The 121,896-nt window shown below is 41.8% G+C and overlaps 13 protein-coding genes across 22 annotated transcripts; 10 read left to right on the top strand and 3 right to left on the bottom strand.

Annotated features, from left to right (window-relative positions):
• The first annotated feature begins 4,779 nt into the window (after nt 1-4,779).
• fpr1 (formyl peptide receptor 1) lies at nt 4,780-6,136 on the top strand. The gene has a single exon (XM_069143063.1). It carries the CDS (start codon nt 4,780-4,782, stop codon nt 5,938-5,940), a length of 1,161 nt encoding a protein of 386 aa, XP_068999164.1. The 3' UTR covers nt 5,941-6,136.
• Nucleotides 6,137-9,085: 2,949 nt separating this feature from the next.
• Nucleotides 9,086-11,234, top strand: LOC138191682 (chemerin-like receptor 1). The gene is made up of 2 exons (XM_069138612.1): nt 9,086-9,112; nt 10,093-11,234. Exon 2 carries the CDS (start codon nt 10,104-10,106, stop codon nt 11,232-11,234), a length of 1,131 nt encoding a protein of 376 aa, XP_068994713.1. The 5' UTR covers nt 9,086-9,112; nt 10,093-10,103.
• A 4,211-nt stretch (nt 11,235-15,445) lies between these two features.
• On the top strand, nt 15,446-17,734 carry LOC138194377 (chemerin-like receptor 1). Its single transcript, XM_069143066.1, has 2 exons — nt 15,446-15,472; nt 16,589-17,734. Exon 2 carries the CDS (start codon nt 16,600-16,602, stop codon nt 17,719-17,721), a length of 1,122 nt encoding a protein of 373 aa, XP_068999167.1. The 5' UTR covers nt 15,446-15,472; nt 16,589-16,599; the 3' UTR covers nt 17,722-17,734.
• Nucleotides 17,735-18,600: 866 nt separating this feature from the next.
• Nucleotides 18,601-20,063, top strand: LOC138194376 (chemerin-like receptor 1). Its single transcript, XM_069143065.1, has one exon. The coding sequence runs from the start codon at nt 18,601-18,603 to the stop codon at nt 19,720-19,722; it is 1,122 nt and encodes a 373-aa protein (XP_068999166.1). The 3' UTR covers nt 19,723-20,063.
• A 23,023-nt stretch (nt 20,064-43,086) lies between these two features.
• Nucleotides 43,087-60,784, top strand: znf1035 (zinc finger protein 1035). Its single transcript, XM_069143032.1, has 3 exons — nt 43,087-43,590; nt 51,239-51,293; nt 51,373-60,784. Exon 3 carries the CDS (start codon nt 51,409-51,411, stop codon nt 60,085-60,087), a length of 8,679 nt encoding a protein of 2,892 aa, XP_068999133.1. The 5' UTR covers nt 43,087-43,590; nt 51,239-51,293; nt 51,373-51,408; the 3' UTR covers nt 60,088-60,784.
• Nucleotides 60,785-63,041: 2,257 nt separating this feature from the next.
• Nucleotides 63,042-72,051, top strand: LOC138194362 (zinc finger protein 616). The gene is made up of 2 exons (XM_069143046.1): nt 63,042-63,254; nt 67,836-72,051. The coding sequence occupies exon 2, from the start codon at nt 67,892-67,894 to the stop codon at nt 70,844-70,846; it is 2,955 nt and encodes a 984-aa protein (XP_068999147.1). The 5' UTR covers nt 63,042-63,254; nt 67,836-67,891; the 3' UTR covers nt 70,847-72,051.
• Nucleotides 72,052-74,259: 2,208 nt separating this feature from the next.
• LOC138194369 (uncharacterized) lies at nt 74,260-77,209 on the top strand. Its single transcript, XM_069143056.1, has 2 exons — nt 74,260-74,508; nt 75,023-77,209. The coding sequence occupies exon 2, from the start codon at nt 75,069-75,071 to the stop codon at nt 76,686-76,688; it is 1,620 nt and encodes a 539-aa protein (XP_068999157.1). The 5' UTR covers nt 74,260-74,508; nt 75,023-75,068; the 3' UTR covers nt 76,689-77,209.
• A 2,041-nt stretch (nt 77,210-79,250) lies between these two features.
• On the top strand, nt 79,251-86,999 carry LOC138194360 (zinc finger protein 62 homolog). Of its 9 annotated transcripts, XM_069143037.1 has the most exons (4): nt 79,251-79,754; nt 79,949-80,111; nt 81,721-81,846; nt 82,231-86,999. In XM_069143037.1, the coding sequence occupies exons 3-4, from the start codon at nt 81,730-81,732 to the stop codon at nt 85,780-85,782; spliced, it is 3,669 nt and encodes a 1,222-aa protein (XP_068999138.1). In that variant the 5' UTR covers nt 79,251-79,754; nt 79,949-80,111; nt 81,721-81,729; the 3' UTR covers nt 85,783-86,999. The 9 variants fall into 9 exon arrangements, with proteins under 9 accessions (XP_068999138.1, XP_068999137.1, XP_068999139.1 ...); XM_069143036.1 differs by lacking the exon at nt 79,949-80,111; XM_069143038.1 differs by lacking the exon at nt 79,949-80,111 and having other exon boundaries at nt 79,251-79,550.
• A 194-nt stretch (nt 87,000-87,193) lies between these two features.
• Nucleotides 87,194-92,423, bottom strand: LOC138194389 (trypsin-3-like). Its single transcript, XM_069143083.1, has 6 exons — nt 92,299-92,423; nt 92,016-92,172; nt 91,525-91,778; nt 91,301-91,437; nt 91,105-91,206; nt 87,194-87,241 (listed from the first exon to the last, which is right to left on the bottom strand). Exons 1-6 carry the CDS (start codon nt 92,348-92,350, stop codon nt 87,194-87,196), a joined length of 750 nt encoding a protein of 249 aa, XP_068999184.1. The 5' UTR covers nt 92,351-92,423.
• Nucleotides 92,424-95,041: 2,618 nt separating this feature from the next.
• On the bottom strand, nt 95,042-96,487 carry LOC138194387 (trypsin-3-like). The gene is made up of 5 exons (XM_069143081.1): nt 96,363-96,487; nt 96,080-96,236; nt 95,589-95,842; nt 95,365-95,501; nt 95,042-95,270 (listed from the first exon to the last, which is right to left on the bottom strand). The coding sequence occupies exons 1-5, from the start codon at nt 96,412-96,414 to the stop codon at nt 95,121-95,123; spliced, it is 750 nt and encodes a 249-aa protein (XP_068999182.1). The 5' UTR covers nt 96,415-96,487; the 3' UTR covers nt 95,042-95,120.
• A 1,990-nt stretch (nt 96,488-98,477) lies between these two features.
• On the bottom strand, nt 98,478-99,991 carry LOC138194384 (trypsin-3). The gene is made up of 5 exons (XM_069143077.1): nt 99,761-99,991; nt 99,516-99,672; nt 99,025-99,278; nt 98,801-98,937; nt 98,478-98,706 (listed from the first exon to the last, which is right to left on the bottom strand). The coding sequence occupies exons 1-5, from the start codon at nt 99,798-99,800 to the stop codon at nt 98,557-98,559; spliced, it is 738 nt and encodes a 245-aa protein (XP_068999178.1). The 5' UTR covers nt 99,801-99,991; the 3' UTR covers nt 98,478-98,556.
• Nucleotides 99,992-101,977: 1,986 nt separating this feature from the next.
• Nucleotides 101,978-106,558, top strand: LOC138194370 (uncharacterized). 2 transcript variants are annotated; one of them, XM_069143057.1, is made up of 5 exons: nt 101,978-102,079; nt 102,394-102,476; nt 102,823-103,138; nt 104,224-104,649; nt 104,720-106,558. In XM_069143057.1, the coding sequence occupies exons 3-5, from the start codon at nt 102,883-102,885 to the stop codon at nt 105,601-105,603; spliced, it is 1,566 nt and encodes a 521-aa protein (XP_068999158.1). In that variant the 5' UTR covers nt 101,978-102,079; nt 102,394-102,476; nt 102,823-102,882; the 3' UTR covers nt 105,604-106,558. The 2 variants fall into 2 exon arrangements, with proteins under 2 accessions (XP_068999158.1, XP_068999159.1); XM_069143058.1 differs by having other exon boundaries at nt 104,744-106,558.
• A 241-nt stretch (nt 106,559-106,799) lies between these two features.
• On the top strand, nt 106,800-121,625 carry LOC138191690 (uncharacterized). The gene is made up of 4 exons (XM_069138624.1): nt 106,800-107,269; nt 107,515-110,711; nt 113,756-113,948; nt 116,153-121,625. Exons 1-4 carry the CDS (start codon nt 106,855-106,857, stop codon nt 120,595-120,597), a joined length of 8,250 nt encoding a protein of 2,749 aa, XP_068994725.1. The 5' UTR covers nt 106,800-106,854; the 3' UTR covers nt 120,598-121,625.
• Nucleotides 121,626-121,896: the final 271 nt, after the last annotated feature.

Below are 121,896 nucleotides of genomic sequence, written 5' to 3' on the forward strand. Positions count from 1 at the left end.
GCAAGGTCATTTTGCACTCAACAGAGATGAAAAATACTGGGTGGATTACAGTGACGCTGAGAGCTGTAGTATGTCATTAGTGCTTCGCAGTCCCACACACAAAGATACGCTCACACAAAGACATACATTTTATTTGTGACTTTCAGGTTGCTCCAATCTGCTCCATTGAATAATAAACCCCCAAACTTCAACATTGTATATCACACTGCTAAAACTAAATTCCCCTTAAACCTCCAACGGTTGTTTTACACACCCAAATTGGTATTTGTGTGGCACACACATAATTGCATGTTTGGTTGGTAAATCAAGAACTCTGGCAAGCCCTGGGCTCTGATGGCTTCCCTCAAACTATAGCCTTGAGATAGCTATTAATATCCCCTGCAGACTCCAGCAAAACACTCTGACTCTAAGTTCTAGACTAAGACTGCACAGCAAAAACTCAAAAGCACACATTATAGCAGAGAAATGAAAATATATTGCTCAAGAGGGTTGCGACCAAATTAAACAAAATAGTCGTAGTGTCTAGACTTTAGCTGAAGCAGGGATGTGATTTAGTGTTACAAATGGAGCTGAACAGCGCAGTTAAGGAGTGATGACGAAGTTAACTGGGTCAGCTAATTTTAAACAGTTTCCTGCAGTTTGAATGAATTGTTTTTGGTCCCGGTGTTAAATATCTCTCAGTGGGGGACATTTTTCAAATGCTGAATACTGATGTAGGGAAACAAAATTGGGGAAAGATAACAGAGACATGATTCCTCCTACACACTCAACTAAAGGTGTTGCTCTGGACACATGCAGGGACAGAGAGCAAGTAAGCAGACACATATGACATATAGTGTTTCTCCCTCTCTCTTTCTTGCCCTTCCTCCCCCTCTCTCATTCCTGTTTTTTCCTCCCCCTCACATCTGGATTGCTGGCAGGACCAAGTTCCTGTGTGGTGTGTGTATACATTAGCAGGGGACCCAGTTTTGGGGTTCAGCAGGTTCTTGCAGCTTAAACTGTGTGAATTCATTGTTCTTTACTGTGTGAACGAGTTTCATCATCAAAGACACCAAAAGAAGCCACAAAGAAGCGTCTTTGTCTGAATGTTCGATAGTATTATGACCTCAGAAATTGATTTTACTTCCACTTCAAGGGTTTCAAATATTTATTTTTAACAGTAAAAATACAGCCTTGACTAGTCTTTTTATATTAAGACTTCACAAAATGTTGGCCGGTTTGGTGCCTTCAATAGATATTGTCAAAAGCCTTTAACTTTTAACCTACAGCTCTATGTGGCAACTAAGTATTTTTAATTGGCATATATTTAACTAAATGTTGGGAAAGTTTTTAACCTTTGTGAAGGATTTGGAGCAACTTCTGCACAACATATATTGATGTATCCAATTCTGTGTTTCACCACTCAGAAAGGTGAAGAAACACTGATTACTGCAATCAAGGAAACATCATGTTCACGTTTACGTTTGGCAATTTTTCACTGATATTTCCTGGGAATCTAATTCATTCATACTCCAGATGTACAAATGTGTGGGTAGTAGAGCAGCAAAACCAAGAGTAAGAAGAACCATGTGGGAGGAAATATGAGCATGAAGTCAAGCTCAGATTAAACATTTCTTCCCCACTGAAAGGTAGGGCTTTACTCTGGGGACCTTTTCAGTCTCTCCTGCCAACACTCCTCCATATGCATCTTGCTACTAATTCCTTTTACAGTATTTTTGTCTCTCCTTGTTCTTCCTTATACTTGATTAATTAGATGTCATACATATTTGAAATATGTTTGTAGTCTGCACACTAGACCAAATTGAGTTGGTGTATTAGGAAGTTTGAGGAATTCTCAGTACATGACTGTTTAAGATGCAAAGTACAGAAAATAGTAATGTGACCAGGCAGATGTAAAAGATGAAATTGCAAGGAAATTATAACTTAGATTGGCTCCAGGGTATTTATATGAATTCCTCTGTGTTGTAGGCTTGCAATCAGTTGTTTACTGGTTTCATTCTTTAAATTCCTAAACTTATGCACCTTTTGGCATACACTGCAACTGTGAGGTGTTTCAGGAACACTGTGGCCAAAAACCATGCCATCCTATCCCACTGCTTTACTTTTTAACTTTGGCGCTCATGCAAAATTTATGTAACAATATTATGGAATAAATAGATGTCAGCAGTGGTTTTCCAGGATGATTCACAAGGAGTGGCAGTAAAAAAATTGCCCTTCAGTTGTTTTCATATGTCAAAGGAAATCTGATTACTGGGGAATTTACACAAACTAACTCCTAATCTGTTTTGTTTGCAGGTTTGAATCTACAGACAGAGAGTATAGCTTCAAGTAGCGACAAAGAAAGAGGAGCCTTCTACTTTATAAAAACTCCTGGGTAAGTTGGTGACACATGCTGCTGCGACTTGTTCCATGTAGTGCCTGGGTGAACAGAGGGGACATTTTACCTACAGGCCCAGATGTCGAGTCAACACAGTCAGCACAAAGCAATTACACCTAACCTCAAGCAAACATGAGCTCAACCCACGTAGAGAAAAACACATCTTGCAGCAGGAGCATTGGTGGGCGTATGAGAAGTCGCAGCTCTACTCCTTCTCAGGTAGTCATCTCAGCAACCAACAATTTATGCATTTAGTTGTTTGGTTACTCTGTGTTTTCACTTTTGGAGTTTCCCAAAGCACAATGCCTCCATCGCGTATTTGAAGAAAACATGTCTCAGCAGGATTTTTGCAACACACTCCAGATAAGCAATGGTGAAAAGTAACTCAAGTACTTTACTGAAGTGCAATTTTGAGGTACTTGTACTTTACTTAGTATTTCCATTTGATGAGACTTTACACTTCCACTCGACTTCATTTTTAGACGGAAATGTTGTACTTTGTACTTATTTATCTGATGGCTGTAGTTGCTTTGAAGATAAAGATCAAAATATTTTAGGATACATGATACATTGATGATACATACAGGATGATACATTCTGATGTCTGACAAAAAGCTCTGAGAAGTCAGGGTCACATTTCACATGTCAAATAGTTTTTAACAGCTTCATCAAAATAGTGATTGCTCACTCTACACTTCTGACCTTGTTTTCTTTCAGTAAATGTTGATCCAATATCTCTATCTAAGATCTATCGAAAGAAAAATGTCCAAAACTGAAAAGTGCTGAACTTAGTTTTTTCTTCTTTATTCTCCCAGTAATCATCTGATGATCCCTCATATTTATCTGCTGTCCCTGGATATAAAACTGGATATAAAGTAGTTAAAACTGAGTTGTGAGATCAAAATATTGAAAATTTCTTCATCAATGTTCACATTTTTTCAAAACAAAAAAAAAAACTAAAAGTGAACTATCCGTCAGACAGCTTGGCCAGGTCCCACCTTGTAAAAGAGATTTTTTTTTTTTTTTTTTTAATCTCAATGGGACTTCCTGGTAAAAAATAAAGGTCAAATAAATAGAAAAATTAAATAAAACTAGCTCCACCCACAGTGACATGCTGTTTACATACTGATGCTGCAGTATTAATAATCTAATGATGTCAGATATAACACGATATCAGAAACACAAAACCAGTACTTTTACTTTGATACTTTAACTAGGCTTCATGTTGTTGCTAAAACCTATTTTACTTACTTTTACTTAGCATTTGAATGCTTCTTTCAACACTGCAAGAAAGCAGGTGCTGCAGATGTCTTTTTTTTTTGTCACTCCAGTGAATTATTTTATAACACATACACTCACAGCATCTTCATACTGTCTTCACTGATGTAAACTGTCTATCAGTGAAGCCATTGATTGAAGGTTTGCTTTAGAACATCTCGGAGTATTATTCTTGAAGAGAAACGCATGAACATCAAAAGTTTAAGAGGTTTTAGTGGTCCTCGGAGGGGGAGGAGGAGGGTGGGTGCTGCTGGAGATCCCGCCTCGGTGACGTCACATATTTCAGGAGTCAGGCACCGGAGCTCCACAATTTCCACAAACTATTCCGAGTTGACCCGGGACGCATCAAATTCTGACTGGATCGCTGAGACAGGTATGTGTCTGTCATTGTTTTCATAAAAATGAAATTAAAACTGAGCTCCAGGAATTAGACGCGGTTGTTATGCAGAAATAACACAACAAAAGACCATAAAATGCAGGACCTTTCGCAAGCATCTTTGTCTGGAATATTTTAACTTTATTTCTGAGGTCGACAAAGGTCTTCAAATTCAGTTAGTTAATTGTTTTGCCGCTTTATGTATAGCCTACGTTGTAAGCAATTAAGAAACAGTCAAGTTCTTGATTAAAGCCCATGTATTCTCAGTACGTGGGAACCGTTTCTTTCATACAATAGTTTGGTTTTATTGTGGTCAGTTACTTTAGCTTTGAAGGGAAGTTCGCATGGTGCGAAAATCGGTGCCCGGTTTGCATGTACATGTTGTGCAAGACTTCTGGATGACAAACGTGTATTTCTAAGCCTTTTTATTAAGGTGCACAGAAAATTGGGAAACTATTTTGAAAATATCACTGATATTTGTCTTCGTGTCTTGCAGCCTATGATGAAGTTGGGTGGTTAAAATTAATGCCCTATGATTAGTTCAAGTCATTGTCAGAATAAACAGCATATTCCACATAGGCTACTTACTTATGTTAGTTTGGGCAACTAACATAAGTGAAGCTACATATTCTAAATTGTGCTCAATCCTTTTAATCACATTTCTTTTGTTTTGAACGCTGTTATTAAGATCTGTGCAAATATAAAAAGGTCAAAAAATTTTTTTATTTTTGTTGCAGCTTTGAAGACAATGATGGAGCTAATGACTGCTACACCTTTCAATCACCTCAACACAACAGATTACTTTGGCAGAAATGGCTCTTTGTACGATGACAACGACGAGTATGACTACAAGGACGAGCATGGCTACAAGGATGAGCATGCTGAGCTGAGACAGTCTCTCAACAACATGTCTCTCATTGTTTACTGCCTGGCCTTTGTCCTCGGTGTTCTCGGTAATGGAGTGGTTATCTGGGTGACTGGGTTCAAGATGAAGAAAACCGTTAACACAGTTTGGTTCCTCAACCTTGCTGTGGCCGACTTCCTCTTCACAGCATTCCTCCCCCTGAGTGTGACATACACAGCTATGGGTTTCCACTGGCCTTTTGGCAAGTTTATGTGCAAGCTGAACACCACCATAAGCTTTCTGAACATGTTTGCCAGCGTCTACATTCTGGTGGTGATCAGTGTGGACAGATATGTGTCTGTGGTGTGGCCCGTCTGGGCTCAGAACCACCGAAACGTACGCAAGGCGTCCTGCGTGAGTCTGGGTGTTTGGGTACTGGCTTTGATTCTCAGCGCTCCGTACTTCATCTTCAGAGACACCGGGCCAGCATACCACAATGAAGATATCATCAACTGCTTCAACAACTTTGCTTTTTCTGATGACTATGAAACACCATCTGTGATTCAGCTGGGAGAGTTTCGACATCAGGCCATGGCCATCACTCGCTTCCTCCTGGGATTTGTTGTCCCCTTCACTGTCATAGTCTCCTGTTATGCTGTCATAATCCATCGTCTCAGGAGAAATCGCACCCTGGCCAGCCAGTCGAGTCGCCCCTTTAAGATCATCGCTGCCATTGTCATCACTTTTTTCCTGTGCTGGGCTCCTTTTCACATCATGGGCCTAATTGAGTTGGTGAACAACATGTCTAATTATACAAGTGAAACATTAGATCATATCATCACTATCGGAGTGCCTATCGCCACAAGCCTGGCCTTTCTCAACAGCTGCCTGAACCCTCTGCTCTATGTGTTCATGGGCCAAGATTTCAAGGATAAAGTCCGCAAATCCATCCTGAATGTATTGGAGACTGCCTTCCAGGAAGAGGTGTCTCGCTCTTATACCTATACAAACTCAATGGTCACCAGCCGGAGCAAAGACAAGTCAGTTTCTGATGCTGAGGTGTAAGGCTGTCAATGATTTAAACTGTACATAGTAAATGTAATTGTATATAACAAATAACTTGGTTGAACTGTCTAACTGTTTATCATAAGCTTTAACATTGGTGTAGTTGTTAGACCTAAAAGACCATTCTCTCTCTTACACGCTCTGGAGCTTACTGATTGTAACATTGTACAATACAGTGAGTAGATCAATGTGTAATTCGTTTGTTGGCTTAAGCATTTTGGAATGATGAAATGTTTTTGATATGAATTGTGGTCATTTATAGGCCGATAGAACTCGTCAAAGTCAGAGTTCAAAATGTTTTATAAAGGACAAAAGAAAGGAAACAGAAAAACGCACACAAATGCATGTTCCATACAGTATGTATTTCATTTATAACTAAACCTACCTGCATATACACATAAATACCCCATTCAAATTGAATAACTTACTCTGCGAGCATTTATCTGTGGAGTACTTGTGGTGTTTCTTCATGATGCAGTTTTGCTTTCAGCTGCACTCTGTTAGGACCCATTATGTTTGTCTGTGAATACAAGCAACATAAGGATAGCACTTTGTTGATAAAGAGAACATCTGTGATGCACACTCCAGATGTTGAGACTATGCCCTTGCTTGTGCATCAGAGCAAAGAAAACAAGTAATATTTCAAGTAACACTTATGTATAGGTCATACGTTGATGATATCAAATGCTAGCACATCACCTAAATGCTATCGTTATAAAAGTTGTTTCGAGAAAAACATCATGCCTTTCCTGTTCATAGGCTGTAAATTTAACATGCAAAAGAAATTCTGCTGAATGTTAAATCTACAGTGAGAAATAGTGTTGCTCAACCACTTCACAGAAATGCTTATATTTCCCAATTTTCCCTTCTGACCCAACTCTACATAACCACTGATGTCATTATGATTGTACATGACAAAACTGGGCACATGACACTGCCCACAAAGGCCATCTTTGGGGATCATACCTGAATGGGACTCAAGTCTTTGCTTATATTTAAACTAGCCAGATTTTCATTCAAAAAAAAAATCATCATCTTATGTCCATATCTTATACTGAGCACCCGGTTGCCATCAATCCTACTTACTAGCTACTGTATAACATCTCCATAGCAACTAATTTAGCTGATTCACTGCCACATGTCTACTGCATGCTTTGACAAAAATGGTATTTACATTTGTTATTCAGCATTAGGGCAGTATTATGCAATCGTAATGATTACATATGATTGAGAGGATGAGAATTTTATGCTTGAAGTAGCAGCTGCATTGTATAATTTGCTTATTTTGATCATTTGATATTTGTTTCCCCTTTGAAAGGGAAGCGGTCTGGTGAGTGGGTTAATGCCTGTGACGTCCACTCCAGGTACATTAATGCTGTCCCTTAATCTGAGGATTTTAATGTATAATTTCCCCACTGCTTATCTGTGTTTATTTTGGAGCTAAAACTAAAGATTATGTTCATTTTCTAATTTTGTAATTACCTTTTGTTTTCCAATTGCTTATTTGATACAATGAAGACTCAAACATTTTCTGGTTACGATAAAAAAAAAGAATTTAAAAGCAGTAAATTATTCTCATTTTCAAAGCAGGGATAAGTGAATTTCTGCTATTTTTGCCTAAAAAATTTACTTAAATAATTAATCAGTAATAACCTGTCGCTGTTTTTGGTGGACTGAGTAATCAAATGAAAAAAGAATTACTATAATGTGGTATATTGTCATATAACATGAATCTTGATAAAGCTTGATTCTGATGTAAACAATGTACAGTAAATGGTAATTCGATTTTTTTTTTTTTTTTTTTTTTTTTTTTTTTTAACTTCTCTTAGCTGCAGAGGCCAACTCTACCAAGAGGCCATAGATTGTGATAATGAGGATGACTATACTGTGGTTCTTGCTGTTACCATTATTCCCATTATTAAAATATTTTTGGATTTAACTGGTTTTCACTGATGATGCATTTCTCATAATCACCACATGAGGGCACAAAACAATCTTTTTCATTTTGATTAGGTCAATTAGGTAACAAATGTCCTCATATTTACATTTATACATGTCCCACAACCACAGCAATGTATTCAAGGCCTCGTGTGTTTTCATTCCCGGTGTCCCATCCTTTCTATTCAGGGCCATCAGGCCATCATTCCACAATGAAGAAATCATCAACTGCGTCAACAACTTTTTTTTAAATTAAATTTGTATTATCCTCATCAGGCCATGACCATCACCTGCTTCACCATGGGATTTGTTGTGTCCATCACTGTCATTGTCTCCTGTTATGCTTTCATTTCCATCATTTTAAAAGAAATCAGACTCTGGCCATTTTGAGCACATGCATGCTGTGCCATAATCTGATAATATCAATGTAATTTCCACACACACCTTCTGCACTCTGTTTATATCAGAACTGAAACATAAGATTATCTTCAATGTCAAATAATCTGCTCATTTTCTTTTGGTGTGTGGGGGGGTGTCAAATCTTCCAACTGCCAGTTTTATCTTTTTTTTTTTTATCTGATTAACAGTCAACAACAAACAAAAATATTCAGTCTAATATCAGGATAAACAACTTAAACTGAGAAAAAACAATTTTTGGAAGCAAGATCTAGTGGTTTATTTTTTGTTTTTTGCATTTCTTTTGGATTTCTCACAATTTACACCTCACTACGCAACGTACCGCAACACTATGACCAGCAGAGGGAGATGTTTTACATATCATATGCTTCACAGATAAAAAACAACAACAAAAAAAAAAACATAAGGACCAAACACTGCTGCATAGGATTTGATTTGTAGCATACACAAACAACAAATTTGTTTGGACATTTAAAGGCTGACAAGTCAGACATATATTTCTCTCATTCTCAGGAAAATTTTATCTACCAAAACCCAACAGGACAAAACTGACAAAGTTATATGTGCAGCCACAATGACTATGTAGCATTGTGCACCTCATCTTTCACTTAAGATATTATTGTTTCTGTAGAGCAGTTAAAGATTAAAAAAGAACATCAATGGAATTTTTTTGACTTTTTTTCTGGGTTGACTGTGGATCCGCCTTGACGTAGGCAGTGACATCACACTTACAGACAAGTCTTTATTAACCTGCTGGAGTTTGATCACAGAATATCCTGCTGCAGATTACGCCACCGTACAGAGATCTTTGAGGAAGGTACGTTAACGTTACTATTTTATGGACATGAAATCATCTGATTTTTGTTGTAAACTCATAACAATTTATACTCTTGATTTGAATAAAATAATAAAGCTATTGATTGGAATTAATTTAAAAAGCTAAACTCTTTTATTTCACAGAGAAAGGTACTTCTTAGAGTTGAGGTTGACTTGTAAAAAATATTAACAGTTCAGTCCTGAGTACATTTCGAATAGTAGTTTTGCTAGAAATGCCCATCCCTAGTTAAAGTAAAATGTATTTACACAATAGTAAGTGGAATGAATGAGAGATGGTGGGAGATTGATGGACCTGATGGTGGTGGATGAGAAAGGTATGGAGAGGCGAGCAGGCTGAGAGATGAGCTGGTGGGGCGAGGGCAGAGAGTGGTGGGGCGAGGGCAGAGAGTGGTGGGGCGAGGGCAGAGAGTGGTGGGGCGAGGGCAGAGAGTGGTGGGGCGAGGGCAGAGAGTGGTGGGGCGAGGGCAGAGAGTGGCGGGGCGAGGGCAGAGAGTGGCGGGGCGAGGGCAGAGAGTGGCGGGGCGAGGGCAGAGAGTGGCGGGGCGAGGGCAGAGAGTGGCGGGGCGAGGGCAGAGAGTGGCGGGGCGAGGGCAGAGAGTGGTGGGGTGAGGGCAGACAGTGGTGGGGCTCGCTGAGAGCACAAGGAGCAGGAAGGAACCCATGAGGTTGAAACACAGAGCCAGAGCAGACTCAACTGTAGGTGAGAAAAACAGGGTCAGGAGCAGGGAATCAGGCAACAAACTTGCAAAGGTAGATGGGTGGAAAATGTTCACTAGTTATCACATCTGACTGTTCTGTGGCTTTCATGGTCTTCATCACATTTGAGCGCCACTGGACAATAAGTATTTGTGTAAAAGTGATTGGTAATCTTCCAGTGTATTAATAAGAGACAGAATCAGCAACAAAATCGAGGATGACTTGTAAATTCATTAATATTATTTCTTCATGTTGCCACCGCAGCTCTCAAGATAATGACGAACATGACTGCAACCTCTGTGTCTCTCACCAATACAACTGATGCACTTGATGGAAGCGGCTCTGAGAATTTTGATAAACATGCAAAACTGAGACAGTCTCTCAACAACATGTCTCTCATTGTTTACTGCCTGGCCTTTGTCCTCGGTGTTCTCGGTAATGGAGTGGTTATCTGGGTGACTGGGTTCAAGATGAAGAAAACCGTTAGCACAGTTTGGTTCCTCAACCTTGCTGTGGCCGACTTCCTATTCACAGCTTTCCTCCCCCTGAGTGTGACATACATAGCTACGGGTTTCCACTGGCCTTTTGGCAAGTTTATGTGCAAGCTCAACACCAACATGAGCTTTCTGAACATTTTTGCCAGTGTCTACATTCTGGTGGTGATCAGTGTGGACAGATATGTGTCTGTGGTGTGGCCCGTCTGGGCTCAGAACCACCGAAACGTACGCAAGGCGTCCTGCGTGAGTCTGGGTGTTTGGGTACTGGCTTTGATTCTTTGTGTCCCAAACGTCATCTTCAGGGACACTTTGCAAATAAACAATACAGACATCATCATCTGCTTTGACAGCAGTGCTTTTTCTGTCGATGCTAAAACACCATCATTGTCTGTGATTCAGCTGCGAGAGTTTCGTAATCAGGCCACGACCATCACCTGCTTCCTCCTGGGATTTGTTGTCCCCTTCACTGTCATTGTTTCCTGTTATGCTGTCATAATCCATCGTCTCAGAAGAAACCGCACCCTGGCCAGCCAGTCGAGTCGCACCTTTAAGATCATCGCTGCCATTATCATCACTTTTTTCCTGTGCTGGGCTCCTTTTCACATCATGAGCCTAATTGAGTTGGTGAACAACATGTCTAATTATACAAGTGAAACATTAGATCATATCACCACTATCGGAGTGCCTATCGCCACAAGCCTGGCCTTTCTCAACAGCTGCCTGAACCCTCTGCTCTATGTGTTCATGGGAAAAGATTTCAAGGATAAAGTCCGCAAATCCATTCTGAATGTATTGGAGACTGCCTTCCAGGAAGATGAGACACACTCTCACACTTTCACAAAATCAGAAGAGTCCAATAATAGAAAAGAAAAGTCAGCTCACAGAGGTACAAGCATGTCCATGACATGAAGAAACAAATACTGGAACTGTAAATTGCAAAAAAATTTACCCAAATGTAAACATATATATCAAATTATTTGTTTGGATTATTTGTTTTGATTTTTAGCACTTTAGGAGCACTTAAAATAGCACTTATTTATAGCACTTTGAAGTTTGGCTTTCTTGAAGAAAATTGTACTTTCTTGATTGTTGTTGTTCTGAATTTGTACCCTCATGGTTGAAATGCACTTATTGTAAGTCGCTTTGGATAAAAGCGTCAGCTAAATGAAATGTAATGTAATGTAATGATTTTGACAAGCTGTAAATAATTTTCCAGGGTGAATCATTTCAATGTAATATTGTTTGATTTATATTGTTTTTCTGTATGCCAACTGATCTATCAAAATGAATTACCTTTTCATTGTATCTACAGTGCTTGTAATGTGGTGGAACTTACTGTCAGTGCTGTGATAGAGGAATGTTTTTTAATGCTGTCTTGTTGTTGGCACCTCTTTAACTTGCAGCAGGGTATTCAGGCTGCACCATTGTAGAACAAAAGGGATTGTAAAATGTCATTTCCCAGACAAAAGAACAGGGCAGCAATTTCAAAATCAGTATTACATTAGCTTGTGGTTAAATTTGTGTAACACTTGCAACACAAATGTAGGTTTTGTTGGCAAAGGCAACTGTCCGTAAATGACAAAACTGATTACAGTTCGACAATGACTATCTTAGGTAAAAGTCAAGTTGGCATTTCCGCTTTATTTAGCATGAAGTAATTTAGTCTGTTTATTAATTTTCATGAAATAAATCTGCCTGCGATGTTTATCTTGTTGTTATTCAGCATAAGGACAGTCTATTGCTGCCCTAATGAAACCCTAATGACCTAACCTGATAACCAATATTTGTTTTGTCTCTTGCCGGTGTTGGGGGGTTCTTATGTCTGTGATCCCCACTCTGAGGACATGCATGCTGTGCCATGAATAAATGTAATGAATTCACACTTCCCACTGTTCTCTCTGTTTATTTTAGAAACCAAAAGAAAACTGTTTTGAGAGCAAATTTCTCGCACTGCAATCAAAAATCAAGTTTGCAAGTAAAAATATAAACTGAGAATAAATTATTTGCATTGCAAACAAATTTGCTCTTACAGTTTTGTTAGTTTTGGTCACAGAATTGAGAATTTTGTTTATGAAACTAGACTTTTAAACAGGGTCAGGAGCAGAGAATCAGGCAACAACTTTGCAAAGGTAGAACATGTTCACTAGTTATCACATCTGACGGTTCTGTGGCTTTCATGGTCTTCACCACATTTGAAATGTCCTCATAATTACATTTATACATGGCCCACAACCGCAGCAATGTATTCAAGGCCTCGTGTGTTTTCATTCTCGGTGTCCCATCCTGTCTATTCAGGGCCATCAGGCCATCATTCCACCATGAAGAAATCATCAACTGCGTCAACAACTTTTTTTTTAATTAAATTTGCATTACCCTCATCAGGCCATGACCATCACCTGCTTCACCATGGGATTTGTTGTGTCCATCACTGTCATTGTCTCCTGTTATGCTTTCATTTCCATCATTTTAAAAGAAATCAGACTCTGGCCATTTTGAGCACATGCATGCTGTGCCATAATCTGATAATATCAATGTAATTTCCACACACACCTTCTGTACTCTGTTTATATCAGAACTGAAACATAAGATTATCTTAAATGTCAAATAATCTGCTCATTTTCTCTTTTTTTTTTGTGGGGGGGGGGGGGGGGGGGTGTCAAATCTTCCAACTGCCAGTTTTATCTTTTTTTTTTTTATCTGATTAACAGTCAACAACAAACAAAAATATTCAGTCTAATATCAGGATAAACAACTTAAACTGAGAAAAAAAACTATTTTTGGAAGCAAGATCTAGTGGTTTATTTTTTGTTTTTTGCATTTCTTTTGGATTTTTCACAATTTACACCTCGCTCCGCAACGTCCCGCAACACTATGACCACCAGAAGGAGCTGTTTTACATATCAGATGCTTCACAGATAAAATAACAAACAAAAAAACAGAAGAACCAAATACTGCTGCACACTAATTGATTTGTAGCATACACAAACAACAAATTTGTTTGGACATTTAAAGGCTGACAAGTAAGACATATATTTCTCTCATTCTCATGAACTCAGGCACCATGGCACACATGGCAGGAGTTCCTTGCTGGCACCATTTGTGGATACTGCCGGTGTCTGGGGAAAGTTTCCTATCAATGGTGAGTTCAAAATACCTGAAGCTTTCAACCTGGTTAACTGTTTCTCAGTAGATGTAGCTATGACCAACTAGAGTTTGGCTGGCTACCAATGTCTGTTCTTTTGTTTTTTATAAACTTCAGCTGTAGGTGGAGATGGGGTGTTGGTAGGCAGTAACTTGTCATTAAGCAGTGCAAGTATTGCAGTGTCAGTGTAGGATGGGCTGATACCACCATTAGTGCAGTGGGTGTAGAGAAATGGACTGAGAGATTGGTGATGCTGGCTGATGATGTTAGTACCATATTTTGACAGCATGTGCTCTAACTCTAAGGAAAACCTAGACCTGCTAGATGAGAAGTGGAAGGATGATCATGAGCTGGTACAGTTTCCTGACCTTCTGGTGCCATCGGGCTGTACTGAATGCAGAAATGAAATCCACCAAGAGGATTCTGGCAGAGTTCCCAGGTGAAGGCAGGCGTGGGAAAGGCATGCCAAAGCGTCCCAAAGCATCCCAAAGCATCCCTGGTGACTGCTGAGGGTCTTGCTGTGGTCTGACAGACAGAGGAATGGCAGTCAGGACAAATTTTATCTACCAAAACCCAACAGGACGGTGGCGAGGGTGACCGGGTGTCCCACTTTATGTGGGACTGCATGACATTTTTATTCTTGGTCCTGTGTCCCACTGATATCCTACATTTTATTTAACTTTTTTCTAAAACATGGAAATGCAGCTACAACAAAGATATTCCCACCAAAACCCAAAGAGGACTGCCTGACGGACGAGGGAACAGTTGCTGAAATAACTCTTGGTTAGCACACTGTGCAGCACTCCCAACTATACAGTTAAGCAGACTGTAGTAGTGAGCAAGCACCGCATAAGACCATTTACTGCGAAACTTTAGCTTCCTTTTATGTTAAATGTGTTTACTTAGTGTGGGAGTTTGGAAAGTTGCATTGAAATAAGATATATTTGTTTAGTCCTAACCAGCAATTGCCTATTTGTGTGTTATGTATATGTTAGATAGACATAACATTTTAAACTAAACTAATTTTAAACATCTGCACATGTTTTGATGCTATTATGGAAATAATTCAGTCAAGGCCGAAGTGAAGACGTCAATTCAGTTGGTTAATAGCCCCAGTGATATCAAAACAATCCACCTTAGAAGTAAGCTCTGCAGTGTAAATGTTGTTGTGCTGGTAGTTGAGGAAGATTGGTTGGTCAAAATCTGATGTGTCTGCTCTATATTCCATGTGGTCAAAGCAAAATTAAAAGTCAGACATTAGGAATACCGAGACATTACACTGAATAATATATGTCTTACTTGGTGGTATTATCTTTCAAATCACTGTTTGTGGAGTCGTTTTGAGATGACTCGTTGAATAGAAATTGGCCAACTACGATGGCACAATATATCTTTTGTAATTTCAGAGAAAATTTACATAAGCGAACAAAGACAGAATGCAGAAAGGAAGAACCATACTGTAGCTCCCCACCCACACCCAAAAATAACATATTTACATTTTTATTTCAGTTGCCTTTTGGTTGCAGTGTTGGTTTCACAGAGGCTGCATATTTAATGTGTGCAGATTCAAGTAAGGATTAGCCTGATATTCTATGAAGCTGTTTTGGCTACCTCCAATTACTGACAGATGCTGCAGTGACTTCGTTGTAATAGGGTGCAAGGTGAAGAGAGGGGACGTTAAAAGATGTGATATGTCCAGATGTTGATTTATTATGTCAACACAAAGCGACAATGCTGACAAAGTTATATGTGCAGCCACAATGGCTATGTAGCATTGTGCACCTCATCTTTCACTTAAGATATTATTGTTTCTGTAGAGCAGTTAAAGATTAAAAAAGAACATCAATGGAATTTTTTTATGACTTTTTTTCTAGGTTGACTGTGGATCCGCCCTTACGTAGGCAGTGACATCACACTTACAGACACGTCTATATTAACCCGCTGGAGTTTGTTCACAGAATATTCTGCTGCAGATTACGCCACCGTACAGAGATCTTTGAGGAAGGTACGTTAACGTTACTATTTTATGGACATGAAATCAATTGATTTTTGTTGTAAACTCATAACAATTTCTACTCTCGATTTAAATAAAATAATAAAGCTATTGATTAGAATTAATTTAAAAAGCTAAACTCTTTTATTTCACAGAGAAAGGTACTTCTTAGAGTTGAGGTTGACTTGTAAAAAATATTAACAGTTCAGTTCCAAGTACATTTCGAATAGTAGTTTTGCTAGAAATGCCCATCCCTAGTTAAAGTAAAATGTATTTACACAATAGTAAGTGGAATGAATGAGAGATGGTGGGAGATTGATGGACCTGATGGTGGTGGATGAGAAAGGTATGGAGAGAGTGGAGTTGACAGGGCGATGACTGAGAGAGGCGAGCAGGCTGAGAGATGAGCTGGTGGGGCGAGGGCAGAGAGTGGCGGGGCGAGGGCAGAGAGTGGTGGGGCGAGGGCAGAGAGTGGTGGGGCGAGGGCAGAGAGTGGTGGGGCGAGGGCAGAGAGTGGTGGGGCGAGGGCAGAGAGTGGTGGGGCGAGGGCAGAGAGTGGCGGGGCGAGGGCAGAGAGTGGCGGGGTGAGGGCAGACAGTGGTGGGGCGAGGGCAGAGAGTGGTGGGGCGAGGGCAGAGAGTGGTGGGGCGAGGGCAGAGAGTGGCGGGGCGAGGGCAGAGAGTGGCGGGGTGAGGGCAGACAGTGGTGGGGCGAGGGCAGAGAGTGGCGGGGCGAGGGCAGAGAGTGGTGGGGCGAGGGCAGAGAGTGGTGGGGTGAGGGCAGACAGTGGTGGGGCTCGCTGAGAGCACAAGGAGCAGGAAGGAACCCATGAGGTTGAAACACAGAGCCAGAGCAGACTCAACTGTAGGTGAGAAAAACAGGGTCAGGAGCAGGGAATCAGGCAACAAACTTGCAAAGGTAGATGGGTGGAAAATGTTCACTAGTTATCACATCTGACTGTTCTGTGGCTTTCATGGTCTTCATCACATTTGAGCGCCACTGGACAATAAGTATTTGTGTAAAAGTGATTGGTAATCTTCCAGTGTATTAATAAGATACAGAATCAGCAACAAAATCGAGGATGACTTGTAAATTCATTAATATTATTTCTTCATGTTGCCACCGCAGCTCTCAAGATAATGACGAACATGACTGCAACCTCTGTGTCTCTCACCAATACAACTGATGCACTTGATGGAAGCGGCTCTGAGAATTTTGATGAACGTGCAAAACTGGCACAGTCTCTCAACAACATGTCTCTCATTGTTTACTGCCTGGCCTTTGTCCTCGGTGTTCTCGGTAATGGAGTGGTTATCTGGGTGACTGGGTTCAAGATGAAGAAAACCGTTAACACAGTTTGGTTCCTCAACCTTGCTGTGGCCGACTTCCTATTCACAGCTTTCCTCCCCCTGAGTGTGACATACATAGCTACGGGTTTCCACTGGCCATTTGGCAAGTTTATGTGCAAGCTGAACACTGCCACGAGTTTTCTGAACATTTTTGCCAGCGTCTACATTCTGGTGGTGATCAGTGTGGACAGATATGTGTCTGTGGTGTGGCCCGTCTGGGCTCAGAACCACCGAAACGTACGCAAGGCGTCCTGCGTGAGTCTGGGTGTTTGGGTACTGGCTTTGATTCTCTGTGTCCCAAACATCATCTTCAGGACAACTTTGCAAATACCCGGTACAGACATCATCATCTGCTTTGACAACTTTGCTTTTTCTGATGACTTTGTAACACCATCTGTGATTCAGCTGCGAAAGTTTCGACATCAGGCCATGACCATCACCCGCTTCCTCCTGGGATTTGTTGTCCCCTTCACTGTCATTGTTTCCTGTTATGCTGTCATAATCCATCGTCTCAGAAGAAACCGCACCCTGGCCAGCCAGTCGAGTCGCACCTTTAAGATCATCGCTGCCATTATCATCACTTTTTTCCTGTGCTGGGCTCCTTTTTATATCATGAAAATAATTGAGTTGGTGTATTTCACAGTGGAAAATCACGAGTCACTAGAAATTGTCATTGTTGTTGGTGTTCCTATCGCCACAAGCCTGGCCTTTCTTAACAGCTGCCTGAACCCACTTCTGTATGTGTTCATGGGAAAAGATTTCAAGGATAAAGTCCGCAAATCCATTCTGAATGTATTGGAGACTGCCTTCCAGGATGATGAGACACACTCTCAGACTTTCACAAAATCAGAAGAGTCCAATAATAGAAAAGAAAAGTCAGCTCACAGAGGTACAAGCATGTCCATGACATGAAGAAACAAATACTGGAACTGTAAATTGCAAAACAAATTGACCCAAATGTAAACATATATCAAATTATTTGTTTGGATTTTGACAAGCTGTAAATAATTTTCCAGGGTGAATCATTTCAATGTAATATTGTTTGATTTATATTGTTTTTCTGTATGCCAACTGATCTATCAAAATGAATTACCTTTTCATTGTATCTACAGTGCTTGTAATGTGGTGGAACTTACTGTCAGTGCTGTGATAGAGGAATGTTTTTTAATGCTGTCTTGTTGTTGGCGCCTCTTTAACTTGCAGCAGGGCATTCAGGCTGCACCATTGTAGAATTAAAAGGTATTGCAAAATTTCATTTCCTGGATAAAAGAATGGGTCAGCAATTTCAAAATCAGTATTACATTAGCTTGTGGTTAAATTTGTGTAACACTTGCAACACAAATGTAGGTTTTGTTGGCAAAGGCAACTGTCTGTAAATGACAAAACTGAGGTACCAAATGTAGACATATATCAAATTATTTGTTTGGATTTTCACAAGCTGCAAATAATTTTCCAGGGTGAATCATTCCAATCTAATATTGTTTAGATTTAGATTTGTTCTAATTTTGCTTATGAAACTACACTTTTAAACAGGGTCAGGAGCAGGGAATCAGGCAACAAACTTGCAAAGGTAGATGGGTGGAAAATGTTCACTAGTTATCACATCTGACTGTTCTGTGGCTTTCATGGTCTTCATCACATTTGAGCGCCACTGGACAATAAGTATTTGTGTAAAAGTGATTGGTAATCTTCCAGTGTATTAATAAGATACAGAATCAGCAACAAAATCGAGGATGACTTGTAAATTCATTAATATTATTTCTTCATGTTGCCACCGCAGCTCTCAAGATAATGACGAACATGACTGCAACCTCTGTGTCTCTCACCAATACAACTGATGCACTTGATGGAAGCGGCTCTGAGAATTTTGATGAACGTGCAAAACTGGCACAGTCTCTCAACAACATGTCTCTCATTGTTTACTGCCTGGCCTTTGTCCTCGGTGTTCTCGGTAATGGAGTGGTTATCTGGGTGACTGGGTTCAAGATGAAGAAAACCGTTAACACAGTTTGGTTCCTCAACCTTGCTGTGGCCGACTTCCTCTTCACAGCTTTCCTCCCCCTGAGTGTGACATACATAGCTACGGGTTTCCACTGGCCTTTTGGCAAGTTTATGTGCAAGCTGAACACTGCCACTAGCTTTCTGAACATTTTTGCCAGCGTCTACATTCTGGTGGTGATCAGTGTGGACAGATATGTGTCTGTGGTGTGGCCCGTCTGGGCTCAGAACCACCGAAACGTACGCAAGGCGTCCTGCGTGAGTCTGGGTGTTTGGGTACTGGCTTTGATTCTCTGTGTCCCAAACATCATCTTCAGGACAACTTTGCAAATACCCGGTACAGACATCATCATCTGCTTTGACAACTTTGCTTTTTCTGATGACTTTGTAACACCATCTGTGATTCAGCTGCGAAAGTTTCGACATCAGGCCATGACCATCACCCGCTTCCTCCTGGGATTTGTTGTCCCCTTCACTGTCATTGTTTCCTGTTATGCTGTCATAATCCATCGTCTCAGAAGAAACCGCACCCTGGCCAGCCAGTCGAGTCGCACCTTTAAGATCATCGCTGCCATTATCACCACTTTTTTCCTGTGCTGGGCTCCTTTTTATATCATGAAAATAATTGAGTTGGTGTATTTCACAGTGGAAAATCACGAGTCACTAGAAATTGTCATTGTTGTTGGTGTTCCTATCGCCACAAGCCTGGCCTTTCTTAACAGCTGCCTGAACCCACTTCTGTATGTGTTCATGGGAAAAGATTTCAAGGATAAAGTCCGCAAATCCATTCTGAATGTATTGGAGACTGCCTTCCAGGATGATGAGACACACTCTCAGACTTTCACAAAATCAGAAGAGTCCAATAATAGAAAAGAAAAGTCAGCTCACAGAGGTACAAGCATGTCCATGACATGAAGAAACAAATACTGGAACTGTAAATTGCAAAACAAATTGACCCAAATGTAAACATATATCAAATTATTTGTTTGGATTTTGACAAGCTGTAAATAATTTTCCAGGGTGAATCATTTCAATGTAATATTGTTTGATTTATATTGTTTTTCTGTATGCCAACTGATCTATCAAAATGAATTACCTTTTCATTGTATCTACAGTGCTTGTAATGTGGTGGAACTTACTGTCAGTGCTGTGATAGAGGAATGTTTTTTAATGCTGTCTTGTTGTTGGCGCCTCTTTAACTTGCAGCAGGGCATTCAGGCTGCACCATTGTAGAATTAAAAGGTATTGCAAAATTTCATTTCCTGGATAAAAGAATGGGTCAGCAATTTCAAAATCAGTATTACATTAGCTTGTGGTTAAATTTGTGTAACACTTGCAACACAAATGTAGGTTTTGTTGGCAAAGGCAACTGTCTGTAAATGACAAAACTGAGGTACCAAATGTAGACATATATCAAATTATTTGTTTGGATTTTCACAAGCTGCAAATAATTTTCCAGGGTGAATCATTCCAATCTAATATTGTTTAGATTTAGATTTGTTCTAATTTTGCTTATGAAACTACACTTTTAAACAGGGTCAGGAGCAGGGAATCAGGCAACAAACTTGCAAAGGTAGATGGGTGGAACATGTTCACTAGTTATCACATTTGACGATTCTGTGGCTTTCATGGTCTTCAACACATTTGAAATGTCCTCATATTTACATTAACACATGGCCCACAACCACAGCATGTTTTAAATCCGCAGCGCAAAAGTCTAGTTTCATAAGCAAAAGTCTCAATTCTGTGACCAAAACCAACAAAACTGTAAGAGCAAATTTGTTTCCAATGCAAATAATTTATTCTCAGGTTTTTTTGCTTGCATAATAAAGACTCAAAAATACCTTCATAACCTCTAAGTTTAATTTTAATGTATACATATATGATCATTTGAAATATTTATTTTTCAGCCCAAGTGGCCAACCTTACTAAAAGTCAAAACACGATGATAATCATTACTACTGCTGCGGTTCTTGCTTTACTATTATTTCCATTGTTAAAATATTACACTATTTGGAGTTGACTTCACCAGAAAAAACATCCATAAAATGTCTTTATGGATAAGAGGCACATGGGAGAATTTTGAAATACTGTATACTATATCTGCTCCAGCAAAAATTTTTTTGCCATTTTTACTCCAACCTTATCAAATACGTAAATTAACTTTAACACACCTCTGGATGTTAGAGTTTAAATAACAGTATTTTAACACTGAGTCCGTGAACACAATTGTTACGTAACCTTTTCTAAAAACACATAACTATCAAATCTAATGCAATAAATGCTACATCCTTTATGTCACAGTGGCAGGCTTCTGGGCACCTTCGAATCGCTACCAGGTAGCGATTTGTAACAGATGGCCTGGTCCTGGTACAGGGACATCCAGGATGGAAAGGGTTAAACTGCTGCAAAGAAGCAGAAAAAATATTGCATGTGCCACAAAAAATTATTGCAAGAGTGGTGAATTTGTGGCTGCCAAATATTCTGCTAATCTTAGTTTATAGTAAAACTGGCAGTGTTGCTGATGTTACTGTCAAGCTGTTGACAGTGAGGAGTCAGATCTTCATGTTGGCTTTTCTACTGAAGTTATGTTGATGTTGCCATTTGACAGATCACTGTGAGCATTACAGTCCTGTATGGCCTCTTATTTCTGTAGTAGCTAGTAAAGGCCAGTAATGTGGTTTTTTTTTTAGAGGTATTTTGTGTGCATTGTTTAGCTTTGACTCCTCCTGTCACTCCCACTATCCCTATCATATAATAGTATTTTGATATCATGAGAAAAATGAAACTCAATATTAAGCAGCTACAAAAGAGGTAGGTTAATATATTCCTATTATTAATTCCATTAGCAATTTGTGAATTGTGCTTATTTGCTTTTCTTTTCTTTATTGCATTTTCGAAACATTTCAGTGACCAGTGATGATATGTTTAGCCGTACGTCTTCACTTCACTGCTGGTTGTCGAGGTAGTGTCCTGCCAACAATGTAGGCTTCATTGACAATTGGAATAGTTTCTGGGGAAAACCTGGTCTGATCCGGAGAGACGGCATCCATCCTACTTTGAAGGGTGCAACTCTTCTTTCTAGAAATATGGCCGTGTCTCTTAACAGCCCTAAAACATGACATCCCAGGGTTGAGGCCAGGATGCAGAGTTGCAGTCTTACACGCTCCTCTGCAGCTTCTTTAGAGCTGTCACTCACCCAAAACGTTCAACATCCTATAGAGGTTGTGTCTGTACCCAGACCACCTATATTTAAAAAAAAAAAAAAAAAACTCAACAAAAGATGTGTCAATAAAAATGTAATAAAAATTGTTTCCTACCAAATTAATGGATCAAAAAAAATTTGACAATTAAAAGCGGACTATTAAATATCAGATCTCTCTCGTCTAAATCTCTTAGTAAATGACTTGATAACTGATCATCAGATTGATTTATTCTGTCTCACAGAGACCTGGCTGCAACAGGAAGAATATGTTAGTATTAATGAAGCAACTCCTCCCAGTCATATTAATTATCATACTGCTAGAGATTCAGGCCGAGGAGGAGGAGTGGCAGCAATCTTCCACTCAAGTTTATCAATTAATCCGAGACCGAAATTTAGTTATAATTCATTTGAGAGTCTGACTCTTTGTCTCTCACACCCAAATTGGAAAGCACAGAAACCCATTATATTTGTTGTTGTTTATCGCCCACCTGGTCCTTATTCAGAGTTTCTAACTGAATTCTCTGACTTTTTATCTGATTTAGTGCTGAGTTCAGATAAAGTGATGATAGTGGGAGACTTTAACATTCATGTTGACATGGACAACAACAGCCTCAGTTGTACTTTCAGCTCATTATTAGATTCCATTGTTTTTTCTCAGAATGTAAATAAACCCTATCACCGTGGTAACCACACCCTCGATCTGGTTCTGTCATATGGCATTGAAACTGAAAATTTAATTGTATTTCCTCAAAACCCTGTTTTGTCGGACCACTTCTTATGAACATTTGAAGTTACAATAATGGACTACACAGCATGTGGGAATAAATCCCACTACAGTAGATGTCTGACAGATAATGCCGTGGCCAAGTTTAAGGAAGCAGTTACATGCTTATCCTCTTCGATGCCGTGTGTTAAAGCGGTGGAAGGCATCTACATTGATCTTAGTCCCACACAAGCGGATCATCTGGTAGAAAACACTGCAGCCTCTCTGCACACAACTCTAGATGATGTCGCCCCTCTGAAGAAGAGAGTCATGAACCAGAGGAGGTTGTCTCCATGGTACAACTCAGAACTACGCTCTGCTAGGCAGCGAGTAGAAAGCTGGAAAGGAAATGGAGTTCCACTAATTTAGAAGAATTCCACCTGGCCTGGAAGGATAGTCTAAAATTATATAAGAAAGCTCTTCGTAAGGCCAGAACTTTATATTATTCATCATTAATAGAGGACAACAAGAACAACCCCAGGTTTCTTTTCAGCACTGTAGCCAGGCTGACAAAGAGTCACAGCTCTGTTGAGCCCTCTCTCCCTTCAGCTCTCAGCAGTAACGACTTCATCAACTTCTTCACCAATACAATTCTCACTATTAGGGAAAGAATCGGGCAGACTCTTCCTGCCACCGTCATGATGTGATGTTAAGCACAGCAGCCCTGAAAGCAACTATAGGACCAGATGTATACTTGGAAAATTTCTCTCCTGTTGAGCTCTCTGAGTTAACTTGAATTATTTCTTCATCTGGATCCTCTAGCTGTCTGTTAGATCCCATCCCAACTAAACTTTTTAAGGAAGTCTTCCCTTTAATTAATACTTCCATATTAGATCAGATCAACCTATCTATTGTAACCGGCTATGTACCACAGGCTTTTAAAGTGGCTGTAATTAAATTTTAGATTTTTAGATTTTAGATTTTATACACTTTATTAATCCCCGAGGGGAAATTTCTTCACTACAGCAGGGGGGCTCTCAGGGGGGAGCTGCTGCAGCAGGCTGCCACTAGCGCAGCGCCAGGTAACCTGACCTGAGGTGCATGTTTTTGGATGGATAAACCTTTACTTAAAAAAACAACTCTTGATCCAGCTATTTTAGGAAACTACAGACCAATTTCCAACCTGACGTTTATTTCTAAAATCCTTGAAAAAGTTGTTGCAAATCAACTTTTTGATCATTTACAAAGGAATGATCTGTTTGAAGATTTTCAGTCAGGCTTTAGAGTTCATCATAGCACAGAAACAGCTCTGGTGAAAGTTACTAACGACCTTTTATTAGCCTCAGATAATGGACTCGTCTCTGTACTGGTTCTGTCGGAGGTTTCTTCCTATTAAGAAGGAGTTTTTCCTTCCCTATATTGGTGGTTTTTCTCCCTTAAGAGGAGGGTTTTTTTTCCCTCCTAGTTTATGTGGGAATTGTATTGTTGGGTTTTTCTGTTTAATGTTGTAAATAAAGTGTAATAAAGTGTATAAAAAAAAAAAGTTCCACTGTAAGGACTTTAATGTGTTAAGTGCCATGAAATAACCTGTGTTGTGATTTGGCGCTATATAAATAAAATTGAATTGAATTGAATTGAATTGAATTGAATTGAATTCATAAATGTACGCAGCTTGCTTCGTGACGTCATAGTCTTACCATCTCAAAAAAGCAGGTATTTTTCTTTTCCTAGGACAGTTTAAGAATGACCCGCCCTACTCTGCCTCTGACTGGCTTACTGTGATTTGTTACTTGAACCATAACCAATCATCACTCCTCACTCTAAAATGTAACCAAACCAGCGGACCGAGCAGCCAATCAGAGGGGAGAAGGGCGGGTCACGCCTTCGCCGTCCTAGGAAAGAAAATTAGTATGGGGCAGACGGGGAGGGAGACACCTCCGGCCTGCTGCAGTCTCATCGATCTCACAGTCGTCTGAGCGGAAAGCTGCACAAGATACGTATTGTATTCGGAGATGCACTACATTTTATGGTAAGTCGTTTTTCCTTTGTGACTGTGGGACTTATAAATGTCTGGACACGTGAAAATCACAGAGCTTTTCTACCATTGCTATGTAACACTAGCTCGTAGCAGCTAACGTTAGCTATCTGACAACAATAGTAGCTCCCAGGCTCACATTCAGCTGAAACAGACTATGTGCTGCCCTTTATTTGCGCGTTTCTGTAGCTTTATCTTTGTCACTTCGTCTTGGCCAGCTCCTATTATTTTATTTTCATATTTCAAGTGTGATAACGCGTAACCAACCGCCCAATTACATTAGCCTGCATGTGTTGCAGAGCAGGATGCAGTCGGTCCCTGGCGGGCGGCATGCATCTCCTTTATAAACAAATATTTGCGACTTATTTGACCATAAACAAAAGTCTTTGTACGTGATAGGCGTGTCCATCTTCCAGGGAAATCCTGTCAAAGTTTTGGAGACAGACTGTGGAGACATTTGCACACTGCGCGTGTCTCCAGTTTCATTCTCAATTTGGAAATGGCACTCTTCACAAACCGGATGTGCTCTTTTGACAGTGATCGTATGCAAATATAAGGTTTCCCGTCTGAATACAATTACAGTGCACACCACGACTACATTTAAATTCATTTTTAAAATGAATATTGACCATATTATGTGTTGTTCATAATCTGCATGAGGGCAATTACTTTGATTTGAAACGTGTAGTAAACTATCTTGTGTACTGGGATGCTCATGAGGTGGAGCCAATCAGATAAAGTTGTGGACGGGACATTGCTCAACACCACAGAGTGGTGACTGCAGACTGAGAGGGACGCTGCATCAGAGCCAATGCAGCGCATTTTTAAATTATTTCATTGTTATTGGTGATTGAATAAAAAAAAATATATATTACAAAAAAGGCTGATAATCGGTCGGCCCCGACTCAATGCTTATTTTTATCGTAGCCTTTTGTGGTTTGCAACCGTAGTCTGACAGAGATTGGGATTAGATTAATTATACAGCACTAAAATATATTACCAAAAAAAGTTACGACAGATTAATGTTTGATGTTTACTTGATCAAATATCTGGATTAACCTCGATCCTGATCCCGATAGGGGCATCCCAATCTTCCATATATATTCTGTTGTTGTATCTTTCGCATGTTGTAGCCCATTTCAGAATTTCGACTGTGGTGTATCTGGAATTTTTTATGGTGTATTTTTTTGTTGTTGTTGTTGAAGTGTTAGTGGTCAAAACTGAAAAAATTGGGAACCTGGAATTGCCAATTTCAATATGCTTTTTTGTTTACTTGACAAAAAAGTTACGAACTGTTTGCATTAACAAAATCCTCCCTATGAACATTAAAAAAAACATTAACATGCTTCATTTTCAAATCTTATTTTGAAAAAATTAGGTTTTCTTCTTCATTATAGATCACCTTAAAGGTATAATGGTGATCAACATTAAACAGTTTATGCTGCACACAAACAAGCACCTTTGTGATGCTCACTTGTGTGTCTCTTAGTGGTGTGCCAGATAGATAGAGAGAGAGAGAGAGAGACAGACAGACAGACAGACAGACACACACACATACATACATACATACATACTTACTTACTTTATTAATCCCACAAGGGGAATTTTTTTTTTTGCTACAGCAACATTACAGATACAGGTAAAGAAATAAAAATAACGGAGTAAGAAATATGAAAATGCACAATATACACAATCAAATAAAATAGTATCATTTCGTTCATGAAAATACCGGTATAATTTTTCAGACGATATAAAAAATGTATAACGTGCTAAATTTTTGGACCTTTTGACAGAATGACGCCATTCTTTGTAATGTCAGTTCTTAAACTTCAAAAATTCCTGCGTTAGTGTTGGCGGGCGGGGATATTACAGCGCAGCTGAAATCTCACATCCCCAATGAGTGCATAGGGTTGCATATCCTTTGCTGCGAACACCCCCAATGCTTTAGTTCTGGATTTTGTCCTGTCTGAATTTGCAGAGAGGCTGTTTAAATGTTGCTTTTTCAACCTACTTGCTTTTCGTTTGAAGTATTGCTGCTAGCACGTGTTGCACAGTGCTTGCACACAGTTGCCATTTTATCCACCACATTTTTCCATCATCATCATAGGTGACACTAATTCTGTGATGCTCCGATACAGAAGACTGAAATTATGCTTGCTGATGTTGCGCTGCTTTATTGATGCAAGGCTTGTCTTTTTCACTAATATCCATTTGAACCTGACAACTGAAAGTTGAAAGTCTACACTTCACATACATCTTGGTTGCTTCATTTCACTCCATTGCAGTGGTGTACAAGTGGTGAAATCATTTTTGTCCCTGTTCAATACATAAGGACCTAACTGGAAATAATCAACTTTTGACAAATTGTGTTTAAACAGTTGCATTGGTTCTAGCTGGTCAAAAAAAATTATATTACATTTGTAATGGTCACTGAGGTGGACATGATTTAAAACATCTGAACAGTTAGACTCATTAAAATGTATTTTTCTTCTCGGCATCAATAAGTCATATCGCATTGGAATCGGTATCAATACAATAATAATAATAAACTTTATTTGTATTGAACCTTTCATACAAGAAATGCAGCTCAAAGTGATTTACAGCAAGAGAATTACATGGTGTTTCGCATAAAAACAAATATAAAGGAACATTTAAAAATATAGAAAAGAAATTAAATGCATGACAACCGATAAAATGCATGAGAACTGATTAAATGAAAATAGAGTTAAAATATAAAATAGGCAAAATGCATTTTAAAGGCGCGGGAGTTCAGGTGCAGCCAAGTGCAAGAGAGCTTCAAGAGTAACTAGTTAAAGGCTAAAGTAAAGCCATTCGATGTTTTGAGCTTTCTTTTAAAAGTATTTACTGAGCTTGCTTCCCTGATATCTACAGCTAGTGTGTTCCACAGCTTTGGAGCGTAGCTGACAATTTTCTTTCTGTTGTTGCTGGGAACCTCTTAATAAACCAGCAGCAAATGATCTAAAAAAAATATCCGAACAAAACCCATCCTTGATAACAATGCTACTTAATTGTTTTTATTGACTGGACTACCTGGTTAATGGCAACCTCAAAAACACAGCATGGACAATAAAGGTGCAGAGGTTCCTCTGTTTGATTGACAACAAAATGATCCGACGAGTGTGTGTCGCAATGAAAGTGATGTCACAGTAGTGTCACGTGGCTTCACGTTGAGGCAGTACTATCCGCACTGGAAATTGAAACGCAGAACAGTATCTGGTGCCAAAAGCGAGTAGGGCCAGGACTGGCAGTGGAAAAAGGGCTTTAGTGGATATGGGAGGTTTAAGGACAAAGAGCAAAATATGCCATTTGTAAAGTTAAATATGAAGGTTACCTTGATTACATGTTTGTGGTATGCTAGATTGGATATATGGCAGTACAGAGACTATATATAAAATAAAATAATTTATATAAAAAAATTACATTTTAAATTTTTTCCCCCTGGCCCAAAAAAGTGCTGACACTATGAGGCTGGTTCCACAGACTCACTTTGTCTACAGTTGATAATAGTACAAATCCTGATTAGAAGATCAGATGTTCATGAGCTTGTGGTTGTAATTCTGTAAAATGCCATTTTTGATAAACGGTTTGTTTTAGATGCACAATTGCGGGAAAATTGGTCGAGCTGCAAGCCATCCCGATCCCTTTTTGTACTTTTTCACCATGGTCACTGCTGAGATTGCCTCTGTGTGCATAGAGTTGTGGCTGTTTACTGTCAGAGGAAAGATGGGGTAGCGGGATCGAACCCATGATCAAGTTTAAACGTGGCCAAGACTGATGTGAAACAGTGCATAGTCTGCAGTACACAATGTGCTCAGTTCAGCCTCTTCCCTGTGCTCTGTCATTCGTAATAATGAGAACAATTGTTGGCTTAAAAAGAAGAAAAAAAAAACTCCATACTTTTGGCACAGCGGTGGCTTTATCCAAAGGCAACTGGACTTGGTTATCGTTTTGTTAAAAGCATTTCATAGCTCATCTAAGCCAGGCACTCCCCAGCATTCAGTTAGAACTGAAGAAGTCTCTCACATGAGAGGTAAGACGGCTTCAGGTTCCCCAAGCAAGTCCAGTTGCCTTCGGATAACGCCAAGATCCAAAGGTCGATCCAAAGGTTTCGAGATTGCTCCTGTTGTGCGTGAACGGAGCAGAGGGAAGCTTTAACCTTCAAGTATTGCAAGTTTCGTTGCTTGATCATCAGCAGCACCTCGGTAGCACACAGCGCCGGTTCAGGCAATTCTCCATGGACTTGGGTGAGGGGCGCACATCAAATTTTGTGGCATACTCAGAAAATCGATAACGCAGACCCCTTGAAATGCTTCGGAGCCGGACGAGATGTTTTGAGTGACATAGCGCCCCACACCTGGTACTCACTGGATTTGCCTCTCTGCGACTTCTGTCTGTTCCCAACAAATTTGATGCAAACTTTGATGCGCGCTCTCTGCTCAAGTTACAGTTGCATGGAGAATTCGCCCTGCCGATGATGATCAAGCAACAAAACCTGTACTAGTTACTCACAAAGGTTAAAGCTTCCCCTGCTCCATGCACGTCACTGTTCACAAGCAACTGGAACAGTCTCTGAACTTTTTGATCGACCCTTGTATACCATCACCTGGATAAATAAGAATTTTCCCATGGTGGTTAAGCAATAAGTAAAAGTCTTCAATATCGTCCTAAGTTATTCAGACAATCATTGAAACAATCATTGTCAGTCCGGTTTTGTATTTAGAAATAGAAGCAGCATTTGCCAAGAACTGCACTAAACGTTGGCATTTGTGGCTTCTGTGAGTATTAACAAAAACATTTAATTTGTAAAAACATTGACAAAGTAACTGCATTTAATGGTGATCTATCACATCATGGCTAATTCCTAATCTGTTTAATAAGGTCTTCAATTATGCTAATGTTAGTTTGGAGTATCAGATTGATGTCTCCCTAATTGTCAGGCAAAGGACTGTCATCCAACAAGATGGGGACTTGAATTGGGCCAGCAAAATTATTTAAAGACCAGTAGCTCTGATGTAACAATCTTTGAAATATGCTCAAAACAGTCATCAACTTAATAAATTGGAAAAGGGATAGTCAGAGGTTTACTGGGATTGAAAGAGAAGTGGTGCAAATGCTTATTGTAGAGGGCCATGCTTGTCCTAATGTATGATTTTTAAATTGGTTTTGACACAAATATCTATCACAGTTTGGGAAAGAACAGATCAGAATTTAGGTGGCTGATAACATTAGACAAATTACAATTCCCATGTCTTCAAAATAATTTTTTGTTAGGGTAGTATAAATTGGATGCTTCCAAACATAAAAAACAACAACAACTCATGAGGCAAATCAAGTGTATTCCCACACGGGAAAAAAAACAACATCGTTGAACACTGAATATCATGTCAACCATGTCACTTGGGCACAAGTCCTTGGCCTGGGCACATAAACTCATTACAGGGATTACTTGATCAACCAGCTTTATCTGGTGCAAAAAGTGAACACAGTTGAGCTCTAAAACTCCTTTCTAATCACTGTGATGCAGGTTCAACCTATATTGTTCAACTAGTGTTATCTGTTCTGGTATTTGAAATGAATGCTAAGTAACTCAACTCGTCATATATTTTTAAAACAAACTTAGCCGTCAGTGGTTTGACAATTCTGTTGTTTTTTTTTCCTTCCAGGTGCTAATACAACATGGAAAACCAGAGGGCTGAACATACAGCTCCGAAGGACATCATTTTAGAGCCAGAGTGTTGAGTGAATACACTGAATGCTGCCTGGAGACCAGTTTTGTCGACATCTGGATAGAGTTGTACTTGCAGCCTGAAGAGTGATGCCATCAGCACACGCACAAAATCATTTCATAATGGAAAAGCAGAAATCCGTTAATAGTGTTGCTTCAGCACAGTTGGGCGGAGAATCCAGTACCTTCATCTGCACTGAGTGTGGTGATGGGTTCAGTCAGTACGCCAGTGTGTTGGTCCACATGGCTATTCATGGACCTTTGGAGTCATTTTCCTTTGATGGTTCCTCCAATGGTTTTGAAGTCCCTCGGGAATATGTGCTACAAGAAAATGGCACATTGACTGTTGTAAATGGTTTGGCACAGTCACATTCTTCAATGAAGCCAGTACCTCCTGGAGTATTACCATCGCATTTCCCATCCGCTGTCAAGCCGCTGTCTCCAACTCTGAGGCCGCAGCCTTCTCCTTACAATGATGCGTTCAGGCCAAGGCCGTCAGACTTGAACATGGACAAGTCTCGCCAGGGCCATTATCGTTGTGAAATATGTAACAGATCATTTAACTGCCTGCAGAGTTTACATCGGCATCAGCAGTATCGGAACACGGAGCGAGGCTACAAGTGTACTTTGTGCTGTAAGATATTTGAAGATAGACAGGACTTGAAGAAACACCTCCAAGACCACATCAATGAACGGTTTCACTGCTGTGGTCATTGTGGCAAGCGATTTCTAAAAGCGGATGCACTGAATGCTCATCAAAAAGAGAGTCACCTCTCCCCCAAGTCTGCATCTTTGGGTAAATCGGACAAGCAGGAAAAGAAGTTTGAGAAAACATACCCTTGTAAAAAGTGCAAATTGAATTTTTTCTGGTTGTCAGATTTCCAGACACATTCACTGTATCATTGCAAAGGAAAAGAGCCTGATGCTCTGTTTTCAACTGAAATAGAAATTGAAGTGAATTCTAAGAACACAGAAGACACACAACTTGAAAACTGCCTTAATAATGTCCCACCTATGGATACAAAGAATGGGGACAGTAAAATCTTTCGGGATAGTAGCAGTGAGATGGACACTGAATACTCTTTCACACCATACAGATGTGGTTTATGTGGGGATCGTTTCCACAAGTTAACAGCTCTGAAGGAGCATCATCTCACACATCAAACTCAGGAGGAAATAGATCAGCTGAATCAAGAATCCCAAAAAACCATTAAGCGAAGGATGTCACCTAAAGGCAGGCGTAGAAGAGGAAGTAATCCAAATGGAAAGCTGCATCCTTGCAAGCACTGTCACCGTGTCTTCAATCATTCTAGTAGTTTATCACGGCACATGAGGTACCATAAAGGTACAATGCACACATGTGTATTTTGTGGTAGACATTTTCCTCAGCGCTGTGATTTGAGAAGACATGTAGCTATGTACCACAAAGCTGAATTGGAAAACAAACCCGGTTTAAAGCACTTGTATACGACTCCACAAAATGGGCCTGCCCCCACTTCGATTGAAGATGAGAAAAACCCAATTCCCCCTGACGAGAACACCAAGAGCTCTTCTGACAATGAACAACCAACATCACCAGAGCAGCATTCAAAAGAGAAGCTATCAGGAAAAGCAGGTCGAGTTAACTACAAGTGTCAAGAATGTGGAAAGAGATTTGGGCTGTTATGCGTGTACCAACGACACTTGCGCTATCACAAAAAAGAACCCAGTAAGTGTTCACAGTGTCCAGCTCACTTTAGGGATTCTGCATCCCTTGAGCTTCATCTTCAAAATCACTCAAGTACTGGACAAACGGATGAAGATGGACAAACATCTCGTGGTACTGGTACAATCAGGGACCCTGTCCTGCAAAAGGGTAATGCAGAGGACATAGAGGATGACTATATGGACCATACTCAAAACGATAAAGGAAATTCTTCAGAGGTTCTTTACGAATGCACCGAGTGCACTGAGACATTCTCATGCTTAGAGATGTTTCTTCAGCATCAGACTTCTCATGGCTCAGAAAACAATGGCTAACTATCCAATCAGACGCGTCATCATTGTCATTGCCAACAAACAAGCTCTCAAGGGTCGAGTATTTTTGATTTTACGTGCCATTGTTTAATAACAGTATAGATTCTGAAGAGTTGTAAAGGTTTATTTGCAAAGCTTATTTTACAAAGATACTTTCATACACCTGTCTTTACCCTGATGAGAAAATGTTTTTATTGATGAGTGTCAGAAAACAAGGGAACCAGGAAGTAAGGCAGGAGTAGAGAGCATACCAAATGACTTTGAAATTCACAGTAAACAAATGTGCACAACTTCAACATATACCTGTCATGGGTAAAATGCATCGTTTAAACCCAACAGTGTCCAACAAACTATGGTTTCCGTTAACTTGAAAGTCACGCCAATTCATTAGATATGGTAAATATGTTGCTGTTCATTTGTACTTTTGGTGGCATATTGCTTCATTTTTTTTTTATACATTTTTACTTGCAGATATGTGATTTTCAACAGTACCTTTAATCTGTCTTAAGTGTATATCTTCATTTGAAAAGATAGTACTGTCACCTAGAAGGTTTTTACTTGTGCCATTAAAATTGTACAGAGAAATGACTTTACATGCTGTCAGTTTTGTTTTGACTCCCTTTCTATTTGACTAAGAAACCCCCATAAAGGGTACATTACACTTGATGAGGCTTGTAAGAAACAAAAACGTCCATTGTTTGCTTTATGTTGAGACTTGCAACATGTCTGTCTTTGGTGACACCTAGTGGTAGTTTCAAAAAAGACACCAGTTGACAGCAGGCAGCACTGCTAAGTTCAGAGTCTGTGGGATACCATACTGTTTTACACAAACTGTAATGCCTTGCATAAATCAGCTTGTGAAGAGCTGCTGACTCAATTCGTCATTACCAGGCCTCTAAATACTGCATTTTCTTGTCAAAGCTACATGTCATATAGACAATTTCCTCTTGGCGTGTCTCTCATCACGCAAGTTACTTAAGAAATCCACATTGACTTTTGCTTAAGCACCTGTCATGTGGATAAAAGCCCATCCAACCACCCCCAACCTTCTTCCTACAAGGACTTTATTAGGGTCCGAGCACCGATGGTGCGAAAGCCCTGTTGTTCTTCAAGGAGTTATTATTCTGCGTTATTATTATTTTCTGTAAACAACTGCAGTTTTGGAGGCTTTATCATATTCAAAAACTCATGAAAGTTGGTACATGCGTCTCCCTGTGAAATTTATTTTATTTTAGTGGAGTCGCCATTCAAAATAATTTGTTTTCGTCGATCGGTGTGGCCGTGGCTCGGTGACCAAAAAGTGACTTTTGGGTCACTTTTTGATATATTACAATTTTCTTTTCATAATTTGGACGACATGCTATAGTATGATTTTTATAAAAAGTCATAACAAATTGGTGGCTCGAACCCCAAACCTCCTCGCTGAAAGGCAACAGTGCTAACCACTGCATCATCAATCTTCCCAGGAGATGGTCTGCATTGTGACAATCTTTGGCTCACTGCAACCTATAACTCCACCGTCCACAAATATTCATTCAAATGTGACCAAAATTGCCGCAGACATTCTTTGGATAGTAGATGTACATGTTTCCAAGGGGGTCTGGAGTGACATTAAATATCCTCCTGTAATGTGTAGTGTATGCAAAACTTTTTCAATTTCTGCAAATGTTTCAACTTCACTAAAATTTGAATCATCATCAACAGGCCAAGGTGGAATTTGAGGTAAAAAAAAATTATACTTCACCAAGGTTGCTATTAACGCTTTAATGTCCTCACCAAGAAAAAAGTAATGGAAAAATTATTTATTTGCATTTTTTATTTCTTTGGGGCAGTAATAATGACAATCCAAAAAAAAAAAAATTCAACTAACCCCACAGTTCTGTAAATACAGTCTTCTACCAAATGGTTGAGATGTCACTTTATGGTGAAAGTACCAAAATACATACAAATACCAAAACAGAATTATTCAAATACAATGCTAACTTATGGCAGTAATAAACAGCATAAATGTTAGATAAACTTCGTGACTCGTGGTGCCAGTAGTCCTCCAGGGCTGGGAAGTTGAACACACCCATGAAGAGTAGTATTGCCAGGAAATCTTCAATCTCTTCTGGGCTAGTCTTGATTGGATCCCCCACCTCATGGGCAGAGTGCAGATTGGTATGATGAGCAATATGTTCAATCATCTGGTCAGTGAAGAGCATTTTTAAGTACTGGAAGGGTGTCTTTACGGCCTCAGGGTGTTCAAATCTTGATTTAGGAACCTGTAATTCTGCAATGTCTTCATGCTTCCAGATTCTCCTTGTGCCTTTGTTTGGGCCTGAGGGTGAACTTGGGTCAGGTGGGTCCTCTGGGTCCTCTGGGTCCTCCAAGGAAACAGTTTTTAGGGCGTTCTTCCCTTTTCTGCTCTTCTTGCAGTGTAGAAGATGTGCTTGTTGAGGCAACCGCCGCCTCATCCATGGATTCAAAAGGAGTGTCCCCAGCCTCTTCTTCTTGTGTGGGCTGATAATCAGGATCCTCAATTTGGTCATCGTCATCACTCAGATCAGCATCAGAGTCTTGAGGATTTTCTGGTATACGTGTCAAAAAATTGCATAGCCTTGCACCGTAAAAAGATTTAGCATCCATCTATTTCACTATCTAGTGAAAAAGTGTTTGCCCCCTTCCTGATTTCCAATTTTTTTGCATGTCTGTCACTTAAATGTTTCAGACCATCAAACAAATTTAAATATTAGTCAAAGATAACACAAGTAAACACAAAATGCAGTTTTTAAATGAAGGTTTTTATTATTAAGGGAGAAAAACAATCCAAACCCACATGGCCCCGTGTGAAAAAGTGTTTGCCCCCTCCTGTTAAAACATAACTGTGGTTTATCACACCTGAGTTCAATTTCTCTAGCCACACCCAGGCCTGATTACTGCCACACCTGTTCTCAATCAAGAAATCATTTAAATAGGACCTGCCTGACAAAGTGAAGTAGACCAAAAGATCCTCAAAAGCTAGACATCATGCCGAGATCCAAAGAAACTCAGGAACAAATGAGAAAGAAAGTAATTGTGATCTATCAGTCTGGAAAAGGTTATAAAGCCATTTCTAAAGCTTTGGGACTCCAGCGGACCACAGTGAGAGCCATTATCCACAAATGGAGAAAACATGGAACAGTGGTGAACCTTCCCAGGAGTGGCCGGCCGACCAAACTTACCCCAAGAGCGCAGCAACGACTCATCCGAGAGGTCACAAAAGACCCCACAACAACATCCAAAGAACTGCAGGCCTCACTTGCCTCAGTTAAGGTCAGTGTTCATGACTCCACCATAAGAAAGAGACTGGGCTAAAATGGCCCGCATGGCAGAGTTCCAAGATGAAAACCACCGCTGAGCAAAAAGAACATTAAGGCTCATCTCATTTTTGCCAGAAAACATCTTTATGATCCCCAAGACTTTTGGGAAAATACTCTGTGGACTGACGAGACAGAAGTTGAACTTTTTGGAAGGTGTGTGTCCCATTACATCTGGCGTAAAAGTAACACCGCATTTCAGAAAAAGAACATCATACCAACAGTAAAATATGGTGGTAGTAGTGTGATGGTCTGGGGCTGGTTTGCTGCTTCAGGACCTGTAAGACTTGCTGTGATAAATGGAACCATGAATTCTACTGTCTCCCAAAATATCCTGAAGGAGAATGTCCGGCCATCTGTTCGTGACCTCAAGCTGAAGCCAACCTGGGTTCTGCAGCAGGACAATGATCCAAAACACACCAGCAAGTCCACCTCTGAATGGCTGAAGAAAAACAAAATGAAGACTTTGGAGTGGCCTAGTCAAAGTCCTGACCTGAATCCTATTGAGATGCTGTGGCGTGACCTTAAAAAGGAGGTTCGTGCTGGAAAACCCTCCAATGTGGCTGAATTACAACAACTCTGTGAAGATGAGTCGGCCAAAATTCCTCCACAGCTGTAAAAGACTCATGGCAAGTTATCGCAAATGCTTGATTGCAGTTGTTGCTGCTAAGGGTGGCCCAACCAGTTATTAGGTTTCAGGAGCAAACACTTTTTCACACGGGGCCATGTGGGTTTGGATTTTTTTTCTCCCTTAATAATAAAAACCTTCATTTAAAAACTGCATTTTGTGTTTACTTGTGCTATCTTTGACTACTATTTAAATTTGTTTGATGGTCTGAAACATTTAAGTGTGACAAACATGCAAAAAAATAAGAAATCAGGAAGGGGGCAAACACTTTTTCATACCACTGTATGTGCGCAACCCTTTGCGGCTCGTGGCATTGACAAAATGGCAGTGAGAATGAGGTCGTCGAGGGTATCCAATGGTATGTAAGCTAGTAATATATAAAATGTGGAGGTAAGTGGCAATTGTTATTTTTAGCTGGTAATGCCTTAGCATAGTCAGCCTTCACTGCCAGTTTGGCCTTGCAGCCAAGCACAGTGTCACGATAATATCCTGTGGCGAAGAAAACCATTTTTTCAATGGATGCCATTACTGGAAACATGGCCACATAACTGCTGACATAACATTTCAAACAATGTTAATTATTATCCTCTGTGTATATATATATTTTAAACCACGATTGAAAGGATAATTGGACACATATGTTGTGGGCAGCATCGTAGAACACGATATCTGCTTTCAGAATACTTTGCTTGTATCACTGGTGGGACATTAAATAAGGTGTCATAACTTTAGGTTGGAGAGCTTTTAATTTGGTTTGGTAACGGCCGTTATGAAGCCTTGAGTTTGGATTTTGGCCAACATGATTTTGCTAATCCCAAGCGGTTTGGAGACAGAATTGACCATATTTGGACTAGCTGGGAGCGAGTGGTGAATCCGACCATACTACGGCCCAGCCACCGACAGCAGTAACCTGACTGCACCACAGGCCTGTCAATCAAACAGACACGCCCCCCAAAACGCAACTTTTTTAAGCTTATTTTGTTATTGATAACGGGATTATTTTCAGATGCAACACCAGAAAATTAATAAGAAGTGACTTTAGCTAGCAAAATCGAGATAACTCTGGAATGGAATGGGAGTCTATTCAGCTGGAGGTTTTTTGGAGCCAAACTCTGGCCCCACTCGGTGGTATTGCAGCTTAAGGCACTTCCGCATTTGCCTAATTTTTCGGACCGGAAAGCTACGTCCACTTTTATAAACAGTTAATGGTGGTGACTCTTTTCATGAGATTTTGGCTCTAAATAGTTCATAACTTTTTCCATGGGGCATTTAATCACCTGCAGAACCAGCGTTCAGTTTGAGCCTGTATGATTGAGATGGTGACTGCTTTTTTTTTCTGGCTTTAAAGCTTTTATTGCAACACCTGAGCTGATAAAAAGAGAATAAAGTTTTACTTAAAAGGTATTGAGAAATAGTACATTAAACAAGCACTGATACACGGGACCTTGCACACCTGCACCCATTGGAGGGCCAGCAATATGGGGGTGAATATGGAGTTTTCAGCATTTTAGTTTTTAGATGTTATGTCTTGCGTGGTGTGCGGTGGACATAATGTATTTCACATTTTCTATCACTTCCCACGTTTACTACATAGCACTGTGCGTGGCATCATCAAAGTCTTAAGGCTTTTCTTGCCTGATTTAGGGGTGAAACAGGTTGAACAGATCCCCCTCTTCAACCTGGTTCAACCTGCTTCAACCCCCAAATAGCACACAAAACATTGCAAATCGCCAAACATTTTGAACATTTTAAAATGGCCAACTTCCTATTGAGTTGAGGTCATGGCGCCAAGAGAATTCTTTTTTTATTATTATTTTTTTTTATGTACATGTGTACCCAATTTGGTGCATGTAGGTGAAAATAGCCATAGGGGTACAGTTAAGGGCGCGCTAGCGAGCCATTTTGCCATGCCCATGGCCAAAACCTCTAGAATACTTAATTTTTTCACAACGACTGAAGCGTGTGCCAAGTTTCATGAATTTTCTGAGAATGTTAAAGCCCTCTAAACGGCAAATCATTCGCCAGAACAAATTTTTGAAAAACAAAATGGCCTTGACATCACTTGGTGCTCGGGCCCTAATTACAAATCCTGTTTGTGTGACACAACTATCTGACTATGGAAACATGCACAGTATGAACAGGAGTCTCCTCTTCATGCCTTTCTTTTTACGCTTTACTATGTTCATCATCCTTTACTTCCCAGGGCAACATTTTTGCCTCCAAAGGGCAGGCTAGTGTGGTTTTATTGAGTCTTCTTGCCCTTTAAATGCTAGGCCCTCCTGCCTCGCCAAAAGTCTAATCGTTGCAAAGTCAAAGAGTTCAGTGCTTTCTCTACACATTTGCCAGTTTTCAAAACGGCCTGAAAAGATTTCTAAAGTAGAAGCTTCAACTGGTGTACAGAAAAACTTCTATGCTCCCTTTATATTTACTAGCACTATATCCGGAATAGTTTGTAGACCTGGTAGGTCTACAAACTAACTAAGCAAGTTCTACTTTTGCTCCTTCTAATAGTTGTATGTTAGAACTTCACAACATGCATTGTATTTTATGTGCTACTGTCAAACATCTGTCTGTTGGCCCAGAGGACCCCTTCTGCGCCTGCACGTTTCTGTAACTGGGACCCATACTGTTACTCTTTTGACCCAAGGGAACTAGTTTGGCAGACAACAGTGAGGACTTTTGTATTGTGAGTTGGGTAGTGACACCTTTGAATTATTGTTTTTAGATGCTTAGCTGGCACGCAAGTTTGCATGCTGAATGTACATTTTGGGCTGTATACAATCAATTGTGACAGACAACTATGCGGACACTCATGGACTTCAGCTGTAGTCTTGTGAAACTTTGACCCTCACAGGGGACTCGGAATTCAGATTTAGATCTGTGGTGTGTGAATTAGAGCAACCTTCCCCTCCAAAGGCTAGATGTAAAGAAAAATTGCCCAAAGTGCAGCTAGCAGTTGATTAATGGTATGAGATCCTGACCTGAACCTTAGGCCCTATTATTTTCTGTGTATCACTAATCTATGCTATGGAATTTACTAATGGCGTGTGACTGTTGTCCCATCCACACAAGAGCCCTACCTTAACACATCTGTGACCACTTGCCGAACATCCCTACAAGTCATCAATCTTGTCTTTGGGCATGTATGGTCCATCACCTTTTAAACACATGGTGTGTTCTCTACAAAAGAAAGTTCTTCTTCTTGTTTTCACACAATTGAATGGTAAAACATCTCCAATAACCAAACACTGTTAATAATACATGATATCGACATGACAGGCCTGATCTCTCAGGATTTTAATGCTGTAACTGCTACACAATCGCACACTAGCTTCCAACCAATAACCACGCTTTGACAGTTTTAGTGGCTGATATGATAGCCATGACAATCCCCTCTGCAGTGAGTGTGAGGAGGAGATGTGGTATTTAAGTCTTGCCTCTTGCCTGTCCCAGATGAAAGCACACGTAGCACACACCTCTTGAACTTCACATACGCCCAACTAGTGCAATCTTGAGTGTCTTGGCAAGCTACATATAAACTACTTTTCCCTCTGGATTGATTATGCTCCTAGCTTGGTGTCTCAATCTTGACCTTGATACCACCCCTCCAACCTCAGTCACTACTTCCTACACTGGTTGCAAATGCCATACAAGCAAGACGACAGGGCCCATTTCAGGAATGTTTTGGCTTCACTTCTGGGGAAACGTCATGTTGTCTTTCAACTTCATTTGCAGTCAATGGTGTAGGCATGACTTTACCTATGAATATAATTTTTTTACACCGTGTTCCAGGATGGTGTACCACCCAATGGAAGTTTCTCACTATGCACATTTGCTGAAATAGTCTCCTGTATATCGATGGGTATATGCGCACACTTCATACGCGCCCACAACAGAATGGTTGCCTGTCGGCCCGCCTACGGCTGGGAAAGCAGCCGCGCTCTCTTTTATCTAATCGACCGCCAAGGGTCTCTTCCCTAGTGTGCTTTCAACACTGAGAGGGTGGTGGGGGACCGACGGTTACTCTTGCATGATGGGTGTTGTAGTCAAAACCACCCCCTTAGTTTGACCCATGCTTACATTTTGGACAACCCGTGTTACCCGACACTTCCAGCTAAGTGACACACTCACAGCAGCCTGCTCCGATGTCCGGACTTGATCTTGGGATGCGCATGGATGCGGTCTGGGGTTCCTGTTTGGTGACACCCGGTCTTGTCCTGCCAATGGGAATTGCAGCGTATAGCAGCACCATTACCCTGGTTGCTCCCTGTGGTCCTTGGAGGGAGTGGGGTTGAACTGGGGGGTTGCAAAATCTGCTAGCTGTTGCCAATTCTGGAATAGCTTCTTTTTCTTGAAGATTTTCTGCCACTGAAGCAGGGATAATATCTCAACGGACATGCATGCACCAATGGAACACCCTGTCTCTAAATGACATGTGACTGGCGCGAAGTGTCCATCACGGGCTAGATTTTCTAAAGCCTCAATACAGATTCAAGAGGAGGTGCCAAAGTCTAGCGTTCTCTTGGACTACTTGAATTACAATGTGCCAAAAGGTTATTATGTCATTTTTGCCCAATTATGCAAAAAGTAAAAAACTGCCTATCCCAATTTTAATCAATTTTAAATTATCACTGGATCAAACGGATTAAATACAAATAACAAAAAGAGTCATTTTGGGCATTTGTCATGGTCAGAAAAATGTATTCACCATTTTATAGCAGCTCCTTTTCTATTAGTTGTGAATGGGGAAAACTGTTTGGCCCGTGACATGCTACAACACTGAGAGTGGCCACTACGCCAAAACTCATTCTGACAGTCTCACATTCTCACATTCCACTGCAGTCTGTCTTGCCCCAAACATCACTTATTCTTGTGGCAGCTAATAACTAAATAATAGATAATTACTGACTTTCGTTACCGTGTAACTCGCATTGGATGTATTAGGTTTTTGTGGGGCTTTGAGGTTTTTTTTGGAGTTAAGGGTTCAATGCTTGGAAGATCATCAATAAATGCCTGAATCCCGCTCCACCACCTACTTGTCATATGCTAACAAGAATTTAGGGGGATAATCTCACGATTTTTGTCATTTGCCGAAACCGACAATACGAGGGCCCCGCCCACTTTACTCAGCATTTGGCTGGATGTGTAGAAGTGGGACGGCAGACATGACCCGAACTGCCCTCCTAAGTTTCTTTGGTACTTCCATCACTATGTAGGCATACAAATAAGTGCAGCACCATAAATGCCCTTAAGGAGAAAAAGTTCACACTATTGTCTCCTTTTGATCTGTTTAGCCTCTTGCCCCTCCTTTTGAAAACAGGGTTTTGTTTTGTGGACATGTCTTTTATGAGCAGATGTATGCACTATTACCTTTGGGCATTGGTGTTGACACGTCTTACAAACTTGTTCTTTTCAAACATACCCCAGCATCAAACATTTGACCTTGCAGAGACCACTACGCCGCAAGTAGGCCATCTGGGAAGTGCCCAGTACAGCCGCAGATAGCGTTCTTTGTTTCGTCTATTTATTTTGTGAGATAGTGCAGGGGAGCACCACATGGGGGCTATTAGAAGTTAGAAGTAGAGGCTCCTGGGGGTGGGGGTGTTCTTCATCCCAACTCAACATTTTTCAGCCTGTCTAGGGATTTAAACACAGCCCCTTCGAGCTGTATGCATACTGATAGCAGGCGAGTGGTGTCTGTGTGATATATATCCAGGCAAATTCAGTGCACAGCTTGTACTGTAGATCTTAACTTCAGAATTCGTTTAGTGAAGAGTTATAAGACAAAATAACTCTCAACCAGGTCGTGCAGATCAACAGAAACATTTAGGCAGCCAATGACATGAGGGACACAATGCCAGATATCCCACACCTGTTTTGTTTTTGTTTTTATTGGAAGGTGCAATACGTAAATTGACTCCCACAGGAGAGACATTTATCTAACCAGTCTCTGTTTTATCAGTGGCCCCTTTTTCTTGCTCCTCTGGATGGCAAGTTTAAAATTTGAGAGGTTAATACAGTCTGACGTGGTCAAAAAGCTGTTTCATATTAATTAGCACATTTAGTTTTATTAAATGAGCTCGGGTACGCATTCTAAAGGAAAAGCAAAGTGTGAGCGTGGGAGACCAGTTAGAGGAAGTAACTTTCTGCAACACATAAAATCTAACCATATCCATGAGCTCCTGTTTACCAATTATGTTTAGGGTAGGTTTTAGGAATGATCTCCTCTCTGTAAGAATCTCAGATTTGTGCCCCGATGGGAACTGGTTCTTACATGCCTCCACAGCCAAGGGGTCTCCACCACGCCAGGAAGAGGGGGCACCATTTTGTAGCAAGTATTGCAGACAAAATGGTTGAATGCAACTTATTAACCCTTTAAACACCAAGGACACAGCAGACCAGTAGGCACGTATGTCTTAAGCGCCCAGATGGCTGTGACAGTAGTCAGTCTGGCAGTGACATAGGGGTAGTGAGGCTGCACTTGGGGAGCACGGAAGTCCCGCTGAGGACCTCCCCGGCCAGGGAAGTCAGGGGCAGCACAAGCACCCCTGTCACCGCACGTAATCAGTGCAGGAGCAACTGCTGCAGCAAGGAGGCAACCGCGGTGCGGTCGCCCGGAAGTCGTCGCGCAACCGCCCCGTCAGGCAGAGCCAGTGAGTGGAGGGGCGGGCTCTCTTTGGAGGACCCGCACCTGTTATTGGTTGGACGAGAACAGTTGTATAACGTGCGCATAATTTCGGGTAGTTTGTCCGTAATTGCGCAAACAAAGATAATAAGAGGCGGACCTGAATGTAGTTCATCTATCCGGGACATAACCAGTCCCACGTTTCGCCGGAAAAAAACAACAACAACCACGACGCTCTCTTGATTGATCGACCTCGTCGGCTCACGGTCCTGCAAGAAAGAAAAGAAAAGAAAGGAGGAAAAAAAAAAAAAAAAAGGGGGTCTCCTTTCGGTGTCCCTCTGGAAATACGAGAGACATCGGCAAGCAAGGACAACCGCTTTGTCTTCAACACTGTTGTGTCTGCCCAAGTGATTGTTGCCAGACAAGAGCATGTCGCCGGTAAACTACAAGGGGAGTCTGGCCAGAGGAAACACGGAGCCCTGATCTGGTAAGGTGTCCGGGAAGCCATTAGCTGTTAGGTATCGACGCTAGATAGCATTGTGCTAAGCTACGAGGCAGCTAACTCGCTTCAAGTCAGAGCATCAGCTACCGTCCGCGGATCATTTAACAAACGCGTGTCAGGAGTCTCAAACCTCAGCGGTGTTGTCGCCGTGCACGTCTCGGTCGAGCTAAAAGCATCTTCCCGGGTTTCTTTTGGTCCGCCGTCTTCGTAGCGGGCTGGCTAACACCGCAGGATCTTGCGACGAGAGCAGCGCTCCGGTTCCTGGTCGTCATTCAATGTGTAATATTGTTAAATGTGGCATCTCTTTATAAATGATCACAGAACAAAACCACAGCCGTGCAAACAAAACAAAAAAAAACTTCTGATAAAGTTGTTGTCTCGTGTCAGCTCTGATGTGTGAGCTATTTGTGTTATACACACACGTATATGTCTTGTAGTCTTGACTCATTGTTTTCACACCAAAGTTTAATTATCTTGGATGATGCTCCTCTGTTTCCACTTTATTAGTTTCTCTGGTGAAGCTGCTGTTTCATGTGGGTGGGTGGGGGGAGACCCAGTCTGTGAGGTCTGCAGTCCCAAGCTGTCCTGCACTTTTTAGGAGGACGTGCTTGTAAGAGAGTGGAAAAGTTCCACTAGTTTAAGCCAAACATTACATTTGGTCTTTTAATGATCTGTCTGTAAAAAGAAAAGAAAAGTGAAACGTGGTAATGGCGTATTTTTCATTCATGTATTGAGATAAACAATTTGAGCAGAGTACCTCATCGTCTGATGAGATAAATAATTGGTTTTATGTCATGATCCCATGGCACGAGAAGCACCGTCAAAGCATATACACTCTCTTTAATAGGGACACGTATACAATTAAATGCACTCTGGCACAACATCTCTATTACATACCCAAATATGCAAAGTTTAAAATGGGCAGGTTTTTTTTTTGGAAACATCCAGAGGTCTTAATTCAGTGTTTACTACTGAAGTCATGGTAGTGATATTGTAGTAAAGTGTTTCTCCCCCTCCTGTTTTTACATCCTCAGTAATCAACACAGTTAAATGAATGTCTGTCCTTCTGTCTGTGTCAATCAAAACGACACTTTAATACCTGCATAAGGTATAATGTACGTCTGAGCTGTTCCCTTTGATTGACATTGCATTTTCCAGGTGTACAAAGTGATCGCTGAGTGTTATTAATGTCAACAAAATGTAACTTTTAATTGAAAAGGGAGTTCCGTAATTGATTGATCCACATTTTGCTTTCAAATTGTTACAGAAACATCTGCATGTTTCAGCTTTCTCAAAATATTGTGAAAAGCCATCTAAGAAAGTGACTAATGATAAATAGTGAAAGAGAGGCTAACCGATAACAGAGGTGGAAATGTGATGAAATGTGAAAAGTGATGCAAACTACAGTATCGTTGTAATCTGTGAATTTTGCGCCTGTTCACTTGGCATGTGCTGTAATTCTCATCATTTTAGTAGATAAACTACGTGTGGTCTGACTTGTGCTGCTTGGGCTGACGGTAGACAATATTGTGTTAGCCGTGTTGGCTCCACCTACAAAGTTGTGTTTTGCATTTTTGACCCCTCCATCACTGTCACATGGACGCTGTCAGGTAAAACGTTTTGTCGTTTTGTGAACACTTGCTCAACGCAACCTTGCTGGTGTGTACATTCATGGCCCTCATACAGGTACTTGTGACCCTTGACATTTGACAGACTTGACTATAGATCCTGTCTGTCAAATTTTCACAAGGTGACATAGTTCACAAGTTTTGTCATCATATCAGACGTAAAATTATGTTTCAAAGCATGTTTTTGTTCGTCTTTGAATTTGCTTGGTGGAGGTTTTAAGATGGTTTTTTTTTGGCTTTTACAAAACGTATAATGACTCTATTTTTGCATAGTTCCCAAAGTACACTGCCTCAGATTGGTGTTTCATCCAGCCCGCCGGATGACTTTGCGTTTGACGTCAAACACGTCACAAAGCGAGGGAATCCGCAGAGGAGAGCCCAGGCGGATAAACAGTCGGCTGATGTCTGAGTTTTTGGTCTTTATGTTTCTAGTTTATTGTAGAAAGACCTTAAAATAGGGTTTATCATCCAAAAACCTTCACCAATGATTTAAACATAGAGAAATATTGTCGTTATGTATGCTATGATTTTACTGGTCTGGCCCACTTGAGATCAAAGTGGGCAGTATGTGGCCCCTTAACTAAAATGAGTTTGACACCCCTGATCTAGAGAATAGACAAGATGTCTATTTTTCACGCGTGATGTACGCGGTTCCTTGTAAAAAATTGGAGAGGGAAGAGCTCTGCGATCATATGTACTGTGTGATCATATCATGAACCCAATATAGGTTTGATTATATCATGCCAATAATTTAAAAAAAACAAAGTTAAGGTGAAGGGTAGCATTTTTTCGATGTGCTTTCCCACTCTCTCATTCTCTGTGACTGTATGCCTGTGTGTCCTGCTTTGTACGAATGTAAAGAAAAATCACATGATGGCTGTTTTGGTTACAACTTCTCCCTTGTCAGACCTCAAACATTTTAGTGATGGCCATTATCAAAGGCAAACTCAGTGTAGTAAGATCGGGCTGTCGTTTGAAGTGCCGCAGCAGACACGCTGGCAGTTTGAACACGCACGTGCTAGCAAACATCAGCAGTGCAGCGAGGGACTCGCAAGCCATGAAGACAGTGAGTCCAATGGTTTATTATTCCATTAGATCAAATCTTTGCGTGTGGTTGAAATGGGGAGGAAAGTGCCCCACGGGGCAATGAGGCCGTTTCCATTTGGCTACTTCAATCCGGACACACGTGACCCGGCTGTGATCTGACCACGAGTGGCCAGCAAAAGCACCGGTGGAAACGCACTCGGGAAGCATTGAGCTCTGATCTGTTCGGGCCACATCCGGAGGTGGCGCCGCATGCTTAACGTCATCTGTAAAAGCCATCCTTGGATTGTGCCATTATGCATCTGGAGTGTATATTAGTCAATTGTCTTCATATATGCTGTGGGCACTTCGCATTACCAGATATTTCAGACTTTTTGTGAACCCTCTACTGTATCTTGATATAATACAGCTATGTGGTTTTCAGTTGATCAGCAGCAGACTGATCTATGACTGTAAGGGCTGTGGGCACAGAGCAACAACAACAAAAAAAAAATCCATTGAAATATATTGAGTCCCCTATGTTGCTGGTTAAAGTTTTTATGAATGATTCGTCTCTATTTGCTATATAAGCTTGTTGGTTAAAAGTACCTGACTGGACAGAACATCCTACATGATCATACTAGTGTTGTGTTGTAATTGTGCTTGGTAATTTTATAGAGCTAGCAAGGTAGCCCTGTATTTCAACTGAGCGGACACCCATTAGTTACTAGTAAGTAAGTGAATTGTGAAACATCCCCCATTTGCATCTACATTTATGTAGGGTGCATTTTGCTGTAGTCTTAGAGCGCTAAAGAAACTGTCACTCGTTCAAATTTTGTTGTGGGAGCATGATGCATCTAGCAGCTGATTTTTGGAAGCAGAGAATATCTGGTACAAGACCCAGGATTGTTTTTTTCTTTCCTTTCAAAGGTACATCTCAGATGTTGAACTTGTAAAAACAAGAAACATATTTATGAAGTCCTGGCTTGTCATGGTGGAAATCTGGAAAATCTCATGATTTGATTCAAATTCGACTCAGAATTGATTTGAGATTGTTGGACTTGGGCTCCTGCTAGTATAAGCCAATATGTGTCCTGCGTGTTCTTTAATGAGGCAATAGGAGAAGATGTCAGGCTTCAAGATATTTATTTAACAGCCGCAGAATAATCAGTTTACAGAGTTCTGGGTCCAGACTATGTTTCCCTGACCGCAACAGAGTATGTGTCAGTTCACGAAGTCTGAGCTCCTGACTTTCCCTGACCCAGTCTTCTTATAGTACAGAAACCAAAAAGTCATGTGTGTTGATGTGTCCTTTGTTGGTTGGTCGAGGTGGTGGTTGTCTTCCTTCACACCCTGGAGTCCTCGGGACAGCCGTTTGTTCCTGTTTATGACTCAAAGAACAACAGTATGTGACCCCACAGGTTGCCGACCCCCTCCTGTGACCTTTTGGTTTGGCCCAGCAGTATCGCTCTCATTTACAAACACAGCCTTTTGTCTACACCTTAGGGTTAATAGTTGATAATACGACCTATATATAAGTAATATGAAATGGCATACATATATGTTGTATTATTGTAAACATAGCCTAGCACAGAATCGCACAAGATCCAGACCAATTTTTAATTCATTGAAAAGAAAAATTGTACTATAATTTGCCTTTTACCTTAGTTCACTGTGTGCTAAACCTTTGAACGCTGTCCGTTGTCCACTGAGCTGCAAATGAAGCTGTGGCACTCACGTTGGTTATGGTCAGTTGCCGTGGAGATGTGTGGGAATGGTTTAGGGCAACGATGCCAGAGTCAGGCGATTGGCAGACCTGTTTAGTGGTGACTAGTAAGAGGAAAACAGATGTGTGGGCTGACAAGAAATAAAGGACTTTGCCTCCAAAGCTAACAGACAGAGTATGCGCCGGGAAGACAAAACCAAACAAAAGTACCGTCCGCCCTTCCAATGGCTTACTTCCATTTTGGTTTTCCAGTGCATGCACAGTGGGTGCCCTTGCAGCATAGTGACTGTGCAGACAAGTTTGTGTGGTCGCAACAAATTTGGTTTCCCAGATGTCTATCCAGAACCCACACAATGCACTCTCTGATGACAAAATCGACATCATGCAGATCCTTGCAGATGCAGAAAGTGTAATATTGGCAGTAAGAGGAAGAAGAGAGGGTAATTAGTCGCCCGTGCACAGCTTTGCCATCAGCCTCCTTCTGGCACTGCTCCCCTGAACCATTCCCATGTCTTTATGCTGCAACTGAGTATGGCAAACCCCACTACCACAGAAACACAACTGACAGTTAAGCTAACTGGTTTTGATGAAGGTCTTTGTTGAGCAGAAAAAAGGTGTGCAAGTCAATATTACAATTTTTCTACCAATATTCCTGAGTAAGGTTTCTTTTTTTTTTTTGTACTCCGCCAGAGTTCGTTGACATTTAGTAACATTTGAAGAGTTATCTAGTCTCATTATTGGTGCTGCTCTTCAGTGCTCTGTTTTGCTAATATCAGTCTGTTGGCGTTGCAAAGCATTCACAAAAAAATATTTGATTTGCAAAGCTAACCATCAAGTTTTTGAATGCAAAATGTGCCCAACACTTGCCTTTTTTTGAAGATGAACTACAAGGTAACTTGTATGTGCAAGCAGTACACCAGCCACGTGTTGCATTTGGACTTGCAGTTGAGTTCCTCTTTTTTCATTCCATCAACATAACATTATTGAAAATATATAATTTTTTACATTGATGAATAGGTTCTGAATCTGTGAATTTTGTTGTTGTTGTCATTACTTACCCCTACTCTCAGGTCATATTTCATTGCTGAGTGGCTTTTACATGAATATACCACAACCCCGATCTGAATCTGTTGGGGTTGTGTGTGAGCTGAAGGCACATTTCTAGCTAAAAGCTGCACTGTGTGGAGATGGACACGGTTGGTAGGAGGTGTTCATTGCAGTTGTCAGAAGAGGAGAGAGAGGGAAGAGAAGATGGGGATGGACTTGAAAAAGCCAAGCACAGAAGGCTCTTTTCCATTACTGCGTGTCAGTCAGCTATTGCACTGACGCAGTATGCACAGTGCACACCTGAATGAAATGCAGCCATTATTATTGCTTCTTACACCTAATAGCTGCTGTGAGGAAGACCTGCTGGGATTTTAAGATTACTTTTACACCAATTTATTTATAGGATTCATTTGTCGGCAGCACCATATTCTCTCTTTTGGTGTTTTATTGGTGTTTTCAGATTTTGGTTTGGTTTGATTACATGTCAAAGCTAGAATATAGCTGTGTTAACATTAGGAAGGACCTTCTATTAGAGTTATCCATTAGAAAATAAGCCAGTAATGGTTGAGCTACTGGAATCTTACCCTCTTTGTTCTAAGGATGGGCATTTGAAGCTAAGATATTAAATAATAATCGTATGTAACTAACCAACTATTACCGCCCCCCCTTACCCGCACATACACACACATAGAATGACAAAGAGAGATTATTTTGCGCCATAAACTCAGGCTCTACAAATGCCATTCAACTTCTAAAACCCCTCGCCTTGGACAAAGCTGATGAGAAGCACGTCTTTAGCTTCATCTTTGAGATAAGGGCCGTTGTTTGCACAGCAAGTCCAAAATCAAACTCGCCTTTTCTACTTCTCTCTTTTCTCCAAGAATTTATCACAAACTGATGTGCGCTCTCTGCGCAAGTTTGAGGTGCATAAAACAGTGCAGACGTACCTGATCCACTGCTCACAGAAATTTGTGTAACCCTGGTGCAGATTTTGACCAAGCGTCAAAACTTGGATTACTCATAAAGGTTAAAGCTTCTCTGTGTTCCGGGCACATCATGGCGCTGCGCATTGTTCATGCGCAACAGGAGCATTCTCTGAACTTTTTGATCCTCCCTCATATTTGGTAGTCTTCCCTGCCACCTGATCGAAACTCAACACCCACTAATGAACACTTCCCTGCTCCGCTCCACTCTTTGCATGAGTCTGCAAGGCACATGCCTCCAGATTTGATGAGACAACTACAACTCAATCAATCTTTTGCCTAAGGTGTTCTTGTACCATGCACCTTTACAAAGATCTTAACGGTCAATCATGGTGTTTGGGACAGTCCATGACTAACACAAGTCCACTAACAAAGCGCCACTCTGGATCAGATGAGGTATGCCATTGCCCCCTTACCTCCCTCCCTGTTGGCAACGCATCAAACCCTTGCCCAATCCCAGATCGTGTGCACTCAAGTTTTCTTTTTGAACCACTGTGTATTTCAGTGCATTCATCCGTCCCTTAATTCTGACCAGTTGCCAAATAGCCGCTGCTGAAAAGCACCGCCATAGGATGATGCTCCCAACACCATGCTTCACCGTAGGGATGGATTAGCCAGGTTATGATCAATGCCTGGTACTTGCCTGTTAAAGTAATGAAGTTCTGTCCAAGAGTTACATTTTTGTCTCGGGAGACCAGGGAATTTTTTTTTCTAATGTTGTTAGAACCCTTTAAGTGCTGTTTGACAAAGTCCAAGTGGGCTGTCATGCCTTTTCCATTGACGGGCTTTGGTCTGCTCTACAATAAAGTAAATCGATGGAGTGCAGCTGAAATGGTCAACCTTATGTCAGGTTCTTCATGTCCGCAAAGGATTTCTGAAGCTGTCAAAGAAACTATTGGGTTCTTGGTCACCTCCCTGACCAAGGACCTATTTGCTCAGTTATTCAGATGGGCAAAGGAGGCCTGGTGCTTCCAAACTTCTGTTTCAAAAATTATTGAGGCCACTGTGCTTCATTATCTTATCACACAGGTCTACAGACATCTTGTTTTTTGTCCTGACATGTTGCATGAATTGTAAGACCTTATACACAGTTTTGTTTTGTTTTTTTCAAACTGTGTCCAATCAATTCAGTTTGTCATAGATGGACTGCATTTCTAGATGTGATTTTTCTGTGCTTTGCAAAATGTTTCGAGTACTATAAATAAACAATGTCATTTTATATGCAGGTTTCCAATCAGATGCAACTCTCATCTTGGACGGTCCCTCTATGTCCAAAAAAAGGTGAGGGTATTATTGTACACTTTTTGTATGGTAGTGGTTGTAGTTTCTGTTCTATAATTCTATGTCTCTGTATGTTCAGGATTGGAGTAGCCCTAGTTTCCAGTGCTCGCAGAGAATGGCTCACGGTTGGGATGCATACTTCCATAACCTCCCTTCTCTGTCATCGGATCCAGGGACTTTGAGAACGACATCGGAGGCAGAAGGACTTTCCCAGCATATAGAGAACTTCATTGGACATAATGATTTCACGGGCACTGCGGCTTCGCATGAAGCCCCTATACCAAACTCGAACTTCAACACAAACTATTGCTCAAATCCTAGTATTACAAATTCCAGTTCAGACTGTGATTATCAAAGATACTGCAATGAAACACAATGGCAAGATGATGGAGAACAAATGGAAAAGGATTACCTGCAAAGATGTGGAAATAGTGATATCCCAGATTTTGCTACAGATGGATTAAGTACTACAGGATCTTTTCCTTCATCTTTTGGAGCAGACTTACAAGGACTTAAGCAAGACTGTGGAATGCTAGCTACATCATTTCTTGAGAACTACTCGGATGTCAGTAGCTGCTCGGATGAAGATGCTGGTGAAACAAGGCCGCCTTGTAAATTCATGGCAAGTAATTCATTTTCAAAACCTAAAACTGACGTTCCTACAAAACACAGTACAACAGAATGTTTTTTCCCGCAAACTGGAAATATGACTTTTCCGCCTGAGAGCCTGTGCTCTAATCTGTCAGAGACTAATGTAATTTTGCCTTCAAATGTGAAGACAGAAGAAAGCATAGGTGACTGTACACAGCACAAGATACAAAGTCGAGAAAAGGCGGTCAAATCAAATGCTAAATGTTATCAGCCCTCTACTGCTTCTTGCATGGTAGCAACTGCAGAAAGTGAGTCTTTGCATTATAAAATTGATAATGATGGTTGTCACTTTCAGAAACAAAAGGAGGATAAGAAGGCAGATCTTACACAAAGTAAATATTCAAGAATCTCAATAAGTGGGAACAAAAACTTGACTGACAGTGAGAAGGAGCAGGTCACTTTAGCTGCTCCAAATATCATCAGTACATTTGATCAAGCTCAAGATAGCTCGGATGAAAATGTCTTAAAAAAGGAAATGAAAGAATTGTTCAACCAAGACGATAAGGGATTTGATTATCCAAACTCGCCAGATGGTCAAGATAGAATCCTGAGTAAAGACGAGCAGGACCAAAGTGAGGTCCCAACAAGAGAAAGAAAGGAATCTGGATCATTGAAATACAAGATTTATGATGAGCATAAATCCCCAGTTCCCAGTTCCACGAACTGTCATGATGGAGATGTAGAAACTGACAGTCAGGAGAAAGAAATTTACACAAATACCTCTCAATCTTCCGTCCCACTAGCTGTACCATCCACTTGTAAGGACACTGCTCATGCACTGCGGGAATGCACGAGTTCCTCAAGAAGCAACAGTCATGATGTTAAATCCAACAGCTTCAGCACAAATAAAAGACTCGGTCCAGACACGGAATGGATAAGTACAGCAGGGCATAGTGATCAAGGTGGCACTAGTGACAGTTCTTTTACAGATACTAGTACCAAGAACAAGCGAGGTGTGCCTACTCTTGGAGAGTCCTGCTTATTGACACATTGTTCAGGCACTGGTGCAAACCCCCATTTAGATAAAGAATTCTTAGGTGCAGCAAAGAGGACCAAGACAACTCTTTCTCCAGATTGTAGTGGTTCCAGTGTCACTAGTGACAGTCTCTCTACAAATACCATATATCCAGGTGATGCTAATGGAAAGTCCTGCATAAAGTCAGACAGCCCGAGCACAGGCATAAATCCCTGTCTAGAAATGGAAATAATGTGTCCACAAGAGAAGAAAACTACAACCTCCCCTCCAGATCAAGATTGTAGTGCTTCCGATGTCACTACTGATAATCTTTCTGTTGATACTAGTGACAAGAACAAACAAAGTGTTGCCAGTCACCCAGAATCCTGCTTACAGCCAGACTCCTCAAGCTCTGACATACATCGCTGTCTAAAAAAAAAAAGGACAAGTACAACCTCTTCTCCAGATCCACAATCTCTAGATTGTGCTGTGACTAGTGACGGTAACAAGCAAAGCTTTTCCAATAGCTTAGAATCCTGCTTACAGCCAAGCACGTCTTGTTCAGAAAAGGAATGGATTTGTCCAGGAGAGAATACAAATACAAGCACTTCTCCAGATCAGCAACAATCATTACATCAAAGTCCAGTGGCCCAAGAACCCCAAAGTCTTAGTAGAGAAGTTGCTGTAAATTCAAGAGAGTCCTTTGAAGAGTTGGACTCATCTACTGAGGAACAGTCAGTGACTGGCATGCTGTATGGTGAACCTCTGTCAAGAGAAGAATCTTCATGTGACACTGATGAAACAAAACTTGTCTCAATCAGTAATCAGTATAAAGAAACATGTGTGTCCAGACCTGACGGAGACAGCATGGGCCATTCACAAGGACAAGTACCTCAACTAAAATCTTCTGGACAAATGAGAAAATCCCTGCACCCTGTTGTGATACTAAAGAACTTGGAGTCAGCAAAAGTAATGAGTAACTCGTATCATTGCGAAAATTGCCAACATACAACCCACAATGTAGATCAACTAATTGAACACCATCATCGTTGCCATTCAGTTCCGAATTTTCCATTTTGCAGCACTCGTAATGTCCATCTGATGACGAATGAACAAGCGGAAAAACCTTTGAGTGGTGTAATGAAACGGGGTCCTCAGCCCTCTTCTGATTGTAGCCAACCGAAGAGAAAACGCATGGGCCGCCACAGGTGCATTAAGTGCGGACTCAGATTTTCAAAAATACTTCATTATATAAAGCATATGCGGTCGCACACGGGCCAAACACCCTTTAAGTGTAAAGAATGTGGCTTGTATTTTGCACAGCCTGGTACCCTGCGGAGACACAAGCGAGTACCTGGCAGATGCAAGCATACTATAGCTCCAGATGCAAATTCTGATGCAAGCAAAACCGAAACGCAATCAGAAAAGGATGCTGAACAAATCAGTACATATGAAAATATGCCTAAATGTTATGTAAAGCTTGTTGACATCACCATGGCAAAACATTGCTGTTTATGTGGTCAAGGCTTCGCTTCTCCGGTGAAGGCCAAAAAGCACTTCTACAATGTGCACATGGGAAAGAGTGGGGCAGTTTCAACAAATCAGTCTACCACAAGAGTCAATGATGAGAAAATTCCCAAAGTAGGAATTGGCCCAAGAGGAAAATATAAATGTCTTCTTTGTCCACGGCTTTTCAAGTACTCCTACAACAGGGCTCGACATTTGCGTGACTGTGTCAGAAATGCAGTATATGGTGGCAAGGGAAAAGTTGATGGTAAATATCGGTGTCCCTTGTGCTACTTTAACTTCACTTTGGCATCCAACCGATACAGACATATCAAAGTGGTTTGCCTCAGAGAATATCTTAATCGGCTTGCGAAAGAGAAGGCAAATTCAACGCAAGAAGTTGAACAGCAAAACATCAGGAAAAAGGAGCAGAAAATACAGACAAAAGAAAATGAGCAGAAAACCCAATCGAAGGAAAATGAACAGAGAAAACCAACAGCCTCAGCTTTAATAGCTCCCAAAACTGTACCACGTTACAAATGTAACCTCTGCCCAGCAATCTTTTGCCATGCTTCTGGAAAGTACAGACATATGAAGAAACATGAGTTGTTTAAACTTACTGGGAAACAATTCAAGTATCGAAATTCAGTCTCCTCTATCACGTCCAAACTACAAACTTCCAGTCGTGCGAAGACTGAAGAGAGTAAGGATTGCTCAGAATCAAATGAAACGGATAGCAATCTTGCCCTGAGCTGTACATTTTGTGGGAAATTTTTCAGCACATCCCAGTTACTGAAGAAACATCAGCGCAATCACCGTGGTGAAAGGCCTTACCGCTGTCTGGAATGTGGAAAGGGATTCAAGAAACGCTGTCATCTGATTGGTCATAAAAATGTTCACCAGAGGAGGATACAGTGCACTGTCTGCAGAAAGATCCTACTGACTGTTGGAGAACTAATCCAGCACAGAAGGTCACATCCTAAAAAGGGAACGCTTCAATGCCCAGACTGTCATCTGCAGTTCCAGTATCCTGCACATCTACTCAGACATCTAGATACCCACAAAATGCGCAAAAACAAAGCAGATCGTCTTGAAGAGACCACACCATCAAAGCCAAAGCAGTCCTTGGAATCTATGAAAGAGCAAAATGAACCTAAGCAGCCACAGTGTTCATTATGTAAAAAAGTATTTGGTGACGCCCAAATACTAAGAAAACATTGTCTTACGCACATATCTGATTCCTCAAACCAGTGTCCATTTTGCAACCTTGATTTCAATAGTCGTCGCTATTTGTTGCGCCATATGGTCATACATACTGGAGACAAACCCTTTTCCTGCACCAACTGTGGAAAACAGTTTTACCGTCATATTTACCTTCAACTTCATACTCGGGAATGTTTGCCTCCTCCACCTGAGAATGCTGGCCCAAAGCTGTCCAAGACTAAGACGAAAAGGACACACCAATGTCCCTATTGTTCACGGTTGTTTAGTAAGAAAGACCGTGTGAAGAATCATCTCCGTGGCCACAGGACGAACTCTCTGCATCTATGTGAAAAATGTGGGCAGTACTATGGATTCAATAAAATAAATCAACATCAGCAGAATTGCAGGGAGACTGAAAAGGTCAACATTGGCTTATCATCTCCTACAGGCAATTTCAATGAAAGTACTTTACAGACAAGCCAGAATGTCCACAAAAAGCCTTTGCAGACCAGTGCAACCAAGATACTTCCGTTTAAATGCCCTCACTGTCCACAGAGGTTCAGGTTCAGATCATTACTCTTTAGACATCTTGTTTCACATACTGGTGTGCAACCCTATGTATGTATGCACTGTGGCCACAGATATTCAACCAAGTCAATGTGTTTGCAGCATGAAGCCTTCTGTGATGGTGTTTACAAAGAAGGACTCCCAAAACTTAAAAGCGATGCATCAACAAAATCGGCAAACATGCCTTCTCTAAGAGAGACAATGCAAAGGCCCCCAACAGATGAAGCTGAGTACAAGTGCAAATTCTGCACCAAGACTTTCATGAAATCACGAAACCTGAGACGTCACATTTTGACACATAATGAAGTGAAGCCATATCGTTGTAAAGCCTGTGACAGCTGCTTTTCAAGGTATGATCATCTGAAAGTACATCAGACTCGATGTAAGGGTAAAAAAAGGCGATTGGAAGTCTGTATTCCCAAAATCAGCTTGGATGACGTTGGTAAAGGCTGGCAAAGTAAGTTTAGCATTGAGCCTGCCAAAAAGCCTGAGACATTTGACTGTAAAGTCTGTTTTAAACGCTTTCCATCTCAATCCAAACTTTCCAGACATTTCACTTTGTTCCATACAGTGAAGTTGTTCAACTGCACCTGTGGCTCATCATTCTCTCATGAAAAATCTCTGAAAAAACACAAGAAGGTGAACAAGTGCAAAAAGGTCTCCAGTGAAACAAATGCCTCTCAACGGCTAGGAACGAATCCATCAGCAGAAAATGTGACAAGACCACTTGATGGAATGAGAACTCGAATCCTACAGAGGATCCAGCCTTATCTTAAAAAAAAGTACAAGTATTCATGCAGTTATTGCCCGCGTGCTTTTGGAAACGCCTGGCAATTAGGCGTGCACACCCGCCTGCACACAGGAGAGAGGCCATTTTCCTGTGAGTACTGTGGCCAGAGATTTATAAGGAAGGATTACGTGAAGCGTCATTTTCCAAAGTGCACCAAAAAACCACAGGCGAGTAATGTTCTCTGCGACAAATGTGGAGGATTTTTTTCTAAAGACCAGCTTGAAAATCACAAAAAAGGTTGCACGCCATTATCAAGGTCATCACCATCAACAGTTTGCCGAGAGTCAACGTCTCAAAGTCCACCAAAAGGCTTTTCTTGTGCATACTGTACTTCCCGTTTCTTGCTTTTTTCACAACTACAAGAGCATTTTTTGAGTGCACACAAACTGGAAACGATGGTTCCCCCAGTGTCAACTGCTCCCCTACAACAGCATCTATCTAATATACCAAACATCAAAGAGGAGCCTATTGATGAGAGTTGCAATGATCGACTTCGTGAAAATGCAAACTTAATTTGTAAACTTGATGCAGGTCTTGATAATGAGGTCCCCAAATCATTTTCCTGCCCAGACTGCAATATGTCCATTGCAAGTAAAGCGGGACTAACTGCTCATCTGCGGACACATACAGAGGGGCATCCTTTTAGCTGTAGAACATGCAAGAGAGGCTTTTGGAATAAAAGTCTCCTCCGAAATCACTACAGGAAATGTAGAAATAGACGAATTACACCCCAACAGTCAGAAGGCCCTTTGAAAGCAGCGATTGACTTGGCGCTGAATGACTCTGTTCTTGTTTTCAAAGAAGCCTCTAAAACAACTGGCACTGGGGCTCTGCAGACCAACTTCTCCTGCAACGATGACTCAATGGACGATTCCAAACAAAATTCTGAAGGAAATCAGTTGCAAAGCAGCTCAATTACGGAGAATAAACCCGTGCAGTATCAATGCTCAGAATGCGATAAGAGCTTTACAGATGGCTTAATGCTCATTAGTCACCTTGAAGACCATGGAAGGCAAGAACAAGAGAAAAAGCGCAATACATGCCCTAAGTGTAGGCGGGTGTGCTCTAGTCAAGCAAATCTTGAAAAACATATTAAGATGCATGGAATTTATAACAATTACCCTTGCCCTGACTGTTCCAAGATGTTTTACACCTTATCTGATCTTGAAACCCACAGAACATGCCATGATCGAAAGAGGCCTTATCTTTGCAAACTTTGTAAACAACGGTTTTGGACAAGACCATCTTTATGTAACCATTACAGAGAAGATCATGAAGATGATGTATTTTCTTGTCGATTCTGCAACAAAGCCTATGCAGTCAAAAAATCACTGGCAAGACACTATAGAAAATGGCATCAAAAAGAGCAAAAGGATCTTTCCAGTACTCTGCAGGAAAAGAGCAGCAGTGCACAACCATCCGGCAATCAAATCGGTACAGCTGGCGAAAGTGAGGAGGATGAAAATAAAGGCAGTGAGGACAGCGACTCAGATTCTGCACCATACTTCCCATGCCATGTGTGTGGAAAGACATTCCCAATGTCAGAAAGTCTTGAGGATCATCAGCTGTGTCACCTGGGTGAAAAACCACACGAGTGTGCAGAATGTGGTAAATGTTTTTTCCAGGCATCCCAGCTGCAGCAGCATCAGCGAACGCACAAGTCCGAATTTCAGTGTCAGACATGCGGCAGAGGGTTCGTCACACTCTTTGCACTGCGTAACCATAAGCATAATCACGGCAAGAATCGTCCTCATCGTTGTTCCAAGTGTGACCTCAGTTTCACTGGACCGTTACAGCTAGCAGAACACATGTCTACCCACCGTGAAGAGAACTTCCCTTGTGACATATGCAATTGTGTGTTTATGTCCAAGAGTAGCAGAGTAGAGCATCGGAAAAGTCACTCCAATTATGGTGACCGTCCCCCACCTTCGGTTTCAAAGGAAGAGCATGAAAAGTCTGCCTCACATTCTGAACAAAGTTCATCTGGATTCACCACAGAATTGAAGTACCGCTGCGGTGTTTGTAGTGAGCGTTTCAAAGACCCAGAGGAGCTGTCCGAGCATGGGTGCCTGGAAGCCAAAGAGCGACCATACTGTTGCTCAGAATGCAAGAAACATTTTCTTCACGCATCTCACCTGAAAAAGCACAGGACCACCCATCAACCATCATGGTCCAATAGGGAGTATTCATGTAATCAATGCAACAGTAGTTTTTCGTCCTCTCAACACTTCGTCAGCCATCTCAAGAGCCATGTTGATATGGCTGCAAAAATTAAACGCGAGTCTGAAGATGAAGGACCTTCCGACAGTTTCATATGCCCAGTTTGCCAACAGTGTTTTTCCAGTGTCACTGAACTGATTCATCATTTTCCCACACATCCTGAAGCTGCGTTTGAATCTGACAAAAGCACACTTCCCTCTGAAAGTAAATTTAAAGAACCTAAACGCCATCGTCTGACATCAGCTACTGAATATGAATGCACAGAGTGCGGTCAGAGCTTTGTGGGGTACAATGTTTTCCAGCAGCACCGCTGTTCCCATCAACGACGGGCAATAACGGGGACCAAATACCCAAATCCATCAACCAAGAAATCCACTCCAACTTATTATCACGCAACAGAAGAGGAGGAGGAGATTGATGTTACCGGAGACGAGTTGTACAATTGCTCTGTTTGCTCGATGCAGTTCTCCTCCAAAAGTGTCCTCTTGGAGCATCAAATTGCACGACATCTAGATGAGAAGCCGTTCAAATGCGAGCTCTGTGGAAAAACGTTTGCCAGGAGGCAGTACCTTAAAGAGCATGAGCGTAGGCATCGTGTGAAAGTGACGACTCAAAATGCACCTCAGTCGAGTGAGAGGGCCTTCAGATGTATCCAGTGCCAGGCCAGGTTTCCCTCATCCTATGATCTTTCTTTGCATATGAGAGTGCATGCTGAAGAAGCGGTTGGAGAGTACCGGTGTGATATGTGCTACAAGTCATTCAGCCGGTGGTCTCTTCTTAAGCAGCACCAAGAGAGCCATGTTGGTGAGGTTGTATATGAATGCACAGAATGTGACAAAGCCTTTGCTTTTCCTAACCTACTGGAGGAACATCAACAGACTCATGCTGGATCCTCTCAGTAATGCTATTTACATCTTGTATGTCAGTAATAGTACTTATACCTTTGCTTAGAATAACTGTCACTAAAGTATCTTGAAATCCCTTTCATGCCTTACATCTGATTTTGTACTTCCACTTGTAATTCAATTTAGATCCTCTTTATTTTTTGCTCTTGTTGGATACTTACAAATCGCTTGGCCCATGTCATTTTGACAGAGGATCTTCACCCGAGTTTTTATTGTTAATGTATATATTTTCTGTTAAAATATTGGGATTTGTATACAATACATGTATATTGTTTCTTTACAGTGTTTGTAAATCCATGACAGAAGCGGTTTACTAAAACCATGGGTTGAACACAGACAATTCATGACTGGATAATAAGTCTGAAAAAGACTAAGATTACTGATCAAATATGATCATTTTTGACAATATTTTGAAATAATGTTCATCAGTTTTGTTGACGGTATGTAAAGTAGACTTTACACTGGCCATTTTATTCCATGATGTTTTCTATGGTATGACTCTTCATGTACTATATATAATTTTGTAAATTTCTGGGTTTTTTCTGTGTTTGTCAAATGTTGAATTTTTTGATAATGCAAAATATTCAAAAGATGTTCTGATTGAATTTTCTTTTCAAAACCTGAAGATGTTACTTTTCTCAAGAAATTTGAGTTGATGCATTTAATTAAGGAGTAAAGTCAACTAGAAAATCTATTTGTGGGTCTCGTTTGTGTTTTTGTGCACCAATGAAGAAATTTACCAACCCATATCAGATAATTGGGCTACTTGCAACTTGAATTTGTCAATCAATATTACTGTCAATTTAAATCACAAGAAGTTGAAATTCAATAAGCAGCTGCACTGTTGATGCCTGCAGAACATAACACATTAAGCACTTCTACAGAATGAAAATATCAGTTTTGAAAGGGGGAAAACTTTTATAATGCAAACCAGAATGACTTACTGGCTCAAAAACATTATTTAATATGTAGGCCATTTAAAATGTATTGTTTTGTAGTTGTCATTGCAAACAATTGCATTAAAAGGTATTAATCAATTAAATTGATTATATATTTATTTAAAAATAAATGTATGGTACTTTGCTAAACACTGATTACAAAAAAAAAACTTTGCACAAGTAGGTGCAGTACCTGCAGATACATGGCCACAGTATAATGAGTTAAGGGACTGCTAGTCCAGACACTGCTTCAGACTGGCTACAGCTACATGATGCTTAAAGTGTCTCAGCAGGTTACTGTCAAACTGTCATAACGGATAGTTATCCTGGTTTCCTTGAAAGAGGCATTTCCTTGATCCTGTATTTCTGAAGTAGTTCCAACTCAGTTTTTTCAAGATGTCATTGCATCATTCAGTTGATTGATGCCACAGCACATTCCAGAGAGCACCTGGGGGACAGTTATCCTTGGGAGCCCAAACAAATCTTAAATCAGCTTTTTGCAGTGTGATTCTTTCTGTCGGGGCCCAAATCTTCTGATCTCAGGTTGATGCAATTAAACAGTTATAACCCTTCAGCACTCGCCAAGCAGAAACTCTCACATGGAGGCTGCATCCTGTGCTTTTACAATTCGTGGTTACTGAATTTGTGTATGGTGACTTATGTCATGTTGGTTAATTAATATCTTCACAAATGAACTAATATAATTTAATCATGGATATGTTTTTACGTTAGTGACATATGACATTTTTTATTCCATATTCCACCGCCATATTTCCACAGTAACCCAAAATGGATAAACCAAACACTGGCTCTCGAGAAGGCGTTTAGCATTTTTAACAAGTTTTCATTGCTACCGTGTCTCCTACATGCTTGTAAGTGGATGTTAAAGAGAGGAGTATTCATTTAGTTGCATTCTGCAACCTCTATGCTAAAATCCACCAAATCCTACACTACTTTAACGAATATTTGACTCCCCCTCCTACCCACAAAAAAAAAAAAAAAAAAAAAAAAAAAACGTTAAAACAAAGCAGCAACTAACAGACTTAATTTATTGGTTTATGAACTGCCATTCTGAAGCCTCAAGTTTGGCATTTTGGCTGTTGATAGCTTGCTATTTTGGAGGCAGAAATCATCCTATTTGGACAAGCTGGGAAGGAGTGAGCAGTGGAGATGATTGATTGATTGATTGGAAACCCAAGGACACTACACCCCACCCACCAATAACAGAAACCTGACTGCAGTACAAAATGCTGCTTTTTGAGGCCAAATATTAAATGAATGATGGGATATTATAGAAAATTAATAAGAAGGAGTGACTTTAAGAAATGATACCGTAATGACTCATGGAAAAAAAATTCTTGACTTTATATTTCATGAGAGAAGTTCAATGGTAATCTATGAAGCCTGAGCCTTTTTGGAGCCAGCCCCTAGTGGCTCTGGTTGGCATTGCAGTTTCCGCACTTCCACAACAGTGTTATTTTAAGGACCTGGTAGCAACTTCCATTTATAGTCTGTGATTAAAACGCAGGCTGTATCATAAACGGTTTTTGCCTATTTTTGTAATTGTACAACAATGGCAATTAGTGAACAAACTTGAGCTTGATATGTTAAAATTCCCTAAATCTACTAATTTGGTACTACATATGCTAATTTGATATAATATATAGTAATATAATTTATAGGCCTGATCAAATAAGTTATAGTAATGAATTACAATTATATATGCTACTTTGGTATATCTAATAAAAAAAAAAAAACATTTTTTTTACGTCATACCCTATAAAAGTGCACTGGAAACGATCTATTGTGCTGCACTCTACTGCTCCGATCGTATTTGCTGCTAACTTCCGGGAACTATCGGTCAGACTTTTGCTGTAAAAAACAAACAAAAAAAGAAGCAAAAGTGGAGATGGTCCTTTGGAGAGAGCGGAGATGACGCTGACGACTGGACTTTGCCAAAAAAAAAAAAAAAAAAAAAAAAAGGTCTGCGTTAACCGCGCATGCGCGATGTAAATCGTTCCGCGCCTGCAGCAGCTGCGGCTCTCGGCTCGTCGCTGTAACTCCTGGCACATCATCACATTTGTTCGCCACAGAGCTGAGCAGAAGCCGCTTTTCCTCGGGAGAGTTTATTCCCCATGCACGGACAGATGTCCGCCGAGCCGTGTCTTCGAGTCCTTCCCAGCCTTTGCGGCGCGTCTCTTCGATTGAAAATGCTCCTTTTGACTGGTGAGTACGTGCAAGATACGGACGGGCGTTTTGCCGTGCAGCCTCCGCTTCATAGGTCATGGTTGCTAGCTGCCAAGTTGCTCCTTTCTCCGGCCTTCCACGGGAACGTGGCCGTCCACCTCCTCCACCTCCTCCACCCGGTTGGCTTTTACTACCAACCCTCGCGGAAAGCAACACCCGAGGGTTTATGAATGGTTAGGGCCACATGTTTCAATTTGCATATGCGGCGGATACATAGTGCTGCTCACGTTTGGAGCTCTTCAGCCTTGATGGTTGGTGATGGTAAAAAAAAAAAAAAAAGGATGCTTATGTATGTGCAACTTAGCTTGTAAGTATAACAAACAAAACAAAAACCCGCTGTGGTCGTCAGCAATGTGTCCAGCATTGGCGAGCTAACGTGGCTTGACAATACCAGCAGTCTGGTGGTGATTTCTTCTTCTTCTTCTTCTTCTTCTTCTTCCAGCAGTGTTCCCGTTAACGTGTTTATGTCCCCTCCTTAGGTTTTGGCGTCTTTCTGCTTTGCGGTTGTGGCAGTCAAATAATGCAACCCGGAAATCAAGACTTTGCCCCCAGACCACCTGAATCACCACACATGTAAATACTTGGTTAACCTGATGTTGTGGTCTTGTTTATAGCAAATCGCTCGCGTTTTGGATGTTAAATAGACCTTTTGTCACAGCAGACGTTTTGACATGTATATAGGTCCGAGGAGACCCCGTGTGTACAAAAGATGGACCTCCTCCCCTAAGTTGGATGCAGCCTTTGTTTTTCCGCCTGTGACAGGTCAGATGGTGTCTCCTGGAGAGCCCAAACATCCTTGTGCATGGCTGACATCCCAGAAGACGGCACAACTTTAATCACGTGACAAAATTATTAGACATTATAATCACACAGAGTCGTCCAGTAACACTGTATGTATAATGTAAATGTTTCCCCAAGTATGAATGTACTCGTACGTGATGTACTTCATCACCTGAAAACTATAAGAGTTAAAAAATTACGATGAACATACAGGATATCTTGAAATAACTTGTAAAGGGATGGTTCGGCTTGTTTGAATTGGGATTGTATAAGTTACTCATTCATTGTCAGTCACTGTATTACATGGGAGAGGCAGACCTTAGTTCCCCATAAAAAAAAAAAAAAAGGGCTGTCAGATGGCAAGGCAAACTCTAAAGTTATTCTAAATATTGTTTACACTTTAACTGTTTACCTGGCAGGACATAAAGCAAATGTGTCACACCCAAATAGGCTTTATTGAAACAATACAGTTTTCCTTTGCATTTATTAACTGTAGGATTTTTATTTTGTAATACAGTGACTTTAATATACATATATCATTTGGAGCTAGAGTTAACCTAAAAATGGATTTTGAGCACAGGTGATATTTCACTTGTGTATTACCATAAAATACAAAAAGCATTTGTCACCTCAGCTCTCCATTTATCCTGTTCATAGTGTCTGTTCATTTTATTCAACTTTTGTAACATTGAAGCTATTCTGCAAACGTGAAGAGAAAAAAAACAAAACTAAAAATGTCTGTCTTTGATGTTAAGGCCCATTTTTAATGAACAAGGCCACAGCAGATGGTGGCGAGCCTTTTGTAACAAATAAGGGTGCCCTTCCTATCGGTGCTCCACAATAAGAGTGGAGTGTAGTGGCATTAGCTATGTCTTGAAATAGCAATTATATCACTTATATGGCAGAGTGGATAAGAAACCTCATGGATACTATCTTGTAAATCAGAATAAGAACAGAGATGGAGAAAAATAAATCTCAAAGACCACAGTCTTTGGTTCACAAAATTAAAGGTAACGCGGGTGTACCACAAATGTACTCAAGTCAGAGGACACATTTCTGGCACTCCTTAAGGGAAATCCACATCAAAAGTGAAAGGTCAGCGCTGCACGAGCACTTCTGAAGTGTCCAATCGGTTCAGTTTATACCAACTCAAGTCACAGTTTGGTTGAGGGTGATGTTCACACTGGGGAAGTGAAACTGTCTCCAATATCAGTTTAATCTCTATTCAGGGTATTCCAAAAGAAAATAATTGCTTTTAGCACATTTTATACAGCACCATATCCACCATACAAGAGTAAAATATTGTCCTCATTTAAGTCAGAAAGCTCATAGTGACACTGAGGGCCTTTTTCCAATCATTACAGATACCTGTAATAAGATCTTAACATGTACATGGAAAGATTTGTTTGACTAGCATAAGAGTCGAATCCGAATATACAGTGGTGTGAAAGTTTTCCCACTTCCTGCTTTCTTATTTTTTTGCATGTTTGTCACACTTAAATGTTTCAGATCATCAAACAAATTTAAATATTAGTCAAAGATAAGTAAACACAAAATGCAGTTTTTAAATGAAGGTTTTTATTATTAAGGGAGGACAAAAAAATCCAAACCCACATGGCCCTGTGTGAAAAAGTGTTTGCTCCTGAAACCTAATAACTGGTTGGGCCACCCTTAGCAGCAACAACTGCAATCAAGCGTTTGCGATAACTTGCAATGAGTCTTTTACAGCGCTGTGGAGGAATGTTGGCCGACTCATCTTCACAGAGTTGTTGTAATTCAGACACATTGGAGGGTTTTCCAGCACCAACCTCCTTTTTAAGGTCACGCCACAGCATCTCAATAGGATTCAGGTCAGGACTTTGACTAGGCCACTCCAAAGTCTTCATTTTGTTTTTCTTCAGCCATTCAGAGGTGGACTTGCTGGTGTGTTTTGGATCATTGTCCTGTTGCAGAACCCAAGTTGGCTTCAGCTTGAGGTCACGAACAGATGGCCGGACATTCTCCTTCAGGATATTTTGGGAGACAGTAGAATTCATGGTTCCATTTATCACAGCAAGTCTTCCAGGTCCTGAAGCAGCAAACCAGCCCCAGACCACCACACTACCACCATCACCATATTTTACTGTTGGTATGATGTTCTTTTTCTGAAATGCGGTGTTACTTTTACGCCAGATGTAATGGGACACACATCTTCCAAAAAGTTAAACTTTTGTCTCGTCAGTCCACACAGTATTTTCCCAAAAGTCTTGGGGATCATCAAGATGTTTTCTGGCAAAAATGAGATGAGCCTTAATGTTCTTTTTGCTCAGCGGTGGTTTTGGTCTTGGAACTCTGCCATGCGGGCCATTTTAGCCCAGTTTCTTTTTTATGGTGGAGTCATGAACACTGACCTTAACTGAGGCAAGTGAGGCCTGCAGTTCTTTGGATGTTGTTGTGGGGTCTTTTGTGACCTCTCGGATGAGTCGTCGCTGCGCTCTTGGGGTAATTTTGGTCGGCCGGCCACTCCTGGGAAGGTTCACCACTGTTCCATGTTTTCTCCATTTGTGGATAATGGCTCTCACTGTGGTTCGCTGGAGTCCCAAAGCTTTAGAAATGGCTTTAGAACCTTTTCCAGACTGATAGATCTCAATTACTTTCTTTCTCATTTGTTCCTGAATTTCTTTGGATCTCGGCATGATGTCTAGCTTTTGAGGATCTTTTGGTCGACTTCACTTTGTCAGGCAGGTCCTATTTAAGTGATTTCTTGATTGAGAACAGGTGTGGCAGTAATCAGGCCTGGGTGTGGCTGGAGAAATTGAACTCAGGTGTGATAAACCAGTTAAGTTATGTTTTAACATAACTTTTTCACACAGGGCCATGCGGGTTTGGATTGTTTTTCTCCCTTAATAATAAAAACCTTCATTTAAAAACTGCATTTTGTGTTTACTTGTGTTATCTTTGACTAATATTTAAATTTGTTTGATGATCTGAAACATTTAAGTGTGACAGACATGCAAAAAAATTGGAAATCAGGAAGGGGGAAAACACTTTTTCACACCACTGTATATTTATGTGTTATTAATTCTGTTGATGTGTCGTTACATGACATAAAATACTAGTTTGTTGCTTTGCCACTCATGTCGAGCCAATTGGTGTTTCTCCACAACGCAGCTTGGTAAAGACTGTATCACAGTATCGTAGGTCTGTGCACTTTTTTCCTGCTGTGAGAATAAGGTGGAAACGCACCTGATCACGCCGGTGGAAATGTTGCGTAAATTGTCTGCTGTGGGATCTGATCCCATTTCTGCAAAAAGACCTGATGGATTTGCTGGCCAGTGGCGGCTGCAGCTGTATCTCTTCATGTTGCAGTCCAGGGCATGCCTCAGGCGCTCCGTCAGGCGCTGGGAGAAATGCAGGCAAAAGCAACTCTGATGAAGCATGTCCTTTAGTTTAAGTGGTTTACTGGCTGAAGTTTTTTGAAAATGTTCTGATCAGGCATTGTACCATCAAGTCTGCACCTAACAACCAAGCTTTTGTCTGAATCGAAAATGATGATATGTCATTTATTGTCAAAAGGTTTGAAAGGTTTTGTTTTGCATTAATATTTATGAAACTACATCTAACAGTGAAATGAGTTGAAACGGTGACGTGAATGGGGAAGACTTTTGGTCTATAGAAACATACCATTAAAGGGAGTAGAAAGATCTACATTTGAAAAATCGACCTGCTTAATTTGGGACTGTCCGCTTTCCGTTGGTGACGTCCTTTTTTTTGTTGTTGTTTGTTGTGTGTGATTTACAGGAATCTGCCCAGCTTGACCGGAACACCTGCTGCCTGGTCGTGTATGTTTGGCTGCCATGATGCTGGGCCTACATGGAAATACTTCTTCCCCCAAAGTGTATCGTTGTGTGGCGTGTTCAGCCACCTTCAACGGACTGGCCTCCCTGCTAGTACATCAGGCAACCCATGCAAGTGCGCTCACCAAGGTCTCTGCCGCCCCTCCAACACAGCCCAACATCAGCCCACAGGAAACACCGTTTGAAACTACAGACTCATCCACTGAGCACCCTAGTCCAACAGCACTCTTACCAGAGAGTCCTTCACTTTCTTTTTATATTTGTGATTGTGGAGAGGAATTTCAGGACTTTGGTCTTATGCTGGAGCATAAACTTTCACATGCCTCTCAAGCACAGCTACTGGACAATAATAATATTGTTCTCCCGAGTGGAACAGGATATGATAAGGTTTTTCCTACCCAGCATGTATCATTCACTCCTCCTAGTTGCCCCTCTACCTCCAAGTCCCTAGCTGTTGAATTATCCAAATTGGAAGACCGTATTGCCATAGTAACCACTGCTCAAGGCCAGTGTACACCCCCTCAAGGTGACAGTGAGAAACAACCTGAGAACATGTCACCCACAGGAGAGCAAATGCCAGAGACCGTGGAGGACATGCACATCCAGGATAAAACCACTTCTGTTCACGGCAGTGATAAAGATGATGATATGTCCAAAAGTAACACCCTGATGAAGTTGCTGGCGTCGGCGTACATAAAACGCTTTGCAGGTCCTCAGTCTGAAAATGAGAACAATAACACAGTTAGGCCCAAGCAGGAAGTTTTACCTGTTGATATAACCCACGGAGCAAAAACGGCGGCGTCACCAATCAACGATCTGTCTATTGCACAGTTGAGGCGACTTCTTGCAAAACCCGGTATAAAGACGAAAGCTCCATCCATTAGCAGAATTCTAGAGTCCAGTAGGAAGAGGGTTGTCTCTCTAACGAAGACTTTCTCTCCAGTCGTGGTTCTTGAGACACGTCAAAAGCTCATGGATCCTGGTAGTAATGACACATATGGGAAATATCAATGTGGCCGCTGTCGGCGGGTCTTTCAAAACATGAATAGATTGACAGAGCATCATTTCCTGCACAAAAAAGAGAGGATCAAATGCTGTCGTCGTTGTAAACAGCTGATCATTGGACGGGTGCCTTTGCCGGACAATCATGTATGCCCTCAGTTAGGAAACAAGACTATACAGTCATCGAGCTCTTTAAAGTTACCATTTGCCCAAAAACTAGTGCCATTCCATAGTTTCAACAATACAAAAAAAGTTTTCTTTTGTCCATTGTGCAAGCACAGCTATGCTCGGAGGTGGAACCTCAAAACGCATAAGTGTCAGGGTCCACGATCAGTCCTCCATCGGCAAACCAACCCCGCGATTCAGAAAATAATACAACTGAGGTCAAACAGTGATACCTCAACTGATATAGAGGAAGCTGGATCGGAGATTTCCAAGAGTATTGCTGTGGGCACTGAAGTTACTGGCTGTATCAAGGTCGAGGTGACCTCTCAAGATTCAGAGCAGTCTGCGGTTTCACAGCTGACCTGGACTTCTCCAGCAAGCCAATTTGCCCCGTTTTCCACCAAATCTTCCATCATAGAGCAGCACAGCGATCCCTCTCTTTGTGGGATTTCCATCCAGAAAGGAGATGAAAACAGCTGGAATGCAGAAGCACTCGATAATGAAGACAGTAATGAAGGGCAGTGGACAATGCCCTTAGATGATGATATGGAGGTGCTGAGATCTACAGAGAAAGCTAGTGATGATGAAGAGGTGAAGAAGTCCGTGTCAGTCGAACATGTAGAGATGGCGCCTCATGGCCTGCGCTATTTTGTCAGAGACGGTATAAAACGTTACCCTTGTAATAGGTGTCAGAAAACCTACAGTCGGGCATCTACTTTGAGGCGCCATCTGCGACTGTGTGGGTTCAGGCCACGCGGGCTCGGGACTGTCGCACAGAGCGGTGGTCAGAGTGCTATTACAGTGAATACCAGTAATTTGAGACCACTGTTCTCCTGTTCTGTCTGTGGGAAGACTTTTAACCGCAAAGATAACATGATGGTTCACAAAAGAAAATGTCAGCGTACAATGGCAGATGTGGAAAGAGAGACTGTTCAGCAGAGTTTACCAGGGAATGCTGCCACAGACTGTCAAACCGCAGATGATGATGATGATGATGATGGAGGCAACTGGGGCATCATGTCACTGCCCTCTGTACTTCCAAGGAGGGTGACATGCGAGTGTGGGGTCGGATTTACGTCTCCAAGGCTTCTCCTGGAGCATTTGCAGAAGCATGCACAAGAATCGTACACGTGTCCGACTTGTGGAGAGACTGTTAATTCCTGGGCTGACTACGAAGTTCATCTGCAGATCCATATGCATCCTCATCACCAGCTGCTGAAGGGACTACAACCACAACGATCACAACCTCTATTACTTCGATTTCAGCAGCAGCAGCAGCAGCCGCCATCTCAGTCAGTGCATCGGCCTCCACAGAAGAAACCACACCCAGAGCTGCTTCCATTTCCAGCCAAAAAGCAGCAGCGGATCGTATGCACGCGATGTGGGAACACTTTTGCGACTCGCTGCTCCCTCCGAAGGCACATATCCTGGAATCGATGCAAAGGTGCACGGGTTATAAATCCCCTCACAAATCCACCCAAGACTTATCACTGTTCCCACTGCAACTCCGACTTCCCAAATGCTATCAGTCTAATATTTCATCAGAGGAGTGGCGCTTGCAAGCCCGCCATCAAGCCTGTTCGTTGCCCTGCTTGCCTTCGCTGGTTTGGTACTGTGGACAGTCTGCAGAAACACCTACTTACTCACAAACAGTCTGAAAGGTACCGCTGTGATGTCTGTCAGGGTACATATCCAAACCTGAAATCACTCAAAAACCACCGCAGGAGGATTCATCGCATCATGGCTGGGGACACAAAACCAATGACACAAGAACAACTGACATCTTAACAACACTTTATGGCATTGGTGCATTTAAGAACAGAGCCCGTTTTAATATTTGTAATTCTTTTCACATTTGTCAGTTGTACCTCATTTGTTTTTTCCTTTCCGGGAGGCACTCTCTGCCATTGTACAGCTACATTAGTTATTTTTAAGAAACATTTGGGTGTTCTAGTAGCTTTCCACTGTAAAAACCAATGCTTTATTATACTGAACATTTTAGTTTTGTCAAAGTAATCCTTCTATTGCATAGCCTCATTAGCCTGTATCAAAATGAGTATTTGGTAATCAAACTTTCAAGGAGTTGGTGTGGTAGCTTGTTGTTGTTCTTGGTGTTAATAAAAATTCCAGTATGTGACAAATATATACTGTATTATTTTGTGTTAAACAGGATCTAATATCTTGCTTAAAGGCTTCAAGGCACAGACTCCACAATTTGCACAAGAACTGTGTAAAAGAGCATGTTTTAACATGGAAATTAAAATATTAGTGGAATCCTATTTGACAAAGGTTTATGTCTCTCAAATATAGGTGAATAACTGCACTTAATAAATGTCTGATATGTTTTTTTTTTGGGGTTTTTTTAAATTTTTAAATAAAGATTTCCATGTTTCTTGTCAGGGTTTTGCTCTCTAAAATTACCCTGATGGAAACTCATAACCCTGATTCTTTGTTCCCATCCACCAAGGTATTTGGGACACTGTCATCATGTTATATATCATATGTCACGACATCAACATGATGATGTATATATTCCTTACAGGGCGATTGGCATTTGCCAGAGAACACCAAGATTGGCAGCTTCTCCATCGGCGCCCTGTGCTCTTCACGGATGAGAGCAGGTTCACACTGAGCACATGTGACAGACGTGACAGAGTCTGGAGACGCCGTGGAGAACGTTCTGCTGCCTGTAACATCCTCCAGCAGGACCGGTTTGGCGGTGGGTCAGCGATGGTCTGGGGAGGCATTTCTGAATCTTAGGTTATGAATCTTGTGTTTTTCCTTTGTGTGTTTTGTTCATAATTTTTAATGTTGCATGAACTGGAATGACAGTCTGCATTTTCTTTTCTTTTCTTTTTTTTTTTCGTATTACTGTCACTGGACCCAGTATACACAATACCACAATATGTTCATTATATGCATTATAATCTTCATGAATACAACCATTTATCTCAGTCATCAGTCATGGCTTTTTCACAGTTTTGTCAGTTATTGACCAATTTTCTCCATCATCATCATATATTTTCTAATGATTATGTTTAAGGCTTTTCTAAAGACTCCAAACTTCAGCTGATGCCAACTTCTGCCACTCAGCTCAAACATGTTACACAGAGAGTGCATACTACAACAGAGACCAGAAACTTATACATTATAGATATATACATACATAACTTAAGCATACATTGTTTTACATTTACAGGTAGTATTAAACCATTTCACAAATGAAAATAAATACAAAAATGACAGTTGGTTATAATATATAAATTGTTAAAGAGGAATACAAACGCAAGCATGGATCTTTAGGAGTAGAAACCAAATGCAAACAGGGTCACAACAATACATCGACCTTCACTGACATAGGCCATATACGTGCATATGTATATGGATATATATATATATATTAATTTATTCCCCAGACCATCGCTGACCCACCGCCAAACCGGCCCTGCTGGAGGATGTTACAGGCAGCAGAACGTTCTCCACGGCGTCTCCAGACTCTGTCACGTCTGTCACACGTGCTCAGTGTGAACCTGTTCTCATCTGTGAAGAGCACAGGGCGCCGATGGCGAAGCTGCCAATCTTGGTGTTCTCTGGCAAATGCCGATCGCCCTGCACGGTGTTGGGCTGTAAGCACGGGCCCCACTTGTGGACGTCGGGCCCTCGTACCACCCTCATGGAGTCTGTTTCTGACAGTTTGAGCAGAAACATGCACATTAGTGGCCTGCTGGAGGTCATTTTGTAGGGCTCTGACAGTGCTCCTCCTGTTCCTCCTTGCACAAAGGAGCAGATAGCGGTCCTGCTGCTGGGTTGTTGTCCTCCTACGGCCCCCTCCATGTCTCCTGGTGTACCGGCCTGTCTCCTGGTATCTCCTCCGTGCTCTTGACACTGTGCTGACAGACACAGCAAACCTTCTTGCCACAGCGTGCATTGATGTGCCATCCTGGATGAGCTGCACTACATGAGCAACTTCTGTGGGTTGCAGACAACGCCTCATGCTACCTCTAGTGGTGAGGGCACTGGCAAAATGCAAAAGTGACCAAAAATCAGCCAGAAAGGACGAAGACAGAAATGGTCTGTGGTCACCACCTGCAGAACCGTTCCTTTAGAGGGGTTGTCTTGATTATTGCCTCTCATTTGCACAACAGCAGGTGAAATTGAGTCGCGATCAGTGTTGCTTCCTAACTGGACAGATTGATTTTCCAGAAGTGTGATTGATTTGGAGTTACACTGTGTTGTTTAAGTGTTCCCTTTATTTTTTTGAGCAGTGTATATATATATATATGTATATATATACATATGTTCTTGTTATCATGATGACTGAAGAATAATGCATGGAAGCTTCATACATACTACCACAGGGATAGATGGACAGATCTGGTCTTTTCATTTACATTTAATTTGCATATCAATGAGGGAACACTGATTCCCCAAGATGCTCTAACTCCTTAAGACTGTTATGGTTGATACAAGATATGTATTCACAGTCTGAAGGGGCAAATTACAATATTCTTGGTATGAGAAAAAGTTCAAATGAAGAAAAACATCTCAAATCTATCATACAGCTTTTGTGTTTATTAAATTAACTGTTGTATGTTTTTTTCTTTACAGTTACAAATAAAACATAGCCAATAGTTAAGCTCTCCCAAAGCCTCAAGGGATATTGTGCCAAAATTAAAAATGTTCTATATCCTCCAGTGCCCCAGTGCTCAAGATCCATACTCACTTACTCAGGAGCTTTTGACTGTATCACACAGTCCCCATCAGTAGATTGAATTAAGACTGCTCGCAATTACAAGAATGAACTGTCGAGTCCCAAGTGTCTTCTGAAATATTTATATCCACTGTTGGGAAGTTGTTACATGTATCGAATTTATGTAAATAGGTTACAAAATAAATGTAACTGAGATCTGTTGTGGTTTAAGAAAAAAATATGTAATTAAGTTAGTTATTATTGAAAATGGTGCTGATTGCAGAGGGGCTTACATTTCAATATATTATTTTCAGAAATTCAGTTTAATCTCAATACCGAAAATCTCACGCTCGTGTTATTTATCTATCCTTTTTTTTTTTTTTTTTTTTGTATCGTCAAGACGAAAATTCATTCAGCCGAGCTGACGCGGTAGTAACAATAAAATGTGTGTGCTATGAATTTAAGCCGATAGGTGTCAGTGTAGCGCGGCAGAACCCCGGATGTTGTGCCGTCGAAGAAGAAGAAGAAGAAGAAGAAGAAAGGTTTTTTTTTTCCCTCTTGTTTTTTGGTGTGGCTGACAGGCTAACTGATAGCTTCTCCAGCTAAACACCGGCGTGTGTGTGTGTGTGTGAGTGTGAGTGTGTGTGAGTGAGTCCGGCTCTGAATGTCTCACAAAACGACAATGAACAGTCTGTCCGCGAATTTTTTACAAGGATAAGTCAGAGTATTGATACGACGGCACATTCATTTTCATGTGAAGGTAAGACAGCGTTATTGTCAGTGAGCTAGTTGAGGCTAACGTTAGCATTGTAGCAAAGCAAAGGGCGCGTTCAACATTATATCTTCGCTATAAATTGTAAAACGTGACACTCTTAAAACATTTATCCAAATACCGGACTGTTTAGAAAAAAAACCCGTATATAAGTAGTACACCACCGTGTTGTGGGGTTAGGTGAGCACGGCGTGTATTTCACACTCCGCGGACTGTGTAAGGAAATAAATGGGTAAAGAGTTCATCAGCTCATCTGAAGTTTGGGTCAGCTTTTAAAGATGAGCAAGGAAGCTGTGAGTGATATTGAATAACACGGTCAAAGCTTTGCGTGCGATTCATTCATCATATGCAGCCGCTGGTGTAACGAGCTCATCGGTGCCACTCGGCATCAGTCACCTGCAGTAGATGGTGTTTGGTGGATTTGCTTATATTCTGTTTTAACTCGTAAGTAATTTCAAAAATGTTTTATCTTTATCTTTTTTTTTTTTTTTTTTTTTAACAGGTAAGGTGCTCCGGTGGGCACCACATCCACGGCGGTGAACCCACCCATGCCCGGCTGCACCATGGAGACGGGAAGGCAAAAACGTCAAAATGTCCTGGTGAACGGCTCGGGCAGAGACGTGATGAACGCCAGCCAGTTTTGCTTCAGCTGCGAGCAGATATTTGCAAATCGAAAATGCCTGGAGGAACACGCGTGCCCCGCTGCGAGCCACATCTGCTCCTGTGGAACCGAGTTCACCGAATACAAAGACATGCTGGAGCACAGCACCACACATGAACCGGGGCACCAAGTGCTTGATCATGAAACTATAAGGAAGCGAAGAATTGAGAAGCACAAAGAAGAGGAGGAGAAACTGAAAAGACTGCAGAAAGGTGAGGTTGTGTGGAAGACCCCCAAGTTGGAGAACGTGCCATCGATGTCTCTGGGAGCCAAACGTTTGCTGCAAGCACCGAATACATCAGCTTTCATGTCACAGGTTCCCAAGCAGTCTGCGCAGATTTCACAAGTGCCTGAGTTGTACCCCTCGCTCTCACAGACGTCTTTGCTCCCGAATCATAGCCCCTCAGCGAAAGACATGCTGAATATTTTTGCAGACGTCGGTTCACCGACGGTGGATCTTTGGACGCTTTATCAGCCAGTTGTATTATTGCAAACGGTGGGCAAGTTTAGCATGAAAAAGCCATTCACGTGTGGTAAATGTGGGCAGCTTTTTATGACCAAGAGCTCTCTCATCCTCCACCACAGCTCGCATGTCACAGATAAAGTTTCTGGCTGCATAGGATGTGGGATGTTGCTCTCCAGCAAGAAGCTAGTGCCTCGCTTCCACAATTGTAACTCGACCCACAATGCAACCAAATTCAGACTCATCACCGCAAGGCCGCTGATTTCCCAGACACCGAAGGAAGCCGGTAGAGATATTAGACAGAATCTGGGTTCCCAGGGGCCTGAGCCCACTTCTTCTCTGCAGTGGAAAAAACAGAATCCCAGTGCAGCCGCTAGAGGCAGTCAGACGCTCTACTTCTCTTCCCTCCTGCAGTTTAAAAGTCAGAGTGGCAGGACATACAGTAATAACGATCACGGGCCCAAGGTCACACCACCTCTGACGTTGAAGAGTTGGCATCCCAGTGCATCCAAACCTTTCAGCGGTGTCTCCTTTCTGTCAAAGAGTCAGAGTCCAAATCATAGTGTATTGAATCCAAGCAGTCGGGGTCTTTCCACGATGCAGTTAAACAGGCACACATTGGGCGCATTGAGGAAACCTACCGAGACTTCCTCCACACCAGGTGCATTCATGTGCCGCGTCTGTTATATTCCTTTTGATACTCCTCAGCTGCTTCAGAGGCACAAGTGTGTCAAAGCACAGGAGTTTATGGCGCGGCACATGCGAGATGGCAAACAGCAGTACAAACCCAAGAGGATAGCACCAGCGCCGAGCTCAAATCGGGCTCCGATTAATGGCGAGAGAAAATTTGAGGTCCCCTCTTCCGGCAGCGTGATGAAAAACCAAATCGTCGCCATGAGCCTGGATGAAGGGCCGGGAGAGGTTCCGGATAACGGGACAACAGACGTGGATAGTGACGATGACTGTTACATTGTTGAAAGCGGACCAGACAAACCGGCTGAAATGATTTACCAAGTAACCTCCACTCTCCCTATCAAGACTTGACAAAACTAGCGAGGCACATCCAGTCTGCATGTCACACTTGTATGTTAATTATGGACCAAGTGCATTAAGTCTCCTGGTTGAATGGCATCTACTCGGTTCATCACACAGGATCACAATTGTTCCTGGCTTTCTCCAAATCACATAAAAAAAACCGCATAGAAGTTTAGAATGAATAGTGATAACAAACAAGCATCTTGATTAAGCTGGATTGTTTTTTTTTAGTACAGTTAACGGTCCAATATTAACTTCCCAAGAGTGAAGTTGTTGACCCCGCAGTAGGTTTGGAAGGTGTAAATCATCCTTTTATTATCCAAATGTATGTTCATGGTTTTACCCATGTTCAGTGGGATAACCAGGTACTGTATAATAGTTTTGTTTTGTTCGAGGTATTTTCTTGATATTGTTTTTAGTATGATCAGAATGTGTTGTGAAGCGTTGACCACATTACCTTGTGTGTTACCAGATTTGTCGGACTTTAAGAATACAGTATATGATGTATTAAACTATATTTTCAAACTCCCCGTGTTTGTGTTCCTGAAATAATGCAGCATGTTGTATTATCGACAAGGTTATTCACAACATACATGGACTAAATGTACACTGCTTTGAACCTTAGTGCTGTGCATGGAAGTTCAATTGATGGTTGGAAATTGAATAATTAATACTTAAAACTTTAAAGTGCAGTTAATGGTGCCTGCAAGAACAGTACATTTAAGTGTGTAAAATAACATGAAATGAAATGAGAACTAAGCATATTTGAAAAAAAGGAAAAGTAAAGGTTTAATTAAAATCAAAAAGCAATGAGGCCATTTCCCACCAGTATGTTGTGATGTGTTTGACTTAGTGGCAGAAAAAAAAGATTAATACTTATTTTATTATTCACAAATAGCTGTAATTTGAACTGACATTCCTACACAATTATAGGTGTGCTTATGTGGACTTTACATTTCCAACACTTCTCTCAAACAAGTTCAATTTCAAAATTATTTTTTATCTCTTGATATTGGTCCCTCAATTTCAGATTTCTAGTCGAGGTAAGTTGTTAACAGCTCCACTAATCAGGGATTTTTTTTTTCTCTCTTTAAACTTCTCACATAGTTTCATTTGAAACAGTATTCAAATGATCCAATATTTCACCAAAAATCAACAATTGGTGAAAAAGTCCAAAAACAGAACAGATTTGTGTATCAGAACTTTGTTTTTCTTTTTTCCTCCCCCAGAAATCATCTGACAACCCCTCAGATCTATCTGTTGTCCCTATTTATAAAACTATAAAGTAGGCTTAGTTTAAACCAGCTCCACCTGGAGCAGCCACAACGGTAACATGCTGCTTAAACATTGGTGCTTCAGTATTAATAGTTGAATAACGTCTTACATTATTACTTATATAATTGTTTACTTAGTTGTACTTAATTAAAGGATCTAAATACTCCTTCCACCACTGTCAGCTCCTTATAATGACTAACCCATTTTCCTTGGTCACTGATTCAGGGTCTATAGTGCATGGCTCCAACAAGGCGCTGTTGAGTGTCCAGTAATAATAATAATAATAATGATAATAAACTTTATTTGTATAGCGCCTTTCATACTAGAAATGCAGCTCAAGGTGCTTCACAGCAAGAGAATGACATGCCGTGTCTCACATAAAATTGTTTAAATAAGTCTTTTAAAATATAGAAAAGAAATTAGACGAAACAGATACCATGCATAAAAACAGATGAAATCAATAAGAAACAGATAAAAAGCATAAGAAACACAACAGGATTCAGTTTATGATATGAAGTAGTGGAAACAGCAGTTGTAGCACTTTTCTAGAACTTTGCTTCACACAGTCTATAACATTGTAATTTAAGTTTTAGCAAAATATATAGTTAAAATATAAAATGAGCATTATGATGAGGTAAACATCCCCCCCCCCCCCCCCCCCCCCCCCCCCCCATCCTAATGCCTGTATGCGACGTTCACGCACTGAGTTTACCTATGTTAGTTGGACCAGTACCGGGACAGGTATATTGATATACTTTTGGATTATTGCTGTTGTGTGACACTGACTCACTCTGAAAATACCTTGAATGGCAGAAAAAAAGGAGTAACACCAGGCAGTTGTTTTCCACATTCATGATGGCAGCAAATCGCCATCACTTTCCACGCCTCCAGCTCCAGAGTGCCATCCAGCATCACAGGTGTGGTGGCGAGCTGAACTGCGTTGAACCGCCTGGTGGTGGCGTTCACTGGACGCCTGCGTTTGTCCTCCCGAGTTTACGTGGGAATCGTTGGGTTCCTCTGGATAATGTTGCAAAGTTTTGTAATAAGGACTGTCCTGTGTTAAGTGCCCTGAAATAACCTGTGTTGTGATTTGGCACTATATAAATAAAAATGTATTTACATTTAAATTTAATTTAATTTAATAAAACGTTATCTAATTTAATTCGATTTAAAAAAAAAAAAATGTTACATATCATCATTGCCAAGGCGTCTTTCGTGTCGTGTTTCGTGTCACGCGTTGGAAGAATAATTGCGAAATTCCCCACCGCACCTGAAGTATCCGCTCCGTGTTTCTCCTTGTTGCCGTGATTGACGTTTTTTCTGCGGCTGGTTTGTTTTGTGCGCGGATCTCGAGCGGCGCCTCCGTCAAACGAAACCGCTCCGAAAAGAAGGGAGAGAACAAGCCGGGTTGACGTCCGCAGCCCCCGGCGTCCACGTCAAAACGCACCGATGTGAAAGGTGCCCAAACGAGACGCGGAGCGACAAGGGGGAACATGTCCAAGTTTGCGTTAGCGGGGCGCTAGCCAGGGTGAGCGGCGGCGGCGGCGGTCAGTGCATGGCTACGCAGAAACCAGCCCCGACTCTCTCCCCACGCAGGCAAGCGCTTCGGGGTTGTTTTGTTTTTTAAACTACCACCCCATCACATCTGGTCACCGGCGCGGAGCAACAGACCGCATATTGGCTTTAAAGAAAAGTCGCATGCCCTGACATCACGGTTAACGGGGTTGGTGTTCGTGTGGCCTGTAATGAAAGCGCAGCTAGCTGTCTGGCCTACCAAACGATAACGCCTAACTTAACATTGTAAGCACCTTATTATTATTATTATTATTATTATTATTATTATTATTGGCAACTGAATCCCGAAGGTGCTTAAAATACATATGGAGTGACCTGCCGGGACGCGGTTGTGTCTCGGCGGGTTTAAATAGAGGGGGGGGGGAGAGAGAGAAATCACCAAATGAAAAGCCATCTGCTCTTGTGTATTTTTGCATGAGATGTATTCTGCAGTTTAGATGAAAGGAGGGGCTGACATGAGCAACCATTAGAAACCAGACGTGTTACTACATCTGATGCCTTCACAGTGTTCAGGGCCCTTCGCTGGGATGATGGGTCTCATGACAAACACTTGGAAGTCCTGCATTTAAAACTTAAGTCCAAGTATGTGCGCGTTATCAGCAAAATGTAATTAAAGTATCAAAAGTACACACAATGCAGTAAAAATACTCCCTGTGAGCGTTTTGCTTTTATATCTTGGTATTGCGTCATTTTGGATCAATATTACTGCTCCATGATTGTGTACTGCATTTTTACAGCTGCAGATTTTTTTTTTTTTTTTTTTTTATTAAGGTAAAGCTAATTTTAAGTGTTTTAAATGCCGTTGGTTAGTTTAAATCGTAATATTGTGCATGATCATGATGTGTTTTCAGCATCGCTGTCCAAGGTCCTGTTTAATAGTCAACATGCTCAGAAAAACAGTTGTTTTGGGCTTCGTGTTGATTCGTTTTCCGGCTAATCCGAGAAAGTTTTCTAATCTTTTATTTAGTTTAAGGTGGAGGACAATTTTTCTCAATCCATTAAGAGCCAATCTAATCCTTCAGTTTATCAATATATTTAAACCCAGCAAATTGGGAGATAGATGATTTTCACTGGACAGGAAGGATATAAAATAATTGTATTCTAAAGAGTACCTTTAATAAGGCACCTCTGTGCATACATGTAGTTCCTTCATAACTGCAACACACAAAGAGTCATGAGCTTTAAAGTAATGTGTGTTCTGCAATGAGCAGAGAAACTTATTCATACTTTGAATTGTTGAAGGCAAAATTGCTCTATTACAAGTTAAACTCCTACATAATAATTTCTCTTCAGCAAAATGTTCCAGGATCATCATCTCCCTATTTCAGTGTTTTCTAACCATTATACTTAAATCTTTTTTTAACTGTTGTGCAACACAACATGATTCCACCATTTATTATCGATACTATTTAATATATGGGTCATTTTGATGTTGTTGTGGAAGTGGATGGAACTCATTTTATATAGTTTAGAAAAAGTTGGGGAAAATATTCTGTAAAGATGCATATTAAGATGCCTATAAATTGTTGTTGTTTTTTTTTTATGAAAATGTTACCCTGCAACCACTAACTAACTTTCATGTAAATGTAAAATGTAAATGTAAAATATCTCCCTCTGCAATGTGAAGTATAAATAATAGAAAAAATAGACTTTATTTTTATAACACGATTCATGCATTTAACACAACACAAAGTGCATAACGAGCAGATCATTATAACGTTTATTATGAAGCAATAAAACAAGGAAAACGAGACGAGTTGACACTTTAGGCAGTCTAAAGTGGATATGCCAAAAGGAAAAAATACCTCCGTATTGGGTTTTTAATTTCTCCATTACTTGTTTCCACCACGGGCTTTTAAAGGGTCGGAAGTACTATCCAAAACTAATCAGTCATCAATCCCAGGCAAAGCAGCTCACATTAACTGAACACAAATCCATACTCTCCGCTCGTGAAGTAGCCCGGTTCATTGGAGACATCAGTGCTTGTGGAATTAACAAAATGGAATTGCCTGGAAAAGTTATTACCTCTGAACAACCACAATGCAGCCAGCCGCTTATAAATTGTTTTGATAAACGGACTGCAGCTTATTCACAGATTTATTTAGGCCAGGATTTGTAAGGTGATAGCATTTTGCTTTGCACGTCACTGTTTTTATGCGTTACAGCCTCCTTGTCGCTGTTTAATCCACAGACTCTTGACATGGGGAGTAAAATGTCCTTCGGCAGAGGAAGCAGTGAGCAAAATACAGTCTCTGAGTTAACTTCTGTGACACCTCAACCTCGCAGTTCCATTCATGCCCCCACGGATTGCAAGCAGGTAGCCAGTGAGAAAGACCAAATAGGCATGTCACCTAAATTTCAGCTGTCTGTTACAGAATAAAGCATCATTTAAATCTTGACTAAGTAAGAGTGCATTGAATTATAATGCAGTGTGTATGCTTTCTACTTTGATTGGTATATTTGTAAAGACATCTTTATATATTGAGGAGTGTGTGTGTGTGTGTGTGTGTGTGTGTGTGTGTGTGTGTTGGAAACAAGCAATTGTTTTCCCAATTCAAGTGACAACCTACATTTACTGTTACTGAGTAACTTACTTAACTACTAGTTAAATAAGCATGCCCTTGTCAATATTTTGCTATATTTTTTAATGACATTAGAACTATTGATACATTAATGATGAGGCTTTGTTTTTCTTCCGCAGACACCTGAAGACAAAAGATGCAGTGAGGAAGACGTGGGCTCCAGGTGGGGAGACAAAATGAAAGCATCAGAGCTGAGTGGGTCTGAGATTAATTCCCAGTCGTCTGGGCGCCTCCAGCCTGATGGCCACATCGACTCCGAAACAGCAGGCGGGACAAATTGTCGACAGAGCGAGCACACGCCGTCACAGGTAGGGATGGAAGCAAAGTCTCAAATGAGCTCTGCGAGAGTGTGCAGCTCTACTACAGACAATCATGGAAAGCCCAAGGAGTTCTGCAGAAAACCTGGGAGGCCTCGTAAAATAAAACTGTTGTTGACTAAAGAAAAAAGAGATGCGGACACTGCAGGTCTTGATGCGGTTCAGCATAAAGAGGTCAGCACCTCAATACCTGTGCCGACGTCGTTAGAAAACCACAACAGCAATGATTTGCCTAACACTGCAGATGGTCATTTAATTAATAATTTGCCTCATAATGAGATGCCTGGTCCTCATGCTGTGGATGATAAAGTAGAGGTTGGTGTCCCTTTCCCGCCAAGAAAAAAAAGAGGTCGGCCCAAAAAGAAAGAAGCCACAGCTTTCCAAAAGAAGGTTTCTAAGGCAGCTGTCGCCAGGACTCCTGCTGCTCCTCCACAAGTTAATAATGTTAGCGCCCCTCTACGGAGACTCAGGAGTAGAGGAGAGCAACATCCTTCACCGCAGGACGGAGAGCCTGAGTCTCATAGCAAGGGAGACCTCGAGCAATCTGAATTGACTCCTACAGAAAGGAGTAATGTACCCAGAATTCAGGGTGTAAAAAGAAGGAGGCCTAAGTTGCAGGTTAATCAGCAGGTTCCAGCAAAAGTGTCCAAGCTGGACGATTCCAAGGAGGTCTTGTATGTGTTGAGTAATGATACAGACTGTGGGGGGAGAGCAGAGACCGATAAACAGGCGGAAGTCGCCACTGACAAACAAGAGACTAATACAGATGGAAAAGCCGATAAACTCTCTCCGCAGTCCGCCGAAAAGCAAGAGGAGCAGACGCAATTAAAGGAACCGAAGTCACCACAAATAAAGCTGCAGTCCCAGACACAACCTGAAGTTACTCCTTCAGAGGGCTTGAACTGCCCTAACTTGGTAAGCCCTACTCAGACCGATGACCCTGGAATGAAGCAGTCAGTGGACACGCATGGCAGCGAGGAGTCACAATCAAAAACCCTTCAGTCCTTTGAATCTCCAACGAATATAGAGTCGCAGGAGGCAGAGCCCTCGAGCACAGACATCGTAACATCCTCCGACCAAACACCTCAATCTGTCGGGATCCCTCCTGCTGTGAAAGCTGAGAATATAGAGATTGAGCTGGATCAGTTAAATCCCGTGTCACAGTCAAATAGTCCAAAATCTCTTCAGTGCAGTGCCAACACCACATCGAAATCGGAGCGTCCAAACAGTCGGCGAAACACTTTTAGGCGCAAGAGAGGCGGCAAGAGGCGGAGGAGAATAAGTCGTGTTTTGTCGCCGAGAGAGCAGCTCGTAGAGAATCACGAAGCCAGCGGTGAGGCTCAACAAAAACCAGACTGTGGCGATGCGGACAAGGAAGTTAACCCCGATGTCAATACAAATGTGGTTTACTCGAAAAAAGGGGGTAAAACTCTGCTGAAATGTGATTACTGTGGTCGTACGTTTAAATTTCTGTCTCAGTTTGTCATCCATCAGCGCATTCACACAGGAGAAAGGCCTTTCAAGTGCAATGAATGTGGCAAAGGCTTCAGCAAAAATTCAAACTTAAATCTTCATCTCAAGACGCACAGAAAGAGGAACATATATCAAAAATGTCCGTTTTGCAAGATCAAATTCTCTTGCTCCGAGTACGACTCTCACATGAAGCTGCACGCACACGAGCTGGGCCAGGAGGACAGGGACAACAGGCCCGAAAAACTGAGCAAGGGGGCCGACCCTGAAGACAGCCAGGAACCGCAGAGACCAGTTTCACCGGTGAAGAGAGAGAAAAAAGTTTGCCAGTATTGCGGGAAATCGTTCCCGTTTCAGTCCGCCCTCATAAGACACGTCCGCGTCCACACGGGGGAGAAGCCGTACAAGTGCGACATATGCGGCAAAGCGTTCGGCCAGGCCTATTTCCTGCGTGTCCACGAGCTCACGCACTGGTCTGTGAAGCGTTACAACTGCACACGCTGCGAAAAATCATTCACTCACTATAGCAACGCAAAAAATCACACGTGCAGACCTTTGGAAAGCGGCGACGACTTGCAACCCAAGAGACAGGTAAAGCCGACGCTGACGTACACGTGCCACATCTGCAAGAACATTTTTGACCATCTGCAGGAGTTCAACAGCCACATGAAAGAACACACCGGCGCCAAGCTTTACCGCTGCTTGTATTGCGACAAGCTGTTTGGCGTGATGTCTGAATTTAGTGCCCATCGCAGTCAGTGTAGAGTAGATAGAAACGCGTCCGGCTCTGCAGCAAAAGAGGAAGTGACGATGTCGTTAATTCAGTACAAAGTGCCTGCACTTAGGTGTTCATCGGGACCGAATTCAGCTCCTGGCCCGGCTGTAACCTGTGAAACGCAGAAAAAACGATCACAGACCGGCCGCAAGAAGCGCTTCGCTAACTTAAAGAAACCGTTCCAATCTACAGTCCTACCGCCTCATCATCTCGTGTCAAAGTTAAACAAACAAGACAACAGGTCGGACCCCAGGAAATATCTGTGTCCAAGCTGCGGGCGACTGTTCCGACACATGGGCAGACTGCGAGCTCACATGCTCACGCATGCGGCGGGCCAAAGTTACACCTGTTCCTGTTGCGGTAAGACACTAGAAAACTGGAAAAAACTGTGGCATCACCAGAGAATCCACCGCCAGAGACGGGGCCGCTTCACTTGTCCTCAGTGCGGGCGGGGTTTCCGGTTTGTAGAGCCTTACAAAAAACACATGAGCGAGCACCCGGAGTTCCAGTGGCTTCAAGTCAGGCCTAAGAAAGTGTTTCTGCCGTATCAGTGTGACCAGTGCAGATGCAGCTTTAAGACTTTAGACTTGCTGTTCAGTCACCAGCTCTGCCATTCCTCAACGCAGGACATTCGCAAATACTCCGATTTCGATTTCTTCATAGATGACCCCGGTACACAGTCAAAAAACAAAACGCTCCTCCCGCCTACCAATAACAATACAGCAGCATTACCCTCAGCGCCTGAGGAAAACAACTCTTCTTTCAGCCCTGTATCCAAATATCCAGATCCAGTTTGTCAAGAGTCGCCTCTAGTGCCCGTGATTTCCTTTGTTCATACTCAGAGTCCTGATTCAGAAAACTCTTCTGAGCATCCCGGCAACACAGATTCACTTCAAGATAGAGAAACCTGTCATGACAGAATAGAAGAAAATGCTCCTGCAAAACCCATCACACCTTTAAGAACTGTGAAGAGACACTTTACTTGCAAGGCCAGCATATCAAATGAAGATTCACCAGATGGTGTTCAGTGCGCCGTGTGTGGGAATGCATACCCTGCCATTTCAGACCTTTATCAACATTATTTGCAGCATGCCAGAGGCCAAGTGTAATAAACAAAATGGAAATGCAGTGCCCCTTTCTGTGTGCATTAATGGTTTTAACAGTATTTAACGCAGGGGGGGCCTTAATAAGATGTTACGAAACATTGTTGGACACATGAAAAACGTAGGAAAACTTAAATGATTTGGAAGATGAGTTCACGATTGTTATTTCAACCAGTCACGTGTCAGTTTGATTGGAGTTTCTCTGTTTTCATGAAGTTTTGTAAGCAACTTCAGGTAGAAAGCACTAACCTTTCTTTAGTTTCTATAATTACATTTCTGATTCTTAAAATGAACAGAAGAGATGTCGTTTTAGAGAAAAAAAAAATTAAATTGGACACTTTTGTCAAAGTAAACTGCAGCCCATTGTCCCAGAGATGTCCCACAAAAGTTCGACAGTGGGTGAACCGATGCCAAACCAGAAGCACCCGTGGAATAATGTCGCGCAACAATATTTATGAATACAGACATTGTGCTGTATGTTAATAACCAATCATGGTAATCCAGAGTTTGATCAGGACATATTGATATCATTGACGTAACCTCTGAAAGATTCGGATCCCTCGTGTATTCTTGTTACCCTGCATAGTCAAGAAATCAGTGAACTCCCAGCTTGGAAAAGTACACAACACAAATTGTGTAGAACAAAACTGATGGAGGTCAGCCTGAATTAATATTCAACTCATTATTGCTTTGAAAATTTGAGTCGACAGATGAATGTTATGACTAGTTCATGAAAGGTGGATAGTTCAACAATTTCCCAACACTTTATCACGATGCATCTTATTGCCACATGTCCGCTGTGAATTTAATATCAAACTTCAAATCATGTGGATGTTTTCTTGCCCTAAAAGTCAAACTGTCTCGGCGGACGTCAATTTGTTTGGTCTACAATAAGGACTTGTATCTGCATTTTGTATTTGACAGTGAATATAAGCTTTGCACTTATTTTTCATATTGTGAACTTATAATATGATGACTGAAATTATGTTTCATTTTTCGAGAACATACTTAAACACCCGTCAAACATGTTCTGTTTTGTTGAACAGCCATTATTGTTCGCTGCTTTAGGGGGGGGGGGGAACGACGACATTTTGATCATGATTTAGGATCATGAAAACAAAATAACATTTCAAAAGCTCTTTACCAGATTCACACCATGCTCTGTTGTATATCATTTTATGCTATAATTTCTCTTGAAAACAATAAAGGTCACTTTTGTATTCATATAACTATGTCTGTCATTTTTAAGTTAAGATTTGTGCATTCGTGAGCAGCTCCAGCATCTTTTTAACTGAAAAGTGAGGAGTTCATTCTGAGAGAAAGAAGTCAAATGGATTTGTTGGAAATTGAGGGCTTTTTTTCTTTGTTTATTAAAGAGATATACACATCTGTCTCGCAACAAATGACTGTAAAGTGACTAGTTGGTGGACATGGTGTAGCGGATCCAGGAGTTGTAGACGCAGACCTTGGTGTAGACTCCAGGGATGTTCCTCTCGTCACAGTTGTCATGTATGTAATTAAAAAGTAACTCTAACTTAAACCACCGAACGGCATGAAATTTTGGAGTCAAAACATCCGATGACAGTGACTGTGATCTGCTACACTTCCTCCCTTTAGCAGGAGATTGACATTATGAATTGATCATGAACTGAATTAGCTGATGCTTTATTTTATTTATATGAAATAACGAACTGTGCAGCCAGTTTTTTTTTTTTTTTTTTTTAAATTTCAGATAACAACCAGGGGGAAAACAGTTACTAAATATAGCTTCAGTTTCCGCTAAGGCTAGCCGCAGGCATCTCAGCAGCTCGCTTTCACCTAATATAGCCCTCTGACATTAGCTGTGTGGTAAGCTATCTGTCTGTGAAATAAACATGTACAGTGCATCCGGAAAGTATTCACAGCACTTCACTTTTTACACATTTTGTTATGTTACAGCTTTATTCCAAAATGGATTAAATTCTTTTTTTTCCCCTCAAAATTCTACACGCAATATCCCATAATGACAAAGTGAAAATAGTTTGTTGAAAATTTTTGCAAATCTATTAAAAATAAAGAACTAAAATATAACACATAAGTATTCACAGCCTTTGCTCAATACTTTGTTGAAGCACCTTTGGCAGCAGTTACAGCCTCAAGTCTTTTTGAGTATGATGCTATAAGCTTGGCAGACCTATTCTTGGGCAGTTTCTCCCATTCTTCTTTGCAGGACCTCTCAAGCTCCATCAGGTTGGATGGGGAGCGTCGGTGCACAGCTATTTTCAGATCTCTCCAGAGATGTTCAATCGGGTTCAAGTCTGGGCTCTGCCTGGGCCTCTCAAAGACATTCACAGAGTTGTCCCAAAGCCATTCCTTTGTTATCTTGGCTGTGTGCTTCGGGTTGTTGTCCTGTTGGAAGATGAACCTTCGCCCCAGTCTGAGGTCCAGAGCGCTCTGGAGAAGGTTTTCATCAAGGATGTCTCTGTACATTGCTGCATTCATCTTTCCCTCCATCCTGACTAGTCTCCCAGTTCCTGCCGCTGAAAAACATCCCCACACCATGATGCTGCCACCACCATGCTTCACCGTAGAGATGGTATTGGCCAGGTGATGAGTGGTGCCTGGTTTCATCCAGACATGACACTTGGCATTCAGGTCAAAGAGTTCAATCTTTGTTTCATCAGACCAGAGCATTTAGTTTCTCATGGTCTGACAGTCCTTCAGGTGCCTTTTGGTAAACTCCAGGTGGGCTGTCATGAGCCTTTTACTGAGGAGTGGCTTCCGTCTGGCCACTCTACCATACAGGCCTGCTTGGTGGAGTGCTGCAGAGATGGTTGTCCTTCTGGAAGGTTCTCCTCTCTTCACAAAGCAACGTTGGAGCTCTGTCAGTGACCATCGGGTTCTTGGTCACCTCCCTGACTAAGGCCCTTCTCCCCTGATCGTTCAGTTTGGCCGGGCGGCCGACTCTAGGAAGAGTCCTGGTGGTTCCAAACTTCTTCCATTTACGGATGATGGAGGCCACTGTGCTCATTGGGACATTCAATGCTGCAGAAACTTTTCTGTACCCTTCCCCAGATCTGTGCCTCGATACAATCCTGTCTCGGAGGTCTACAGACAATTCTTTGGACTTCATGGCTTGGTTTGTGCTCTGACATGCACTGTCAACTGTGGGACCTTATATAGACGGTGTGTGTCTTTCCAAATCATGTCCAATCAACTGAATTTACCACAGGTGGACTCCAATCAAGCTGTAGAAACATCTCAAGGATGATCAGTGGAAACAAGATGCACCTGAGCTCAATTTTGAGTGTAATTGCAAAGGCTGTGAATACTTATGTACATGTGATTTTTTTTCGTTTTTGATTTTAAATAGATTTGCAAAAATTTCAAAAACAATTATTTCACATTGTCATCATGGGGTATTGTGTGTAGAATTTTGAGGGGAAAAATTAATTTAATCCATTTTGGAATAAGGCTGTAATATAACAAAATGTGGACAAAGTAAAGCGCTGTGAATACTTTCCGGATGCACTGGAGTTATTGACTTTGTTGGGCATTGTAGTGTTGTATTCTCCTGACAGCTTTGCTAAACAATCATTTTCAATGTGTTGTAGACTCTAAACATCTAAATTAGTGAGATAAAAGAGCACCATTATTGTCCCTGTGCTTGGTTTTTAGATAAAAGGCATGTGTAAACTGACTTTGCTTCATCACATCCTCCCAAAACCTTGCTGAAGGCTTGAGGTAACTCCACAACCTGACTCCACACACTTGTGCCTCTAAACCTGCATTATCATAATATACTTTATAGATGTGCTATATAGGTCTCAAGATAAACATGGAAAAACAATAGAAAAGGCAAAGAATATTATTGAAAATATATGTATTTTACACGACTCAACTTCACAATGTGTTCACAGTGAAACTGGGCTCTATATTGCTGACATTTGAATGCACAATTTTCATCAATGTAACACACAGGACACACTGCACAGTTAGAGAGTTTGAGTTTTTAAACCCTCCCTGTCCCTCTGCTATCTGATTGGCCAAGGACACCTCTTCCACTCTTTACATTTCTCTTGTTGACCAACCTGTGTGAAAACACATATGGATGACGAGTGCCAACATACTGATAATGTGAGATTTAGTCACACCAGCTGTCATGTACATTGCATTTATGAAAGATATTAATTATAGTTGTGTTTTATAAATTCTAAATGTCTACCTTTGAATGAAATGTACTGCATTACTACTATACATGATTTACAGTCATACATTACCATAACATGGAGAAAATCACAATAACTCATACAAAAAGAGTTGTTCGTATTTCATTCATGATATTTATGTTTTCCAGTTTATGCTCCTGATTAAAACCCTATTTCATTAAACAATGACTGACAAAATGATATAAAATAGTGTGAGATCATAAAACTGCTTATTTTATGACAATCTTATAGTAACTGTACAACAAAAAATCTTCAGTCTTATTACCATCACACATTGTTACTGCATATATGAAATACTGTTTTCATATTTCCTTAATTTCTCTACTTTTAAAGGGAAAGAATACCTGGTCTCAAATGATTTTTCTGGACTATTTTCCATATTAATGTTTTTTGTAGTACATGTTGATGCTGTGATGACACCTGGATCTAATTAGAAATTATACTTTTCTCAATTCTTTTTACAGTCTTATCTGTTGTCACAGTAGTACACAAAGCAACACATAAATACACAGAACTTCTCAGATAAGAATTGTTGTCATAAATGTCCAATACATGATGGCATAAACACAATGTTTTGAGCAACCTGCCACCAGTATTTATCTTTATATGTAAAGTAAGAAATCATGAATAGTCATTCTCTTTAAGTCCCTCGAAGACACTTCAATTTTGTATCCCTAGATGTAAACCAAGTGCTAAACTCTACATCAACAACAATTTAAATGCTAAAATAAACACGTGCCCGTTTTATCTTTCATATTTTAATTACATGAGTTATTATCTCAAATTTGGTGAAACATACTACTTTTTGTGGCCGTTTTATTTGTTTTTGATGGGTTGATTGAAGGCTTTTTCATATTTATGCACGGTCTCTGAAATTTTGGACATACTGTTTATCTTATGTTCATTACTAAACATTACTGTGTCATTCTTTTTTATTGCTAAATATGTGTTTCATCCAGCAGCACAAAACAAGGAATGATGCAAACTGAGGTTGAACATTTATTTTCTTGAAACAGTCGTCATTGTTTGGGATTCTTTACATTCATGTTGCTTCAAGTGACTTTATGTCCATTTAGTTGGTGTACATGATGTAGTGGATCCAGTTGTGGTAGTTGCAGACCTTGGTGAAGACTCCAGGGAAGTTCCTCTCAAAACAGTTGTCACCCCAGGACACCATACCCTGCAGCTCACCATTGCACACCACGGGGCCACCGTAGTCCTCCTGACGCAGAGAAAAGACAAGACAAGGTGTGAGCAGAGCTGTCCTGAACTTTGGTCCGTCCACTTTAAGAAGAAGCAGTGACTTGAGTTCATACCTGGCAGGAGTCCACGTTTCCCTCGATGAATCCAGCACAGAACATGCTGGAGGTGAGCTCTACAGGGTAGGAGGTCGTGCAGTTGCTGTCGCTCAGGATGGGAGCTTCCAGGCACCTCAGATAATTAGGGTAGTTGTCTACAGAAAAAGAAACACAATATATGTGAAATCTCATAACTAAACATGTACTGTTTGTTTCAGATGTGACTGCAGACTGTTACTAACGTCCAGGCTTTCTCATGTTGCCCCATCCAGAGATCAGACAGCGGGTGCCGGGGCTAGCACAGCTGGAGGGCACGGACACTGTGCGGACGTAGCTGTTCAGGATGGCGGGCTTGCTCAGCTTGATCAGCATGATGTCATTGTCCAGGCTGTTCATGTTGTACCTGGGGTGAGGGATCACCATGGCAGAGTCGATGAACTGCTCGGTGTCCTCGTTGATGGCAATGTTGTGCTCACCAAGACGCACCTGGATGTGACTGCAGAGAAGAATGATGGTAAAAATGATTTGAATATTCAATTCTAATTGAAATGAGGCAATCAGTGTCTCTAAATTAAACTACTGGCATGTTTTTAAGAGAAACAAATGCCAGTCTGAACCAACAAAAGTGGTTTCCCTATGAATGTTGACCTGATTTATCTTTCCCATTGCATTCAGAGAAATCACAGACTTCTTACGGTGTCAGTTGAATCTAAAATCCAGTCTCTGCACTTACGACTTGTAGCACTGAGCAGCAGACAACACCCAGGTGCTGGAGATCAGGGAGCCTCCACAGAAGTGGTAGCCAGTGTTCAAAGAGACCTGATAGGGTGCAGAGTTATTCCTGCACTCATGGACTCCAACAATCGTGTCATCCTCGATGGGAGCAGCATCTGATGGATGTAAGTTTTGCAGGAATGTTATTTTTCAAATAAATCTAAATCAGTGATAAACTATATAGCATTTAAGTTTGACTTTGTTATAAAATGGATATACTGTAACTGAAGACTTATACTCACATGCCACAGCGAACAGAGCAAGAAGAATGAAAGCCTTCATGGTGTTTTCCATCAGAGCCTCGGTGTGAGCTCAGCTCCACTGCAGCTCCTTTTAAACCCATCCTGTCCCTCTGCCAACTGATTAGCCAAGGATACCTGTTTCTGTTTTTTTTTTTTTTTTTATCTTGTGAAGTAACGTGTGTAAAAACACATCTGGAAGCCAACACACTGATAATACGGTGTTCAAAGAACACCCCAACATGTGCATAGGCAAACACCTTTAATCACAGCAAGTGTGATTTATGTATTTATTCAGAAGTATATTTCACTTGCACTAGTAAGTTATCATTGTGTCACTCTCCATTTGCTGGTTTTCAAAGCTAAAAATACCAAAAACAAACTCCCTCTGTTCATTATCAGAACGCTCTATAAGAAGTTTTGTATACTTGTACTTTGACTTGTTTTTAAATGTGTTTTATGACTTTGGCAGATTTTTACATTTTAAATACATTTAAAAAAAATATTGTGATGAACTTATTTCCTGTTTTCTTTTCCCTCTTTGACTGAAGTTGCCACATATTTTGAAAGACAAGAAAATGTACTTTAAGTGTGGAAAGTATGAACACATTATATTTTATTATCTGATATTGATGAACTGTAAAACAGACAAAAAGATTGTCATTTTTTCATTGTACGTCTACTAGGCTGCTTATTTTATCCCCCCAAAAATCACCTCCATGAAACACACACATTCGCAAAAATTGCAGATTCTGCCCTCCGTAATTGGATAATATTCTGCACCAACAAACTGTGTCAAATTTCTGATTTACAACTAGTGTTTATAAGAAAATTGCTTTAGTTTGACTTGTATATAAAGTCCAAGTGTTTCTGTGTTTGGCTAAGTTTTGTTCTGTCCCCAAAGTATTTGTATTAATACTGACATAAATGCCAGACATTAGTTTATAATGTAATACATTTAAGTATGTAATTAAAAAGTAACTCTATCTTAAACCACCGAACAGCATGAAATTTTGCAATCAAAACATCCGATGACAGTGACTGTGATCTGCTACACTTCCTCCCTTTAGCAGGAGATTGACTTTATGAATTGATCATGAACTGAATTAGCTGATGCTTTATTTTATTTATATGAAATAACGAACTGTGCAACCAGTTTTTTTTTTTTTTATTTCAGATAACAACCAGGGGGAAAACAGCTCCCAAATTTGCATGTGTAAGCTTACTTTGCTTCATCACATCCTCCCAAAACCTTGCTGAAGGCTTGAGGTAACTCCACAACCTGACTCCACACACTTGTGCCTCTAAACCTGCATTATCATAATATACTTTATAGATGTGCTATATAGGTCTCAAGATAAACATGGAAAAACAATAGAAAAGGCAAAGAATATTATTGAAAATATATGTATTTTACACGACTCAACTTCACAATGTGTTCACAGTGAAACTGGGCTCTATATTGCTGACATTTGAATGCACAATTTTCATCAATGTAACACACAGGACACACTGCACAGTTAGAGAGTTTGAGTTTTTAAACCCTCCCTGTCCCTCTGCTATCTGATTGGCCAAGGACACCTCTTCCACTCTTTACATTTCTCTTGTTGACCAACCTGTGTGAAAACACATATGGATGACGAGTGCCAACATACTGATAATGTGAGATTTAGTCACACCAGCTGTCATGTACATTGCATTTATGAAAGATATTAATTATAGTTGTGTTTTATAAATTCTAAATGTCTACCTTTGAATGAAATGTACTGCATTACTACTATACATGATTTACAGTCATACATTACCATAACATGGAGAAAATCACAATAACTCATACAAAAAGAGTTGTTCGTATTTCATTCATGATATTTATGTTTTCCAGTTTATGCTCCTGATTAAAACCCTATTTCATTAAACAATGACTGACAAAATGATATAAAATAGTGTGAGATCATAAAACTGCTTATTTTATGACAATCTTATAGTAACTGTACAACAAAAAATCTTCAGTCTTATTACCATCACACATTGTTACTGCATATATGAAATACTGTTTTCATATTTACTTAATTTCTCTACTTTTAAAGGGAAAGAATACCTGGTCTCAAATGATTTTTCTGGACTATTTTCCATATTAATGTTTTTTGTAGTACATGTTGATGCTGTGATGACACCTGGATCTAATTAGAAATTATACTTTTCTCAATTCTTTTTACATTCTTATCTGTTGTCACAGTAGTACACAAAGCAACACATAAATACACGGAACTTCTCAGATAAGAATTGTTGTCATAAATGTCCAATACATGATGGCATAAACACAATGTTTTGAGCAACCTGCCACCAGTATTTATCTTTATATGTAAAGTAAGAAATCATGAATAGTCATTCTCTTTAAGTCCCTCGAAGACACTTCAATTTTGTATCCCTAGATGTAAACCAAGTGCTAAACTCTACATCAACAACAATTTAAATGCTAAAATAAACACGTGCCCGTTTTATCTTTGATATTTTATTTACATGAGTTATTATCTCAAATTTGGTGAAACATACTACTTTTTGTGGCCGTTTTATTTGTTTTTGATGGGTTGATTAAAGGCTTTTTCATATTTATGCACGGTCTCTGAAATTTTGGACATACTGTTTATCTTATGTTCATTACTAAACATTACTGTGTCATTCTTTTTATTGCTAAATATGTGTTTCATCCAACAGCACAAAACAAGGAATGATGCAAACTGAGGTTGAACATTTATTTTCTTGAAACAGTCGTCATTGTTTGGGATTCTTTACATTCATGTTGCTTCAAGTGACTTTATGTACATTTAGTTGGAGGACATGGTGTAGTGGATCCAGTTGTTGTAGTTGCAGACCTTGGTGAAGACTCCAGGGATGTTCCTCTCATCACAGTTGTCACCCCAGGACACCACACCCTGCAGCTCACCATTGCACACCACGGGGCCACCGGAGTCCTCCTGACGCAGAGAAAAGACAAGACAAAGTGTGAGCAGAGCTGTCCTGAACTTTGGTCCGTCCACTTTAAGAAGAAGCAGTGACTTGAGTTCATACCTGGCAGAAGTCCTCGTCTTCCTCGATGAATCCAGCACAGAACATGCTGGAGGTGATCTTTTCAGGGTAGGAGGTCATGCAGCTGCTGTCGCTCAGGATGGGAGCTTCCAGGCACCTCAGATGATCAGGGTAGTTGCCTACAGAAAAAGAAACACAATATATGTGAAATCTCATACCTCAACATGAACTGTTTGTTTCAGATGTGACTGCAGACTGTTACTAACTTCCAGAGATTATCATGTTGTCCCATCCAGAGATCAGACAGCGGGTGCCGGAGACAGCACAGCTGGAGGGCAGGGACACGGTGCGGACGTAGCTGTTCAGGATGGCGGGCTTGCTCAGCTTGATCAGCATGATGTCATTGTCCAGGTTGTGCATGTTGTACCTGGGGTGACGGATCACCGTGGCAGAGTCGATGAACTGCTCGGTGCCCTCGTTGATGGCAATGTTGTGCTCACCAAGACGCACCTGGATGTGACTGCAGAGAAGAATGATGGTAAAAATGATTTGAATATTCAATTCTAATTGAAATGAGGCAATCAGTGTCTCTAAATTAAACTACTGGCATGTTTTTAAGAGAAACAAATGCCAGTCTGAACCAACAAAAGTGGTTTCCCTATGAATGTTGACCTGATTTATCTTTCCCATTGCATTCAGAGAAATCACAGACTTCTTACGGTGTCAGTTGAATCTAAAATCCAGTCTCTGCACTTACGACTTGTAGCACTGAGCAGCAGACACCACCCAGGTGCTGGAGATCAGGGAGCCTCCACAGAAGTGGTAGCCGGAGTTCAAAGAGACCTGATAGGGTACAGAGTTCTTCCTGCACTCATAGACTCCAACAATCGTGTCATCCTCGATGGGAGCAGCATCTGATGGATGTAAGTTTTGCAGGAATGTTATTTTTCAAATAAATCTAAATCAGTGATAAACTATATAGCATTTAAGTTTGACTTTGTCATAAAATGGATATACTGTAACTGAAGACTTATACTCACATGCCACAGCGAACAGAGCAAGAAGAATGAAAGCCTTCATGGTGTTTTCCATCAGAGCCTCGGTGTGAGCTCAGCTCCACTGCAGCTCCTTTTAAACCCATCCTGTCCCTCTGCCAACTGATTAGCCAAGGATACCTGTTTCCGTTTTTTATTTTTATCTTGTGAAGTAACGTGTGTAAAAACACATCTGGAAGCCAACACACTGATAATGCGGTGTTCAACAAACACCCCAACATATGCATAGGCAAACACCTTTAATCACAGCAAGTGTGATTTATGTATTTATTCAGAAGTATATTTCACTTGCACTAGTAAGTTATGATTGTGTCACTCTCCATTTGCTGGTTTTCAAAGCTAAAAAATACCAAAAACAAACTCCCTCAGTTCATTATCAGAATGCTCTATAAGTAGTTTTGTATACTTGTACTTTGACTTGTTTTTAAATGTGTGTTATGACTTTGGCAGATTTTTACATTTTAAATACATTTAAAAAAAATATATGAAATAACGAACTGTGCAACCAGTTTTATTTTTTTTTAATTTCAGATAACAACCAGGGGGAAAACAGCTCCTAAATTTGCATGTGTAAGCTGACTTTGCTTCATCACATCCTCCCAAAACCTTGCTGAAGGCTTGAGGTAACTCCACAACCTGACTCCACACGCTTGTGCCTCTAAACCTGCATTATCATAATATACTTTATAGATGTGCTATATAGGTCTCAAGATAAACATGGAAAAACAATAGAAAAGGCAAAGAATATTATTGAAAATATATGTATTTTACACGACTCAACTTCACAATGTGTTCACAGTGAAACTGGGCTCTATATTGCTGACATTTGAATGCACAATTTTCATCAATGTAACACACAGGACACACTGCACAGTTAGAGAGTTTGAGTTTTTAAACCCTCCCTGTCCCTCTGCTATCTGATTGGCCAAGGACACCTCTTCCACTCTTTACATTTCTCTTGTTGACCAACCTGTGTGAAAACACATATGGATGACGAGTGCCAACATACTGATAATGTGAGATTTAGTCACACCAGCTGTCATGTACATTGCATTTATGAAAGATATTAATTATAGTTGTGTTTTATAAATTCTAAATGTCTACCTTTGAATGAAATGTACTGCATTACTACTATACATGATTTACAGTCATACATTACCATAACATGGAGAAAATCACAATAACTCATACAAAAAGAGTTGTTCGTATTTCATTCATGATATTTATGTTTTCCAGTTTATGCTCCTGATTAAAACCCTATTTCATTAAACAATGACTGACAAAATGATATAAAATAGTGTGAGATCATAAAACTGCTTATTTTATGACAATCTTATAGTAACTGTACAACAAAAAATCTTCAGTCTTATTACCATCACACATTGTTACTGCATATATGAAATACTGTTTTCATATTTCCTTAATTTCTCTCCTTTTAAAGGGAAAGAATACCTGGTCTCAAATGATTTTTCTGGACTATTTTCCATATTAATGTTTTTTGTAGTACATGTTGATGCTGTGATGACACCTGGATCTAATTAGAAATTATACTTTTCTCAATTCTTTTTACATTCTTATCTGTTGTCACAGTAGTACACAAAGCAACACATAAATACACAGAACTTCTCAGATAAGAATTGTTGTCATAAATGTCCAATACATGATGGCATAAACACAATGTTTTGAGCAACCTGCCACCAGTATTTATCTTTATATGTAAAGTAATATATCATGAATAGTCATTCTCTTTAAGTCCCTCGAAGACACTTCAGTTTTGTATCCCTAGATGTAAACCAAGTGCTAAACTCTACATCAACAACAATTTAAATGCTAAAATAAACACGTGCCCGTTTTATCTTTCACATTTTAATTACATGAGTTATTATCGCAAATTTGGTGAAACATACTAATTTTTGTGGCCGTTTTATTTGTTTTTGATGGGTTGATTAAAGGCTTTTTCATATTTATGCATGGTCTCTGAAATTTTGGACATACTGTTTATCTTATGTTCATTACTAAACATTACTGTGTCATTCTTTTTATTGCTAAATATGTGTTTCATCCAACAGCACAAAACAAGGAATGATGCAAACTGAGGTTGAACATTTATTTTCTTGAAACAGTCGTCATTGTTTGGGATTCTTTACATTCATGTTGCTTCAAGTGACTTTATGTACATTTAGTTGGAGGACATGGTGGAGCGGATCCAGGAGTTGTAGTTGCAGACCTTGGCGTAGACTCCAGGGTTGTTCCTCTCAGCACAGCCGTAACCCCAGGACACCACACCCTGCAGCTGACCATTGCACACCACGGGGCCACCGGAGTCACCCTGACGCAGAGAAAAGACAAGACAAGGTGTGAGCAGAGCTGTCCTGAACTTTGGTCCGTCCATTTTAAGAAGAAGCAGTGACTTGAGTTCATACCTGGCAGGAGTCCTTGCCTCCCTCGAGGAATCCAGCACAGAACATGTTGGAGGTGATCTGTCCAGGGTAGGAGGTCCTGCAGCTGCTGTCGCTCAGGATGGGAGCATCCAGGCACCTCAGACGATCAGGGTAGTTGCCTGCAGAAAAAGAAACACAATATATGTGAAATCTCATACCTCAACATGAACTGTTTGTTTCAGATGTGACTGCAGACTGTTACTAACTTCCAGAGCTGCTCATGTTGCCCCATCCAGAGATCAGACAGCGGGTGCCGGAGCCAGCACAGCTGGAGGGCAGGGACACGGTGCGGACGTAGCTGTTCAGGGTTGCGGGCTTGCTCAGCTTGATCAGCATGATGTCATTGTCCAGGTTGCCGCTGTTGTACCTGGGGTGACGGATCACCTTGGCAGAGCTGATGAACTGCTCGGTGCCCTCGTTGATGGCAATGTTGTGCTCACCAAGACGCACCTGGATGTAACTGCAGAGAAGAATGATGGTAAAAATGATTTGAATATTCAATTCTAATTGAAATGAGGCTATCAGTGTCTCTAAATTAAACTACTGGCATGTTTTTAAGAGAAACAAATGCCAGTCTGAACCAACAAAAGTGGTTTCCCTATGAATGTTGACCTGATTTATCTTTCCCATTGCATTCAGAGAAATCACAGACTTCTTACGGTGTCAGTTGAATCTAAAATCCAGTCTCTGCACTTACGACTTGTAGCAGTGAGCAGCAGACACCACCCAGGTGCTGGAGATCAGGGAGCCTCCACAGAAGTGGTAGCCGGAGTTCAGAGAGACCTGATAGGCCACAGAGTTCTTCCTGCACTCATAGCCTCCAACAATCTTGTCATCCTCGATGGGAGCAGCATCTGTAGTACAAACAGTGAGTTTAGGAGTCATAAAACACTCTTACATAAATAAAGTTTAGAAATAAAGAAATTTAGTTCAAAAACTTACATGCTGCAGCAACAAGGGCCAGGAGAATGAAGTACTTCATGATTGCGTTCTGCACCTACTCAGCCGACACGCAACAGTAGTGGATGCAGTGGGTTTATATACAGGTAAACTCTACAGCTTTATATAACTCTCTATCTCTCAAGGATTTTTCCATGTGCCTTGCACAATGATTAAATATTATTCCACCTGGGAAACAGCAGCATGTTCAAAGAAAAAACAACACATGGAGTTCCAGAAATCCCCGGTTTTTATGCTGGCATCTGTCCAGACAGACACAACCTTAAAAAATGTTGTATTCTTTTATTTTTTTATTTACTACCTATGAATAAAAAAAACTGGGACACAAAGATGGAGTAATTCATTATGTCTAGCATTACAGTTAGGCTATTTTTATAACAATTATAGTAATATAGAAATTTTAATTTCCCAGAATCTTTTCTGTAAGAAAATATTTATTATTAGTTGACACGGTATTATTTTTCTGAGTGTATAGTTGAATTACAAGAGGAAATATCCACTCTTTTTAAAGTCTGTGTAATAGTTTATTATCAAAGATTTTATTTTCCCCATATTAGATTAGATTAGACTTTATTAATCCCACAGTGGGGGAATTTAGTAAGCATATGTTGAATTGCTTGTAATTTTTATATTTCTGCATGGCTGTAGACTCTAGGTTTCAGGTGGACTTATTTTAATTTGAGGTTAGCAATGTGAAGTTCGTGTTTCCTTTAGTTAAGTTAAAGCTAAAATGTTTTTGGGTTAAAACTATAAACTGAAATAAACTGAGACATATTTGCTCAGCATTTCAAACTTATTTTCTTTTCCAACGACTGTATGGAGTTGTCAGAGAGTTAATAAATATTGTAACTGGAAATTACAAGCAAGTCCAATGAAAATGAAAAAGAAAGAATAATAACCATAAAAAATAAGTGCTTTCACAGTTGTAGTCGTAATTATGAACTATGTAAATAATATTGATAATATTTGGGAAAAATTACATGAACACAACAAAAATCTGACCAAAACCTGCCCCAAAGTTACATTAAGTGATTCCATTTCTTTTGTACAAAAAGTAAAGTTAACATAAGCATCAGAAAGTATGAAATAAAAACATTAGTGTCATGTAATGTAATACTTCTCTGGATTTATACAGACATATTTGAGTCAGTGAGGAGCAAACTACTCTCTATCATTGATAATCCATCCCACCCCCTCCACCACACACACACACCACACACTACAATGACAGCAGAGCTCAGACAGACTCTTTCAGCTCATTTTAGGAAGTCATTCTTATCTTTCACCATAAAACTGTACAACAGCTCACCTCCGTGTAACAGGTGGACACACTGTTTCACCGCCATCTCTACATGCTGTTTCTTTCATCCATTGTATACATCATTCAGAACCATTTTTGCACACCTGGTCTCATTCATCACTCTTAATGTACATTGTACATATCGTTATTCAATATTCAGTGTCTTGTTCTAAAGATATGTATTGTTTTTTGTTGTTGTCTTTAAAAGATGCTTTATTGAATATATGTTATAATGCAACTGTAATAACAACAAATACAACAGAACATAATAAGAACAATACAATACAATACAATACACTAGGGGGGGATATATTCATACTGGAAAATAAAAAAATATATAAAGTATATTTATAAAAAAAATATTGTAGGCTGATATGGTATTAATTGCTTTTTGTTTAAGAGATGATTTAATTGAGTAAATGTATTGGGTGAACTCTGCTAAAGGCGATAAAGCTCGGTTTCTTACCAGTAAATTTACATTTATGAATATAGGATTTGGCCATTATTTCCGGACACTTCCTAACATTATTTATTTTTATTCTTTACAACAATTTTCCTAATAGGATCAATAAAGTATATCTGTCTATCTTATACAGTAAAATTAAAATGCAAAATGTTGTTCCAACAGATATTTTCAATTGACTAGTTGCAAGAATTTTGATGATGCTGTTAACTTTGAATGTTTATTTTTGCATTTTACATAATGTGTTTTTAAGCTCCTAATATATTACCACTTCTCATTAAGACATGTGGGAATGCTCGAAAAACAAATGCAGATAGTCGACGTGACTGAGAAGCTATAAATCATCAATAACTAATTGGAAGTAGAAAATGTTCCCGATGCAAAATTATGGACTTGCAGCTGATTGGCCCTGAACGTCACCCCTCAGTGACGACAACACTGAGCGACTCTCTCCGATTTGCGTGTCGGCTCCTGAGCTAACAGCTGCACCAGTTGTGTTTTGGTTTGGTTTCTGCCCTCCATGTGCCGTTACCATGAGGTAAGACACGCAACAGCGGCCGCTTTCAACCCGTGTCAGCTTATTGGTCGCTGCCAGTGCGCACAAAGCTGCTGTTTCACCCCGGAGCTGGTCGAGCCCGTCGGCTAACGACTAGCTCCATTGCAAGCCTCAGCGCCTAATGTATGCGGAATGCGCAACCATTGCGGATGTGGTGCAGAAAAAAATGCGCATCGATGCGACACAATATAAAAGTCAACTTCACTCAGAGAACTGAACGCGGCCCCTTTTTCTGCGTGTGTTAAATATTCGTTGTCGTGCTGAGCAGTGTTTTGTTTTGTTTTGTTGTATTTCAGCTGTGGAGACGATTCTCTGCCCGGATGATGTTTCTCAGAGGAAAACAAATGGACGTTTAGATGAAGCCCTCAGCTTCCTCCAGGTGTTTATGTGTTTGTTTCAACATGTCAGTGTGAATGGAAAGGGTAGAAATGGATTTAACCTTCTGTAATCCATGCTGTAGTCAGACTATTATTATTATTTTTTATATATATATATATATATTTCTCTAAGCTGTCAAAATTTACCTAATTTGATGAATTGTCTTTAAAAAAAAAAAACAGCAACAGTATTTAAAGAGACTCAATGTATGACATCACTCCACAGTGTGTGTGTGGCAGCTGTACCCAAAGCAGGTTCATGGTGATGTGTTGCAGTACACTCATAAAGAGCTGTCATGTCTGCATCAGTAGGTCCAATAACACTTTGAACTTGTGTTGATGGGGCAGATGCTGTCAATGTCAGAATTGGCCGGCCAGTCAGTTCTGCTGTAAATCAGGTCTGATCCCATGACTGAGTACTACGAGGAGGGGGGGCTGCTGTACGAGCAATCACCTCCCATGCACATCAAAGTGGAGTCTCCGGAGGGACCCTTTGGAGGGGGAGCCTCAGAGAACGGCTTCCCCCGGGAGGATGATGACTCGGAGGGCAGCTGTGACCAGAGCGGCGGCCTGCCTGGGGGACTGCCATTCAACGTGGTAGTGGTGCATCCTAACATCATGGCGCCCGGCATGTCCTCAGACGACCTCTTGTCCATTGAACAAAGTAAGCCAGAATGAGATTAGTGCGTTGTTGTGATCATGTTCGTCATTGTTATTTTTCCCATAATGCTCCTGTTTTTGTTGTAAACGTCTGCAGAGCACGTGGCTCCTAAATAGAAACGTTGTATACAATATGTACGCTTAGTTACTTCGTAATTATTTTCTTAGCGGTGAACAAAAGCACAGTGAGGATATGCATTGTATATTTTATCTATGTAAACACAGACATCGTTTTGTTCTGGTCAAAGAACATTTAGCTACAATACGGAGGTGGAAAAGTTCCACGGGGGAGCAGCACTGTGATGCGCACGAAGCAGGGGGAAGCTATAACCTTCGTGAGTAAGCATCCAAGTTTCTTCGCGTGAATAACATCGGCACCTGAAATACACACATTTCTATGAACACCAGCTTGAGCGCATCAAGCAGAGAGTGGGGTGACGTGATCTGAGTGACATTCACCTTTCAGAGGACCAGAACATCACCGTCCGAAACCAAAAAGGCACATCGGGTCAGGAGTGCAACCAGGACCTGAACTATGGCACGATGGCATCTGGGTTTGTCAACACGCCACCTCAGCATGTTGAAAACACATACATTTCTCGCCTGCATGAAAAAAAAAAAAAAAAAAAAGATCATTGCTCCCCATCACTCCTACTCACCATATTTGGCTCCCTGCCAATTTATTTTGACGTGTTGATGTGCGTTCTCAGCTCAAGTTTCAAGGTGCATGGAGTAATCCTCAATGCGCCGGGACCACTGGTCACAAATGTGTCTACGCACATCAGGTGCTGATGCTGATCAAGCGATGTCATTCAGAATACTTACTCACGAAGGTTATAGCTTCCCTCTCCCTTCCCCCAATCTCTGAACTTTTTGATCCACCCTGGTTTAATCACTAAAGATAACCTGAGAAAAACGTTTTCTCTCTAAGCTCCATGGTTTGTCAAGAGGAGTTACGGTTAAATATTTTTGGGCTTAGCATTATTAAAATAAGACTGACACTGTTACAGCATATTTCTCTTCCTCACAGAGTATATTTAGCTTCCCTTGATGTTTTTCTTGGCTGTTCTCTCACCTTTCTCTCCCCAGACAGAGCTATGTCAGCTGCACTGGCTGCTGGTGGCGCCGGAAAAAGAAAGAGTCGTTTCAGTGGAGCAGAGCTGGAGGTGTTGGTGTCCGAAGTCACTCGGTGTGAAGGCGAACTCTTTGGTCCTGCGGGGAGGCTGCGGCGGCGGGAAAGAGAGCGAATCTGGGCAGGAATCCTGGAGCGAGTCAACGCCGTGTCCCGAGTCCCGCGTACCCTTCGAGAGGTGAAGAAGCGCTGGGACGATCTGAAGAGGCGTAACGGAGGCAGGCTGGCAGACGCCCGTCACCGCAGCTGCTACCTGCCATCCAGCAGAGGCGCCTCAATGCTTGGACGTCCTTCTCAGCAGAGCCCCAGGCTTCACCAAGCGAGGCAAAAGCAAAGCACCAGACCAAAGCCCAGTTTCCCATGCTTCCCTGACTCTGATACAGGTAAAATAAGTGGTCTCGGGACTCAGCAGCTTCTCTTTGGGGATTCTAAAGATGCAACTAATACCTACAGTGGTTGTGTTCACTTTTTTTGCAGGTGTAGGGGCGGAAGGATCAGAGAGAGATGGTTTGGAGAAAGATGAAGACAATCCTGAGCGTGAGAGAGACATGGGAGAACCTGACTGTGAACCAGTAGAGAACTGTATGGAGGACAAACTTGGATTAGGACTGGGTTTGGGAATAGGACCACCGCCTCCATCAGAACGATGGCTGCCTCCTTCCCCGCTCTACAGTGCTCCTTTCCTCAACGGCAGCCCTCAGCCCAGCAGTCCTCAGCCTTCCCTTGGAGCACAGCAGGGGCCTCTTGAAGCTCCTCCACGCAGCTCCTGGCTTGAAGATGAGCTACGAGGATTAGGGGAGGCTGCAATTCAGCTGGGAAATCGGGTGGAAAAGAGTCTTCGGGAGTTCGGTGACGGTTTCAGAGAGGACATGAGAACACTTGTCACTTCGCAAGAGGCATTAGCCGTCAGTTTACAACAAAACAATGTCCTCTTGCAGAGGTTGTTAGGAGTGCTTGAAGCCCAGCAACAACCACAACCACGGCAACATCGTGTACAACAATCGCACCAGTTACAAACAACGCAACAGCACTTACAGCCAATTCAGCAGCAGCTACAACACACAGAACCGCAGCAGCAGCAGCAGCAGCGGATTGAAACGCCACAGCAGTCACATGTTGTACAACAACAATCACAACAGCACCAAACACAAATACAGCAGCAACCGCAGGTCGCCCAGCACTCAAACAATCAGTCAGCTGTAGCTGTTGTACCTGCACCTTCATCCCCAGACATACATGGCACTTTTCCCTCTGATGCTCCCACAGAAACAAATGGAAGCGTGCAGAGGCCACGGCGAGGAAGAGCTGTTGACCACAGGCGCAGGAGACGGCGCTGAGGAGAATGTATTTCAAAAGTCAAACTGCATAACATGCATATTTGATATTTCCAAATGTGAAAAGAAATGATGCTCTTTTTCTACTGATAGTATTTCTGTAAAACGAATGAGTTATTTGGAGTTATTTTGTCCCGCTACAAGTTAGTAATCCATCTCACGCTTAGGTTTGTATCCAGAAAGGACAGAATCGGATAAGAAAACTAGACACATGCGATCATAGGGTGGCCTTAACATTAGCTCGGTTCCTCACAGGCGTACCATACTCTGCTAAAAGTGCTAAAAGACTTTCTGAAAACTGTTGTTCTGTGGAGTGATGCCATCACTCGTGAGACTTTTAATACCCGGAAATCAACATACTGTAGGTGCTGATGTTCAATATGCATGTATCTACATGATTTGCAGTAGAGCTGCAACGCTCAGTGATGCTCTTATTAGTTCAGTATTGACTCGTGTCTCCTGAAACACTAACCTCATTGTTATAAAGTACTTGTAATCTGCAGTTGTTACCATATATTGTAGTTATACAGCTATTGTAAATTACTGGTACTATATGCTTGTGCTTTTTTAACAGTTTCATGGTACATACTTCCCAGCTTTTGGTTGGACAATAAAGGTAGACTGTGCTCTGTTCAGTGCATTTTGACACAACAATTTTATATTTTAAAGAATTAAGAGCTTTTGGAGATATGAAGAAACTGCAAACATAAACACCAGAGTATGTTTCAGACTTTAATTCATATGTTCATGGTGGAAATTTAAAAGCATACATAAGTATGTAGGGGCTATTTATGATAATCTTGCATGCAGTATGATGGATGTGTTTGTAAATAGTTGCAAAGAAACAGCATATGGCCATCATCTACGTAGTTTTGCACAAGCTATATTTTGTAGATAGCTACTGTTCTGATGAAATGTAACTAAACTTAATAAAAGACAGACATGGACTGCAAATACACCCAATTGATCACTTGTGGATTTGTCACAGCATTTGACAAAGTTCATGGTTGGGTTGAAGACGTATGTTTAATTAATTAAGTTGTAAAGAGAGTGTTTGGTGTGGAGAACAACAACATCACAGCAGCAGTAAAGGGGGAATGAATAATTTAAGGCTTCAAAGTATATTTGCTGAGCTGATGAACTACATCTGGTTGTCAGTCGTAACTCTTTTATTTTGAAAGTTTCCACCGGAAATTTGATTCCTGGCTCGCATGATCCTTGTGTGCTCTGGACAAGGGGGTGCATGGGGGAAACATGGCCGCCGTAGACTCATCGAAGTCTCCCAAACGACAGAAAACCCCTGCGGAGGAGGTGGAAACATCTGGGGAGCGGATCGAGACGGCGGAGTCGGGACGCAGCACAAACCAGAAAGATGAAACGGCGTGTAATAAATCCGCCGAGAGCCCCGACGATGAGCACGGAGCCCGTGTTGGCGGCGGCGGCGGCGGCGGCTGTGCCGCCAGCCATCCGGAGGTTAGTGTCGGGTCCGGTGCCGGAGCCGACAAAACGACATGCAGTTCACCGGAGGACCTAACGTCGGCGGAAAAAATGGCCGAGGCTGCAGGCGGCAACCAGCAGACTTTCGACTGGTCCGAGGCTGAAGACGGCGACGAAGAAGAAGAAGAAGAAGCAGCAGCAGACGCACACACGCAGGGAAATGATAAGTGCGGTAGGCTAACGTTGTTGATGTGTTTTTACTCTTAGCTTTAGCTGAGGGGCTAACCTGTGCTGCAGCTCTCGGTTACACACTTGTCACTTCAGCTGAGGTGAATTAACGTAACGATATCCGGCGAGCGGCTGCAGCGCAGGTGGGTTACCGGCACGCAGGACGGACGGTAGCTTGCGCGCAGTCCGTCCCGGGTGAAGGTGTTTCCAGCCGGGTTTTGCTCAGTGATGTGCTTTTCTCTCCTTCAGACGTCAACAGTGTCACTGAGAGGGCGAAGCAGGACACGCGCGTCGATGACGACATGACCGCCGGCGCCGGAGACATCCGCAAGAAAGACAACTCGCCTGGCGATGACAAGAAGGCAGAGAAGTCACCGGCGAAGGACCCGGCGGGCGAGGTGGACGGGACGGAGGTCGCGGTCGCGGTCGGCGAAGGGGCAGACCGAGGAGGGGACGCTGATTCCACGGTGAAAGAAAAAAAGTGCCGCTTGGTGTGCAAGGAGTGCGGGAAAAGGTTCAACCGCCGCGAGATGTTCAACCTCCACCGCCACTTCCACGCACACGAAGACGAGCTGGTGCCGCTCACGTGTAAAGAATGCGGCCTTACCTTTCAGCACCGCAGCAGCCTCATCAAACACAGAAATGAACATAAAGAGAAGGAGGAGCAACTCGTCACTCCGAAGAAGGAGGCGCAAACGGCGCAGGAAGGAGCTTTCCAGTGTGCCGAATGTCAGAGGATCTTCTCCAAGGTCGATAAGCTGAGGGACCACAACTGCAGCAACGCAGCAGAAAAGCCTTACCACTGCCCCCTGTGCCGCCAAGAGTTCCAGTTCAGGGTGTCTGTCACCAGGCACATGATGTCCCACTCCCAAGAGAGCACCTTCACGTGCCAAGAGTGCAATCAGACTTTCCCGAACCCCATGGCCCTGCGCTTCCACCAGAGATGCCACACCGCCCTCAAACCCTACGAGTGCCCGGAGTGCGGCATGGTCTTCAAACACTACTCCGTCATGGAGGACCACCGTCGCAAGCACGCGGACAACAGCCGCTCTCACCTGTGCAACATCTGCGGCAAGACGTTCAAGTACAGCAGCCTCCTCCATCAACATCAGTACCTGCACACGGGCCAGAAGCCCTTCCGCTGCCCCGAATGCGGCAAAAAGTTCGCTTTTGCCCAGAACATGAAGGCGCACTGTCGCCAGCACAGGCTGCGCGAAACCAACTCCCTCGGCGAGCAGCCCGGCAAGCAGGCGCCCGCGGCCGCGCAGGAGCCGGTCAGAGGGCCCGGGAAGGAGAACGCCCACCAGAGCGAGGAGCTGCAACGCACATTCAACTGCCCTCTCTGTCCCCAGACCTACTGCGTACCAGCGAACCTGAGAGCCCACATGCTCGTTCATGAGGCCGAGTACGAGAAGCTGGAGAGAACGCCTCGACCCCCGATGGAGATCAACTGGGAAAAGGGACACACCTGTCCGCACTGTCCCTGCGTTTATCGTGACGAGTCCAGTTTAAATATGCATTTGTTAAGCGTCCACAAGACCGGTCCGCCGTATTTAGACAAGTTGCCGGCGCAACCTGCAAAACAAGCCCCTCCATTAAGCAGTGACAATGTGCAGGGGAAGTGGAAAAGCGAAGGCATAAGTATTAAGTCGTACAAGTGTTCTGAGTGTTCAAAAACTTTCCGCCACCGCTCGGTGTTAGAGTTGCACATGCGGATACATTCCAAGGACAAGCCTTACCAGTGCAAAGTGTGTGGCAAGGGCTTCAGGTTCAGTAGCTACTTACAGCAGCATCTCATCATCCACACGGGCAAGAAGCCATATAAATGTCCAGACTGCGGGAAGGACTTTGCCTTCCTGCAGAACATGAGAACGCACCAGAAGCTGCATCAGGAAAAACCGTTCCGCTGCACCAGCTGCCGGAAAGGCTACAGCGACGAGACCCAGCTGCAGCACCACATGCTGTCGCACAACGGCGACAAACCTCACAAGTGCGACCTGTGCGACAAGAGCTTCGGATTAGCGTATCTGCTGCGCGACCACATGAACACGCACACGGGAGAGAGACCTCATCGCTGCGATGAGTGTCACAAAACCTTCTCCTGGTTCAGCAGCCTGCTCGTGCACCAGAAGATCCACGCTCGCAAGCGTCAGGGCTACAGCCAGTACAACTCTTTCCCGGCGGGCGCCAGGACGAGAGGCAGGGGCGGCAGGGGGAGGAGAGGGGGGAGGCTCACGTGGGGCTGGTCGAGACCCTCGGGGGGTTTGGGGACGGTTTCGCTGCAGCAGCCTCTGTATCCGGCTTCCGCACCGAGAGACGCAGAGTTGCACAGAAGGGCAGTCCAGCCGGCTTCTTCCGTGCTCTCGCCCCGCATCGATTTGCAAAGCAGGCAGCAAAAGGAGGCGTGGCTGCCTGAGATAAACCCCCACCCGGTGCAGTGGAAGGTGGACGGCGGAGAGGTAATGCCCGTCCCGTCGTCCCAGCAGCAACACGGAGCTCCACAGCAGACGCAGTTTGACGGCCCGGGGCTAAAACAGCCCCACCAGAGAGGCTCGGGCTGGGCAGAGATCCCTTTGATAACTCAGTCCGGCCCCACATCGAGTTTGGACTCCCCGCACATGAAAGACAGCGCGTCTTCTGTTGTTGCCTCTCACCCCGCACCAGTGCCAAAAAAAGCCAGCCCGTCAGCAGCGAGTGAGATGGCGCAGCACAAACAGCACAAGACTGTTACTTGGAGTAGCACACCCGTATCCACAGCGCAGGCTTCCACGAGCTCTGTGCTGCAGGATTTTTCCCTTCCCACCTCCTACATTGACGGGGCAGCTCTGTGGAGCATCAGGCCGGCCCCACTAGCTAATTCACGGAGCTCCCCAAATAAACCATGTCAAGACATTCAGCAGCCAAGATGGCCGGTCGCCCCAGTGCCATCACAAAAGGAGCCGTCCACACCTTCCAAGAAGGAGGACAGAGCGTGGGACCTGAGTAATCCTCAAGTAATACCGTCGACTGTTACCCAGCCAGAGAAGCCGTGGAACGGCTGTGAGCCGCAGAAACCGGCGGCTTCAGGCTTAGCAGGAGCATCCACCTCAGCTCAAATAGACCAAAGCAGTGCCGTGCCAATTTCAACTCCTGTTTCTCATGGGGTCGGTAGCACCTCGTGGGACGTACAAACACCACCAGGAATTCCAAAGACTGTAAACTCCACTGAGAAATCAGTAAATAGTCAAGACTTTCCGCCGCAGCAGAAGCAGGTGTCACATGGCTGGGCCAGTGTACAGACATCGGCACAGAAGGTTCCCATCTCCATCCAATACGAGCCTCACCGTTTTGGCCAGGGGATGGCAACTCCGGTATGGGGCTTCCAAAGTACTGCCGTGGGTCCGCAAACGCTGCTCACCGGGCAACTCAAACCAGGCAATGGACAGGAGCTGCAGCAACAACCAATGGTAACGGGCACACAAATAATCATAAATCAGCCTTCTCCTTTTTTCTCACCTCCACTTGCTCCGCTCCCTCCTCTTGCTTTGCCTGGCCCTCGTCCTCTTCACTCTGTCGCAGTTGGTGCACTTCCAAGACCTCCACACCCAAATATTTTTTTCACACCACAGGCAGTCATGAGCGAGAGGCCCCATATGCCACAGACCCTGCCCCTACCTCAACTTGCCCAGCGGACAGAACCTCACAAACCTGGATCCCGTTTGCCTTTTGCCCCAGAACGGCTCCTCCAATGCATGATATGTGGGTGCTCTCTTCCCCGGGAGCTGGATCTACAGATGCATTACTTGCAACATGCACAAGGCGAGATTTGATATTTACACCCTAGCAACAAGACTTGGTTATGTTTTTATAGTTTCTATTTGGTGGAACCTCATTTCTTTGACCCTCAGTTGGGAGGTGTGACCAGTTGGGGGGGATGGGCGTTAGACTCAAAACAATAAAAGTGAAACTTGATTTAGTTTGCACACTTGATGCACATTTGGTTTATAGTCTTTCAGCTTGAAATCAGACTGCAGGGTGTGTTTGAAATAGAGAGCGTATACATGTGCCATTAAATTGGTTTCACTATTTATTTATTTTTTAAAATGCATTTAAGTTATCCAATTCCTGCTAGGGGTGCAGAGTAATGAGGTTCTACTATTTGCATTTCATTTATTGCCAATGACATTTAGATTTAGATAATATTAGTACTTTTATAGTTCTGTTCATATGTCCTGAACCATTTGTACTGTGTTTCTTCATGTACAGTATACTGTGTGCCTTTTTATGAGTACAGTCTGCATGTCTGCTGTCTTGGTATTCTAGGCCTAGTTTGTGCTTAAGGTGGACTCAACAATGAGACCTCACTCCCAAAATGCAGAGCAACTCTTTCAATGATACTGTTGAGAAATGTACGCTTTTGCTTTTGGGGAGGAGACGGGGGGTTGTTGTGCTCACAGATTACATAAAGAACACACAAGGAAAAACTGAATGTGTGCAGTTTTTCCTTGTACTTGTGAATACAAGCGCCTCCCCCCGAGGGAGCGCTTGTATTCACGGGGCCCCTGGCTGGGTCCATAAGTTAAGTCATCATCATGGTAATTTGGTCGAAGGAAAAACATCTCTAAACAAAATGTGACGGTAACATGTGAACGTCACTTCACAATAACGGTTTTCTGTAAATTCAACTCTTGGTTAATGATTGGGAACAGGAACAATTGGCAACCATGACACAATTACTGATGACACTGTTGTCGAATTGTGAATTTTGTAATAAATTCAACTTGGATTTATGTGATGTTTTGTCATTAATATGTTTAACAATGGCAAGACAAATGTGAAATTGATGATATTCATTTGACAGTTTTGCTCCTAATTGCTCCGGTCAAATGCAGCGAAGCCAATTTGTCATAACTGATGCACTTAATAATAAGATTTCTGGTTGGGAGTATGCAGTATGTACTGTAAACTGTAAACTGAGTACCATGTAATGTGCATCTCTAACCAGAATGACTATTTCAGATGGGAATGTACCCATATTCCACTGTCCACTTTTGAGTACTTAAGTGTATTTCTGTGAATAATGAATGATTTCATTCCTTAACCGTAGATTTAGCTAAATACAAAATCTCATCTCTGCCGTTGTTAAAAATGGGCATTTCATTAGCTTTGATAGCCCTATAAGTGACTGAACATCTTCATTACTACTGTAAAATAAACTAAATAAAGGAAAAAAATAACATTCCTGTGCATTTTAACATTCACCGATTAAAAAACGTGCCCTTCTACCTCTATCCACTGTTTTAGCATGGAAGATTTTTTTCCCATGATGTCTACATATTGGATTAAATAAAACCTGCCTTTGATTATAACATTGTGTGGCGCAGTACTTCACTAATTCAGGGGGAACATTTGAACGCCTTTATTTAAGAAAATAACGACATGATACTGTGCTGTTTTGGAGATTTTAACATTCTGAATGATAAATGTTTTCCCCACTTTATTTGGTTTGTGAAGAGAGAGAATTTTAAGTTTATATAATCATTGTTACACAAGTGAAAAACGTAAGTAGTTCTGAACTGAAAAGGTTACTGGAGTAAAAGATGTGTTAAAGATTACTGTTGTTGATGCATTCATTTATATACTGTATACTACAGCTGGTTACTGGAGCTAATTAAATGTTTCTAGTCAAACTGCATCATATTTAATAAACTTATATGTTCAAATAGTTGACAAATTAATGTAATGGAGAAAACGGTACAGTATTTACCTATGACATGTTTTGGTGGAGAAGTATAAAGTACAAATACTCAAATAACAAATAGAGGCAAAACATAATTACAATGATGTAAATTATAATCCTCCTACAATATAAAATATTCATTGAAATAAGGAACATTTTCTCAATAAATTCAACCCTGTACTTTTAGACAATGAGCATAATGAGCTCTGGAAATTATAAGTACTCTCAGGAGGAGTCATGGCAACATACCATAATCTGAGGGACAGGCACGCATCCATTTATACAAATACATGTATAGGTTCTTCTGTATATGTATATAATAAATATATACGAACAATGCTTTCTGTCCAAATATTGACACATACTGTATATTTTTGAGGTGATGGCAACATTGTTTTTAGGAAACTTTAATGCCAATAAAGCCCCCTTTAAAAAAAAAAATTATAATCTGCTCAGCCCGTTTAATCAGATGGGAAAAACCCTGAGAATAATCAGGTTAATGTATCATCACCGGCATCGCTGCAGGTCAGCAGTTCTGCGCGGAGGAAACAAAATACAACGAAGAAGACACTTCCGCGCGCGGAGGGAGGAACAGACTCACTGCGCAGGTGCGTGAAAGACATCTACTTCCTCTGGACATCACAGACTCTGTCGCGTTAGTGAGATGCTGCGGCTGCGGCGCGTTAACGAACCGGGTTATCAGACATATTATTCTCACCCGTCTTCACTCGGGCCGAGCAGACTGAGGAGCGGAAAGACAAACTCTCTTGAAACAACGGTGGCGCTGTTCAGCTAACGAGCGCTCGCCGGAGCGAGCTAGCGAAGCTACCGAACAGCCACGCCATGATGGACGAAGCCGCCGCCGCCTCGACGGTGGTGGAGGACGGTGCCGAGAACATGTCCCCCGATGGCGACGGGACATCCGAAAAAAACGGCGGCCCATCGACCGAGGACACCACTGCCAGTAAGTCTCTTAGCAATTAGCCGCGGCAGCAGTATTATTATCCGACACGAGTGTGTTCACGTGTGTCGTCCTCCTACAACAACTTCAGGATTGCGACATTAAGTGCAGATTCTTCACAACAACAACAACAACAAAATCACGTAAAGTTTCTAATTGTCTTTCCTTCCATGTCCGAGCATGCTCTGTGGTGTGTCTCGGCCCAAACAGCGGCAGCCGTGCACAAAGCTCGTAGTCGGGGAAAATGGGTTAAAAAAAAAAAAAAAGTGGATGCGTTTATTATCATTACTGCATTTTATCTGAAGAAATGTGTCACAAACAGTGTGATGGGAAAAAAAGAAAAGAAAAGACTACTATAGTCCAGAGAGATCAGGGTCCCATGTACTGACCAAGTGTGTTTAACACACGCAGGAAATGTGGTTCAAGCATTTGGTGACTTTGAATTAATACAGATAATGTACATGTTATTTACAGACAATACAAAGAAGATAATGACATTTAAAAGACAACCTTGTATAAATGGAGTGAGGCAGCCATTCACTGCACAATCCTTCATGTTTTTTGTGAACGAGATGAAAAACTTAACTTGCAAACTACAGACATTTTAAATCCGATGTGTCAGATATCGTGTTGTTAGTTTATAAATCGAATAGTGCGGAGTGAATTTCAAATAGGAGTTTTGCTTGAAATTCCCATCTAGTTTAGAAATGAACCATCCAGAACCAACTAAACAAGCCGTGCCTTGAAATACATATTACATTATATTTCATTTTCGTTTACGTATCTGGACTTAGTTTCATTTGCTACCTATAATAACACTATTCCTCATCAAGACTGTTGCACTGGCTGGCTGGCAGAATTTTTGGATAATATACCATACACCTCATCCTTGTATGTCTTTTGTGGGGGAAAGATATATATATAAAGAGTAACATAAAAATGTGTCTTTCTCCTGTAACGTTACATTTTGAATGTTGGTGAATGATACATGGGTTCAAATGAGCTCCACAGCCAGTGAAATTGTTTGACTGTTAAATATATCCTGTATTAGGATATGATAAGTAATGAAAACTAATGATCAATTTCTTTCCAAAAACAAGTTTTTGTATCTGCTTGCCGGCTACTGTGTTAACTTTAATTTAAATGGACTCTTCGTGTAAACATTGCACTTTAACAACCGAAGATTTTGGATCTCGAACTTCATAAAGTAAAATTCTCTGACACTCTTGAAGCTGACGGAAACGGTGGGAGGGAGTTACCTTTGTTTTCCACGACGTGTTAATGCGAAAACAGAAATGCATTTGATGTTTTGAGCACAATAAGGCGTTTTGTAGCATCTATTTTTTGTTGTCAGTTAACAAACAACAGCATTCTCACAACTTTAGCTGCTCGGATCCAAAGCATTTGGTGTCCTTAACCGTAGATCAGGATATCTTTGAACGGGGCCCTCTTCTACTTGCATGAGGAACCTCAGACTAAAGTTTCAACCTTTCAAGATGCGTGGCTCATCACTATTTCTTTCTGTCAATAAGATATATATATATATATATATATATATATGTATATATATTTATTTATTTTTTAGCCAGTGGTTTCCGCATCTAACGCAATTTACTGTTCAGAGCACCAAAAGTGCTCTTAATAGTTTCATAGATTTTAATGCTTAAAATTTAGTTAGTTTACATTTTATATTAGAACTGAGTCTTATAAGAATATGACCTTTTAATTGTTTTTAAGTTATTCAATCCCCATTTAAATTGGGGCTGATACATGTCATTGAACTCAGCTGTGAAAATGGTATCACATTGGCAGTGAAGGAGGAGTTTGCTTACAGAACCCTCTTAATGCAGTCTGACAATTTGCTGGGGTTTGGTAGTGATTTGGCATTTAAAATGGCAACCTCCTCTGCAGCTATCGTATCAAGTAATAGAGTAATTCAACTTCACAAAAGTATTTTAGCTGAAGTACTGTATTGGCACCTCCAGTAACAATATTTTTTATGGAAAATGTTTTTATTGTTTGTTTTTTTATTGTTCTACTTTTAAATTTTACAGCTGCCTGATCATACTGTAAAGATGAAATATATTTAAAATAAAAATGTGATTTGTACTTGTGTTTTTGTTATTTATTTATTTATTTTTGTCTTCCTTTACTTCTCTAGAAGCAGGAGTGGCTTTGACCTCCTATTTTCCCCTTTCTATTTCTAGGGGTTTTCTGCTGTCGGGATTGTGGAGAAGCTTTCAGAGAGGAGGCAGCGTACTCGGACCATCGCCTTCAGCACCCGCCAGAAAACACGTATTTAGACAACCAGTTGGACGGTTTACATGACACAGAAAAGGACAATGAGACACCTTACAGTTGTACTTTATGTTCAACCTCATTTGTTGAACTGAATGAATTTCACTTGCATATGAAGAACCATGATCAAATCTCTCAGAAGGAGTCTGGCGTTCAGGCGAATTCTGGGATAACAAAGCAGCAAACCTATGAATGTCCAGACTGTGGGAAGTCTTATTTTGTGGTTGGACACTTTCTCAACCATCAGCGCTCACACAGACAACCCTCGAAATCTGTTTTTCACGACCTCGAACATTTGAAAAAGAAGTCATTTCAGTGCGAGTCCTGTGGGCGGAACTATTCTCGTGCTTCGGCTCTCGATGCCCACCGTCGCTGCCACGAGGAGAAATTGGTGAAGTCGAGAAACAGGAGTTCAGGAGATGCAATACAAACCGCAGAGTTGGTAGAAACCAAGTCCAGTGAAAATCGGACAGAAGACTATTCTGAAAAACTTTTTAAGTGTGCGTGTGGCAAAGCTTTTTCTGCCATGATGCGCCTGAAAACGCATCAAAGATTTAGCCGCAACAGCCAATGTTCCCCAGAAGAAATGAAACAAAAACCAAAGAAGAGCTCCAACGAGTTTCACTGCAATGAGTGTAAAAAGTCGTTCAATGGCCATATTGCCCTCTTCAACCATCAGCGATGGCACGCCAACCACTCCGACGACTCTGCTAAAAGGTTCTCGTGTGAGGAATGTGGGAAAGAATTCATGACTCTAACGTTCTACTACAGGCATCAGCGCACGGCACACAGCGATGAGACGCCGGCGAAGTCGTTTCTGCATCAAGTGTGTCAGCTCCAGAAGAAGGCGTTTGAATGTAAAGATTGCGGGCTGAAGTTTTCCAGGGCTTCAGCGCTCCATTCCCATCAGCTACATCACACGGATGTTTTCAAAGAAACGGAGAAGGAGGCCCAGATGTGCTCTCCTCTGGTACCTCAAGAGAAAACATCAGGAAGTGGAAGGAAAGGGATTCAGCACTGGGATGCTCCTGCAGAGGGAAAAGCCCAGGCGGAGAGTTTGCTCCCTCCCAGTACGGCCGAAGAACCCCACGTTAATGAGACTGATGAAGACATGGAGAGTTATGAACCCGGGGACTTTAACGTGCAGGTGATCAGTGCAAGTGAATCTGAGGATGAGCAAGTCCAAGACCTGAACCCTGATCTCGAGCTACTGTGTGAATCAGACCAGGAAGTAAGGGACGACGGCGATGTGGAAATTTCCCCCGGAAGTCTCGTGTCAAAACCAGAGATGGACTTGAAGATTGTGCAAATCGACCTCGAGCAAGCTGACGAGCAGTGTGCGCTGATAGCGAGCGAAGCCGAGAGTAAAACGGGAGAGGAGAGGTTTGAATGTCCGGAGTGTTATCGCTGGTTTTCTAGTCCTTCATCGCTGCGTGTTCACAGAGGGTGGCACGGCATTCACAAGAGAAGACGACAGACTCCAGGTCAGTCGGGGGCGGCGGCGGCGATATACACGTGTAACACGTGTGGCCACGAAGCCAGTAGCTACGCGGCACACCGCGGTCACATGCAAACCCACAACGATCAGAACCCAGGCGACGGTGATTTGCGTCGGGCGGACGGATTAGAAAAGAACAGCTTGGCATGCAGCGAGTGTGGAAAACGTTTCTCTCGTTTGTCTGCTCTAGTCTCCCATCAGCTGCATCATCCCAAACGAAAACAGTTCCAGTGTCCCGATTGCGTGATGTCTTATTTGCACGCAGCCAGCCTTTTCAACCACATGAAAACCTGCTCGGCGCAGAAGAAGGAAAACATTTCAGACGGTAAGAAAGAATACAATCCAAAGAAAACCCTGCTCGGCCCAAAGATCTATCATTGCGAACAGTGCGGGAAAGGTTTTTGGTCTCTCGGGGCCTACTCCCACCACAAGCAAAGTCAGACGGAGTGTGCAGAACTACGGCTGAGAAAAGGCGCCGGGGGCTCTCCGCACTCCGTTAACGGACGGCCACGCTCCAGCGGTAAGGTCGCGTGTCCCGTGTGCGGCAGAAAGTTCCGCCACAAAGGCATCATGGCGTTGCACATGCGGAAACACGAAAATGGAAATCACACATGCGAACTGTGCAACAGGTCGTTCCGTCTTTTTTCCAGTCTCCTCAGGCACCAGGTCGTCCACAGCGACCAGCTGCTCCCACCGCCCGTTAAATCTTTTCAGCATCAGGTCGAGCAGTTGAAGAAGAACACGTACAGCTGCCCCGACTGCGGGAAGCTTTTCTCTCGGGCCAAAGCGCTGCAGTTTCACATGAAGAGCCACGGTTACGAGACTGGCCGCGCTCCGTCATCACCTCGATCCGCCGTCACGCTGGAGGACCTGCAGTGTGCGACGTGCCTCGCGCATTTCAGCAACAAGGTCTCGTTACGGGCTCATCAAAAGCTCTGCATCAAACGGGACGGTCGAGGAGTTGAGAAGACGGAGCCCTCAGACAATAATTTTCCGTGCAGCGTGCAGACCGGCGCACAGGGAATCTCTGACCCATCGCAGGTTCATAGAGAAGTAAAGAATGAAATGGACAGCGGGGAGCCGAAAATGGAAAATCGCACAGACGTAGGCAACTTGGAAAAACCAAGTGCAACCAAGTTGAAGTACAAATGCAAAAAGTGTGACAGAAGCTTTTCGGTGGTCGGAGCTTTGAATCTTCATAAAAGAATTCATGCCGAGGGCTACAAATCTGTCGCGAAAACAAAATTGGCCATTTCTGTAATGTTCAAGAAACCGAAACAAGAAGAGCCGAGTAAAGGGCTGTTTCACTGCTCGGACTGCGGGAGGCGATTCATGTCCAACTCTGCCCTCGGCTCCCACAAACGATGGCACAAAGACAAGAAATGTTCCCGGTCCTTGCTCAAAGAGGATTTGAAATCTGTGAGCCACAAGGCTGAGAAGGGATGTTTTCAGTGCGAGGAGTGTGGCAAACAATTTTTTAACCACTGCGTTTTGCAGCGCCATCAGGCGTTCAATCCTCAGTGTCAAACCAGAACTGAGCCCGAGCCGGATTCGAACCAACGTGCGCAGAGCAACGGCACGCCGGAGCGGTTGTCATGTCCACAATGTGACGAGACATTTGTGCGAGGTTCACTTCTCGCTGCCCACCACGACAACGAGCACGGTGACATTTTGGAGGCTGGAGACCGTCGGGGAGCCGAGCCGCTCGACTACGTCCCGGAAGGGGTCGACGTGAACAGCTGTGGGAGTGAGTCCATGTCTTCGTCAGTGAAGCAAAAGACTCACCGGTGTCCCCTCTGCGGCCTGACCTTTGCTAAAGCGAGAGGTCTGCGTGCCCATAAATGGCAGGCCCACTCGAAAAGCGCAAGAAGCAAAAGTAAGTTTGCGTTGAGCGCAAAAGGGGAGCCCGTCGCCTGGGACGGCGAGGCCAACAGAAACCAGGATTCGCCGGTTGCAGAAAACGCCACGGGGACACTGATAAATAGTCCTACCGGCAAAGGAGGGAAGGACATGTCACGAGAGCCCTCGCCAGCGAAATCGGCCGCCTGCCTGGAGTTTGGGAAGCGGGGCGGTTCGTCAGGTTCCCTCACCGACCAAAAGAAAGCGTGTCTGGAGATAAAGCAGGAGCCTCCGCCGGAGATCCAAACCCTCGAGGCCGCCGACGTCCCCGCTCCGCCGGGCCGTCTGCTGGAGCACACGATCAAATGCCTCTTCAAGTGCGACAAGTGTGGGAAAGCCTTCCCGACGGAGGAACAACTGGGAAGCCACAGGAGCAAAGCAAGGAGCCGGCCGTACTGCTGCGCCCTGTGCTGCCACGGCTTCTGGACCGAGAACCAGCTGCAGCAGCACCTCGCCTGGCACGACGAAGTCCGCTGCCGCCTCCCCAACGAGGTCCGCTACCGGCTCAGCGCCGCCATGGCCTCGAAGCCTCTGAAACCCAACTTCGCCGCCGCCGGGAAGCCCGCCGCGTCGCCCGCGGCGAGCCAGGCGACGCTTCACCCGGGCAGCCAGTCGCAAAGCAGCCACAAGTGCCAACACTGCGGCAAAGCCTTCCTGTCACCGACCGCGTTACAGAAACACGAAGCTCAGCCGTGTCCCGGCAACGACTCGTACCATTGCTCCGTGTGCCCGCGGGCCTTCAGCGAAATCCAGGACCTCATCGACCATCACCAGGAATGTATAAGTGATCACAAAAGGCCGAGTGACGCCCCCGCTGCCGCCGTCTCGTCGGGAGACGCCAACGGCCTCGCTTGCCTCGAATGTGGAACTGCTTTTGGTCAAGAAACCGATTTGCACCAGCACTACATTGAACACGCCAGCGGAGCCGCTTACACGGCAGAAAGCGAACCGAACTGAAACGACGCCGCCGCAGATCGCGCGTCGGGTAGTTTCTTCTATCGAGTCTGCCAAATGCGCTTCGCTGGATAATTCCTTGTTGGACCTTTTTGATTTGACCAAGTAGCGACATACTTTTCTTATTTGTTTATGCATTAAGGTTTATTTCTATTTAAGAAAGAAAGAAAAAAAAAAAAAAAAAGAAATAGTCCTCTAGGTTATTTTTGCTCTTCTCAGGCTTTCCTTTACACTGGACTAGTTTACGTATAAATGTGAAAGTATAACCGCTTTTATGAACTTCTATTTGTCAGAAATGTGTAGTTTTGAGCCACTATTTGATTTGTCATGAATGTCAGTTGAAGCTTGTGAAACTCTTTGGGGACCTCCGGCGTTTAGTGTTGAAGTTTATATTTAGAAATAAAAAAAAAAAAATAAAAAAAAAATAACACGTAAGCGCTCCTGTCCTAATGCGTTATGAGTTCCTTGAGAAATTGCAAGCGCTGTTAAAACACTACTTCTCGCAGAGTTTACGAAGACGTTGAAACAATTCTTCAGGAACTCCTGCTAAATTTTGCTGCTGTTGTGTTTAATGCCTGAGGTTTTGCCGAACGAAGCCCCCCGTCTGCATATTTCACAGGAAGTTTCACAGACATCTGAAACTCAATGATGTCGTCTCTCCGAGTTGGACCAAAAAAAAAAAAAAAAAAAAAATGGTGTCCAACATTACAGTCAACAAATTTCACAGTTATGTTTTGTACGCAACATTTTTTTTAAATTTTTTTTTATGAATTGATTTCTAGACTCCCGTGTGGTTTTATTTTCAGTGATATATTTCTGTCGTAGAAAAAACGTTTCATTACTTCAACAAAAATGTAGCTTATGTTCACGTAGGATAGTTGTCGTTAGAGAAAGCATTACTTTGCTGTATTAATTTATGAACACTTTTTTTTTTTTTCTTTTTTTGCCGTAGATCACCAATATACCATTTGACTAGTTTAACTTGCTGTTTCTGAAACAACGAAGATAAAAGTTCTTGAAATGAAACCCGATTCATTTTTTGGAGTGAATTCTTTGCTTGTGTGTTCGTCAAGTCTTGCACGTCGGTGGAACCGTCCCGTCTGGTTTTTTTTTTTATCTTTTTCACGTTTCCGGGTTCCTGATTGGCGTTCTTGTCCAGGTTGATTTGTTTCATGGGTTGATGATCATTCGTACACAACAACAGAAAGCCCGGAGCGTCACCTGAGAAATATGCAAGACGTTCGCCGTCATTAATTCATAAATTGTCTAATTTAAAAAAAGAAAAAAAAAACGCTGGCATGA

Source organism: Embiotoca jacksoni, unplaced genomic scaffold, assembly GCF_022577435.1.
Source record: "Embiotoca jacksoni isolate LCO1_2020_lvr unplaced genomic scaffold, fEmbJac1.0.p SCAF_11, whole genome shotgun sequence".
In the NCBI taxonomy this organism is placed as follows: domain Eukaryota; kingdom Metazoa; phylum Chordata; class Actinopteri; family Embiotocidae; genus Embiotoca; species Embiotoca jacksoni.

Coding starts and splice junctions, on each gene's coding strand:
- fpr1 (XM_069143063.1), top strand. CDS start 4,780: ATGATGGAGCTAATGACTGCTACACCTTTCAATCACCTCAACACAACA.
- LOC138191682 (XM_069138612.1), top strand. CDS start 10,104: ATGACGAACATGACTGCAACCTCTGTGTCTCTCACCAATACAACTGAT.
- LOC138194377 (XM_069143066.1), top strand. CDS start 16,600: ATGACGAACATGACTGCAACCTCTGTGTCTCTCACCAATACAACTGAT.
- LOC138194376 (XM_069143065.1), top strand. CDS start 18,601: ATGACGAACATGACTGCAACCTCTGTGTCTCTCACCAATACAACTGAT.
- znf1035 (XM_069143032.1), top strand. CDS start 51,409: ATGGCTCACGGTTGGGATGCATACTTCCATAACCTCCCTTCTCTGTCA.
- LOC138194362 (XM_069143046.1), top strand. CDS start 67,892: ATGATGCTGGGCCTACATGGAAATACTTCTTCCCCCAAAGTGTATCGT.
- LOC138194369 (XM_069143056.1), top strand. CDS start 75,069: ATGCCCGGCTGCACCATGGAGACGGGAAGGCAAAAACGTCAAAATGTC.
- LOC138194360 (XM_069143037.1), top strand. CDS start 81,730: ATGGGGAGTAAAATGTCCTTCGGCAGAGGAAGCAGTGAGCAAAATACA. Junction 81,847..82,230: donor CCCCCACGGATTGCAAGCAG/GTAGCCAGTGAG, acceptor TTTCTTCCGCAG/ACACCTGAAGACAAAAGATG.
- LOC138194389 (XM_069143083.1), bottom strand. CDS start 92,350: ATGGAAAACACCATGAAGGCTTTCATTCTTCTTGCTCTGTTCGCTGTG. Junction 92,173..92,298: donor TGCTCTGTTCGCTGTGGCAT/GTGAGTATAAGT, acceptor TACATCCATCAG/ATGCTGCTCCCATCGAGGAT. Junction 91,207..91,300: donor GAAACGTGGACTCCTGCCAG/GTATGAACTCAA, acceptor TCTCTGCGTCAG/GAGGACTACGGTGGCCCCGT.
- LOC138194387 (XM_069143081.1), bottom strand. CDS start 96,414: ATGGAAAACACCATGAAGGCTTTCATTCTTCTTGCTCTGTTCGCTGTG. Junction 96,237..96,362: donor TGCTCTGTTCGCTGTGGCAT/GTGAGTATAAGT, acceptor TACATCCATCAG/ATGCTGCTCCCATCGAGGAT. Junction 95,502..95,588: donor CAACATGATAATCTCTGGAA/GTTAGTAACAGT, acceptor CTTTTTCTGTAG/GCAACTACCCTGATCATCTG.
- LOC138194384 (XM_069143077.1), bottom strand. CDS start 99,800: ATGAAGTACTTCATTCTCCTGGCCCTTGTTGCTGCAGCAT. Junction 99,673..99,760: donor GGCCCTTGTTGCTGCAGCAT/GTAAGTTTTTGA, acceptor TTTGTACTACAG/ATGCTGCTCCCATCGAGGAT. Junction 98,707..98,800: donor GAGGCAAGGACTCCTGCCAG/GTATGAACTCAA, acceptor TCTCTGCGTCAG/GGTGACTCCGGTGGCCCCGT.
- LOC138194370 (XM_069143057.1), top strand. CDS start 102,883: ATGACTGAGTACTACGAGGAGGGGGGGCTGCTGTACGAGCAATCACCT. Junction 103,139..104,223: donor CCTCTTGTCCATTGAACAAA/GTAAGCCAGAAT, acceptor TTCTCTCCCCAG/ACAGAGCTATGTCAGCTGCA. Junction 104,650..104,719: donor CTTCCCTGACTCTGATACAG/GTAAAATAAGTG, acceptor TAATACCTACAG/TGGTTGTGTTCACTTTTTTT.
- LOC138191690 (XM_069138624.1), top strand. CDS start 106,855: ATGGCCGCCGTAGACTCATCGAAGTCTCCCAAACGACAGAAAACCCCT. Junction 107,270..107,514: donor GCAGGGAAATGATAAGTGCG/GTAGGCTAACGT, acceptor TCTCTCCTTCAG/ACGTCAACAGTGTCACTGAG. Junction 110,712..113,755: donor AGCTGCAGCAACAACCAATG/GTAACGGGCACA, acceptor AAACTCTCTTGA/AACAACGGTGGCGCTGTTCA.